General features: G+C 42.5%; 1 protein-coding gene across 1 annotated transcript; it reads left to right on the top strand.

Annotated features, from left to right (window-relative positions):
* Nucleotides 1–15,985: 15,985 nt before the first annotated feature.
* PUDP (pseudouridine 5'-phosphatase) lies at nt 15,986–112,072 on the top strand (the record flags this gene model as incomplete). The annotated part of the gene is made up of 5 exons (XM_081327667.1): nt 15,986–16,115; nt 63,351–63,569; nt 70,602–70,831; nt 74,978–75,070; nt 111,899–112,072. Exons 1-5 carry the CDS (start codon nt 16,037–16,039, stop codon nt 112,070–112,072), a joined length of 795 nt encoding a protein of 264 aa, XP_081183793.1. The 5' UTR covers nt 15,986–16,036.
* Nucleotides 112,073–144,179: the final 32,107 nt, after the last annotated feature.

Consider the following 144,179-nt stretch of genomic DNA (forward strand, 5'->3'; position numbering starts at 1 on the left):
AGTTGCCTTCCGGGTGAAATTCAAGGTGCTGGTGATGACATACAAAGCCCTACATGGCATGGGTCCAGATTACCTACGGGAGCACCTACTGCCGGCGTCAACCTCCCTCCGTCCTGTACGTTCCCACCGAGAGGGCCTCCTCAGGGTACCACCGGTCAGAGAATGTCGGCTGGTGACCCCCAGGGGGAGAGCATTCTCGGTGGGTGCACCAATCCTTTGGAACCGCTTACCGGCTGAACTCCGGATGGCCCCCGACCTTCGCTCCTTCCGGCGTGATCTAAAAACTTATCTATTCGAACAAGCCGGCCTGGCCTGATGGGTTTGGGTTTTAACATTATTTTAACTAACCTACTACATTGGGCACAATAATTTAACTTTAAATCTTGTATCCTGTATTCTTATTTTTATTGCCCTGTACACAGCCCTGAGTCCTTCGGGAGAAGGGCGGTATATAAATCAAATAAATAAATAAATAAATAAATAATAAGCAATTGGCCTCTGTTCATCATTCTCTTCCAAATGACTTAGCAAAGCACCCACCCCATAAGGAGATGCATCACAGGCTATGCATAGGGGCTTGTTCTCAATGAAATGTGTGATTGTTGAACTGCTGGACAGTAATTGTTTGAGGTTTTTAAAACTCATTATGGACTGTGGACCAATGCCATGGAGTTTTATTGTCCAACAACCTATGTAAAGGCTCAGCAATTGCTGCCTTATAAGGCAAGAATGCATGATAAAAATTCAGCAGCCCCAAAAAAGCTTGCAGCTCTGCCTTGTTCTTTGGGGTAGGAGCCATTTTAATGGCTTTTACCTTAGAGTCTGTGGGGTGAATACCTTGTGCATCAATCCTAAACCCTAAGAACTCCGTGGAAGCCACTCCAATACTGCACTTTTCTCTCTTTAATTTAAGCCCAGCAGAATGGAATCTACTCAACACCTCCTGCAGCCTGTCAGCTAACTCCTCTTCTGACTCCCCTGCAATTAGGACATCATCAAAATATGGGCATACCCCAGGAATACCCTTCAACGTCCGTTACATCACCTGCTGGAAAATTCCCAGGGCTACAGAAACACCAAATTGTAGGCAATTCACTCTGAAAGCTCCTTTGTGAGTCACTATCGTTTGAGCATCTGCCATTTCCCGGGTAACTGGCAGCTGTTGGTAAGCTTGGGCTAAATCCAATTTAGCAAAAACTGCACCAGACTGAACAGCAGAGAGGACGTGCTTCACTGACGGAACCGGGTACATATGTGGGTTTAATGCTCGATTGACAGTAGACTTGTAAAATCTCCGCATATTCTAACCTCACCATTTGCCTTAAGTGGAGCTACAATGGGGTTTTCCCAATCTTCCCCTTTCACTGGTTCCAGGACTCCCTGTTCCACTAATTTTTCCAATTCACTCTCAATCTTATGCTTGAGAGCGAACTGAACTCTTCTAGCCTTAATCCGCACCGGCAGTACATTGGGCTTAAATTTAAACTTAATAGGGGGACCTGTATATTTGCCCAGCTTGTCATCGAAGACATCTGCAAACTTTTTGCAGACGGCTTCGAGGCTTGTGATCTGTGTGTTGTTAACTCCTCCCAACCAAACGCCCAGTGTCAAGGTATAAATCACCTTAGTAGAGGGCAAAGGACCGTGCTTCAGAGGATGCATGATGTGCATGAAGGAAGGAAATAAAACACAACGCATAATCTTACTAAATACCTTTTTAATTACAAAAATATAAAAACTAAATATATATTATAAAGAGAGCTAGCTGACTACATCCTAACGTAACAGACAGTAACAGCAAAGTGAAAGACGATACAAGAATAACTGTGAGAAACTTTTTCTAGACATGCGCACAAAACAGTCTGAAACCATAACATAGCTGATGGTGCTGGGATTCACTATGGTTACTAGATAAGCTATCACCACAGGTGCAGAAAGCAGGGAAAATGTACAGTTAGAAATAAACTTTTCTGACGAACTAAAAAAACGTGCAGTGACATTCCCCTTTTTTCGTCAGCAAAGTGAAGACTCAAGTAAGGCACATCTTCTCACGCAGATACTCATGCTGGGCTGTAGGAAGTGGTTTGTTCAGCATATCAGCAATTTGATCATGTGTAGGCACATACTGTAATGTCACAAAACCTTGTTTAACCAGTTGCCTTATGTTTTGATATCGGATGTCAATGTGTCTGGACCTTGAACCTGTAAAACGTGTTTCAGAAATATAAACCACAGATTCATTATCTTCCATCACAGTGATCGGTCGAATTGGATGTGTCCAGATATCTGTGACTAAAGCATCAAACCAGATTAAACAATTGCATGCATCAGACACACAAGCATACTCAGCTTCTGTAGAGGAACAAGAAACAAAATTCTGTTTACGCACATGCCAGTAAACAGGACATCCATTTAAGAACATCATGTACCCTGAAGTACTTTTCCGTGACTTCTTTCACATCGGAGAGAAATGTGTAGAGAGTTTCCTCCTTTAAATTTCTGGGAGTCTACCTCTGTGAAGATCTGACCTGGAAAGTTAACACAACTCAGGTGGCTAGAAAGACCCAACAGAGGCTTCACTTTCTTAAGGTTTTGCGGAAGAACAGGGTAGAACAACAGCTAATGACCTTCTTTTACCGGTCTACTATAGAGAGTGTCCTCTCGTATGGTATTGTGGTTTGGTATGCTGGTCTGACAGCCGCGGATAGGAAAGTATTACAGAGGGTAGTGAACACAGCACAAGACATTGTGGGCTGTTCCCTGACACCACTGGATGACATCACCAGGGCTCGTTGCCTTGGAAGAGTGAGTAAGATTCTCAGGGATGACTCACACCCTGGACGGTATCTCTTTACTCTCCTACCATCCGGTAGGAGATATAGGAATATAGCCAGCCGTACCAACAGGCTGAAAAATAGCTTTTATCCGTGGGTTGTTAGGCTTTTAAATGGGACATAATCTTATGCAGAATTGACTTGGGAGGCCGGTGTGTGGGGTAGTTGGTTCACATAGTGTGGTGGGATGGAGGGTTTGTTGTCACTGTGTGTTGGGGGGAGAGAGCACGGGGGGAGGCTCAGCTAATCTCAATGTACACATGTTGTACTTTGACAATAAAGGTTTATTATCTATTATCTATTATCACTTGCCCAATCTGAATCTGCATAACAATATAATTCTGCATAGTCAATATGTGTTGGTTCCAACAATAACTTCATGTCTTTGGTGTGTTTTAGATATCTCAATAATTTCTTAACACATGTCCAATGAAACTGTTTTGCCTTACTTACATGTCGTGATAAAAGTGAAGTGGCTGAAGGACCACGCTGGGACAGCAGGCTGGCTAACAAGGTTTATTGGGAGCAAGGCAAAAGGGTACAGACTCGTTCGGCTTTTATAGCCGGCTGCCGGTTGGCTGGACCAATCAGGGTTTAGTCTTTTCGCGCCGCGCCTCTCTCGTCCAATCGTTGGTGCCGCTCTCTGACAGCTCTTTCTTCCTCGTGGCCGGCGGCTCTCTGTTGTTTTGACAGCCGCGAGCTGTCAGTCGGATGCGCCTGCGCTCTGGCGGGGAATTTTGACAGCTGTCAAAATTCCCGCGTGTTCTGTCAGATTGGTTTTACCTCATAGTTTAACGTGTTTAACAATAGTCATAAGTATTTACATTTATACACACATATATTACACCCCTTACCCTTCCCCTGGATTGCTTCCTCCCCCCTGTTGTTGGTCATTGCTGCCTGCCCATTCGTAATCTTGTAGATAGGCCGGTGCTCTCCTGGTTCGGCCGGATCGACGCGGGGGTGTTTCGTTCTGTAGTTCCCCTTCCTCCTGCGGTGGTGGTGGCAGTATGTTGTCGGGGGGTGGAGTTGCGTCATTGGTTGCGGGGAGGTCTTGGTGGTGTGACGTGTTTTCTGGTTGTCTGGGTCGGAGCTGGTCTACGTGTCGCCGTAGATTGCCTTCGGATGTAGTGTGTATTAGGTAGGAGATAGGTCCTGTCTGCTGTATGACGACCCCTTGGACCCATTTGTTGTTGGTGGTATATGACCTGGCCCAAACTAGTTGTCCCAGTGAAAATGTGTGTGGTGGTGGGGGGTTGTTCTGGTTCTGGAATGTTGTTATCGGGGTGCAGTCTGTCCAGCCGTGTTATTAGCCTCCTGCCCCACCTGAGTTCTGCTGGTGTTTTGCCGGTTGCGGTACATGGTGTGGTATGTTGGGCCATGAGGAATTGGCTGAGCCGGCGGTGCCAGTCCCCCTTTACGAACTTTTTTAAGGCTTCTTTGGTTGAGCGAACCATAATTTCTGCCATCCTGTTCGTCGATGGGTGGAACAGCGCTGATGTGACCAGCCTAATAGAGTTCCTCATAGCGAACATCTGAAATTCACGAGAAGTGAATTGTGGTCCGTTATCTGAAACTATGACGTCTGGGAGGCCGTGGGTGGCAAAGACCCTCCTGAGTGCTTGTATGGTGGATCCTGAAGTGGTTTTCTTAAGGGGAATTACTTCGAGCCATTTTGAATAGCTATCTACGATTACTAAGAAACTTTGTCCCCGGATTGGTCCCGCAAAATCTAAATGGATGTGGGACCATGGGTTTCTAGTAGTCTCCCATTTATGTACTGGGGCGTGGGGTGGTTCACCTCTTGTTGATTGGCAAGGGTAGCATCCCCCCACGTGGGTTTCTATTTCTTTATCAATTCCGGGCCACCATACATAGCTCCTCGCTAGGGATTTCATTTTAACCATCCCGGGATGTCCTTCGTGAAGAGTGTCAAGGGTTTGTGGTATGTTTTTGGTGGGTATTACTACCCTGTTCCCCCATAAGAGGCATCCTAAGTGGGACGACAATTCGTGTTGTCTGTTAAAGAATGGTTGGAAGTACGGTTCTGGGCATTTGGCTGGCCATCCTGTGGTCACCCATCGTAGGACCCTGCTTAGGATTTTATCCTTGGCTGTGTTTTTAGCTATGATTTTAGCGGAGAGGGGGCACTCTGGTAGTTCAGATATTGCTAATATGTTTCCTGCGGGAGCTGGGTCTGTATCTTCTGATTGAATGGGCAGTCTGCTAAGACAATCAGCGTGTCCTAGTTCCCTTCCTGGCTTGTGTATTAGCCTGTATGAATACGCTGACAGAAAGGTGGACCAGCGCAGAATTCTTGGGGATAAAATTTGGGGGGTTGTTTTGTCCCAAGTGAAAATCCCCAGAAGCGGCTTGTGATCGGTGAAGATGGTGAATGGTCTTCCGTATAGATAATCATGGAACTTTTTTACGCCTGCTACTATGGCTAGAGCCTCCCTGTCAATCTGCGCGTAGTTCCTTTCTGCTTTTGATAGTGTGAGGGAATAGAAGGCGATTGGTCTTTGTGTGCCATCCTTATATAGGTGGCTTAATACTGCCCCAATTCCGTAGGGGTAGGCGTCGCAAGCGATGCACACTGGGACCTCCTCCCTAAAAAGAGTGACCGTAGAGCTGTTACAGATAATACTTTTCAGTGATTGGAAACTTTTTTCATGTGTCCTGGTCCAAGACCAGGAAGTGCCCTTGTCTAATAGTCTGTGGAGAGGCTCCGCTATGGTAGCCTTGTGAGGTAGGAATGCATGATAGAAGTTTAGTAATCCTAAAAAGGCTTGGAGTTCTTGTTTATTTTTGGGACTGGGGGCTGTTTGAATAGCTTCTAATTTTTCAGTGGTAGGATGGATGCCCTTGGCATCTATTTTATAGCCCAGAAATTCTGTAGAAGTGACTTCTATGGAGCATTTCTCTCTTTTTAATTTGAGACCGGCTGTTCTGAGCCAGTCCAACACAGCTGACAGCCTATCTGCTAAGTTGGCTTCAGTTTCTCTGGCGATAAGTACATCATCGAAGTATGGGCAGACCCCGGGTATTCCTTTTAAGGTTTTCTCCATTATGCCTTGGAAGATCCCCGGGGCTGCCGAAATGCCAAACTGTAGCCTTTTTACTTTAAAAGCCCCGCGGTGCGTGACAATTGTTTGTGCATCCGCGGTCTCATTGGTTACAGGCAATTGCAAGTACGCCTGCGTGAAGTCAAGTTTCGCAAAGATGGCGCCGGAGCGGATGGAGGCGAGGACGTCTCTCACCGCTGGAACCGGGTAAGCGTGGGGACTTAGGGCTAAGTTTAGGGTTGCTTTATAGTCAGCACATAGTCTTATCTCCCCGTTAGGCTTGACGGGGGTTACTATTGGGGTTTCCCAGCTTCCCCCGTTGGTAGGTTCGAGTACCCCTAGTTTTACGAGGCGTTCCAGTTCGTCCTCAATTTTTTTCTTGAGGGCGAATGGAACCCTCCTGGCTCTTATTCTAACGGGTTGGACGGTCAGGTTTAGTTTTAAGGAGATGGGGGGGGCCTGTGTATTTCCCTAGCGAGCCGTCGAAGACGTCTGCATACTTGTTGCAGACGGCTTCGAGGCTGGCAGCCTGTACAGAGTTTACCCCAGTGATGGCGATGCCCAAGGGGCTGAACCAGTTCAGCCCTATTAAATTGGTGCGGTTCCCTGGAGTTACTAGGACTTCTAGGGGTCCCTTAAACTTTTTGTATTCGACCGTAACCCTGGCCTTCCCTTTCAGTTGGATGGGGGTTTTCTGATAATCTGCCAGCTGAACGTGGGGTTTTTCTAAGGGAATTTTCCTCTTGCACTGGCGGCAGATTTCCTGGTATGTTTTTAACGAGATTAGGGACACTGCTGACCCGGAGTCGACCTCCATGTCGCAGGTGACTCCCTGAATTTTGGCCTTAATTTTTACTTTGGGACTTAAGCTATTCACCTCATCTACCGTTTCCACTAAACCCCCCTGAATCCTTTCCCTGCTGTTTTGAGGGGTGTTCCTACCTGGGGGGTTGGCCTCCAATTCGTGTAAGTTGTCACGGGGGCGGCTTCGGCAGACAGGCTTGATGTGGCCGGTTTTACCGCAATTGTGGCACTTTGCGTTGCGGAACCGGCAGCTGCCCCGGGCATGGTTGCCCCCGCAGCTGGCACAGTTGGAGCGTTGGTCTCTTCGTGGTGGCAGGAGGTTTCTTGCTTTTTGGTGGTCTGTAGTGTCGTTCCTTTGGGGTTGTCATCTCTCCATCCGGCGTTGTAGTGCGTCCCCATCAGTGAGGTCTACGGACTCATTGTCATCGCTGAAGGTCGCTTCGTCTTGGTACACTGTTGCATGGCTTTCAAGTGTGGTCGTGGCCGCTTTCTTCCGGTGGTTGTCCTCGTAGGCCATTATCTCTCTGGAGAGCTCGGCTAGACTCATATCTGGCTTCGATATGAGTTTCTTCTGGAGGCGTTCGTCCCGCAAGCCTATGACCACTTGGTCCCGGATTCGGTCTTCCAAATCCGGGAAGCTGCAGCTCCGGGCGGCGTGCCGGACCCCTGCGATGAAATCGTTTGCAGCTTCATCCGGCCGCTGCTTCCTTTGGGCAAATTGTACCCGCCAGTACAGTTCGGAGCGGGCCGGCATGTAGTGTTTGTTAAGCCGGTCAACGAGGTCAACGTAGGATACTTCGGTGATTGGCACGGGGCTGAACAGCCCCACTGCGGCATCGTAGACCGGGGGACCGCTGATATAGAGGAGTGCGGCGGCCTTTGCTCTGTCGTCAGTAATTTTGCTGACTAGGAGGAAGCCCTCGACCTGCCCCAGATGCGATTCCCATCACTCTGGATGGCGGGTGTTGAACTCCCTGATGCGCCCAAAATTGGCCATGGGGTCCGCTCCGTTCGAGAAGTTAGATCTTCCAGTGACTGCTCTTTGGCCGGGAACTCTCTTCCTCGGCCGTGACTTCAGCTCAGTGGAGCGATCCCATCTTCGTCGCCAGTGAAGTGGCTGAAGGACCACGCTGGGACAGCAGGCTGGCTAACAAGGTTTATTGGGAGCAAGGCAAAAGGGTACAGACTTGTTCGGCTTTTATAGCCGGCTGCCGGTTGGCTGAACCAATCAGGGTTTAGTCTTTTCGCGCCGCGCCTCTCTCGTCCAATCGTCGGTGCCGCTCTCTGACAGCTCTTTCTTCCTCGTGGCCGGCGGCTCTCTGTTGTTTTGACAGCCGCGAGCTGTCAGTCGGCTGCGCCTGCGCTCTGGCAGGGAATTTTGACAGCTGTCAAAATTCCCGCGTGTTCTCCTGTCAGATTGGTTTTACCTCATAGTTTAACGTGTTTAACAATAGTCATAAGTATTTACATTTATACACACATATATTACAAAAAGATTAACACTAAGTGCAATGTCGGGTCTACAGTAGTCCAACTACTAATATACAGCAGCGACCCAATGACTGAGTGATATAGTGTTTGATCTTCGAACTCAGGACACAGTTCATGTGCCAAATTGTGAAAATCGGTTTGCATGGGTATACTCACAGGCTTAGCGTCCTCCATGTTGCAGTGATGTAACAGTTGTTCAATCTTCTCTTCTTGTGTGAGACTAAACCCCTTCTGAGTTTTGACAACTTGAACACCTAAATAAGTGTTAATACATCCTAAAAACTTCAGTGTGAAAAACTTTTGTAAAGCTTTAGCAAAAACCTCACTCATCTGCTTATTTGGACCAATATAAACAATATCATTGACATAAACAAGGATTATCTCATACCTATTACCGGATCTTTTAGTAAACACGCATTCATCTGTTTCGGACTTAATAAAGCCCATTGAATTTAGTTTGTCAGAAAGACATAAGTACCACATTAAACCAGACTGTTTCAGACCATAAAGACTTTTGTGTAGAAACCAGGTATCCCCTTCTTGCCGTCGAAAACCTGGAGGACCTTTTACGTAGATGTCTTCATCTAGATCAGTGTGTAGATAAGCCGTTTCAACGTCAAACTGGAAAACTTCTAGGCCAAGGATAGTTGCAGTGGCTAAGGCGATTTTCACACTCTCAGTCCGCACTGTGGGTGAGTAGGTATTTGTATAGTCCTCAGGATAACGTTGAGCGAAACCCTGGGCTACAAGTCTAGCTTTGTACAACGACTCACCATTCGGCTTCTTTTTGATCCTGTAGACCCATCAAGTACCAATAACTTTCTTGTTTGCTGGAGGGCTTGCAGGCGTAAACACTTGAAGTTTCTTTAGACTGTCCATTTCGTCCTGCATTGCCTCAAACCATTTATCTTGCTCTGATTCAGGAAGATGTTTGATCTGTGTGAACTTCTCAGGTGGAAGTGTAACATTACAAATCAAAGGTAAAGGTGTTTTTGTTACTTGCCACGAATAACATTTTGGAGGGATTCCCTTTGTGGACCTCTTGGAACATCTCGGAACAACTGTCCATTCTTCTTCCGTGTCGTCCTCATCTTCATCATCGTCGCCAGCGGCAGCATCGGCAGCTTGCGAAGACGGAACAGTAGGTTGAGAAGAACTCGTGGGAGGGACAATCTCTGGTGGATCTTGATCATCAGGTTGCGTGGCATCAGCCGCATTATCTCTAGGAAAATAAACTCCAGGATCGTTAGAATGAATCCTGGACCAGTCAGCGTCTTCCTCAAAAGTAGCAGATTGTGAAACCACAATAACATGATGAGAGTCAATGTATTTGCTCCATTTTGAATTATCGTCAATACCCATAAATCTCATCCTTTTTGCTGCAGGACCCCCTTTCTTTCTTTGTGCTGAGGGAATATTCACCATAGCATATGAGCCAAAAATATGGAGATGTGAGAGGTCAGGCTTGTGTCCATATAACATGAAATAAGGGGTCTGATTTATGACACTACTCCAAGTACGGTTGATGATATGGTTAGCATATTTGATAGCTTCACCCCAGTATGGAAGACCGAGGTTGGCATCTTCAAGAAGGCAACGCATCATGGTTTGCAAAACCCCATTTCTGCCACTCCATTTTCAGCTGGAGTATAAGGAGCAGATGTCTGATGTATTATCCCATTCTTAGGCATCCAGTCCTAGAAACGCTGAGACATGAATTCAGCACTGTGATCACTCTGGATTCTGGCAATGTTGACCTCGAATTGGGTATAGACAAGACTAGCAAAGTCTTTAAAGATCCGAAAGGATAGGATATCCATATCCATATCTAGAATAATTATCAACGATTGTCAAGAAATATCTTTTACCACCAAGTGTTGGTGCAAAAGGACCAACTATGTCAGTGTGTACCAAGTCAAAAATGCGTGTTGACAGAGGTGTAGCGTGTTTTGGAATTACTGCTGTTTTGGATTTGGCTTTCTTGCAGACAGCACAGTCCAAGAACACCTTACACCCCTTTAGATCCAAACCTCTTGCGAACTCTGACATCTTCTTCAAAACACGGAAACTGGCATGACCCAATCTTCTATGCCACTTATGGATACACCTGGAATGCAAAGGTTTACCTGTTAGTGAATTCTCAACATTTTTATTAGGAACCCCAGGCTTGTCATGAGCAACCTGTGTCTTTTTTCTATTTTTATTATCTTTAGGAACCTTTGGAGTAGCAACAGGATCTCTCTCTGTGGCATCTCTCTCTGGGCCTGTGCTTTTTGGAACGTGTATACGTGCCTGCTCTTGCTGCTTAGACTTTGTTTTTATGTAATAAACACCACCAATCACCATGGTTTCAGCAACAATATCTCCATCTTTAACTATATAACTTGCTTTTTCAAGATGATGGACCTGAAAATGAGAAAACCTAGACAAATGACTCTGACTAAGCAAATTACTACTGGCAGACGGAACGTAGTAAACATCAGGAATGAGAGCACCGAGCTCTTCAATATAAACAGTTCCTTTTCCCATGACCTGAACAGAATGATTTGAAAAAGAGTATAGTTCACGAAGTTCAGTTTCCAGGGTGGCATGTCCCACACGATTGCAGATGTAGCATCTTGGCATCCTTGGAATGTAGGTCCTTCCACGGAAGGTACGCCTCGCTGGGGCTCTTGATGCAGGTGGTTCCCTTAGATGTGGTGCGGCTTGCATAAGTGCCTCTTCTTCGGTTAAAATTCTGCATACATGATCCACTGTGTGTTGAGCAATAGTCACTTGATTGATCTTGGAAATAGCATCTTTCCACTCATGATTCAAAGAATTGATGATAATGCTGATCATTTGAAAATCATCAATAGGATAGCCTTTTTCACCCAGTTCTTTTCTAATACCTTTCATTTTAGTCAAATGTGCTCCAATATGTTCACCAGGTTTTAATCTGGAACCATGGAATTCAGACAAAAGTAAACATGTAGACTCAAATGATGTAGGCCGATAACATGTCTGAAACTGAGTCCAAATTTGTTGGGCAGTTGCATCTTGTGAAAACGTGAGCTGCAATTCAGTGTCTATTGACATCAATAATGTTGTGCGTGCTCTATTATCCAAGTCCCATATGTCAGGAGTCCATGGCTGGGCAGGAGGATTAAACACCATCATGTGAGTACCTTCTCTGCGTAGCAAAAGTCCAACCTCACTGACCCATGCCCTGTAATTCTGTCCTGACTTCTTTATTTTGAGTCACCAGCCAGTGGTACAATAGAAGGTGTTTGATGAGGAATATACAATTGAGGTACTGGCTGTGCAGGTTGTGCAATCCGACCATAACCTGCAGGGGGCCTCAGTGGTGTTTGTGCCTGTGCCTGGACATGCGGCAGTTGCATTGAAGCTGCCGGTAGTATTGGTGCTGGCTGTGACTGTCTTTGAGCTGCTATTCCACCCTGGCCAGCAGGAGGTGCTGGCGCTGGTGCTGGTGCAGTAGCATAACCTGCAGATGACACTGGCCTTCGCATATGAGAACCCGGTGGCAATTGCGTGTGGGCTAAATATGGCTGTGCTCTGTCAGGTAGAGGGACTTGCATAGAAGCAATATTAACAGGAGAAGCAATAGTAACAGGAATCCTAGCACCATCAGGGGCTGGAGCCTCAGAGAACGGCAGAAACCTTGCTTCTCTGAGCAAAGATTCTTGCGTGGACAATTGCGAGAGTGAGAGCTCCAATTCATGTCTTAATTCAGCTTCACCAGTAGATGGTGCTATAACATTTGCTTCAGGCATCACTGTGGCTCTGTATGTCCTTTGGGACAGCCCATAATCATGTGACATAGGAGCCTCCGGTTCCCATTCATCTGGCATGACACTCAATGATGGGCGTGACTTTGGCTTTGGGGAAGAAGGAGGCAATATGGTTTCTTCTTGTGGGTATGGCAATATGGCCGGTTCTTGCTCATAACTCCTCTCAAATTGCTGAACCATTGATACATATTCCTTTGCCTGCTGCAAATGCTTTTCAAAAACCCCAATTTGTTCACAGTAGCCTTGCATAGCCCTATCTCCCATAGTTCGCTTGGGGCTTGAAGGAGCAGAAGGAATTTTCTTCGGCTGAACTTTAGGTTTCGCTCCAAGCCTTTGAAATTCATCTTGAGCCCCTGGAGTGTGAACATTTTCAAGAGCAGCTGCCAGGGAGCTTGGAAAAGTAGAAAAAGGAGTGACTGACCTTGCATCGTCGACAGGAGCAGGTGCGTCTTCTCCAAGGCGTGTGGCTGAAGCGATCGGAGTTTGTAAAGTTGAAGGGAGATGTCCCACAGACAGGCTCCTAGCCTCCCTTTTCATCCGTGGTTTCCTTCCTGACATGTTTCAGCAGTTAATCACCGCCGCCTCGCTAGAACTAACTAGCTGATAACAGCCGCAGAAACATGCATCTCTAAAAACATAAATCAAACCATCCTCGATACCAAATGTCAAGGTATAAATCACCTTAGTAGAGGGCGAAGGACCGTGCTTCAGAGGATGCATAATGTGCATGAAGGAAGGAAATAAAACACGATGCATAATCTTACTAAATACCTTTTTAATTACAAAAATATAAAAACTAAATATATACTATAAAGAGAGCTAGCTGACTACATCCTAACGTAACAGACAGGAACAGCAAAGTGAAAGACAATACAAGAATAACTGTGAGAAACTTTTTCTAGACATGCGCACAAAACAGTCTGAAACCATAACATAGCTGATGGTGCTGGGATTCACTATGGTTACCAGATAAGCTATCACCACAGGTGCAGAAAGCAGGGAAAATGTACAGTTAGAAATGAACTTTTCTGATGAACTAAAAAATGTGCAGTGACACCCAGAGCATCAAACCAATCCAGCCCCACTAAGTTAGTTCTCCTGCCTTCAGTAACCAGTACATCCAATGGTCCCTGGAAGTGTTTGTACTCCCCTAATAAGGTGGCCTTTCCCTTCATTTTAATTGGGGCCCATTGAAAATCTGTTAAACGTGTGGTGTGTGGACTTTAAAGGAATCCGCCACCTGCTCTGGCCACAAATTGATTTGAATGTCTCAAATAAGATTATTGAGAATGACGAACCTGAATCAATTTCCATCCTACAAGGTATTCCCTGCAGCTGGACATTAATTTTGATTTTTGGCTTGAGCAGCTGGTGGATTACCGTGTGTGACACCTCCACCCCATCACCCTCCCTACCTTTGGGCGGAACCCTACGGGGCTCTGTGCCTGGAGGTGGTAGATTTTTGGTACCTGCTAACTCGTTCAGACTTTCCCTTTTCCGGTTGTGGCAGACGGATACAATGTGTCCAGCTTTTTCACAAAAATGGCACTTTGCGTTTCTGAACTTGCACGCCGTTCTCTGATGGTTACCCCTGCAGCTGGCACATTTGAACTTGGTCTCTCTGGAGCTTTGACTGTTGTGCTGCTGTTTGCTGCTTCCTTGGGGTCTACTCTGTCTTCTGCTGCTGTTCCCGCGCCGAAGCTGTGACCTTTCCAATTTTTGAAGTATCGCATCAATCTCTCCTTCCTCTCCGGTGTCTTCATTCCTGCCGTCCACAACGCTCTCGTGGTGAACCATTAAATCATCTATTACATCTTGTAGACTCATGGTCAGTTTTGCAATTATCTTTTCCTGCAGCCGTTCATCCCGCAGACCGACTATCTGGTCCTACACGTGGTCTTCTAGATCGGGAAACTTACATAAATGGGAGGCTTGATGTACCGCAGCAATGTATTCGGTCGACGACTCTTCCAGTAACTGTTTCTGTTGGTGAAACTGGTACAGTACACCAACTGTACACCAACTGGTACAGTTGATGAAACTGGTACAGTATTGGGTACCGCCAATACAGTTCAGACCGCTTGGGTAAAAAATGTCTGTTCAATTTGGCTGTAAGGTCATCGTAGGAAACAGACGCGACCGGAGTTGGCGTGCACAACCCAATGGCGATCTTATAGACGGCTGGACCGCTGATGCACAACGCTGCAGCTTTTATGCGGTCTTCAGTGATGCGATTTACCAGCAAATATCCTTCCACCTGGCCCAGGTGTGCCTCCCAGTCTTCAGGGTAACGAACATCGAATTCATGGATGTGTCCGAGCTTAGACATGCTGCCTCAGTCCTTGGCAATCGTTCGCAGGGGGAGGAATTTTCTCTGTAACGTCCAGAGTGCAACAATGTATTCCAATTGCTCGCTGGGAGTGAATTACTCTGTAACGCTCAGACTGCAACAATGTATCCCATCCTTGTTGCCAGTGTTGTATATTTCAGGTTCATGTGGAAGTAACAGACAGGATTCACAGCAACAGTCTTTATTGTATGTTAGCAGGAACAAAGAACAATGGAGCTCCCCAGAACCCCCTTAAATACCTAGCCAGGTAGATTCCCCAAACCAATCCGCACATCTGGAATTCCCGCCGAACGCTGGCCAGCCAATCCGAGCACTTGACTGGTGCCACCTGTTGTTCCTAGTGGCTTGCTGTGATTGACAATCCCCCAGCATACACAACACCGTCTTTCCAACCACTAAGCAATCATTACCAATAAAGAATATTTGTAGTGTCTTTGGTGCTCTCTGAGTACTCTCCAAGAGCTTGCTCCACGGAAAAGACCATAGAAGAGCTATGGTCTCCTGTTGCCTCTGATTAGCACCATAGGGAACCTTTGCATACCCTGGTCCTCTCCTCAAGCTAGTTCTTATGTGGATTTTGGAGCCCCAATTCTGCTTTCTTGCTATTGTAGAAAACAGGATAGACATGGGGCCAAACTTTTCTACTAAAAGGAAATTTGGTGTAACGGGTAAGGCACCAGGTTATCAAACTGATGCTTTAATCCTGACTTTTAATCCTGCCTTAGCAAAAAGTTGGTTGGTTTGGGCCAGTCATACCTGCTCAGCCTTAGGAAACAGGCAAAATGACCAATTACTTCTGAAAAAACCTTGGCAAGTAAATTGAAGGGACAGGCCCAGGAAGTTGCCAGGAGTCAAAAACTGATTTGAAGGAACATTCATTTTTTTACTGGGTGTGCACTGCATAACACCACTTCAGTGTTGCCATATGGAAGTCCTTTTCTTTACAAAATATTTAATTAGCTCAACTTACTTCAATGCAGAAGGCAAGACTCATAAACCATATGTGACCACATTACTACATCTTAAAATCCTTTCAAATAAAGTACATGTTGCTCCCTGGATTCTGGAATAATTAAGTGCACCACAACTTCACATGGGTTTATTACATATAAAATCTTAAATTTAAACTGCTATTGCTTGTAAGTTAATGCCATAAAGCCGTTAGGATCAAAGCGATGAGTTCTCCGGGATTCCAATGCTCATAGGAGGACGACACGGAGCTTTAATGCTACTTATTTTGTTTCCCATCTCGGGCCAAATCCTATTCGAATGTCTTTTTCTGTCCAGTTGGATGTAGGTAACATCCTGCTTTCAGGAGGATGATTAAATTTCCAACTAAAATGCTTTCTCCAGGACTTGTCTCCCGCGCTCAAACTAAGCATCCACCCTTCCGATTTTCAGTAAAACAGTAAAACCCACGCACCAAAGTGAGGAGATTTGCCTCAACAGCTGAAAGAGAACAAAAGTGGTGCGCATGTGCGGCAGAAACTACTGCTCTCTCCGCGCCCTCGGTTCCCGTCCGCATCTGCCCTTAGCTGCCTCCTGGAAGAATGTTAATCTGCCAGAATCCTGTTAAAGTCTTGACGACTGCTACGCTTCCTCGTCCCCGAAGCCCCGCCCCTCTTGTTGTAGCGCACATGTGCAGAAACGGCGCCCTGCCTAACTTCTGTTCTTGGAAGAGATCGTGTTTGCAACGCGATGGCTAAGTCCTCGTGTTATCCGCCGCCGGCGCAGCCTGTCACTCACCTGATCTTTGACATGGATGGTCTCCTTCTGGGTGCGTAATTGACCCTCTCTATTTTGCATGTCAGTTGGACAGTCCAGTTCATGAGGTGGGAAGGCCGTTAGGTCTGTTCTTTTGTAGGACTGGAGCCCAGTGCCGCTGTTGCTTCGCAGTTGTGTGCCGGGGCACAGTGTGCTCAAGACGGCGTTGTAGCCTGTGGTTTCTCCCTCCTCCTTGCTAATAACAGATTCTGAAAACTGCCAAATGTGAGTGCTCACACACAAACACAAATGTTCTTCTGCTGTAGAACAAGGAAAGCACAAAGCCAACCAGGCAGGCTGTGATTGCTTTGTTTGTGGAATCCTTCTCGCTCCAAATTAGTAATTTATTTGCTGAATGCACAACGTGGCATGGCGATAATAGTCCCCTTTCTACCATCACGTGCACGCTTCTGATCGTCTTCACGTTCATAGGATACTGTATAGAAAGAAACGAAGGAAAAAGAGTTGAAGCCTTTTAAGATGGATGCGATCCTTACAGATAAGATGAATAGGCTTTCCAGTAATTCTAACTGCCTTACCGCTTAATAAAAAGTATAGTAAGTACAGTTAACTTTGTCCAGGATTGTACTGAATTTTGATTACAAATTGATTTCTTTAACTCAGTGTTTCTCAATCTCAGCAACTTAAGTTTTATAGACTTCAGCTCCCAGGATAGCTGATTGGAGAATTCTGGGAGTTGAAGTCCACACATGTTAAAATTGCTAAGGTTGACAAACATTGATTTTAACTGAGTAATTATGTAATCTTTTTTGAAAATGATAAAGTTGAAAAAACTGCTATAGTTCTGCAATGATTTCTCTTTATTGTTACTTATTTTTTATTCCACTATAGATTTTTTAAAATAATATTTTATTAATTTTCTCATTTTACAATTGAGTATTTAAAAAGCCACATGATGACTGGGTTAATCAATAGTTCAATAGCATACATAAATCTTTAGTATAAACCTCATGTTACAACATCAGATATTTCCTCTCTTTTCCCCCTAATATCTACTATCTCATATTAGGCTAATACAGTTCTTAACAACAACAACAACTTTATTGATTAGCCCTTGGGCCATATCAAAGTGCAAAGTTCCAGCAACAAACTGTCACCAAAACTTGATAAAAGCAATACAGTTCTTATTATTATCAACTTAATAAAAACATCTTTGTTAACAATTATCAATAGTGTTTAGCTTATACATATATTAATTGCATTTACATTGATCCTTATATACAATCAATGTCCTGTTATTGCTTTTTTTCCCTAATTTTCCATCAATATTCAAATTAACATGTTATTTATGACTTTCCAAGTGTTTTATATTTACTTATCTCAACTTCTTCCTTTTTCCCTTTTCATAACTAAGTCTAATATTCTAAATACACATCTTGTCTATTTGATTATAGTCTTGTTCTGTTTTCTAAAAGTTATCTATTTCCCCCATGTTAAACCATCTAATTTATTTATTTATTTATTTATTTTATTGCATTTATATACCGCCCTTTCCCTGAGGACTCAGGGCGGTTTACAGGGAGTTAAAATCAACCATACAAAAGTTAAAACCCAATTTAAAAATATTAAATCAACCCTGTACTATTAAAAACCCCAATTAAAATGAATGTCTCCTCAGCCTGGGCCCGAGAGCTCAAAGAGCCAAGTCTTCAGGCCCCGGCGGAATGATGGGAGGTCGGGAGCAATCCTCAGCTCCACCGGCAGCTGGTTCCAGAGGGCAGGCGCCCCCACTGAGAAGGCCCTATCCCTGGGTGTCACCCGCCGGCAATCTCTTACCGGCGGGACCCTGAGCAGACCCTCCCTGTGGGAGCGCACTGGGCGAAGGGCGTTTGATGCCGGCAGCAGGTGTTCCCTCAAATACCCCGGACCCAGGCCATGGGATAATAATACATTATCCCCTCTAATAAATCAAAACTATTATATGTGTTATCTGGGTTAACCAATAATTCAGTAATATACATAAATATTTCATATTGGGTGAACAAAATTCTTATTTTCAACTAAGTAAAAACATTCTTATTACATTTATCAATACTTTTTAGCCTATACATAAACTTTAATTTCCCATCAATATTCAAAGATAAGAAAAGAAAACAAGCAAACAAACACTGTTATTTATGATTTCCAAATATTTTGTTAGGTGATCAAAATTTCCCTTATCTCAATTTCTCCCTTTTTTCCTTTTCATACCAAAGCCTAATAATCTTGTTACATATCTTACCTATTCAATTATAATGTTACTTTATTTCCTAAATGTTATCTATTTTCCACCATATTCAACCCTCTAATTAGTAATATAACATCTCCTCTAATAAATCAAATCCATTATTTTCTTCAGCCTTGTTATTAGCTGCGAAGTCGTGTCTGACCCATCGCGACCCTATGGACAACGTTCCTCCAGGCCTTCCTGTCCTCTACCATCTTCTGGAGTCCATTTAAGCTCATGCCTACTGCTTCAGTGACCATCCAGCCACCTCATTCTTTGTCGTCCCGTTCTTCTATTGCCCTCAATCTTTCCCAGCATTAGGCTCTTCTCCAGTGACTTCTTTCTTCTCATTAGGTGGCCAAAGTATTTGGGTTTCAATTTCAGGATCTGGCCTTCTAAAGAGCAGTCAGGGTTGATCTCCTCTAGGACTGACCGGTTTGATCGCCTTGCAGTCCAAGGGACTCGCAGGAGTCTTCTCCAGCACCATAGTTCAATGGCCTCAATTCTTTGGCGCTCAGCCTTTCTTATGGTCCCACTTTCACTGCCATACATTGCAACTGGGAAGACCATAGCCTTGACTATATGCACTTTTGTTGACAGGGTGATGTCTCTGCTTTTTAGTGTGCTGTCTAGATTTGCCATGGCTTTCCTCCCCAGAAGCAAGCATCTTGGCTACAGTCCCCATCTGCAGTGATCTTGGAGCCCAGGAAAATAAAATCTGTCACTACCTCCATTTCTTCCCCATCTATTTGCCAGGAATTGAGAGGGCCGGATGCCATGATCTTGGTTTTCTTAATGTTACATTTTTACTCAGGGACACTTTAAAAGTATCGATCTGCGACACAGTTTCCAGATCCTGTCTAGATTATCCACTGTCAACCATGTTTTAGTAAAAGTTCCTGTTTGGACAATCCTGTCTCCTAAGATGTGGATTGGGGTGGGTTCTGACTGTTTGTATATTTAATCTGGCATCATGTTCCTTTATGTTGCTTCTTATTTCATCACAAGCTGAAAGCATGGTTTCATGTATTAATTTCAACATGGAAAGGATTTTTTCCTGGTCTTCGTCCATATTCTCTTAATAGTTTGTGAAGTGCAGACTTTAAAATCAAATGTTAAAAATATTTTTTTTGGTCTTTTGCAGCTGGGTATGGGACATCAAGTTCAGGTGTCTGGAGCAGATCTTGTTCTGAGACTGGATGGCCATACTGTGGGTTCATTCCAAGGGTAGCCTCAATGCAGCCAGCACTGCCCTTTCTGGGGAGGGGGAGGGACCCCTTTGTCATGTGATGGGTGTTAGCACCAGCACCTTGCACTCTCGTTTGGCAATTTTGTCAAGGGAAAGAGCAGCCTTGTCTGGGGGGGGCAAGCAAAGAGGGTGGCCCATTGGGGAGCCTACAGGGGGAGTTATGGTCCAGCGCTCTGTATCGCTTCCTGACCTCTGAAGCCGGCTGCTGGTGTTTTAAGGTCTGGGAGTGCCTGAGACTGCAGACGCCTCGTGCTCCCGCACTGCCGGCTCCCAGGGCGGTTCCTCAGGAAATGGTTTTTTTCCTCCTCACTTGAATCAGCTGCTAGTGGATTGTCCAATTGAAAGCGGAACAGAGCCGTCCAAGCCACTAGCAGCTGATTTGAGTGAGGAGTAAAAGAGGGAAAGAGCAGCACTGAGTTATGGCCCGCTGCTTCATATTGTTTCCTGACCTCCGAAGCCGGCTGCCGGTTTTTTAAGGTCTGGGAGCACCTTAGACTCCATATGCTGGTCAGAAACATCCCCCCCCCCGCACGCCCCATCTGACCCATGCATCTTCTTTCCAGCAGTCCTCCGTCTCTTCCTCCGCTGCCACCACATGCAGTCCCAAGAAGAAAAGACGTTTGGGGGCAGTCCCACAAACAAAAGCTTGTGGGCAGTCCCACAAACAAAAGAAACTCAACCAATTTCAGCTTTGCGAGATCTTTTTTTTTCTTTTGTGAGAAGTTTGAACTGATTGGTTGAACTTTTTTAGTCCCACTTTTTTTGGTGGGGGGGACTGCAAAAGGCAGAGGCGGACTGGGAGCCGCAGGAGAAGGCTGAAAGAGCTGCATGTGGCTCCGGAGCTGCGGCTTGCCAAACCATGGTCTAGCCACTCTGCCATAAGGCCAATTGGTGGAGGGCGGCAGTGATGGTTGTCCTTCTGGAATTCTGTCCCATCTTCACACAGGATCTCTGGAGCTCAAAGTGACCACCGGGTTCTTGGTCACTTCTCTTACTAAGACTTGTCTTCCCCGATTGCTCAGTTTGACCAGGTGACCAGCTCTTGGAAGAGGCCTGGTTGTGACAAACTTCTATTTGAGAATTATGGAGGTCACTTTTAGGAACCTTCAGTGCAGCAGAAATTTTATTGTAGCCTTCCCCAGATCTGTGCCTTACAATAATCCTGTCTCTGAGCTCTGCAGGCAGTTCCTTTGAACTCATGGCTTTTGTATGCATTTTCAGCTGTGAGGCCTTCTATAGAGAGGTGTGTGCCTTTCCAAATCATGTCCAATCAATTTAATTTACCACAGGTAGACTCCACTCAAGGTGTAGAAACATATCAGCAATGATCAAGAGAACTGGAAGGCACCTGAGCTAAATTTCAAGTGTTGTTGTAAATGGTCTGAATACTTATGCCAATGTGCTATTTTAGGTGTTTTTTTTTGATAAATTTACAGACATTTCTAAAATTCTTTTTTCATTTTGTCATGGGGTACTGAGTGTAGATTAATGAGGAAAAAAATGAAATTCAACAACTGTAAAATCAGGCTGCAGCATAAGAAAATTGACAAGTGAAGGGGATCTGAATACTTTCTGAATGCACTCTATGTTTAGTATTATTAATGATGGGTTATAAATGTAGTGTTCCAAGTTAAAAATTATAATATTGATGCAGAAAGGGAATTAGACTTGCAGATTTACATAGGTTTTTTTCTTTTAGTATTTTTAGGGGTGGTTTTTTTAGACCAGCAGTCTACTTCTATCATGTTAGAAAAACAGTAACCTTTGCATGTCTTAAAACACTTCTATTGAAGCTATCCTTGAAGAAAAGTTTCAGGAAATCCTTACTCTTCAAGATTCTGTCCTGGATAAATCAATCAGAATAGAGCTGGAAGGGAATTTGGAGGTCTTCTAGTTCAGCCCCCTGATCGAGCAGGAGACCCTATAACATTTAAGAAGAGTGGCTGTCCAGTCTTTTCTTAAAAACCTCCAGTGATAAAGTAACTACAACTTCTGAAGGACAACTAATTGTCCTCACTGTTAGGAAGTTTCTCTTTAATTCCAGGTTGCTTCTCTCCTTGATTAGTTTCCATCCATTGTCTCTTATCTTGCCTTCTCATGCTTTGGAAAAACCCCTCTTTCTGGCAACCCCTCATATACTGGAATACTGCTATCATGTCACCCCTAGTCCTTCTTTTCTCTAATGGCCATACTCAAATCCTGTAATGGTTCTTCATATGTTTTAGTCTTCATGACCTTAATCATCTTAGTTGCTGTTTGCACTTCCTCCCCCCACTCCAAAGTCTCAATATCTTTTTTTGTAAAGTGGTGACCAAAACTGGATTCAGTATTCCAGATGTGGTCTTCCTAAGGCTTTATAAAATGATACTAATATTTCACGTATGTGATGACCCAGGGCACAGCACAGAGGCAATGCAGTCAGCTGGCAATTCAAAACAGTTCTTTTATTGCTCCAAATGCTCCAGGTTTGCAGCAAGCCTCCAACAAAAGAACACACACACACACACACACACATCTTCAGCTGACTGGCTGAAAATAGGTTCAGATACAGTCTGATTAGCATATGAAAGTACTCAAGGCCATAGAAATAACAAGGAAGAAAACATAAACTTAATGAGTCTGTTTGAATCTTAGCTTGCCTGAGCATTTTTTCAAAAGAGAGAATTTGAAATACAGTCCGAGGTCCTTAAACATTCAAGCAACGTGGTTAGTCAGTCCAATAGAGTTTCCAGGTTTCCAAACAGGAGTCACAGAAGAAGAGATAAGCAACAATACCCAGCACTCCCAGGATTCAGCATTTGTTCCTGACAAATGCCCCACAGCGGCTCCTTAAATCTCAATCCCCAGGTGTGCCTTGTGGAGTGGGGTGGGACGCTCTCCTCCTGAGTAATTGAGTCTTCCTGCGTTGTTCCCTTCTTCTCTCCACTTTGCATGGTCTAGGATCAGATGGGGGCTGGGCCTTGCTCATTGCCTGAACTCTGTCTCCCCTGTTCCAATCCTGAAGGGCCCTGACCTGCCTTAGCCTGCTCTTCCCCACAGCCCTCTGAAGCCACAGACACCTCTCCCTTGGCCTCCATAGGGTCCTGTTCCAGCTCCATTTCCTCCTCAGATTCAGGCTCAGATGGAGGCATGACAACGTGATTTTGATTTTATGCCTCTGATTATACAACCAAGGATTGTATTAGCTTTTTTGGCTGCTGTTAAAATTATCATGAGTAGAGTTTTGACCTTTTTGCAAAGACCATAATCTTTGTTTTTTTGTAATTTAAGTCCAGTTTATTGTAGTTTCAATATTGGAGAGGGTTCACAAGGCTCTGTTTAGGCCTACTGGTGTCCTGGAGAGGATCATAGTGTCATCTGCATAGAGCAACAGGATGATCTTCGCTCGCCTATTTTTGGATGGTGGTAATTTGGTTTATTTACCTATTTTACCATGTTATTTATATAAAAATGGAAAAGCATGGGGGCCAAAATGCACCACTACTTAAACCCCTTTTGAGTTTTAGCATACCGCGACAGTGATCCTTGCATATTATACCTCACCTCGAGGGATGTTTCAGTCTGTAAGGTGTGATTTTGATTTTATGCCTCTGTTTATACAACCAAGGATTGTATTAGCTTTTTTGGCTGCTGCCTCACACTGCTGGCTTGTGTTTTAAGTGATCGTCCACTAGGACTCCAAGGTCCCTCTCACAGTAAATGTTTTCCAGCCAGGTTTCTCCTAATCTATACTTGTACCTTTGGTTTTTCCTGCCTAGGTATAAAATCTTGCTTTTCTCCACGTTAAATTTCATGTTGTTGGATAGGACCCATTGTTCAAATCTGTTAAAATATTTTTGGATCCTGTACTTGGGGGGGTTGGCTATTCCTACCAGCTTAGAGTCATCTGCAAATTTGATGGGTTCCCTTTCTATTCCCTCATCTAAGTTATTTATGAAAATATTGAAGTATTGGGCCTAAGATGTAATGTTGTGATATCCCACTGCTTACTTCTCTCCATGTGGATGTTAGTATCATTGAGGACTACTCGCTGAGTATGGTTTGTCAGGCAGCTACAGATTCAGCTGATGGTGTTGTTGTCTGTCTTTTTCTTGCTTACTAAGCAGCAGGTTGTGGTCTACTTTGTCAAATGCCTTACTGAAATCTAAGTATACTATGTCCACAGCATTTCGCTGGTCTACTAATTTAGTCACTTTATCAAAGAATGAAATAAGATTGATTTGGCATGATGTGTTTTTGACAAACCCATGTTGGCTACTGGTTATAACTTTGTTTGCTTCTAGTTGTTCGCAGATCTGTTTTTTGATTATCTTTTCCAGGATATTCCCAGGTATTAACGTTAGACTGATTGGTCTGTAGTTTCCCGGGTCTGGTTTTTTCCCTTTCTTGAAGATGGGATCCACATCAGCCCTTTTCCAATCCTCAGGTACTTCCCTGGTGCTCCAGGATTTTTGAAAGATATGATGCAATGGTTCTGAGATAACATCTGCCAGCTCCTTCAGAACTCTGGGATGTAATCTGTCGGGTCCTAGTGATTTATATTTGTCAAGATCGGATAGGTGTTCTCTTACCATTTTCTTGCTTATCTTAATTTTTTTTCTAGTTTGTCTTTTGCAGTAGTTTTTTTGGTCCAGTATGTTGGGCTATAATTTCTTTTTATGTGAAGACTGATGCAAAGAATGAGTTAAGCAGCTCTGCTTTCTCCCTATTGCCTGTTACTTTCTTGCCATCTTCTGTCTTAGGTGGACCTACTGTTTCATTGACTTTTTTCTTGTTATTTATATGTTGAAAGAAAGTTTTTAAATTATCTTTGATTTTTGTTGCAAGTCTTGGTTCATTCTGAGCCTTTGCTTTCCTGACTTCATCTTTGCAGATTTGGGCTATCTGCTGATATTCTGTCTTAGTTATATGTCCCTCTTTCCATTTTTTATACTTATCCTTTTTTTCTTTCAGTTTATCAGAGATATCTTTCTGCAACCATGCTGGCTTCTTCTTGGATTTCTTATTTTTCTTTTTCAGTGGTATTGTGTTGAATTGGGCTTTTATAATCATATTTTTCAGTTTCCTATGCTTCTTGAGTTGTTTTCCCCATTAAATGATCAAAGGCTGGTGACCAAAATGTATGAAGAATGGCTGCGGAACTTGGGTTTGGCCAGTCTAAAGAAAAGAAGAAATAGGGGAGACATAATAGCAGTATTCCAGTATCTGAGGGGCTGCTACAAAGAAGAGGGAAGGACAAACAATGGTTGGAAGCTGATCAAAGAGAGAAGCAACCTGGAATTAAGGAGAAACTTCCTGACAGTGAGGAGATTTAACCAGTGGAACAGCTTACCCCCAGAAATCATGGGTGCTCCATCGCTGGGAGTTTTTAAAAAGAGACTGGACAATCACCTATCTCAGATGGCATAGGTCAGTGATGGTGAATCTTTTTGAGACTGAGTGCCCAAATTGCAACCTAAAACCTACTTATGTATTGGGTGCCAGGTGGGCATGGCCCATTGGGTGGGTGTGGCTGAGGTCACAGCAGACTGGGTGGGTGTGGCCAGGGTGGGCATGGCCACCTCGATGTTGCTCATGGGGAGGGACGCCTGTGGGGACCAGGCAGGGTTGGGGGAGATCCAGGGGGTCTCTGGTGGGTGGGACGGTGGGCAGGAGGCTCACCCTGAGGGGTGAGGTGAGGCGAGGCAGGGGGCAGGGCAGGGGTGCCATTGCCATAGGGCAAGTTGAGGTAGTGGCTGGGGTGGCCGTTGCCTGACACCATCACCTCCCTCCCTCACAGTGACCGCATGGGGGCCAACTGTGTCCAACAGCAGGTACAGCCTGCTGGTCCCTCGGTTTTGGCGCGACGTGGCTGTTTGCCGCCTTGCGCATCGCACCAAATGCGGTTGCCATGAGGCCGCAGAATAAGCCACATGGCCACTCGGATGAAAAAGTTGTCAGCTAAATTGTTCAATCTCCTATTTGCTGCAGAGTTTGTCTCCCAGTTGATATCATAGTATTTAAATCTCCCATTACTACTGTGGTATGTTTCTGCATACATTTGTTAATTGATTAGCAAAGAGTTCATCAATTTCTTCTGCTTGGTTGGGTGGCCTGTAGTATATGCCAATAGCAATGTCATTCTGTTTACCTTCTATATTGACCCATATGAATTCTAGGAGGTTTTCATTCCTGATTTTGTGTAGTTCTGTGGAGAAGTAGTGATCTTTTATATATAATTTTCAGATCCACAATTCATATTCTGGTGTCCTGCCACTGTGCTAAGGGGAATGGGGATGCTATGCTTGGTATTTTTTTTGCTTTTGCTGTTCACTTGGAATTAGGGAGGGAAACTGTCTTAGCAGATGGGATGGACTCCTTTCCAGCCAGTTTTCACCAGGTTCCAAGGCCAGCATTACCTGAATGTGAATTGTTTTCTTCAAAGTACCTCAGTGTTCTCTAAACATCTTTTTGGCATCACATTGGCTGCCGATGGACTGGTCATCGGGGCTGGATTGGGAAACTGAAAGAATTGCCTTATGCTTTGTGTGGAACCTTCAGATTTCACCTGACTTTACTGCATCCAATTTCACTCAGTCAAGGTTCTTTTGATTCAACTCAATGGATTCAAGAGTCTTACTTTCCTGAGGGGGCTGACTGGGGCAGATCTGACATTAGGTGGAATCTGCAATACTACTCAACCTGGAGAAATCTACTGTGGGGAGTGTGCACATGATGTCTGCTTAAGGCAGTGGTCTGGAGGAAGTTGAATGCTCCAGAGCTTCTGCAGGCTGGACCTCCAAAGAGGGGGCTGGGGGCCTTGGTGACTTGTTGATACCCAGATGGTCTATAGGTGTCAGGATGACTGTGAAGGAAAGGAAATTTGGGCCCTTGGGCTGTATCTAGCTTTTCACTAGTGGTACGCAAGCACATGGCTGGTGGTACGTGTAGGACCGGTTGAAAAGCACTATAAAAAAAAGTAAAAAGAGTTTTTTTTTACTAACCTGCTTTCAGCTGCATTCCATTTCTCCATTCGCTTCCTTTCACATGTTTGTGGGACAAAAAAAGTTCCATGAGACTTTCTAACTTCTTGCGAGATCTCATGGAACTTTTTTTGTCCCACAAACATGCGAAAAGAAGCAAATGGAGAAATGGAATGCAGCTGAAAGGAGGTTAGTAAAAAAAATGCTTGGTGGTGCTGAGGGCATCTGGGTGGGGGTGGGGGCTGGCAGAACCTGGCTAGACTTGTTCCGTCCAGACGTCTTTTGTGCTCACTGAATGGAGGAAGCCCTGCCTTCCGAATGCTCGAGTGGTGTTTCTGCGGGGTCTTCAGCCACGAGGATGCCACTGGGATTCCCCTCCCCACAGCGTGATACCGGATCAACCCTCCGCAGAGAGTTCCCAGCGTTCTGCTGGCCTCTTGGAGTGGTTGGGGCTGGTTCCAGGCTCGCCACCCCCCTCCCGCTCTCTTTGCTGGCTGGAGCCACTGCTGGGAGGCCAGCAGAACGCCAGGAGACTTTCCTGCATTCTCCTCACCGGTGACCCCTGTAGAGCTCCATCAGCAACATGGCCAGGCCGGCGGGGAGCACAGCCAAAGGGGTGCAAAGCGGCGGTTAGTCTGTGGGCAGCCCCAGAGCTGGAGGGGGGTGCACAGGCGGCGCAGTTCTGACCTTTGCCCGGCCTTGGCTGGACTTCTCTACCCAGTGTCTGGTGAAGGGCGGTGGGCAGGCAGGGCAGGCACTGCTCCCTCGTGGCCAGGTAGGGGAGGCACCAAGCCCTGCAAGGGGGGAGGCGGCCACCCAGCTTTGCTTCCCTGCACTTGCCTGGTTGGTGCAGGTGGGAGCACCAGGCAGCCCGTGGGCACTGCTCGCCCTCTGCCAGCTGAGCCCGGGAAGCCAGAGCACGCCGCCCTCAACGGGGCATCGCGGTAGCACGGCCGAGCTGCAGAAGTCCAGGCAAGTGTTGTGATTCAGGGTCAGCCTGTGGGTTCGGCAGTTAGGTCGGACGACTCAGAGGAGGAGGGGGGTGTTGAAGAGCTTGCTGAGGGGGTTGGAGAGCTTGCTGAGGGGGTTGGAGAGCTTGCTGATGAGAGCCCTCAGCCAGGCCCCTCCCACCTGGTCACGACGGAAACCCAGCTGTGTGAGCCTGACAGCGTGGATGAAGATGACCCACAGCTGGCCCTGTTCAAGGACGCCCGACGCAGGAGGCAGTCAATCAGGAGTAAACAGAGGAAGGCAATGGGGCACCTCGGAAGGAGGCAAAGAGAAGCCACGCCCTGAACTGTATAAAAGGGGAATGCGTGGGAGGGCTGGTTTGCTGAAGGCAACCGCTTGACTAGCTCCTGTTTCATGGTTCGTGTCTTGTTTTGCTCTGTTTTATGTTAATAAATTTGGCAGGCTTAGTTCCAGCCTCTTGCCGTTTGTAAAGGGGTTGTCCCTGCCTTTTCTGCAGGGCCGGTAGCAGGCTGGTACAGAACAGCTAGATGCCGTCGGCTCTTTTCCCCCAGAGTGCTCCCAGGCCCCTTTCCTTGAACTCCCCGGGCAAAGCTGCACTTTTGCTCCCGGGCCACTTGGCTTCTGCAGAAGTTCCTGAGGCAGCACGGCAGGTGGCCTTCCTCTCCTGCGAATAAGGCTGGGAGCAACATGCTGGGGTAAGCAGGGCTCTCCGGAGTGGGGAGACGCAATCTGCGCCCGAGTCCTGTCTTTTTTCCTCACCCCCCTTTTTCCAGCCAGGATCAAAAAGAGGAGCAGTCCCGAGTCTCTATCTGTCAGATAGTAAGGTGGCATTCTGACGTCTCCGGAGAAACCCCCTTGTCTTTCTGGTTGGGAAAGCTGCCTTGTCTCTCCTTTTTTCTTTTTTTTTAACTCCCCTGCAGGGATCTGTCAGACAATTTTACCGGCTGACCAAATGGGGAGGGAGAGAAAGGGAAAATATGTGGATGGGGGAGGGAAGGAAAAGAAATAAATGGATGGAAAAGGGAAGGAAAGAAAAGGAAAGGGAAGAGAAAAATGCGAGAAAGCAAGGAAGAAGAGCGAGTAGGGAAAAGAGGGAGAAAGGTGAGAAAAGAAGAAAAGAGAAAGGAAAGGGTGAAAGGCTAGAGGAAGGAAAGGAAGGAAGGAAGGAAAGAAGAAAGAAAGGGACAATGGGAGAGAGGGAGGGAAGGAAGACACCCACCCCAGTCCCACCCCCCTCTACCAGAGACCCACGGATTTTCCCCCACAAGCACCCTGCAACCTGAGTGATGAGCTGGCCCTGCCCCCCCGCCATTGACTTCACTTGTCAAAAAGTTGCAAAAGGTGATCACATGACCCTAGGAACTGAATGTTATAAGTATGAATCAGAAGCCAAGCATACGAATGTAAATCAGATGACCCTGGGAATGGTGCAACAGTCATAAGTGTGAAAAATGGTCATGTCACTTTTTTCAGTGCCGTTGTAACTTCGAACAGTCACTAAGCAAATTGTTGTAAGTCAAGGACTACCTTTACTTTATCATTTTTTTCCTTTTTTTGGGTCAAGTTTTTGACACCTTGCTGGGCGACTAGTGGTACTCGGATAGTGCCTTATCCTAAAAGTGGTACAATGGGTGAAAAGGTTGAAAAGCTCTGTTCTAGAAAACTGTCATAGACTGAATAGAGATAGGTGGTCAGGGAAAAGGAGGCTTACGCTGTGTGCTGGGCACTTTTAACATGAAGGCATTTCTTTGAAGGGAGCAAAGTGCCTTTTGAAGACTGATCACAAAAATCTAGAGGCATTGAAAACCTCATAAGGCTGTCATCCAAGAAAGTCCAATGGGCACAATACTTCACCCAACTTTCCTCTACCTTCCAGGAGGCAAGAAACTTTTGGCTGATGCCCTGTCACAAATGCCTCAGTATAACTGTACCAAATCAGATGTGGCCAAACTGTTAATCCTATCCCGACAGCTGGCCACTCTAGTCATGACCAGAGCACAAGCAAGAGAGAATTCTCAGATAGACAGCAACGTCACAGCGGCTCTTAAAGTTTCACTACAGGAGGGTGATGAACACAATTAAGCAATTACCTTCAAGAGTTTCCAATCTCTTAATGCAAAGCTTTATGGAGTACAACATACTGACACATCTGAAAGTAAAACCAACTTTGGTAAACCCCTTCCCACCCCCCCTTTAGTAAAAGCATTAACTTCTTCCTCCTCCCTCTGGGTTAGGTCATGTTGCCCAATCAAGTTGGAAAATATTGTTATGAGAGAGCATCTCTTGGTCTAGCCATTCTCCTGGCCGTTGTCCTTGATTCTCATGGTCTGCTTCCTTGATCTTTGAAGTCTGCATTCCAAACCTCTCCCCTCCTCCTGAGCTCATTGGCAAGTTGAAAACAATGTTACACCAGCAAGACTGGGCTTTGAAACTTGACAGACAAGTGGTTTCAAAATCCCAAAAATGAATGTTCCATACGGGATGGAATAGCCTGGGTGGGGGCTAAATTGTATGTACCAGAAAGTCAAAGGCTACTAGTTCTGGATAAAAGCCATGTTTTGAAACCTGGTGGGAATTTTGGTTTTGTGAAAACTTTAGATTTAATTACAGGGCAGTTTTGGTGGCCATCCTTAAAGAAGGACATTGAAAGCTATGTGGCAAGTTACTCGATTTGTGCGTCTGCCGAGTGGCAGCAGGGGAAAACCCTAGGCTCCTCCAACTGGTGGCTGAGCCAATGGCACCCTGGAGAGAAATCTTCATGGATTTCATAGTGGAACTATGGTTATATGGGTTATAACTGATTTGTTTCTCCTATGCCAGAAAATTCCCTCAGCACGTGTGCTAGCCAAGCTTTTTGTATAAGATGTCTACCGACTGCACAGAGCCCCACAATGCATAATCTCTGATTGGGTTCCAATTCGCTTCCAAGTTCTGGCAAGCATTCCTAAGCCTTCTGGGAACTGATCAGAGGCTTAGCTCCAGTCACCACCCCCAAATTAATGGGTATGAATGTGTGAACTCTGTATTGGAAACATACCTCAGGTGCTACATTAATTATCAACAAGACAACAGTACAGACCTTTTAAAATTTGCGAAGGTAGCATACAACAAATTGGTACACAGTAGTACAGGGTTCACACCTTTCAAGATGGCTATGGGACAAGTCTTCACTCCGATGCCTGAGCTATCTTTGAATGATCCCCCTGTGCCTTCTTTAAAAGCATGGTTCTCCCAATTATGGAATACTTGGCTGGTTGTGAGGAAGTCCCTTGCAGATGCTAGGTACGCATAGAAAAAGCAAGCTGACAAAAAGGGCATGGAACCCAAAACCTTTAATGTCATTGACTGCATTTATCTATCCACCGGATACCTGCAATCTTTGCAACCATTGAAGAGGTTAGGACCCAAATATGTAGGTACTTTCCCTATCAAACATATTATTAACCCAGTAACGGTGGAACTAGATTGCCCAAATTCCTTCAACGTATTCACCCAGTGTTCTACTGCAGTTTGTTAAAGACCGAGATTACCTTCCCCCTTAGACCTGAATTGCCATCACAACCTGTGTCTTTAATGATAGAAGGGTAACAACACTTCAGCTTCTGCCTTTCTATACTGCCTCTAGTTTCTGTCAGTAAAAGTTCTTTTGATTCAGCTCAATGAATTCAAGAGTCTTACTTTCCTGAGGGGGGCCTACTGGGGCAGATTTGGTAAGTCTATTTCTTTTGAATAGTTTGTATCCTTCCATTAGTACATTCAAGTCATGAGTTTCATCCCACCAAGTTTCAGTAATGGCAACTATATCATATCTGTCTTCATGTACTAATACTTCAAGTTCACCCTGTTTGTTCCCTAAACTTTGAGCATTAGTGTGTAGGCATTTCAGTCTTTTATGGGTCTTGGGTATATTTCTTATATCTCCTACATTGTAATTGGGATTTTCATCCTTTCTATCACACTCTACTTCTTTATGTTTTTATTTTTTTAATTTCTTCTTTCTCTTTACTCCCTACCTCCTTATGTGATTGGTTATCTAGTGGTTTTTACTTGGAATTAGGTTCTAAAGATCATGAAGATTGGCCATCATCCTCCCTTAATTATAGTTTAAAGCCCTTTTGATAAGATGAGGCAGTCTTTTTCCAAATATATTATTTCAGTTCTTGTGAGGTACAGTACATCATTTGCTAGTAGTCTTACATGTAGGTAATGCAGACCATGGTCTAGGATACAGGCCAGCAACCCGCGGCTCCGGAGCCACATGCGGCTCTTTGAGCTGTCTCCTGTGGCTCCCAGTCGCCCGGTGCGCACGCACCTCTTCGAACGGGCAGTGGTGCGCGTGCACCTCTTCAAATGGGTGGAGGTGCGCGCGCACCTCCACCCGAACGGGCAGTGGCGCCACTCGTTGGGAAAGCTGCTGCGGCCCGTTTGCAGACCTGCCGCCTTCAGAGGAAGGCGGCAGCCTGCAAACGGGCCGCGGCAGCTTTCCCAACGGACAGCGCCACTGCCCGTTCCAAGAGGTGCGCGCGCAACTCTCCAAATGGGCAGAGGTGCACGTGCACCTCTCCAAACCTTTGGAGAGGTGCGCGCGCACCTCCGCCCGAACGGGCAGTGGCGCCACTTGTTGGGAAAGCTGCTGTGGCCCGTTTCCAGCCTCCGAAGGCGGTAGGTGTGCAAATGGGCCGCGGCAGCAGGTCTGTAAATGGGTGGCGCCGTCGCCCGTTCAGGTGGAGGTGCGCGCGCATCTCTCTAAACGGGCGGAGGTGCACGCGCATCTCTCCAAACCTTTGGAGAGCTGCACGCGCACCTCTCCGAATGGAAAGTTGCCGCGGCCTGTTACTAAATCTACATATTGCAGAGCACACATAACCTGCCAGTTTCTAAGGAAACTGGGCAATTTTTCCACTCAAAATGTGGCGCTGAACTAAGCGATGTCAACGGAAATGCTATGGACTCGCACTTCCATATTTCATTGCGTTTAAGAGGCCGGAGAAGAAAAACTGGTTTGCTTTTTAACGAGCGCCAAGCAGTTCCTGACGCGACTCGGCTCTCAGAGGCTCCAGAAAAACCAAACCCGTCAGCTGTTTAGCTGGGAAAATTAAGTCCCGGGAGTTCTTTTTATAGCCACAAAGCAGCAGGAAAGTTCAGAGTAGGCGCAGTTGGGCCTCTCAGCGCTACCCTTCACGTAGTCGCACACAGAGGTCCCCTTTTTCTGCTTGGGAGAATGCGAGGCTTCGGTGACCGAGGCCGCGATCGCGATCGCGGCGGGTAAGGAAAAGGGAACCGGGCTTCTTTACAGGGTTTGTCGTACCTCTGCCACCCCCCTCCACCCAGTCTCGCCCCTTGTGTTCTTTCTGCTGCGTGGGAGGCAGAAATACTGGGGCAGCCAGCACTGCCTGAGGGCTGATCGTGCTAAATTTCTGCCTTTCTCGTAGTTATTAAAGCATCGAATGGCACCAAGAAGAGGGGTGGGGTTCTGCCATTTTGTCGAAATGGGAAAACATTGAAGTTGGGGAGCAGGTTCCTCGGAAATCTCCGGGACTTTTTAAATTAAATCAGCACAATACTAGGCTGTGTGGAGAGCTGATGCAATGGATGAGGGCTGCCAGTTTGTAAGGTTTGGGCTTTTATGTCGTGGGGAAAAGAGCACTTTAACAACAGGATCTTTTCTCGTAAAGAAAAAACAAAAGGCTCACGCTCTGTGTTGCTTTTCTTTCTCCCTGTATTTCTAAGATTACCGAAGCTTTGCCAGAAAATTTTATGCGGGTGGTTGAAAGATGGCATCACAATAAGGAGGTGACCGTTTGACTGGGTGCCAGATTAATGTCGGCTCTGCAAACGGGCCATCGCCGCCGCGCAACCGGTTCCATCACACATAAAAAAGTGGCAACGTTTTGCGTATGCGCAAAACATTTTTTTGCGCATGCGCGTGCATGGACGCACGCATGCGGCTCCCACTTTTTTTATGTGTGATGGAACCAGTTCCCAGTGGCTCTTTTACTTTTTCAGGTTGCCGACCCCTGGTCTAGGAAGTGAAAGTTCTGTTGACAGCACCAGTTTTTAAGCCAGTGGTTTGTTTCTAAAATCCTTTGTCCCTCATCGGATCTTTTCCCTTTTGTTGTAAGTATAGATGAAAGCACCACTTATGCTTCTAATTCTTTAACTTTCTTCCATAGCTGTTGTAATCTCTTGTTATGGTTTTCAGATTCATTGTTGTGTCATTGGTCTCATGTGTAGATGAAAACGGGTAGTAATCCTTGGGTTGATTATTTTAGTAAGGTGCTCAGTTACGTCTTTGATTTTTGCTCCAGGGAGACAATATACCTTCCTAGATTGACTGCCTGGTCTGCAGGCTATAGTTTCTGTTCTCCTAAGAATATATGATGTATGTATTATTTTATGTAGAGCTGTTATTACCCAGTATGATTTAGTTTCTTTCATTGTGTTACAATAATTGGGGTTCTAAGGAATGTCACCATATAGTGGTATAGAATAAAATTCACAGATATTTCACATATATAACTTTTATCAGGTGAATGTTTGAAATCTTTTCATTATTTTTACATTCATAATATAAAGTCATTTATATTTAATAACTTACAATATAAATTAAGCAATATTTACTTTATAATGAAATAGCCCAATGAGAAGTTTTTAAGAGCATGATGCAACTGTTATCCATGGTGAATTCATTATTATGCACTAATAGCTACTATATGAAATGATCTAGTGTGGCTCTTTATACTTATCCTAAACCAGGGGTCAGCAACCTGAAACAGTGAAAGAGCCACTCGGAACCGGTTCCCTCACAAAAGGAAAAACTGAGAGCCGCAAAAAATGTGTGCGCATGTGTGTACATGCGCGAATGAGCAGAACAGGGTTTGACTGAAGAGTGGAGCCAAGGCGAGATATGCACCTACCCTGCATATTTGAATTGATTGGTTAAACTTTTTTAGTCCCACTTTTTTTTTTGGACTGCACATGGCAGAGGACTGGGAGCCGCAGGAGACGGCTGAAAGAGCTGCATGCGGCTCCCGAGCCGCGGGTTGCAGACCTGTGTCCTAAACCATAAAGCATACATTAAATAAAAAATATTTACCTATGTATATACATCATTTGGTCCATTCTTAAACTTGCAGTTGGGGAGAATAGCAGTTTCTCTACAAATTGTCAATAGAGATGATTTAGCAGCATCTCTTATATTTTTCAAATTATTTATTTAAAGCTTTTGTATTTGTTTACGGTCCACTCCAGGGTTTCATTAAAAGCTCTATTATTATTATTATTTTGTTATGGTTAAGATTTCTGGAAATATTCTTGGGACATCCTTGCCAAATGGTAAAGCATAGGAATTGCCTTTTTTCATGACATTCATTGTTTATAGAATAGTAAACATTAAAATTTATTTAGTACCTAATGAAATAATGTAAATATAATTCTATCAATGTTTTGGGCTCTTTTGATTATTATTTTGTTTTGTTTATCTAATTGGTTTTTATTTTGTTTAGATAATTTTGTTCTCAGTTTTAGTACACTGATATCTAAGATCTCTTCTTGGTTCCTAAAATTTTAAAATATATAGTTTTGAATCAAATATTTATTTTTAAATATATAAAGATGATTTTATTGAATAGTATAAACACTGTCAATAAATATTAAGTGTCATGACACGTTCATCTAAGATCAGAACAAAATGCAGTCATTTTCTATATTTTAAGATATCACTGAAGAACACAAGAAGAGATAAAGTTTGCCCTTCTGTCTACTCAGTTAAGTAAATCAGTAGTCTTAATGTTTAGGCAGAAACAATGCTTTCTCAGCACTAAGTAGCCCAGTATTTAGATTTAGATAATGTAGTAACTTGTGCTGCCATCTTCTCATCATGTCATCTTCCTGACAGCATTGTGTAGAACTGTCAAGTGAACAGGAGTTTGGGGTCCCCCTCCTTTTGTTTTGTATCCTCAAGATATCAATCTTGGTATCTTTCTGAACCAAGACATTTGACTTTGTGCTGATCGACAAAATCGTAAGATTTTTCAGCTCAGAATTCCAATAAACCCCAAAAGATTCTGAACACGAGTCTATTGAAAGAACACAGTTTTATTCCTTTGATCAAAGCAATAGCTGGGTGTCCCAATCTCTTGTCTCACACACGCACACACATACTGCGAGACAGAAGAGAAAAGGCATGCCCTAATCAAAAAGATTTTTCCTTTTATAACTAATACATTTTTTTTCCTTTTAACATTGCAAGTTTTCTGAGAGAGGCAGAGCCAGCTGTCAAATGGAATGGCTGTGTTGAGACGCCGCTCCGAATGAGCATGCCGATCTCACAGCTTTTTCTCTGTTTCCAGTGGGTTTTTTAAAAGCCCCAGATCTCTCGGAGGGAGATTAGAAGCAGAGGTGCCCAGCTGAGCAGCTCAGGACGGCGGTTCGAGCTGCAGAAAGCAGGAAAGCCTAGGATAGAGCCGGATGAAGGATACGGCCCATTATGGCAGCCGTGAAGAAATGACAGCTGTCAAAAATAGCGGTGAGCCAGCGGGACAGTGATTCAACTAATCTGGCACAGGAATCACTCAGCTAACTCTTGTAAGTGTTCTGGATGGTAAAATCTTTCCGGAGAATTTCACAGAAGAGAAGATAAGAGGAGAGGCCCCAGAGCGAAAGGGGAATTCATCTCCCCTGTCAGATAACGGTGAGAAGGAGACGGGGGGGGGGAGAAGAGATCTGACCTTAAAGCAATAGGCTCACAGGCTGTAAGGACTGGAGATCAAGGGTGGTTTCTCTTTCTGGCTCTTGCAGTAAAGCCAAGAAGGAGTTTAACAGAAAACAAAATAAACTTGAAGAGTGACAGTGCGGACTGAGCTGAGAGAGCGGACATCTTGAAGAAAAACTAACCACCAATTAGCATCAAAGGAGGGAAGAGTGATACTCATAACTTAAGAAGTGAACTATTTGTTTCAAAAAGTTTCTAAAACAAAAGGGATAAATGGTAACTGTTTTGAGAATTTAGACCAATAAGAATTAACTGAATATAACCTATGGTACGATTGATTTGGAGGAGACTAATTAGGAACAAAAAGTTGAATGTTGTAAGGAGGGAGAGAAAATCTATTTCTCCCCTTGTGGTATATAATAATGTTCACAACTGAACTGTGAAATCTGGTTTTTATTGTTAAAGAATTGAATAATATTGGTTATATTATTGTTACATGTTTATATATAGAAAAGTTAGGACTGTTTGGAATATAAATATTTGAAATAGATTAATAATGATTATTATGTTTTAGTGTAATAGGTGTAATAGGTTGGATACTGTATTAGCAACAAAATCTATCATTGTTAAGATATAAGGCACTAGTGATTATAACCTTAGAAGAACGATAAATTCCCCAGGTGTGGTGGAGGGAAAGACAAAGATTGTGTATAAGTGGGAGGGTTGGCTGATGTCATTTAGAAAGATGACAAGCATCCCAAATCTCATGAGAGATTTGGAAGAAGGCAGATGACCCAAGCCTCTAAAGCAGAATTAAGCCCAGCAGGGCAAAGATCTGTAGGGGAGATGATGCCCCGGGAGAGAACAAGCTCACTTAAAGACATACAAGCAATATTACAATCCATGCAAGAGGTTATGTTGAGAAATCATGAGGATTTAAAAAGAGAAATAGGTGAAATAAGGAATGATACTGGAGAACCTAAAGAGAGGATGGGAGCAATGGACGGAAAATTTGAATGTTTTCAACAGCAAACATTGAAAAATGAACAGAAATTATTAGAAATGGAGGATAGAATGAATAAGGAGGAAAGAAGAGTAGATGAAATGAATGAAAAACTTTTGCAAGCAAATAAAGAGAAAAAACCATTATACTGCTTGAAACTGAGAAAGCAGACCACTATTTATGTTTCCAAAACGTGAAGGAAGAGAAGGGGGAGGACCTCCCAGAAATGATGACGGACTTGCTAGCAAGGGCCCTAGGGACAGGGAAAGATGAGATGGCAAATGAGATTGATGAGATATATAAAATTCACACAAATTACGCCAGAAGAAATAACTTACCCAAGACTTCCGGGGCTGAGGTCACAGCAGACAAGCGGGTCCTGGAATATCTCTTCGGATCGCAGCTTGTTTTCCCGATACTGTGCGTCTCTACATAGCCATCGCCAGCTGGGGATCAGCAGGCGAAGAAGAGAGGACGCTCGGCAATTGCAGGGAACTTGCAAAATCCCTGCTTAGCAGTGTGAAATCCTCCCGTGGTGCCGGTATTGAGAGAAGGCACCTGAAGAATGGCTGCCCTGGAGCTGTGACTCAGCAATTTAGAAGGAAGCTACTGACGTTCCAGGCAGAGTTAAGAGTGAATATCAAAAGAGAATGAGAATCCCCCCCTTCGTTTGTTGATCGTTTGAGAGGTGAGCAGCGTGAAGTATTATCCAGCCTTAATTGATTAAAGTGGCAGACAACAATGCAGGCTTTTAACAATAGCCGCCTTAGAGAGACTCACAGGCTGATTTGGTGATTCCAGTTACTTCTTTGGTGTTCTTTGATGGACAGACACTTTCTTTAAATTTTGATAAGTGTTTTTTTTTCTCCTTTTGAAATATCTGGGATCTGGATAGTGATTTGTTAATTTGTTAATGCATAACAGCCTGGAGACCCCCTTTTCTATTTGATCTGGCATCGGTTTTTTTCTTTCTGCTTCTTTCTTGGAGGTTTAACATCGTAACATTTGTCAGCAGAGAAGAGAAGAGGAACTGAACTGAACTGAATTGGACTGCCACGCTTCCTTGAAGAATAAGGAATTTAAATATACTGAACTGGGTTACATCCCCCTTTTTTTGAATATTGGCTTATTCATATTATTACTTATTTTCTTTCTTTTTTGCAATTGATAGGGCCTATTTACTATATTCTATATTTTTCTTTTTATGCCTTATATAATAACAACATATTTAACCCCTACTTTAATAAACTTAGAGAAGAAATTGGGTGATTAGGATAATATTGAGAGTACGAGGTGCTTGGGGAGGAGTCTTGGAGATTGAGTAAGTGTAGGCTATTTTGGAAGAGCACCAAAGAATAACAGAAATGGCGACCATAACAACTTTTGCCAAGAAGAAGACCATAGTGCCTGTGCCCACACAATCCCCGTCAACTACACCCCTGACAGCTCGCAAATTTCCGGATGAGACAGTGACAGGGAATAAACACGCTTTATCTATACAGGGAGTTCAGGATATGTTTAAGTCACTTCAAGACTTAATGTTGAAAAATCAGGAGACTACAGCTATAGGATTTGAGGAGTTAAAGAGGGAAATGAAGGCTGAGATGGGTAACCAGATGGAAGGTTTAAAGGGAGAAATAAGGAGTATATATACAAAGCTCCAGGAAATGCAGACAATGGTAGTGAGTCAAGAGGAACGGATCCAGGTGGTAGAAACGAGAATGGATAAGACAGATGTAAAAGTGGAAAGTATGGAACACCGGCTGGTGATAGCTAATAAACGCCTGGAGGATGAAATAATTGCCCTTGAATTAGATAAATCTGCCTTCTTCCTACATTTACAAAACATTGAAGAGGACCGAGAGGAGCAGTTGGAAACTATTGGACAGAGATTTTGGCTGGAGTGCTTGAGGTGAACCCACAAGAGATGTTGAGGGATATAGATTTTTTTTTATTTTTATTTTTATTCCATTTATATCCCGCCCTTCTCCGAAGACTCAGGGCGGCTTACAAGCTTAGCAGTAGCCTTCATTCTATGTATATGCCTGCTTATTAGGGCTTTCACCCCCCCCAAGTGGCATTATTACAAAGTCAGCTTAATTGCCCCCAACAATCTGGGTCCTCATTTTACCTACCTCGGAAGGATGGAAGGCTGAGTCAACCTTGAGCCTGGTGGGATGCGAACCTGCACTAATTGCAGGCAGCTGGTGTTACTTAAGGAGGCATTAGCCCACTGCTCCACCAAGGGTTTACAGTAGTTATGCACGTCAAAACAAACTCCCGAGAGAGATACATGTCCGACTGAATAAAACATCAGTGCGGGAGCAGGTCCTAAGGAAAGCAAGAGAGAAGACTATATCCTTTAAAGGAAGATCAGTAATTATTCTTAAGCAGCTACCAAGAAGGGTGAGAGATCAGAGGAAAAAATATGATTTCCTAACAAGTCAGTTTAGGAAATTTGACATTCGCTACCGATGGCTGATTCCAGAAGGATTGACTTTTATGTGGCAGGACAAGAGATATCGTATTGATAACTTATAGGATGCCCATGTATTTTTTGAATCTCAGTTCAATCAGGAGAGTGAGGAGGAGTTAGAAGGCAAAAGCCAGGAAGAAGTTCAATTGGATTCCAAGGGGAGAAGTGGAGGATTAAAAGAAAAGAAGAGTATAGATAAGGAAGATGCTGGGGAATTGGGAGGCTCGGGCCCTCAAATGGAGACACGGTTAGCCAAAAAAATAAAGAATACAGCGAAGCAGTGACATTCAGGAAGAGGTTCGCCTTTTTTCTGTCAATATTAACGGTCTTAATGCTCCTACTAAGAGGAAAAAAACTTGGTCCAAACTTTGTAAATTAAAATATGATATAATTTGTATCCAGGAAGTCCATATCATTAAAAGTCAACAGAATGTACTAGCGTGTCCAAAATTGGGGGAAGTTTTTGTGTCCCTGGCAGAACAAAAGAAAAGGGGAGTAGTGATTTACGTCCGGCGAAATATTGAGGCCCACTGGGTGTATTCAGATACAGAAGGTAGAGTAGTGATGGTAGAACTTCGATTGGCTCAGAAGGTCTTATTGGTAAATGTGTATGCACCAAATTGTAATCAGTGTGCCTTTTTTCAAGGTGTATATAAAGTAATAGCAGGGTTAGAATACGAGCATATATGCATCGTAGGAGACTTCAATGCAATAGTAGATGTTGATAAAGACTATACCCCGGGGCAACGTTTACTTAAAGGGGTAAAAAGAACATTGCCTAAGGTGTGGGATCAAGTGAGGGAGGAATTAGGTATATGTGATATATGGCGAGATTTTCACAGGGAAGAGAGGCAATATACTTATTTCTCTCCCAGGCATCAAACATGGACCCGAATTGATATGATATGGGCATCCCATGAATTGAAAGAGATGGTTAGGGAAATAGAGATTACGGCTAATGACTGGGCAGATCACAGCCCGTTAGTTTTGGTTTGGAAAGGAGAAAAGAAGAGGTATAGATGGACAATGAGAGCAGCTCTTTTAAAAGAAGAACAATTCAAAAACTTGTTGAACCAGGAAATGGGATACTTTTTGAGGAGAACAGAAGGGAAGTTACACCAAATTATATGGGATACTACAAAAGCAGTGATTCGAGGGATAGCAATTAAGTATTCGGCATATAAGTGGAAGAAAGAGAGGGTTAAGAGATTGGAGTTGATGGGAATGTTGACAGAGGCCGAGGAGGCTCTTCAGAAAGACCCATCCTCCGTAATAGCGAGGGAGAGAAAAGATATTACGCGACACGAGATATCCCTCCTGGATCAACATGAATTAGCAGAGAAAATTCAAAGGAATAAACAATTTTTTTTGAACATGCCAACAAGGCTGGAAAATGGTTGTCCTATAGGCTTAGGAAGCGAGCAATCGCGAGAAAAATAGAATGGTTACAGGATGGGATGGGAAATGTGGGATCAAATGATCAAAAGAAAAAGGTGATTCAGGAATTTTTTACTGGATTGTATAAGAAAGACCCAATTTTAGAAGAAAGGATTGGAAGTTACTTAGAAAGGGTGGATTTACAGGAGGTTCCTGAGAATGTAAAACAAATTTTGAATTCAGAGATCTCAGAAGGGGAAATAAAGGAGGCAGTTAAGAAACAATCGAATGGGAAAACCCCGGGAACGGATGGACTCCCAGCGGAATTATATAAAGAGATGTTGGAAATGTTTAGTGGCCATTTAAAAGATTTATTTAATGAGGTTTTGACTGAAGGGAAAATACCCCAGTCATGGACAGAGGCTTATATATCTTTGATCCCAAAGGAAGATTCAGATCATACCTTGGTTAAAAATTATAGAGCCATTTCGCTATTGAATGCAGATTATAAAATTTTCTCGTCAATTCTGGTGGGCAGGCTTAAAGTTTTCTTAAGAGAATTTATACATTCAGATCAGAATGGGTTTCTTCCAAATCGGCAAATAAGAGAAAATTTGAGAATAGTGATGAATACGTTGGAATATTATGAGATGCACCCTAGCAAACAGTTGGCAATGAAGTTTCTTGACGCTCAGAAAGCATTCGACATGGTTAGTTGGGAATTTTTAATATGTCAGATGATTAAAATGAGATTTGGACCAAATTTTGTGAGAGCTATACAAACAATTTACACTACGCAATCTGCCCGAGTATTATTCAATGGTGAAATGACTGGGAAAATTGATATACAAAAAGGTACGAGACAGGGATGCCCCCTTTCACCTCTACTGTTTATTCTGACTTTAGAACCACTATTGATTATAATTAGGCAAAATAATAATATTAAAGGATTAAAATAAATGATCAGCAATATAAGCTTCAAGCTTTCGCTGATGACTTAGTTTTTATTTTGGAAGACCCATTGGAATCAGGCCCTAAATTATTGGAGGAAATTAGTGCCTTTGGAGAAGTAGCAGGTTTAAAGATTAATCAAGATAAAACTAAATTTTTGGTAAAGAATATTGGAACTGAATCCAAGGTACAATTACAAGAGGTGATGGGGATCCAAATAGTTAAAAAAGTTAAATATTTAGGTATTTGGCTATCTTCAAGGTGTCCATCTATAAAGGAATTAAATTATCAAAAATTGATGACTGAGATGGAGAAGAAATTAGACAGCTGGAAAAACATTCAACTCTCAATCCTAGGACGAATCGCAGTGATTAAGACTCATATTTTGCCAAAGTGGTTATACCTATTCCAAACTACTCCTGCAAAACTAGATAAGAAATTTTTTAAAAAACTAGAACAGATAGTTGGTAGATTCATATGGAATAATCGAAAGCCGCGTATTAAAAGAAGAACGCTGCAGGAGCACAAAACAAGGGGAGGACTGGGGCTCCCACATTGGGAGCTGTATTACCATGCCTCTGCCTTGGCTTGGATTAGGGACTGGGTTGTGTTATCTAGAAGGAGGGTGTTAACTATTGAAGGATATAACTTAATGCAGGGATGGCATGCCTATCTCTGGCAAAAGAAGGATAGTCAATATAAAGTTTTCTCTAATCATTATATTAGGGATGTATTGATAAACTCTTGGCGTATGGTGAGAGGGTGGATCTATACAAAGATACCTGGCTGGTTTACTCCTTTGGAAGCTGTAACTTATTCAGTGTTACACAATCCAGACAGAAACTATAGGTATAAAGATCTCATAGATCTGAGAGGCAATCTTAAATCCAGGGAGGAGTTACATTCTGGGGGTATAGAGTTGGATTGGTGGTCGCATTCTCAAATGAGCTCAAGGTTTAATAGGGATAAGCAGGAATTTGGAATCAATATAATCCCACAAGAATTAGACAAATTTTATGGGGAAGTGATGCTAAATTTTTATCTAAGACCTATAATCTACTTTTGTTCCATGGGATGGAAGGGGGAACAATAATGACGTAATGATTGCCTGGGGGAGAAATATTGGTCGCACTATAGAATTAGAAGAGTGGGAACAAATTTGGAAGAAAAATATAAAATTAATGTTAGCAACGGCATTTAAAGAAAATATGTACAAAATGTTGTATAGATGGTACTTAGCTCCCGCACAAATTTCAAAAATGTTTCCCAATGCAAATGACAAATGTTGGAAATGTGATTCTGCCAGGGGCACTTTCTACCATCAATGGTGGACTTGTCCAAAGATTAGGCGTTACTGGACCAATATAAAAAATTGGTTATTTCAAATAACAGGATATGATCTTCAATTGGACCCAGCTATTTTCCTCTTGGGGATGAAGCCACAAGAAGTACCAAAAAATGTTTGGTATTACAACAGCGGCACGTATGATTTATGCGCAATATTGGAAGACGAAGGAAATCCCAACGGACTATCAAGTAATAGAGAAAGTATTACTATGCGCAGAGTCAGATCGAATGACAGATATTCTCAAAGGGAAAAGTGAATCACTTTTCAATAAAAGTTGGGACTCCTGGTATTCATGGTTACAAAATAGAATATTTAATCTCAACGGGGGAAATACCAGATGATTGTGTATTATTATTTGAGGTATAGAATCTGGAGATATATACAATTATAGATTTCTAATATTTGGTAATTAAAGGTTACTTAGCCTGGAATGCACGAGAAAAAGAAATTAGGGGTAGTATTACACTCCCCAGTCCTGTCTAATGTTGTTTTTGTTTTTTTTGGTGTCTAGGATGTTTTGGTGTTTTTCTATTTGATGCACTTTTCAGTATTTTGTAATAATGCTCTTGTTTTCATTTAAAATTTGTTTAATAATTTTTTTTAAAAAAGAAATAACTTACCCAAGGAGGTACATATCAGATTTGTGAAAAAGTCAATTAGGGATGAGATTTTGCACAGAACAAGGGACGACCCGATAGAATTTAGAGGTAAACAACTAATTGTCCTCAAACAAGTCCCTAGGAGGGTAAAAGATCTGAGAAGGCCCTACCAACATATTACATAAATATTAATAAGACAAAATATTAATTTTAGGTGGCTGATGCTGGAAGGGATTGTGGTGACCTGGCAAGAAAAAAGATATAGGTTAGATTTGATTGATAAAGCCGAAGAGTTTTTCCAGCAGCATCTAGGCAATGAAGATGAACTAGAAGAAAGAGAGTTAAGAGAAGGGAACAATGCAGAGAGATATAATAGAAAGACACGGGAATTACAAGACAAAGAACAGGAAACAGAGAAGAGAAAAAATGAGAATGCACCATGACAACAATGATGAGTGTAGACACAAAGAATATAAGGAAGATAGACCGACAAGGGCAACAAGATCAAAACAGAGACAATGATATAGAAATATTAACAGTATTATCATTAAATGTGAATGGACTAAACTCCCCAGCTACGAGAAATATAATTTTGAATAAGCTCAGTAAGAAAAATTTAGATATAACGATTCTACAAGAAACACATATAAAGACTCAAGATCAGGATCTATTAAACTACCCTGTTAGGAATTAAATTTGTATCGCTTTCACAGCAGAAGAAAGGAGGAATTGTGATATACGTTAAAGAATCCCAGCAAGACAAATTTATCAAGATGAGGAAGGTAGAATATTGATTATTGAAATTTCCTTGAACAAAAAAAAGGTCGCCCTGGTAGGAATTTATGCCCCCAATGAAAAACAAAGTCAATTTTATAAGAAATTGCATAAGGTTATTGCTGATATGGATTATGAGAACATTTGTATAATTGGCGATTTTAATGCAATTATAGACAGAGAATTAGATTATAAGAGTGAGGAAGTTAGGAAACGAACCAAGAGAATATTACCTGGTACTTTTTTTAAAATGGTGGAGGAATTAAATATTCAAGATAGTTGGAGGGAGAGAAATTTGAATGAAAAGCAATTTACATACTATTCAGGGCGGCATCAATCGTGGTCTAAAATTGATATGGTCTGGACAATGAAAGAACTAAATTCAGATATTGATGATATAATAATAGATAGATATTAATACTTGGGCAGATCATAATCCCATTGTAATTAAATGGAAAGAACAGAAGACAACAACATGGAGGTGGACTCTTAAAAAGGCAATCCTAAACCAAACAGAATTTAAACATAAGATGGAGGAACAAATGCGGACATTCTTCCAGATAAATAAGAAAGAGGAGACTAGCACTCAAAATTTATGGGATACGGCCAAAGCAGTTATGAGAGGAACTGCAATTGCGTATATGGCCAATGAATATAAAAACAAAAGGCAATATCAAAAAAGTTTAGAGGATGAACATAAAAAATTAGAATTAGAACTACAAAAAACCCCCACAATTTAGAGATTTAAAACAACAGTTGGATTTAAATAAGCATAAATTGAATATTATAGAAAAGGGAGAAATGGCACAAAAAATAAAAACCATTAGACAAAAATTTTTTGAGCAGGCAAATAATCCTGGGAGATGGCTGGCCTATAGATTGAAAAAACAAAAAGATAATAGATGGATTAGTAAATTACGTAATCAAGCAGGGGAGATAATACATCAAAATGATGGGGAAAAATGGGTGAAGAATGAATTCTTTAAAAATCTTTATAAAGAGGAGGAAATAATCACTGAGGAAATAATATCACAATATCTTATGAAAGCAGACCTACCGAAGGTTTCAGAAGAATTTCAAAATATATTAAATAAAGATATAACAGACCAGGAAATTATGGAAGCAGTTAAAAAACAAAAAAAAGTAATAAAAATTATAGACCCATTTCTTTACTGAACACGGGTTACAAGATTTTCACGACTATAATGGCAGAAAGATTAAAAAAAAATTAGGGGAATTTATTCATACTGACCAAAACAGCTTCTTGCCTAAAAGACAAATTAGACATAACGTCAGGATCATACTAGACATCTTAGAATACTATGAATTTCGTAGTGAAAAACAAGTGGCATTAATTTTTGTCGATGCTCAAAAACCGTTTGATAATGTCAAATGGAATTTTATGTTGACTCAACTCAAACAGATGGAATTCGGAGAAAAAATTATAAATATGTTTAAAGCATCTATTCCAAGCAAGAGGCAAAAGTAATCATAAATGGAGAATTAACAAATAGCATTCAAATACAAAAAAGTATGAGACAAGGTTGTCCACTATCTCCTTTATTATTCATTCTTTCTTTAGAAGCACTCACAAGAATAATCCGAAAAGATGAGATGATTAAAGGATTAGAAATCAGAAGAGATATTTAAATTACAGGCTTATGCGGATGATTTAGTTTTCATTCTGGAAGACCCTTTAGAATCTGGAACAAGATTATTACAGGTTCTGGAAAATTATGGAGATGTTGAGGGATTAAAAATCAACAAAGAAAAAACTAAAATGCTAGTTAAAAATATGTCCAACCTACAAGAAACTGAGCTAGGAGAAAAAATTGACATCCAGACATCTAAAAGACTAAATTACTTGGGGATCCAACTATCAGCAAGATGTACTACACTTAAAAGAGAAAATTATGATAAGTTAATGGACCAAATTATAGTAGACCTAGATAGATGGAAAAACTTGCAGCTCTCTTTTATGGGAAGAATAGCGACAATCAATATGAATATACTGCCCAAATTACTCTTTTTATTCCAATGTGTACCAATTAAATTAGGTAAGGATTTTTTTTGAAAATTTAAATAGAATTACATCTAAATTTATCTGGCAAGGTAAAAAACTGAGAATCAAGTTAAAGTTATTACAGGATGCAAAGGAAAGAGGAGGGCTCGGCCTCCCAGATTGGGAAAAATATTATCAAGCAGCAATAGCGGTATGGATAAAGGATTGGATACATTTAAGGAATAGAAGACTACTAGCCTTAGAAGGTCATGACATGCAAATTGGGTGGCATGCTATAATGTGGGATGGAAAATATAGGGCTCATCAGTATTTTCAGAATCATCATATTAGACGGGGACTATTAGATGTGTGGATAAAAATTAAAAAATTTAACTATATAGAAATTCCCAATTGGCTATCTATATTAGAGATTTTTATGCAACCCAAATTTATAAATCTAGGAAGTGTAACTACATATAAAGATCTCTTAGACGAAAATGGAGACCTGAAAACAAGAAAAAGATTATCAGAAGATGGTGTAGAGTTGGAATGGTGGGCATACTTACAAATACAGTCACGATACAGAAAAGATAAAAAAGAACCAGAGATAAAATTAGAGTATACACAATTAGATAAAATTCTTCTAGGAAGAGAAGATCTATTGATAAAAAGATATATCAATATTTATTAGAACAGGATTTATTAGAAGAACAGGTAAAAGAAACAATGTTAACCTGGAGTAAAAATTTTGGTTATAATATTGACTTAGATAATTGGAAATTACTATGGGATAGAAATAGGAGGTTAACGCTAGCCACCTCCTATAAAGAGAATTTGTACAAGATGTTTTATAGATGGCATCTTCCCCCTACAAGGTTAGCAAAAATAGATAAAAAAATCTCACCAATGTGCTGGAAATGCAGAAGGCTTCCAGGGACTTACTATCATATGTGATGGGAATTTTCAGAAGCGAATTTTTTTTGGCAGTGGATAAAAAATTGGTTGGAAGAAATATGATGACAAAAAATTGATTTAAAACCAGAAATCTTTTTATTAGGGATTATTAACGATAATCTCAGTAAAGCATCTCTCTAATTAGTACATATCTTAACCACAGCAAGACTGGCATAGCCCAAAAATGGAAAAGAAAGGAAACACCCACTGAAGAAGAAATAGATAAAATTTTATCATGCACTGAAATGGACAGGTTAACCCTAGAGATCAAAAATAAGAACAAAACGGAGTATTATGCAATTTGGCAAAATTTGTACAATTGGTTAGAGTTAAGGATGATCACTGAGATGAACATTGTTTGGTTGAGCTGAGCTTGTCAATCAGATGGTCGGCAGTTTGGCAGGTCGAATCTTGAGTGCCACGTAACAGAGTGAGCACCTGTTACTAGTCCCAGCTTCTGCCAACCTAGCAGTTCGAAAGCACGTAAAAATGCAGGTAGAAAAATAGGGACCACTACGGTGGGAAGTTAACAGCGTTCCGTGCGCCTTTGGCGTCTAGTCATGCTGGCCAGATGACCACGGAGACGTCCTCAGACAAGCGCTGGCTCTTTGGCTTTGAAACGGAGATGAGCACCGGCTTCTAGAGTTAGAAACGACACCTTACAAAAAATAAGCTTTCTTTTATATATCATAGGCTACTTTAGAATATTCTATTGCAATTAGGTAAAACTTAAAAACAGGACATTGATATGTATAAGTGAAAATGTATTGAAAATTTGTTTAATTGACTAGGCCACAATCAGAAATGTATTAATTTGATTAATTTGATTATGTTATAACTAAGGGAATCAGAGAGGGAATCTTTGTTGATACAACTTGAGCTGTTTACAAATAAGTTGTTATTTGCTATTGTTTACTTTTGATTAACCAACCACTGTATTGCTTCACAAATATCTGAATGTAAAATTAAAAAATTAATAAAACTTGTCTAGTCTTCCCTCGGCAAGAGTTGATGGCTGCCTCGATCATCCTGATCGCTGTTGTATGGGGAACGGGAAGGTTGCTGTCCTCTTCTCATCTCTAGCTCCTCGAATCTTTCCACCAACTTTTCCACTGACTGACTATGAGCTGCGAACAGGTATTTCCATTCACCTGAGTCCTCAATGGGAGACAATTTGGTAGTTCTCCATTGGTCTGGGGATTGTGACATGCGGGAATCCCTTTGTGGCAGCTCAACCTCGTCTGCCTTTGAAGCACTTGACGGTGGCAAGGCCATCTTGAGGCGTCTGGAGTCTCTGCTGGGCTGGGTCCGTTCCAATGACCAGATCAGCTGTCCTCATGGCTTGGGTTTTGCCCCCAGCTGGGAGGCCTGAGAAAGCTCCTTCTCCACCGGCTTGCTGACTGTCACTCCCCCCACTGGGGTACCAGTTGCTGCTGGGGTGCTGGCTTCAGGCGTTCTGTCTCTCTCCATGCTGAGATCTTCCCCAAATCTTTGTCGGCTTATCCCTTGATTCTAGGGACAGCGACTGAGGATTGGGACCCCTAGATAGTTGGGGAAATTGGAGATTTTGGCTTAATGTCATGGTTCCAACAGATGAAACTCTTCAAAGAACTTTGAGGCATTGTTTACCTTAAAGAATCTTTATTTGAGAAGCATAGCATCGGCACTTACATAGTCAAAGCCAAAATCTCAATTCCTTTCCTCTAATTTAACAGTCATAAATCACATTCTCCAATTAGTTTGAAATGCAGGCTTTCCCTCCAGTTCTCCTACCTGCCAATTCTTTTTTTTGTAAATATTTTATTGGAATTTTTTAACATAACATAAATCATTGTAAAACAGTATTTTGTCTGGGTAACATTTAATCCTTAACAATTAATTTCTATAATCTATATTCCATATGTTAATTTCATTTAATTTCCCCTTTCCCCAATGTATCTTTCTTTGCAAAACATTAGATTAAGACAGGTTTTTTTTCTTAACAACAGTTAAATATGTAGTTTCAGTAGTCCTGTGTGTCATTTTAGTTGCCTTATCATGAATCCTGTCACCATATTTATTTCAGCTTGTATTGGGAGTGGGAGGCACTGTTTTACGGTGCTTCTCCTCCTACCTCTCGGGCCATTCGCAGTTTGTATTGGCAGGGGGACAGAGATCTACCCCGAGGCCCCTCACTTGTGGGATGCCTCAGGGGTCGGTTCTCTCCCCCCTCCTGTTTAACTTCTATATGAAGCCACCGGGTGAGATCATCCGTGGCTTTGGGGTGAGGTATCACCAATATGCAGATGATACCCAGTTGTTTATCTCCACCCCGAGCCAACCCAGTGATGCCCTTGACGTGATGTCCCGGTGCCTGGAGGCGGTGCGGGTCTGGATGGGAAGGAACAGGCTCAGGCTTAACCCCTCCAAGACCGAGTGGCTGTGGATACCGGCATCTCGTATTGTCCAACAAGTTCCATCTCTTTTGATGGGAGGGGAGGTATTGCTCCCCCTCAGAAAGGGCTCGCAACTTGGGTGTCCTCCTGGATTCACGGCTTAATTTGGAAGGTCATCTAACGGCCGTGACCAGGGGGCCTTCGCACAGGTTCGCCTAGTGCGCCAGTTGCACCCTTTTTTGGACTGAGATGCCATATGCACGGTTACCCACGCCCTCGTCACTTCTCGCCTGGATTACTGCAATGCTCTTTACATCGGGCTGCCCTTGAAGAGCACTGGGAGGCTTCAACTGGTGCAAAATGCGGCCATGCGGGTGCTTATGGGAGTATCTCGGTACTCCCATGTTACACCACTCCTGCGCGAGCTGCATTGGCTTCTGGTTACCCTCCGAGTGCGATTCAAGGTGCTGGTAATAACCTTTAAAGCCCTACATGGCTTAGGCCCGGGGTAATTGCGAGACCACCTGCTGCCATTGTCAACCTCCCATCACCCGGTTCGCTCCCACAGAGTCAGCCTCCTCGGGGTGCCGTCAGCCAGGCAATGTCGACTGGTGACCCCCAGGGGGAGAGCCTTCTCTGTGGGCGCACAGACCCTCTGGAATGAACTACTCCCGGAGCTGCGAACGGCCCCTGATTTTCGGTCCTTCCACCATGACCTGAAGACCTGGTTGTTTCAACAAGCAGGCCTGGACTGACTACGTTTTTTAATTAGGCTTTTTACTGAGTTAAATTGGCTTGTATTTATTGCATCTATTGTTTAATTCTTTTTCAATTTTTTTACTTTATGTTTTTTAATTTTTATGGTTGTGAGCCGCCCTGAGTCCTCAGGGAGAAGGTCGGCATATAAATTTAATCAAATCAAATCAAATCAAATTTCTTCCCCCAAATTCTAAATATTTTTACAAGTGACAATCTTTTTTAACACTTAACTATATTTATATTGGTGAATTTCATTCTTTTTTTTCCATACAAACCCTCTCATGCTTTTATATTTCCCAATCAATAAGTAAAAAAGTAAAAAGAAACAACAAAAAAGAACAGCTTATTTCTCCCTCCAAATTCTAAATGTTCTTACAAATAACAGTCGTTTCAACATTCAACTATATAAGGAGAGAGAAAAGAGGAAGAGAAACAAAAAAGAAGAGAAAAAAATGAAAGAGAAGGAACGGAGTCCCCCTCCCCCTTTCCTTCTTTGGAGATCTCTTATTTTGGGGATTTTCTTCTTCAGGAAATTAGGTATGATAGAGAAAATCAGTATTCTTACCCAGATTCAAGCATGCTGTTTTCAATTTGCTTAATTTAATCGCTTATGGCTTCCGTTGTTTCAGCTATGACTGGACATGGCGTTAGCCAGCCTTTTCTTCCGTTGGTTTCTGGGAGGCTTCCCCTGGACTATTCAGAGAGACCGCCGTCTCTCCTAAGTCCCTGGGATTTCCTTCCTTCAGTCCACCCCTTTAGGGTGGGTTCTGGCCCCTTAGGGTCCCCAACAAAAAGAGATTTCAGCCGCTGGATCGAATTCTCCAACTGCTACACTGAAAACAGGAACCGGAAACCCTACCTGCCAATTCTTATCATCTCTTATTTCAATAACCTTGGTTCTCACACTAGTTACAGTATTGTTATGTCTAAGTAAACTCCCATGCACATTCCTCCCCCCCCCGTATCATCTAATTCTAACTCTAATTCTAAGAGTAAAACATAAGAAGAAAATGGTTGTATCTCCATATGTTGCTAAAGCAAGAACATCTGATATTAGCAGCATTGAGACCTGCATTTCTAACTCTGAATACATAATAGTTCAATAGCTGGCAACTAGTTATTTCACTTGCTACTTTGCAGGCAGCCACAGCAGAGAAGCGATAAGTAGTGATATATTTGCAAGCCAAGGGGAAAAAAAGGGGGGGGAGGAAGAACGCTACAGTACGTTGCAAGCTGTAGCAGTAACATTTTTAAAGTAGAAAGCTTTTTTTCTTTGGTCAGCACAGTTTAGATTACATTGGAGCACGTACAGAAAGCAAAAATAAATGAACAATGATTGGACTATGTTATACATGAAAGATGGATTATTCATAAAAGATTACATTTTGAAAGATTACAATTTGATCCCTTCATTCCTTCCTTTTTTATGATGATAGAAGGCATTCTATTTTTGAACTAATAGCTCATATTTTTCAGGTAGCGGCATCAGTGTTATGATTTTAACTGGTTTATTTTACTTTCCTGTTGCTATAACAGTCATTCCAGAAATCGTGGTAGCAACAATTGATCTTATTAAAGGTATCAAACAAAGTAATAACATCAATCCTCGAAAGGATAGAGCTATGAGGAACAAAATTCTTTTCCAATCTCTAAACATCCCTCCAAACCATCCAACAGAATCCATAATTGCATCCCAGGTTTGGACTGTCACATGAGCAAGTGTTCTCATTCAGTCTGTAATTTTCTCAATTGCTTTTCCATTATCATCAATTTGGATACAGCAATTAGTTAGACTAAATTTTCCACAGACTCCTCCTCCTTTGGCTAGAAGATAGTCTGGAGCCAATCGATTTTGATAAATAGCTGTTCTCATTTGAGAATTAGTTTTTGCCAGCATATTAAGGGTGGAAGATGTTTCATTAGTAATTGTTTCTAAAACTGCTTGCAATCTAATGATTCTATTTAGCATATAGACAGGGGTTTGATATCCCCAGCTTCCATCATTGGCCCAGACCGCTGGACAATATACCTGAATGATCCTTTCAGGGGGACACTTTTTATCTCTTTCCCAGTCAATTGTACCACCAGGTATTTCTCTTTTTGCTCTTCCCAGCTCATCATATACTGTGACCCCATGTTTTTCTCTTTGTTTGAGGGGTAACAAAAAGAAACTTGGTTTGATGGTTCCCAGAATACAAGCTCCTGTCCAGTTTAAAGGTAGCTGAGTATATGGCCTTCGTCCACAAATCCAATACCAATGGTCAGGTGCGATCCAAGGATTTGTAGGATCTTTCCATATTTGATGCAATGGGGTTCCTGTGTTGATGAATTAAAAGGATTAGAACTGGAGAAATTTTGGTTAGACCACCGGGAACAATTTGTTGGTTTGGTGTGGTTGCACAATCATCCAGATTCATGGGCCAATTCTCCCATTGGTTCAAGATGAGGGGAGCCAGTTGTTCAAACAAGATATGAAAACGATGTGAAAACCAACGGGATGTTATAAAGAACAGACAGAATTTGATCAGATACTGTTAAAAACAGATGAAAAGTTGATTAAGAAACTGTAGATTTCTGTTAAATTTAAAGGTAGAGGAAGAACAAGTAAAAGAAATGATAATATGGGCAAAGAATTTTGGATATAATATAGAATTAGAAGAGTGGCAAAAATTATGGGAAAGAAATATTAAATTAACTAAAGCAGTGCCATATAAAGAAAACTTATACATTGTCCAGTAAGTCTTTATATGTTACAAGTTTATCATAGTTAATTAAGTTTGGGTAAGCAAAGGCTTCCATTGTTGAAAGCCATTCAGGTATCTTAATATAATTTTTTTCTTTTAATTTTTCCCATTCTAAGAGAAGTGCATTTCTTATAGCATGGTTCTGGAAATATCTATGCGCTTTATTCTTCCCATACCACAGAAAGGCATGCCAGCCAATCTGCAGGTCATGCCCGTCTAGGTATAGTAATCTTTTGTCAAGTTTTATCCATTCTTTAATCCACGTTAAAATAGCTGCTTGGTAATCTAACTTCCAGTCTGGGAGTCCAAATCCTCCCCTTTCTCTAACGTCCTGTAGCAATTTCACTTTAATTTGTGTTTTTTTCCCTTGCCAAATAAATTTCAATATTATGGTATTCACTTCATCAAAGAAGGCTTTTTCTAATTTTACCGGAATAGTTTGAAATAAAAAAAGTATTTTCAGTAAGATATTCATTTTAATTGTAGCTATTCTCCCCAGTATTGACAGTTGGAGATTTTTCCACTTTTCTGAGTCCAGTTTTATTTGTTTTAATAATTTTGTATAGTTGTCCTCTTTTACTGTTATACATCTTGCTGTTAAGTAAATTCCCAAGTATTTAACTTTTTAAACTATTTGAACATTCGTTTTTCTTGCAAGTTGTGTTTTCTGTTTTTCTGGTAAGTTGTTTGTCAAAACTTTAGTCTTTTCTCTATTTATTATCAGGCCTGCGACCTTACCATATTGTTCTATTGTGGCCAACAATTTTGTGCTTGTTTCCAGAGGTTCTTCCAATATAAAGACCAAGTCATCCGCGAATGCCTGCGATTTATATTTTTCACCCTTTATATCCAGTCCTTTAATCTCAGAGTCTTGTCTAATATTTCTGTTCAATACTTCCAAGGTTAATATAAATAGCAATGGGGATAAAGGACATCCTTGTCTTGTGCCCTTTTTAATATTAAAGTTTTCTGTGTAGTCTCCATTTACAATTATTCTAGCAGTCTGTTTATCATAAATTTCATGAATTGCATTCATAAAGTTTTCCCGAAAATCCATTTCCATAAGTTGCTGAAACATAAATTGCCAATTTAAGTTATCAAACGCCTTTTGTGCATCCAGATATATCAAAGCCATCTGTTTGCCTGGATGAGTTTCATAGTACATTTAAGATTGTTCTTAAATTATTTTTTATCTGTCTTTTAGGCAGAAAGCCATTTTGATCTCTGTATAAATTCAATCAAGAATTTCTTAATTCTTCATTTCTTAATTTCTTAATTCTTTTCTTAATGTCTTTGGTATTTTGGTTTTCAGGAGAATTTCATTACAAAGTTCTTTTAGGATCGGAGTAAGCACGTCTTGTAATGCAGTGTAGTATTCTGCAGGTAGTCCATCTGGCCCCAGAATCTTGCCCTTTTTTTGCCTTTTTATAGCTTCTGTAGTCTCCATCATTGAAATTGGTTTGTTCAATATATTTCGGATATTCTGGGGAATTTTCAGTAAATTTGCTTTTATTAAATACTGCTCTATTTTTTCCGTAGAGATTTCCTTTGCCTTATGAAGTGTCTCATAATATTCTTTCACAATTTTTTTCATTGCATCATTTTGAAACTGTATTTCTCCTTTTGTATCCTGGAGTTTCTTTATTATTTTCTTTTCTTTTTCCTTTCTAAATCTTATATGCTAGCCATCTTCCCAGCTTGTTAGCATTTTCAAAGAAATTCTGTTTAACCCGTTTAATCTGTTGAGCCATTAATTCCATCTCAGCTAAGTTTAATTTGTGCTTTATTATTTCCATTCATTTCTGGATCTATTTGTAATTGTAATTCTAGTTTTCTAAGTTCCTCCCTTAACTTTAATTGTAGTTATTTCTTTTCTTTGTTCTTCTTAGCAATATAAGTTATGGCCAGGCCTCTAAAATATGTTTTGGGAGTGTCCCAAACATTTTGAAGTGATGTTTCTTCCTTCTTGTTTATTTTAAAGAAAAATTCCATTTCCTTTATTGCTAGTTGTAGGAATTCTTTGTCCTTCAATATTGATTTGTTTATAGGCCATCTAGGTTTCTTCTTAATTCCTTTCCAGATCATTTTTATTGGACTGTGGTCTACCCAGTCACTGGTTTCAGTTTCCGCCTCTTGAATCATCAGTTTCAAGTCCAATGAAATCCATATCATATCAATTCTTGACCATGATTTGTGTCTATTTGAGTAAAATGTATATTGTAGTTCCTTTGGGTTTTTCTCTTGCCATATATCTAGAATACTGAATTCTTCTATCATATTGGAAAACGCTTTAGGTAGTAAATTTCCTCCTTTCCATCCTTGTTTAGCACTTTTATAGTCCAAAGTTGTCGATCAGAAGGCCGGCAGTTTGGCGGGTCAAATCCTGAGTGCCGCGTAATAGACTGAGCGCCTGTTACTCGTCCCAGCTTCTGCCAACCTAGCAGTTCGAAAGCACATAAAAATGCAAGTAGAAAAATAGGAACCACTATGGTGGGAAGGTAACAGCATTCCGTGCACCTTTGGCGTCTAGTCATGCCGGCCACATGACCACGGAGACATCCTTGGACAAGTGCTGGCTCTTCGGCTTTGAAACAGAGATGAGCACCGGCCCCTAGAGTCGGAAATGACTAGCATGCATGTGTGGGGGAACCTTTACCTTTTTACCTTTAGTCCAAAGTTCCATCCACTATTGCATTAAAGTCTCCCATTAGACAAAAGTTTTGGTAGATTTTCTTATAAAGTTCAAGATAAAATTGTTCTTGTTTATCATTAGGTGCATATATTCCAATCATTAATATCTGCTTTTGGTCCATCATGATTTCAACCATTAGAATTCTCCCCTCATCATCTGCATAAATTTGTTTAGGCACCATCTTTTCTTTAATATAAAAGGCTACTCTTTTCTTTTGAGATGACAATGCAAAGTGGAGTTTGCCGATTTTTGGTTGTTCTAAAATTTTGATATGTTGCCTCTTAATATGGGTTTCTTAAAGACAAATTATGTCCATTTTTAATTTTTGTAAGCGTGTAAAAATTTTCCTCCTTTTTGAGGGGGAGTTTAAGCCCTTGATGTTTATTGATAAGATCCCAAATTCCTCCATCTTTATCAATTATATCTAGGTCTTAATCTTCTAGTCGATCTTATCTGTCTGTGATCTCTTGGTCTTGCGCCCTCTTCTGAATAGGAGTATGTAGTTTTGGTTTCTTTAGTCTCTTTTCTTACTCTTTGGTTGGTCTCACCTTCCACTTGCACTTCATCTTGTTTTTTGGGTTCCGAATCATCTCTCCCCAGAAAGGCTCTGTGGCTATCAAAGAACTCCAATGCTTTAAGCGGTGTATCCAGTCTGTATCTTTTCGTATCCCTGTAGATGTAAGATCACTTCTGGAATCAACCATCTAAAGTTCACTCCTTTTTCAACAAGTTTCTTAGCTCGAAATTGGTAGTCGGTGGTGGGAATAAGTAAAATGTAATAAAAATAAGTAAAATTGTCAAAATTGTAATCCAGGAAATTATATTCAAAAAACAAATAATAAGAATTCCAAGCTTCTATATTTATAATCCAAGGGAGTCAAATATCTTCAAAGACAAACTTGCTTAGGCAATAGTCTATCTAATAGTCCTCCAATTTACCCAGGGGTTCCATTTCTTTAACCATTCCATCCCTAGGATCATCGGGCATTCCATGCCTGGGGTCACTACAAACGTTATGTCTTCCTCATGGTTCCCCAGGGATAGGTGGACTGGTAAAGTGGCTAGGGTAGCTGGCACCCCCCTTGCTATGGACCCATCTAACTGGCCAAATGAGATTGGTTGTTCTAGCTTCCTCAACGGAATGCCCAGATTCCACACTAGAGTCGGGCTAATGAGGTAGCGGGTGCAACCAGAGTCTAATAAGGCTTTCACCTTGACAGCTTCGGGCATGGAGGGAATTAATATAGTCACTGTCTTGAGGATTGGTGCGATGGGTCCACTTACCATGGGTTCAATCTCCAAGCTGTCATCTGTGGCGTCCACCAGCCCTGCGGTATAGGCTGGAGTTACTTTCCCACGTTGGGCAGAGGTTGGGGATTCCACAGCCTCTATCACTCTCATGGCAGATTCTTTTGGTTTAGCTGGGGATTTCCCGGATTTGTTGACCAGTGATTTGTCTGAGTTGTGCTGGGGGTTTTTCGAGCAGCATTCTACAGCCCGATTCCCCTCTCTCCCACATTTCAAACAGCTCATTGGCTTTTTGGCCATAGCTGATGGCTTCGCTGGTTTGCACGTCAGCTCAGGCGTTGAGCTGCTCCATTGTTTTCCTTGGCGGTGCCTCTTCAGTAGGTCGATTTCTGCTTCCTCTGCCAGTACGTACCGTTCGTCAAGTTGGTGTGGGTCCACCCAAGGCAGGTAAATATAGGTCATAATTTAGGCCATCTTTGAAATGGCTAAGAAGAATGTCTTTCAGCTAGTTCAGCTTGCTGGCAATGGCCCGGAATTCTTGCGTATATTCGGCTACCGGGTGTCTGCCTTGCCTCATCATTTTGATTCTTTTGTAGGCTTTGTGATCAGCCAGGGGGTCCCCAAATCTCCTTCTCAGAGACCTTAATATTAAACATTAAACTCTAAAACTACAACTTATAAACACTTCCAAGTCCATTTCAAACTAGTTGATATAACGATATTTCTTCAAATAGTCCTTGAACTTCTTCCAGTCTTCTTCCACCGACTCTTCTCCTTGGTCACGGATTCTCCCTGTCAGTTCAGCGAGTTCCATATAGTCCATCATTTTCATCTGCCAGTCTACCACCGTTGGTATTTCTTGTGTCTTCCAATTCTTGGCTATCAAAATTCTTGCCGCTGTTGTGGCATACAGAAAGAAAGTAACATCTTTTTGGGGAATTTCCTTTCCGACTATACCCAATAAGAAGGCTTCTGGTTTCTTAATAAATGTATTTTTCAAAACTTTCTTTAACTCATTATAAATCTTTTCCCGGAAGTCTTTTACTATGGGGCAACTCCACCACATGTGGTAAAAGGTTCCTTCTACAGCTTTACATTTCCAGCATTTGTTATCATATGTATGATAAATTTTTGCAAGCTTAACCGGTCTTAAATACCACCTATACATCATCTTCATCATATTTTCTTTCAAAACATTGCATGCTGTAAACTTAATACCCTTTTTTCCACATCCTCTCCCAGTCCTCAATCATAATGTTATGCCCCACATCATTAGCCCAATCGATCATCACTGATTTCACTTGTTCATCTTCTGTGTGCTACTCCAGCAATAAATTATACATCTTGGAAAGGTTCTTTAATTTTGTATCTAACAGTAACGTTTCCAATTTGGATTTCTCTATTTGAAAACCTCTTTTTTATCCATTTTATACACTTCATTCATTTGGTAATATTGAAACCAATCATCAACCTTATCTTTCAGCTGCTCATATTTTTTTATCTTAAATTGGTCTCCTTGTATCAATATATCCTTATATTTCAGCCACTTGGTTTCCATATTTGACCTTTTCTGGGTCTTAGCCTCTAGTGGCGAAATCCACCTGGGTGTTTTACTTTCTAACAGGTCTTTATATCTCATCCACACATTAATCAATGACTTTCTAATTATATGATTTTTAAAGCCTTTGTGGACCTTTGTCTTATCGTACCATAAATATGCATGCCATCCAAATACATTGTCAAAACCTTCCAAGTCTAATACATCTGTATTCTCTAACACAAACCAATCTCTCAACCAGCAAAAAGCAGCAGCTTCAAAATAAAGTTTCAAATCTGGCAGGGAAAAGCCCCCTCTATCTTTTGAATCTGTTAATAGCTTGAACTTAATTCTAGGTTTTTTCCCCTGCCAGATGAATTTCGATAATACCTTTTGCCATTCTTTAAAACAATTCAACTTTTCAATAATTGGAAGTACTTGAAATAGAAACAACATTTTTGGCAATACATTCATCTTAACAACTGAGATTCGGCCCATCAAAGACAATTTCAAATTTGTCCAAATATCTAAATCTCTCTTAATTTCATTCCACATTTTATCATAATTATCTTTATACAAATTCAAATTTTTTGCTGTCATATTTACACCCAGATACTTCACCTTTTTTACAAACATCAAACCAGTGGCTTCCTGTAACTTACTTTTTTCCTCTAATGACAGATTTTCCCCTAAAACTTTGGTTTTATTCTTATTCAATTTAAAACCTGCAACATGTCCGAACTCTTGTATTATTTCCAGTGCTTTAATTGCACTGGTCTCTGGATCTTGTAATGTTAAGACCAAATCATCAGCAAAGGCTTTTAGCTTATATTGTTTCGAACCCACTACAATCCCTTTCACACCTTCCTCTTTCCTTATCATATTCAGCAAAACTTCCAGAACCGTAATAAATAACAGAGGGGAGAGTGGGCACCCTTGCCTGGTACCCTTTTCAATTCTAATTTCCTCTGACACCACATTATTAACTATAATTTTTGCTTTTTGCTCAGAATAGATTGCATTTAAACCATTCATAAAACTCTGCCCAACCTCCATATTTTCAAAATTCTTTTTCATAAAACTCCAAGAAATATTGTCAAAGGCCTTCTCCGCATCAATAAACATTAATATAGGCTTAGAGTTCTTTTTGGCCTCTAACCTTTCCAAAATATCAACTATGTTCCTAATATTGTCCTTCATATGTCTACCAGGTAAAAAACCTGCTTGATCATGATGAATAAGATCTTGAAGGACCTTCTTCAGTCTTGTAGCCAAGATATTAGCAAAAATTGTGTAATCCACGTTTAACAAGGAGATTGGGCGGTAATTCTTTACTTGAGCTCTGTCTGTATCTGGTTTAGGTATCAACGTAATAAATGCTTCTCTCCAGGTCTCAGGTGCCTTAACCCCCTCTAGTATTTCATTACATACTTCCATCAGTGGCTGAATCAGCCAGTCTTTCAGTGTCTTATAATATTTTGCTGTCAGTCCATCAGGTCCTGGTGCCTTGCCAATTTGCATTTGATTAATTGCTGCCTCCAATTCTTGTCTTGTAATCCAGTAATTGAGTAGGGTCCTTTTCTCTTCAGGAATTTTCTGCCATCCATATTTGTCCAATAACTGTTCTGTTTTAATTAAGTCCTCTTTTTCTTTCTTGTATAGCTGCTTATAATATTTCTGAAAACATTTCCTAATTTCTGCAGGGTTCTCAATAATCTTTTCCTCTTGTGTTATCATAGTTATTGTACTTTGTTTCTGTCTCTTTTTCAACTGCCAAGCTAGTAACTTACCACATTTAATATTAATATTTAATATTAAGGACAATATGAAATGATGATTGTTAAATGATTAGAAATTAAATATAGATAGATATTAAATACGATTTAAAATTATGAAATAGAAATCACTAATGATGATTAACGAAGAAACGCAGATAGGGGGGACTCGAGGAAGTCACCTAAAAATGATTAGAAAAATTAGGAATAACGGAAGCTAAGTATTTTTGTTGATTGTATTGTTTATGTTATGTGTTGTTTTTTTATATGTATATATATATTTTGTTTAAATATGTTTATATAAAAGCAATAAAAAAATATATAAAAAAAACAAATCTCCTTCTCAGAGAGAACATGAAACAGTTGTAGTCGTTGAGCTCTGAGGCTTCGGAGTCATGCAAATTCACCACCCAATCTGCGACCGGTCCATCCAGAGCAGATTACACGATCTGGATACGGGCTTTGTTGCTAGGAATGTGCCGGCTGTATTCTTCCATGTAGTTGAGGACTTGGGTTACGAAAAACCCCAAGCGTGTCGGCTCCCCCTTGAATTTTGCGTCCAGTGGCGGGAGTCTTTGAATGGATCGGTGCCTTTGTCGTCGGTGGTATTGTCTTCCATCCAGATCGCCATCTGCGGGTTGTTGGGGAGTGGGGATGCTGAACTGGTCACTACTAGATCAGTGGATGTCCCCGGGACTGCAGGTTCCAATTTCCCCTCAGTATCTTTCCAAGTGTAGCTCCAGGTGCTGGTGCAGCTGTGGGGCTCAGAATTCTTTTCCCCTAGGGAGTCAAGGATTCTTTTCATCAGGCTGATAGCTTTTTCTAGGATCCAGTTCGAGTGTTGTGCCCAACTTCCTTCCTCTTCGCCTACGTGCAGGGATTTCTCCATTTCCTGCTTCCATTCTGGTTGGTTGGGGCCCCGTCTCAGGGTCATCTTTCTTGATTTCTTTTCCTACTCGCTTTTCTTTCTGATGCCCATTGACCACCGAGGTTTGTGGTTATGCACCTCCACCACCTCTTCTCCTGAGGAGTATGACAGTTCAGATCCTGACAGTTGGCAGGTTTTCGGTTGGGGAAAAGGCTCCCTCTCCATGAGCGTTTCTCCCTTCCCTGCCTCGTCGTCTTACATGGTATTTTTTTGCAAAGTCTCCTGGCAAGGTTCTCCCTTGCAGGTTGACTATTCTTGCAGATCCTGTCTAATGTAAGGACCCACTTCAATCTACATCTTAAGAAAACAGAACTCTTGGAAATGGTCTCTTCCAACAGGAATTTTTATTAAGAGAAAGTGATAGTAGGCATGCTAGACAAGATCTGAGGGATCCCCCCACCATTCAATGTTTTAAAGTGTTCCCAAGCAGCCCCCCACCCCGCAGTTCTTCTGGGCAATTCAAACTGGCAGATTTCTAGGTGTTAACTCCAGGAAAGATAACATCAGTCCGGGTCCATCAGCACCATCATTCAATCCTGTCTTTACCCACATCCCAGGTGTTGCATCTCCCCCCCCCCCTTTTTCCCTCGCTGCCGGTAAAGAGGAGAGTTTCAGAGGGGCATAGGATGAAAGGCAGATGGCCACATTGTTATGGTTAGCAGACCCAAAGTGAATCAACAAAAGGTTGCTTTGTAATGAATGGAGGAAGTGAAAGTAGTAAAAACCCCATGCATACCCCCCCTCTCCCTTAGTCATATGACGGAATCCAGGAGATAGTAAGAATTGGTTTTAAATCAGAGAAGATAGATAGAAATGAAATAAAACTGGATTCTGACAGTCCTTTAATAAATACAATGATATACAGGTATATTTATTTGTACATGGTAAATTAGGGCTTATAGATTAGAATATGAAAAGAAAAGATGTTCATATGGAAAACATAACTAGATGTACACAAAATGGGAGGTGTACTTTAAGTTTTAGATTCAAACAGTATATTTGAATGTTTCAAGTTAGCAAACTCAGGATTTGACTTGTGATCTCATTGCTTAATAATGGTGTTTCCAGTCCCAATTACTGTTGTTAAGTGAGACTGCCTATCCTTGGTGGAGCAGTGGGCTAATGCCTCCTTAAGTAACACCAGCTGCCTGCAATTATTGCAGGTTCACATCCCACCAGGCTCAAGGTTGACTCAGCCTTCCATCCTTCCGAGGTAGGTAAAATGAGGACCCAGATTGTTGGGGGCAATAAGCTGACTTTGTAATAATGTCGCTGGGGGGGGGGCGAAAGCCCTAATAAGCACGCATATACATAGAATGAAGGCTATTGCTAAGCACATTGATTTGTGCTTAGATTGTAAGCCGCCCTGAGTCTTTGGAGAAGGGCGGGATATAAATGGGATTAAAATAAAATAAATAAATAGTCCACTTTTTTTCTGATATGTCATTTAGTATTGAGGATTTTTGTCGTATACTATTTGAAAGGATAGAAAATTGTTTAGATATCATTTCAACTCTTGGTTTGTTGATCTAGCTGACTTGGTTGAAAACATCTTTTTAATTCTGCTTTTCTTTGTTCCACAGATACCGAACATCTTTATACTGTTGTGTTCCAAGAAATCTGCAGTCGTTTTGGGAAAACCTACACCTGGGATGTGAAATCCTTAGCAATGGGTAAAAAAGCATTGGAAGGAGCAGAAATCATTTGCGATGCACTAGACCTCCCAATCACCAAAGAAGAGCTGTTGCATGAAAGTAAAATCATGCAAGAAAAATTGTTTCCTACAACTATGTTGATGCCAGGTATTTTGTTTCTTCAATTGAGTGTGCTTATCAAATTCTGTCTTTGCATTTTCAGTCTAATGGATATTGTTTTCTTGTGCCTGATTAACTTAGCATTCCTTTGGAACTTAAGAAAGACTGTGATATATTCCAATAATATCTTTATATAATAAAAATTAAGTGATAATAGAAAAATAAGCTGTTTTGTCTGTAATCTTTCTATGCTATCATTTCTATGCTAAATGCAGTTTCAAAAAGCCGGTCAGCAATAATGAGGGCTTTTTCTGAACTATATGACTACAGATGGTCATCTTCCTTCCATCAGCAGATCAAAGTGTGTTTGTTTGATAAAGGTATCTCAGTGTTCTGAAAGAGAAAAACCTTTTCTGCCACAATATGTAGCATCTGCATGAGAAGTCAGGGTGATGCCCAGCTTTTCAATATGCGCTTCTGCAGAAATTAGAAGAATTGACCAACACCAAATAAAAGACAAGTTCAGATGAAAGTATCTTCTGTCAACTTTTATTCTAGGTAGTGGAGAAAATATCCATCCCAAACCTTTACCTTTTCCAAAAGTACAGTGCAGTTGTTTATAAACTAGTGAAATACTGCTGGAAAGAGGAAAGAGTCCATGGAATCTGCAATAAACTGCTGTTAACCTTTCCATTCTCATGGTTTCTTAAAAGGCATAATGGTAACTCATTGGACATACCATTGGCAGCAAAATCTTACTTTATAGAGTTTGTTGAATATGATTAATTTACTGAAAAATGCATTAATATTTTTTCTGAAAACTATTTTCTTGTACACCGAAAATATAGTGCTTTTTCTTACTTTAGAACTAGTAATTCATATATAAACGTTTATATGTATGAATACATTTGAGCATAGGATAAATATGAATAATGAATCTGATACTATGAAACTTTTTCAAAAACGAAAGCAATAAACTGGTGCTATCTTCCTCTTGATAATGTATCATTAGTCCACCTTTTTAAAACAGATTTTAATGAAACTTATTTTTATATTTCATTTTTGTCTAAATTTGGGAAGTTATTGCAACAGTAATGCAGTCTCCAATCTGCTTCAACATTAAAGATAATTTAAAGTCTCTCATACTTCTATGGATCACTAATTTTAGCAAATACTTAGCAACATTGTTTTATGTTTTATATGGTATGGATTCTAATGAACTTTAGCTAATCAGAAAGTAGCGCAACAATGGAAGTTCATTTCTCAGATTTTTGAATTAAGAGAGTTATCAAAACCCCATAAAATTACTATTTTATATTCTTAACATTTAGTGCTCTGAAAATTTGTCTTTTGGGAGAAATGCCATGAGCAAAATAATTTCCTGGATGTAGTGTTTTTGGAAAAGTACAACTATTTTGCAACTCTGTCCATTAGGGCTACAGAGCAAAATACTCAAAAGTCATACAGTAAGATACCATTGAAGCTCTATAAATAATAAACTTTTTCACATTTATAAACTTCTCAGTAATCTAGCAAAGAGCAAAAATTTGGTCTACACATTTCCTGCTGTCCCAAATTTTCTTCATTGTAACTTCTCAGGATTGATTATCTGCTCTTTCTGCTTTCCTTCCTTCCTTGGACTTAGTCAGATACAATTTTCACATACAAATTAACCAGTTACAGTTGCAAGAAAAAGTATGTGAAACCTTTGGGATTACATGGAGTTTTGCATGAATTGGCCATAAAATGCGCTCTAAATGTCATGTAAGTCACAACAATAGAAAAACATAGTCTGCTTAAAATAATACTACACAAACAGCTGTTGTCATGTTTTAATTGAACATAAGGTGGAAACATTCACAGTGCAGGGTGGAAAAAGTATGTGAACCTTTGGACTTAATAACTGGTTGACCCTCCTTTGGCAGCAGTAACCTCAACCAAACGTTTCCTGTAGTTGCAGATCAGACCTGCACAACGATCTGGAGTAATTTTGGACCACTCCTCTGCACAAAACTGTTTCAGTGTAGCAATATTCTTGGGATGTCTGGTGTGAATCGCTCTCTTAAGGTCATGCCACAGCATTTCAATCAGGTTGAGTTCAGGACTCTGACTGGGCCACTCCAGAAGGCATATTCTGTTCTGTTGAAGCCATTGTTTTGTTGAATTACTTGTATGCTTTGGGTCATTGTCCTGTTGCATCACCCATCCTCTGTGGAGCTTCAGTTGGCGGACAGATGGTCATACGTTTTCCTGCAAAATGTCCTGATAAAGTCTGGAATTCATTTTCCCATCAATGACAACAATCCGTCCAGGCCCTGAGGCAGCAAAGCAGCCCCAAACCATGATGTTCCCTCCGCCATGTTTTACAGTGGGGATGAGGTTTTGATGTTGGTGTGCTGCGCCTTTTTTTCTCCACACATAGTGTTGTGTGTTTTTCCCAAACAACTCAATTTTGGTTTCATCTGTACTCCATTCTTGTTTAATGTTTTCCTTATTGTAGATGTGTCAACAAAAATGTTAGCATGTGCCAGAGATTTCTGTAGGTCTTTAGCTGACACTCTAGGATTCTTCTTTACCTCATTAAGCATTATGCGCTGTGCACTTGCAGTCATTTTTACAGGACGACCACGCCTAGGGAGAGTAGCAACAGTGCTAATCTTTCTCCATTTGTAGACAGTCTGTCTTACCGTGGACACATGAACATCAAGGCTTTTGGAGATACTTTTGTAACCCTTTCCAGCTTCATGCAAGTCAACAATTCTTGATCATAGGTCTTCTGAGAGCTCTTTTCTGCGAGACATGGTTCACATCAGACAGTGTTTCTTGAGACCAGTAAACCCCAAACAGGTGTGTGTTTTTAAAGGGCAGGACGGCTGTCAGCAACACATCCAATATCATCACACTGATTGGAGTCAAGGTTGGCTCACTCCTGGCTCCAATTAGCACTTGGAGAAATCATTAGGCTAGGGGTTCACATACTTTTTCCACCCTGCACTGTGAATGTTTCCATCTTATGTTTAATTAAAACATGACAACAGCTAATGTTTGTGTAGTATTATTTTAAGCAGACTGTGTTTTTCTATTGTTGTGACTTACATGACGTTTAGAGCGCATTTTATGGCCAATTCATGCAAAACTCCACGTAATCCCAAAGGTTTCACATACTTTTTCTTGCAACTGTACCAGCACAACAGTTGATAGAGGGGACCAGTTATCGCCAACCTTTTCATGGAAGAATTTGAAACTAACGCTCTGGAAAAGACTACAAACAAACCAAAACTGTGGCTCAGATATGTGGATGACACCTTCGTGATCTGGCCCCACGGAAGAAAAGAGCTAGAAAACTTCCTAACACACCTGAACAGCCTACATCCCAAAATAAAATTCACCATGGAGATTGAAACAAACAACCAGTTACCTTTCCTGGATGTACTTATATACAAAAAACAAAACGGCACCCTAGGACACACAGTCTACCGAAAGAAAACACACACCAACCGTTACCTCAATGCGCAATCACATCATCACCCAGCACAAATAAATTCAGTAGCCAAAACACTAATAACAAGAACCAGACGCCTTGCAGATAAAACACATATACAAACAGAACTACACACCCTGACAGACATATTGACAGCAAACAAGTTCCAAAAAAACAAAATCACCAACATGATTCAGCAGGGGACTCCGAAACAGAAAAACATCCAAGAAGAAGAACAGAACAACGGACGAGCCATCTTGCCCTACATAAAAGGAACAACCGACAGAATCAGTAAAGTACTACGCAAACATAACATCAAAACCGCATTTAACACTGACAGATATCAACCATCCTGAGAAATCCCAAAGACAAAATAGAACTGGAAAACCAGGGCATATACCAAATCCCATGCGCTTCCTGTCCAGCAACATACATCGGACAGACTAACAGAAGAATAGAGGTACGTGTGGAAGAACATAAGAACTTAGTACAGAAGAAAGATCACACATCTTCACTAGTACAACACATAAACACTACGGGACACAACATCAATTTTGAAGGTACAAAAACAATCGCCAAAATAGAACATCTCAATAGCAGAATAATCAGAGAAGCCATTGAAATAGAAAAACACCCAGACAGTATGAACAAGCGAGACGACACCTCCCGCCTACATGCCATTTGGAAACCAGCATTGATAGAGAAACGAATTACAGCAAATAAGGATTTAAAAAACCAACAAACAACCACAAATGCCACCAGCCCCAGCAAGACTCATCCACACCCAGAACAAAAACTCTCCCACACAGAAGACAGAACAAGTCAAGCAAAAGGGCCATCACCCAAGCAGAAGAACGCACACACGAACCTGACTGACCCATACCAGAGATACATAGCAGGTCCTCGAACTCGGAGCCAAACCAAAGCTCTGAAGGCCACTACACAGCCCACTCCTCAGGACACCAAATCACAACACTCAGGATATTACAACACAACAAAGAACCCCACCCATTCGGAACACACCCCACCCAGTCGGAAGACGGCCACGCCCCCAACCAATCAGGGGACAGCCACGCATCCACCCAATCAGAAGACAGCCACGCCTCCACTCAATCAGAAGACAACCACGCCTCCACCCAGCCAGAGGACACCCCCACCCAATCAGAAAGCAGCCACGCCTCCTCCCAGTCAGAACACAGCCCCACTGGCAGTTGGAAAGAAAGGAACAGCCAGACCACGCATTGCTCCTGGTAGCAGCAGGAGAAACACTCCGGCCTGATGATGACGAATGGGATTTCGTCGAAACGTCGCCACAACTTTCTGAAGATGAAAGGAACGCGGGAAGAAACCCGAGACTCTAGATCTACATATATATATATATATATATATATATATATATATATATATATATATATATATATATACACACACACACACACATATATATATATATATATATACATACATTATATACATATATATATATATATTCCTTAATACATAACTGCATTTATTTGTTGTTTCCTGCATGTATCTATAGCCCCCTGTTCATAAGAGTAAAATACTTTCATTCAGATCTATTATCTGATTCTTCTACAAATCAGAGTCACTAGGCACTTGGACACATTTGGAAACTAATATTTATTTATGCCATTTATATATATGTACTAATCAAGCAAGACCGTTTAATTGTTCTGCTTAATAATCGTGAACCTTTTTCTAGGTTGTAGACATTATTTGAAGGTATTATGTTTAATAAAGATTAGTATATAAAACATCAAACAGAAGTCCCTTAATTTGACAATTCCAATTTGTATTTGTGTAAAGTACATGTGAGTAGAATAATTAAAGGACTTGGATTACGGTTAGATAATATACATGCTAGATTCAGTTACAAATATATAAAGTTCTAATTGCTAGAACAGGCCTATTAAATACTGTGATATAAATTAATTAGAAGAATGAAATGTGATAAATTTAATTTATTTAAATTGACATAATTTAAATTAATACTTTGATGTTAATCAATAACTTTTTATTTCCATGAGTTTTATAGAAAATAAAGTTTCTTGAAAATATCTGTTTTTGGATTTAGCCCAAGAGAAAGGTCTCTTTGAAACATTAAAATGAAGTCATGTGGAGCAGTAAACTATTTAAATGCAGAACAATATGCAGATTACATTTTTTTTTTCATATAAGAAACCTATGGCAATTCATTTTCCCTTTTTCACCTAGTTTGTATCTTGGTATAAGTAGCTGAAAAATATTTTTAAAACTAGTTTTACACAATGAAAAAATAAAGTTTCTCACAATAGCAAGTCAAATACCAATATTTTGTAATTTGTACTTATGCAAAAATATTTCTTGAAACAAAAGTAATTGTTCCCAGGATAACTGATTATAAGAATAAGCCCAATAATTAGAGAAATATTGTAATGTGTTGTAATAATTTAATAATATCTGAGCATATTCTTTTTTTACTATTTAATAGCCAGTTATTAGGACCTCTAAGGTACAGTAAAATGCATTTGAAAAATTATAATTTCTTTCTTGTAATCTGTAAGTGTTCTGTCTTTCCAAGTTTTCAATTTTCTCTAGCCAAGCTGAGGAGAGATTGATAAATTTTGATTATGATGTTCCGAGAATATTTCAAAATAAACAAGCCAAACTTCCCAAATATCTTTGTATGTTTATTATTTAGTAAAACAGAACAAATAACAATTATTTGCACCTTCAAATAATTAGAATAAGATTAAGAAACTTATGTTTCTTTGGACTTTGAGGCATAGAATTTACTACTGTCTTTGTGTAAGGCAAAAAATGCTTTTCCATATTCATGTGATCAAATGACATAGAAACAGGGCCTCTTTCTTTGCTTTCTTTGGTTGTTTTTGTTGTTCCTTCAAGTCTGTGTTGACACCTAAACGTGTCCCTGCAGTTGTCTTGGCAAAACTTTAGAAGTGGTTTGTCATTGCTTCCTTTCCTAAGGCTGAGAGACAAGGACTGGCCCAAGGTCACCCAGCTGGCTTTGTTTCTAAGATGGAACTAGAACTCAAGTCTCATGGTTTATATCCTGATGCCTTAACCACTACAGCAACTTGGATTTCTATGCATTATTGTAATACATATAGCATGTAGAGCCTGTCCCAGTGGGGTGTATGTTTTATATAGAGAGGCCTTATCCATGTGTCATTGAGAAGTATCTTTATAGAAAGGGAGATGGCCATTGATCCATCAGTAATGAGAATCAGTTGGTGGATCTTCACAACTTTTATATGTTTTTATGTGCACATATTTGTATATTTGTATGTGTGTATATGCATATTTGTATGTGTGTATATGCATGGGGAACAGGAACTTATTTATTATTAAAGTATTACTTGGGGATTTTCTATTTGAATATTTTCTTTTTATTAGATACTTTAAATATTTGTATATATAGGCAGAAACAATAAAGACTATTGTTTGAATTGTTGTTTACCAGTAAAAGTAAGGTAGGGCAAAAAAGGGATAGGAAAAAGTAAGAAAAAAGTGTGTACATGTTTGTGTGGGTGTATTAATCAGAGCATTTAAAGTATTTGTGTATCTTTGTTACACAGGAGTTGAAAAACTAATCCGCCATCTACACAAACATAATATTCCCACAGCTGTTGCTACTAGTTCATCTCGAGTGACATTTGAAATGAAAACAAGCCAACACAAAGACTTCTTTGGTTTATTTCATCATATTGTCTTGGGAGATGACCCTGAAGTAAAGCATGGCAAGCCACAACCTGATGTGTTTTTAGTTTGTGCAAAGAGATTTGATCCTCCTCCATGTCCAGTAAAGGTAAACATAATCACAAAATAGAATAAGAACCAAACCCCCTAGCTATTATATTTTGATCTTTTTTAATGTGAAAGGGGTTAGATATTTGAGTATATTGTGATAGATCTTTAACATGTAATAATTTATAATGACAACTGATGGGCTGCTGTTTGCTCTAAAGCACGGGTGTTGTCAGAACCCACCTCTTCCCACTTCTTAAGAAAGCAGCACACTTGGAGACAGGGTTTTCCAAGCAGGATCTTTTACTAATAAATAGAAGATAGCAGGCATAATAGACAGGATCTGAAGCATTCCCTTACATCTCGATAATTCTAAAGTGCCCCCAAGCAAACTCCACCCCACAGTTCATTTGGTCAGTTCCAGATCAGCCAAGCTCCAGCTGGTAGGTCCATCATGTTTGCAACATGATCATTTCCACAACTCCTCACACTTCCTTAGGAGAAACAAACAAGATCCTGGAGGGTTGTAATTCTCCCCCCCACCGCCTTTTCTAGTTGCCATTTTTCCTACACTGAATGGTGTGGGTTCGACTCTCTTTTTGTCTGCTTGTGCTTTGTATGCTTGCCTAGCTTTGTCTAAAGCTTTCCTAACAATTGGCCAGGTGTTTCGCAATTGTGCAATCCATTCTTTCAGCGAGGGGATTTCCGGTTCATTTGGGATTAGTTCTGGCATAGGGTTGAAACCTTGTTGTTGTTGTTAGCTGCGAAGTCGTGTCCGACCCACTGAAAATCTCAGCAAGGTCTCAGTATTTTGGGTAACCCCCTTTCCTCTCCCATCAACACTTTCTCCACTCTTGGATTTGGTAGGTCTTCTTGGGGTGTCGATTTCATGCGATCCCCTTTCAGGAATCTGAGCTCTGCTGTTCTCCAATCTACCCAGGGGTCCTACTTCTTTAGCCACACCAGCCCTAGGATCACTGGGCATTCCATGCCTGGGGTTACTACAAACGTTATGTCTTCCTCGTGGTCCCCCAGAGATTGGTGGATTGGTAAAGTAGCTAGGGTAGCTGGCACCCCCCCTGCTATGGACCCATTTAACTTGCCGATCGAGATTGGCTGTTTCAGTCTCATCACTGGGATGCCCAAGTTCTCCATTAGCGTTGGGCTAATGAGGCAGCGGGTGCAGCCAGAGTCTATTAGGGCTTTCACTTTAACAGCTTCTGGCATGGAGGGGGCTAATATAGTCACTGTCTTGAGGATGGGCACGATGGTTCCATTTACCATGGGTTCGCCCTCTGAGTTGTCTGAGGAATCCGTCGCCTTTGTGGTGTAGGCTGGAATTCCCTGCCCACATTTGGCAGAGGGTGGGGACTTTACAGCCTCTGTCGCTTGGCTGGGGACTTCCCTAATTTTCTGGCCAATGATCGATCTGGGTTGTGTTGAGGGGCTTTCAAGCGGCACTCTACGGCACGACGCCCCTTTCTCCCGCATTTGAAACAGCCTGTTAACTTCTTGGCCATTGGCCGACGGTTTTGCTGGATCGTGCAACGGTTCAGGGAGTGAGCGGCCCCATGGTTTTCTTCGGTGGTGCCTCTTCAGGAGGTTGATCTCTGCTTCCTCTGCCAGGACGTACCATTTGTCTAGTCAGCGTGGGTCCCCTCAGGGTAGGCAAGCATCGTACAGATCATAGTTTAGGCTATTCTTGAAGTGACTAAGGAGGATGTCTTTCGGCCAGTTCAGTTTGCTGGCGATGGCCCGGAACTCTTGCATATGTTTGGCTACCGGGTTTCTGCCTTGCTTGACTGTTTTGATCTTCTCATGGGCTTTTCGGTCAGCCAGGGGCTCCTCGAATCGCCTTCTCAATGATGACATGAAATGGTTTAAGTTGTGGAGCTCTGAGGCATTGGAATTATGCAGGTCCTCCATCCATTCTGCAGCCACGTCATCCAGAGCAGATTGCACAATACAGATACGGGCTTTGTCATTGGGGATATTCTTCTATGTAGCTGAGCACTTGGGTTAGGAAGAACCCCAAGTGTCACAATTCTCCCCCGAATTTCATATCCAGCGGTGGGAATCTTTGGATGGATAGTTGTCTTCGTCATCGCCGGTGATGTCTCCCATCTCGATTGGCAGCTGTGGCTCGGCGGGAAGTGGGGACTGCCGAAATGATAGCTGCTGTCTTGGCGGACGTCCTCATGACTTCAGCTTCCGATTCCACCTAAGTGTCTCTCTGGCTTCAGTCTAAGGTAATGGTGTGGCCGTGGGGTTCAGGTTTCTCATCCCCGAGATAGCCGAGGGTTCTTTTCATCAGGTCAATTCGTGTGCTCCGCACGATCTCCTTCCTCTTCACTAAGGTGAAGGGATCTTTCCATTTCTTGCTTCCATCTGGGTTGGTGGCTGCCTCATCTTAAGGTTACTTTTCTCGACCTCTTGTCCCACTCGTCTTTCTTTCCAACGCCCATCGACCACTAAGGTTTGTGGCTGCACATTTCCACCACTTCTTCTGAGGAGTAGGACGTCTCGGATCCTGACAGCTGGGAGAGTCCTGTATGGAGGGAGGGCTCCCCCTTCGTGGTAGCTTATTCCTTCCCTGTCCCATTGTCCAACACTGTAGATTTTGCAAAGTCTCATGGTAAGGGTCTTCCTTCCAGGTTGATTATTACTGCAGATCCTGTCTAATGTCAGAACCCACTTCAATCCCACATCTTAAGAAAGCAGAACTCTTGGAAGTGATTTCTTCCAATAGGAACTTTTATTAAGAATAGTTGATAGCAGGCATAATAGACAGGACCTGAGATTTCCCATGCAGAGCAATAGGTTAAGATATCCCCAAGCAAGACCCCACCCCATAGTCTGTCCAGCCAGTGTAGGACGGCCAATCCCCAGGTGTTAGGTCCATCGTGGGAAAAGGGGAGATAACATCAGCCTCTCTCCAGTTCATGCAGCAATGGTCGGCGGCTCTTCACACCTTCCTCTGAGAGTGTAGAAATAAACCAGGCATGGAGGTTATATTCCTTATTCCCTTCCTTTTTCTATCTGACAGTTTAGGGAGACAAAGTTCAGAGAGAGAGATAATGCAGGAAAGCAAAATGTTACATTGTAGCAAATAGAGAGCAGAGGTAATAAACCTGTGGGCACATCCCCCCCCCTTGGGAGTGTGGCAGAACCCAGGGAAAGGTGAGGTTTGAGTTTGGGTGAGAGGGGATAGATTGAAATGAAATAGGAATGGGTTCTGACAGATTGGATTAGTAAATTTAAAAAAAAATCAGATACATAAATGGGAAAAGTGGGAGAACAAGATAAAGAATATAATACAATTAAAGAATGCTTTATCAGATACTAAATTAAATTGGTTGAATTTAATACAATTAGAGAAATGGATAAAAAAGGAAGAAAAATTTGAGGTGAAAGATAGACAGTTAACAAAAGTTGAAATGATTATAAAAGAAAGTGAGGAAAATGAAGAATATATAGGTAAAGGAAGAATTGGGAAAATATACAGAATATTAACTGAACTAGAAGATCAGGCAAAAGGTTTAACATTAATCTGGGAAACAGATTTAGGAGAAATAAACGATAAATATTGGAAAAATATTTGGAACAGAAGAGTATATAAGAATATGTCAGTTAGAGTTAAGAAAATGGATATAAAGTGATATGGAGGTGGTACCTAACACGACATAAATTAAATCAAATAGTTAAATATACAAATATTTGCTGGAAGTGCAAGAAAGAGATTGGAGCATACAGGTGAAACTCAAAAAATTAAAATATGCAAAAGTTCATTTATTTCAGTAACGCAACTTAAAAGGGGAAACTAATATATGAGATAGACTCATTACATGCAAAGCAAGATAGTTCAAGCTGTGATTTGTCATAATTGTGATGATTATGGCGTACAGCTCATGAAAACCCCAAATCCACAATCTCAGAAAATTAGAATATTACATGCAATCAATAAAACAAGGAGTGTACATAGAACAATATCAGACCTCTGAAAAGTATAAGCATGCATATGTACTCAGTACTTGGTTTGGGCCCCTTTTGCAGCAATTACTGCCTCAATGCGGCGTGGCATGGAAGCTATCAGCCTGTGGCACTGCTGAGGTGTTATGGAAGACCAGGATGCTTCAATAGCGGCCTCCAGCTCTTCTGCATTGTTCGGTCTCATGTCTCTCATCTTTCTCTTGGCAATGCCCCATAGATTCTCTATGGGGTTCAGGTCAGGCGAGTTTGCTGGCCAATCAAGCACAGTAATCTCACGGTCATTGAACCAGGTTTTGGCGCTTTTGGCAGTGTGGGCAGGTGCCAAGTCCTGCTGGAAAATGAAGTCAGCATCCCCATAAAGCTCATCTGTGGAAGGATGCATGAAGTGTTCCAAAATCTCTTGGTAGACGGCTGCATTGACCCTGGACTTAATGAAGCATAGTGGACCAACACCAGCAGATGACATGGCTCCCCAAATCAACACAGACTGTGGAAACTTCACACTGGACTTCAAGCATCTTGCAGTGTGTGCCTCTCCATTCTTCCTCCAGACTCTGGGTCCTTGGTTTCCAAATGAGATGCAAAAGTTGCTCTCATCAGAAAAGAGGACTTTGGACCACTGAGCAACAGATCAGGTCTGTTTTTCTTTAGCCCAGGTAAGACGCTTCTGACGTTGTTTGTTGTTCAGGAGCGGCTTGACAAGAAGAATACGACATTTGAAGCCCATGTCCAGGATCCGTCTGTGTGTGGTGGCTCTTGATGCACTGACTCCAGCCTCAGTCCACTCCTTGTGAAAGTCCCCAACACTTTTGAATGGCCTTTTCCTGACAATCCTCTCCAGGCTGCAATCATCCCTGCTGCTTGTGCACCTTTTTCTTCACACTTTTGCCTTCCACATAACTTTCTATTAATGTGCTTTGATACAGCACTTTGGGAACATCCAACTTCTTTTGCAATTACCTTTTGAGGCTTTCCCTCCTTATGGAGGGTGTCAATGATGGTTTTCTGCACAGGTCGGCAGTCTTCCCCATGATTGTGATTCCTACTGAACCAGACTGAGAGACCATTTAAAGGCTCAGGAACCCTTTGCAGGTGTTATGGCTTAATTAGCTGATTAGAGTGGGACACTTTGAGCCTAGAATATTGCACCTTTTCACAATATTCTAATTTTCTGAGATTGTGGATTTGGGGTTTTCATGAGCTGTATGCCATAATCATCACAATTATGACAAATCACGGCTTGAACTATCTTGCTTTGCATGTAATGAGTCTATCTCATATATTAGTTTCTCCTTTTAAGTTGCATTACTGAAATAAATGAACTTTTGCACGATATTCTAATTTTTTGAGTTTCACCTGCATAAACATATGTGGTGGGATTGTGATAGCACACAAAAGATATGGGACATGGTGTTTAGGGAAATTAGAGAACTTTTGAAGGTAAATTTAGATATGTCACTGAGGATTGCATTACTGTTACTGGCGGAAAAAGATATAAATGAAGCAAAAAAGGAATTGATTGTAAATTTTATAATGGCAGCTCGATTAGTGATGGTTAAATATTGGAGACGGAATTGGGTTATTCAAAGAAATGAGTGGTATAATGAAATATGGAATATGGCAATAAATGATAACAAATTAAATTTAAAAAGGGATGATTAAAGTAAATAATTATAATGAAATATGGGATGATTTTATAAAAACAGTCTTGGTGGAAGGCAAAGGGAATAAACCTGCTCAAGAATATATGCTGTTTTGGAGGGGATAAGGGCACAATTGAAATATATTGTATATTGTTAGTTGTTATATGAGAAGAAATATAGGTAATAAAAATGGTTTCCAGAGGTGTGGGTGCACTGTAGTATTTGTACTTTTTTATACTGTTTTTTATTTAGATTTGTATGTGTTATGTTTGTATTATTTGTATTTGAATAAAAGAAAAGAAAAAAATAGAATATCTTTTAGTATATCTTTTAGGTTCCTCATAACACTGTTTAATAAACATACATTTCCCCACAAAATTAGGACAGTTCTGCACTTTGATAGATTTATATAGACTGTATTTGTAAATAGTCACTAGAACTTCAACAAAATATACAGTAGATGACACAAAAAACAACAGTTAGAAGTGGCAAATATATAAGATGTAAATTTAAGTTGTATTTTTTGTAAGTAACATTTATTCTCTGAATGTAAAAAAAAAATCAAGATTTTCTCAGTAATTTTTTAAGAATTCTAGCAACATTTTTTTGAATAAATGTCTAGTAGAAGTAAAAAAACCAAAGTAATCCGTAAAATACTAGAATAATACTTCCTTTATTTATTTATTATATTTATTAAGAATTTTACATAAAGGACAAGAAACATTTTACATAAAGTTATGTAAAACAAATTTTACATAAAGAAACAGAAAAGAAGAAAAAAGAAATAGATGTAAGAAAAGAAAAAATATATGAAATTTGAACCTTTTCTTTAGCAAACATTAACAACCCTATAAGCTCTCCTCTCTGAAGTTTTCCTGAAATCCCTTCAACCTTTATTTAATTCCCATCTGTTTTGATCATTAAATCTATCAATTATCAATGCATTTTTCCAAACACAGTATAAACTTCTAGATCCATAGATATATCTGAATATTAAAGCTCTGTCCAATCTACTTCGACAATCTACTGTCCAATCTACTTCTGTCCAATCTATTTTAGCTGATATGTTGGCCTATAATATCATTTATGAGCTGGGTTCTCAATTTAGATTTATTATTCAGGAAAACGTCTGCTATGTAACCTGTTTGTTAAATGAATCTGGTTTCCCCATTGACTTTGTTTGCCAGAAGATTGCAAATGGTGATTTTAATTTAATTTAATTTAATTTTAATTTTATTAGATTTATATACCGCCCTTTCCCGAAGGACTCAGGGCGGTTTACAGGGCATTTTAAAATCACACCAATACAAAATACAAAAGTTAAAAGACAATTAAAAAGATTAAATTATCCCTGATAATTTAATAATGATAATAATAATGATCACATGATCCTGGGACACAGCAACCGTCATAACTATGAATCAGTTGCCAAGCATCTCAATTGTGATCACATGACCATGGGGATGCTGCAAAGTTTGTAATTGTGAAAAACTATCATAAATCACGTTTTTCAGTGCCATTGTAACATTGAACAGGCACTAAATGAACTCTTGTCAGTCAAGGATTACCTGTATTCTGCCAGTGCAATTTGTTGGAGATTCCTCATCTTGCTCCCAGATTCTTCTAAACATTATCTAGAACAGGGCTTTTCAACATTTTCACTCATTGTACCACATTTAGGATATGGCAACATCTGAGTACCACCAGTCGCCTAGCAAGGTGTCAAAAACTTGATGACCAAAAAAAGGAAAAAAGTGATAAAGTACAGGTAGTCCTTGACTTACAACAGTTCGCTTAGTGACTGTTCGAAGTTACAATGACACTGAAAAAAGTGCCCCCCAAGCCACAGCCGAACAAGACACCTTCCTCCTGTCCAAGGTTTTCATTGTTATGAGCATTTCTGTTGATGATTGGCAGTGGGGGTGGGGTGTGAGAGGTGTTTGGTTTTTATTCCCCTCCCCCTCCGCTCTACTGGGTGGTTGCAGCAGGTTTTGGTCACTTCACATGACCCTGGGATACTGTGACCATCATAAATCTAAATCAGTTGCCAAGCATCTGAGTGTAAATCACAAGACCCTGGAGATGCTGCAACATTCCAGCTGATCTGCGCTTCTTCTGGGCTCAGCAGAAGTGCCAGGATCAGCACCGAGCTCCAGCTTGAGCCTGGCACTGATCCTGGCGCTTCTGCTGAGCCCTGACAGCCTTGCAGCTCCAGCCATCTCTCGCTCAGGCTTGTGCGGTGCTACCACCGGTTCAGCTCATTCCCCTGCCCCGTTACCACTTTTCTAGGATGGACGCGTACCACCTGCCAGGTGCCAATGTATCACAGGTGGTACCCGTACCACTGGTTGAAAAGCCCTGATCTAGAACACAAACACAATAGTTGGACTAAAAATATATATACAGGTTGCAAGGATATAACTCTGTTTTCAAGGAGAAAAGAAAGGAGAAAAGAAATAATACTATATGTTATCTTAGATTAAATAATATGAATTAATAATATAAAATAATTTGTTAAAAGAATGTGACTAAGGGGGGAAACTAAAAAAAAACCAGAACAGTGGAAATATAGTTAGTTTTTAACCTGATAATCTGTTGATATATTAGGATTATATTTCCCAGAATTCCCATCCAGTATAGCCAAACATTGGTGAAAAGGCATTACTTTATTAGAATATTTGAAAAAAAATTAATTTTGTAATAACACATTTCCTCCTCTAATACTTAATCTTGTGTGATTTTTCACTCTAAATCTTCTTGGACAGTGAAAAAGTATTCAGTTTACATACTCCTTGGGGAACCAAAATAAGCAATGTTTTTTTTAAAAAAGCATAGTTCTTCAGATAGTTTTCACAGCATAAAACTGCAAATATTATAGCTGTTTAAAATGCATGTATTTGTTAATACTTTAGTGAGGCTGCTGTTAACTGGGTCATTCAGATATATTTTCCCTTACAGTCTGGATGTCCTGTACATCAAAAGAAAATAATCCAAAAGCTTTATCATGAGACAATATTTTTTGCCTTTTATAAAATGTGAATGTTTTTAAGTCTCAAATTATTTTTAGTACAAGTTATTGTGGTGTGATCAACAATTATAATATTAAATAAACTTAATGGAATTTGTTTGTCAAATAAGAATAGCTGTTAATTTTAGCAACCCAAAAATAATATTGTTATCTCTTCCAAGCAGGAATGTTTATAAGTGTAGTTGAGCCAAAGCAATTCCTGGTTGTTTTGGAGAATCCAGGATAATGAAATGGTTAAGAATTAAGTTCAGGCTCCTCTGCTAGGACGTACCACTCATCGAGTCGATGTGGGTCTCCTCTAGGCAGGCAAGCATCATACAAGTCATAGTTTAGACCGTCTTTGAAATGGCTAAGGAGGATGTCTTCCGGCCAGTTCAGCTTATTGGCAATTTATTGGCTTATTTACCAGGAAACATAGATAGGGCAGCCTAGAAAAGTTAGTGCCCTCTTAACCATACCCAAGCACTCTGAGTTAGTTGGCAATGTCCATTTTCCTGTATGAGTTCATGGTGACCTAACCCTAACCCTAACCCTAAGTTGAATTTTCTTCCAGTGGGCCATGCCCACTCGGCACCCAGCAATACATGTGGGTTTTAGGTTGCGGTTTGGGCACTCAGTCTCTGAAAGGTTTGCCATGATTTGTCTAGGGTATCTGGCACCCCCCCTGCTATGTACTCCTCTAATTTGCCAAACGAGATCAGCTGTTTCAGCCTCCTCACCAGGTTACCCATGTTCCCCCCTAGTATCGGGCTTTCACTTTGACAGCTTCGGGCATGGGGAGGGCTAATATAGTCACTGTCTTGAGGATGGGCGCAATGGGTTTACTTACCAGGGGTTCGCTTTCTGAGTTGTCTGAGGTATCCACCACCCTTGTGGTGTAGGCCAGAGTTCCCTGCCCACGCTTGGCAGAGGGTGGGGTCTCCACAGCCTCTGTTGCCCTCATGGTGGGTTCTCGTGGCTTGGATGGGGACTTCCCTGAGTTTCTAGCTGGTGATTGATCTGTGTTGTTTTGAGGGACTTTTGAGTGGCACTTTACGGTGCAATGCCCCTCTCTCCCACATTTGAAACAGCCTTTTGACTTCTTGGCCGTGGCTGGTGGTTTTCATGGTTCTCACGACGGCTCAGGAGGCAAGCGGCCCCACGGTCTTCCTCAGCGGTGTCTCTTCAGTAGGTCGATCTCTGCTTCCTCCACCATGACGTACCATTCGATTTGGCATGGGTCCCCTCGAGGCAGGCAAGCATCATACAGGTTGTAGTTTAGGCCATCTTTGAAGTGGCTAAGGAGGTTGTGTTCTGGCCAGTTCAGTTTGATGTCGATGGCACGGAATTCTTGTTTATATTCGGCAACCAGGTGTCTGCCTTGCCTCACTGTTTTGATCTTCTCATGGACTTTTCGGTCAGCCAGGGATTTCTCGAGTTGCCTTCTCAGAGAGGACAGGAAGTGGTTGAAGTTGTGGAGCTCTGGGGCATTGGAATCATGAAGGTTCACCATCCAGTCTGTGGCTACCCCATCCAGAGTAGACTGCATGATGCAGATACAGTTTTTGTCACTGGGGATGTTTCGTCTGTATTCTTCCATGTAGCTAAGGACGTGGGTTAGGAAGAACCACAAGCATTGCGACTGTCCCCTGAATTTCACGTCCAGCAGCCGGAATCACTGACAGTGTTGTCTCCCATCCTGATCGGCACCTATGGGTCGGCGGGGAATGGGGGCTGCTGAAGCAGTAGCTGCTGAAGCAGTAGCTGCTATCTCAGCGGTCTCAGTGGACGTCCCCAAGACTTCAGCTTCCGATTGATTCCCCCTCAGTGTCTTTTTGGCTACAGCTCAAGGTATTAGTGCGGCCACGGGGCTCAGGTTTATCATTCCCGAGAGAGCCGAGGGTTTGTTTCATCAGGTCAATAGCTTTCTCTAGGAGCCAGTTCGAGTGCTGCGCACCATTTTCTTCCTCTTTGCTAAGTTGTAGGGATTTCTCCATTTCTTGCTTCCATTTGGATTGGTGGCTCCCTTGTCTCAGGCTCACCTTTTTCGATCTCTTGTCCCACTCGTCTTCCCAACGCCCATCGACCACTAAGGTTTGTGGCTGCGCATTTCCACCCCTTCTTCTGAGGAGTAGGATGTCTCGGATCCCGACAGCTGGCAGGGTCCCACCTGGAGGAAGGACTCCCCCTTCGTGGTGGGTCCTTCATTCCCTGCCCCGTCGTCTGACATTGTAGATTTTGCAAAGTCCCCCAGTAAGAGTCTTCCTTCCAGGTTGACTATTACTGCAGATCCTGTCTAATGTCAGGAACCACTTCAATCCCACATCTTAAGAAAGCAGAACTCTTGTTAACAATTTCTCCCAACAGGAACTTTTATTAAGAGAAGTTGATAGCAGGCATAATAGACAGGATCTGAGTTTTCCCGTGCAGAACAATAGATTAAAGTATCCCCAAACAAGACCCCACCCCATAGTCCACCTGCCCGGTATGGGACGGCCAATCCCCAGTGTTAAGTCCATCATGGGAAAAGGGGAGATAACATTGGCCCGTCGCCAGCTCACGCAGCGATGGTCGGCGGCTTCTTCACACCTTCCTCTGGGAGCGTAGACATGAACCAGGCACTGAGGTTACGTTCCTTATTTCCTCCCTTGTTCTAGCTGACAGTTTAGAGAGAGAGAGTTCAGAGAGAGAGATAACGCAGGAAGCAGAGTTCAGAGAGAGAGAGATAATGCAGGAAGCAAATTGTTACATTGCAGCGGGTGGGTAGTGGACACAGAGGCAATAAATGAAGCAAAAGTTTACACTGTAGTGGAAATAAGAAGCAAAGGCAATAACCCCGCAGGCACATTGTCCCTCCCCCTTGGGTGTATGGCAGAACTCAGGGAAAGGTGAGATTTGATTTTGGGTCAGAGGGGATAGATAGAAGGGAAATAGGAATGGGTTCTGACAGTCAGCTTGTTTGCTGGGGTAATGCGTTCCATTGTTGATTGCCATCAGTTTTTGTGCCTGCTACCTTTCCTGTAGATAAGGGTCAGTCTTTTTGCTGAGGTAGTATTTTACTTCTCTATTGCTGCTGTCAGTTCTACTGATGGAGAGGGAATGGACCTCTTCCATACATAAGAACTGCCTGTGTTGGCAGGGTTCAAATCCCTTCTATTGCCTCTGGATGGTTGGGTCCCTGGACTGTCTTAGAGGAGAGGGAACAAAGAAGCAAATATGGGATTTTGCCCTCAACCATGATTGAAGTGAGTGTCTTGAGATGGACTTTTAGTCTGAAGATAGTGTGGAGTCTGATCTGCAGGAAACAGCCAGAGATGGGCAAAGCAATTGATGTAAAGTGTGCATGATGGGGTTGAGAGATGACACAAACATTACCACAAGCATTTTTAGCCTGATTGGACAAGTCACTGTTACACAATTCCACGTCCATTCATGCATTTACCTTTGCTTTCTTTAAAAGGCTCTTTGCTTTCGCTCTAATCTACAACTTTTTGCTAAGTGATGGGAAATTCCCAGTCTGGAAGGGGACCCTCTTCTCATGCTTTTCAGCTTAATATTCCTGGACCATGGACTGCATTTCCTACGAGAAGGACTCTTGACAAGGGATGGGAAAACAGTGAAACATGTACTTGGAAAAAGATTGGCCCAACTGATAAGCAGGCTTTAAACTAAAATTGGGGGGGGGAAGGGTGACCAATCTTTAGAATCTCTAGTACACAAAACCAGATATAAATCCCAAGAAAACAAATCAAACAATGAGGTAGGGAGTGATGAGAAAAAAGAAAAACTCAAATAACAATCAGGAGATGCAGGAAACATACCCACAGACAGGGATAAAAGTCTTAAATGCTTATATACATATGCTCAAAGCTTAGAGAACAAACAGGTGAACTAGAAGCAATAGTACACAAGGGTGGGTATGCATAGTTGGCATTACTGAAACCTGGTGGGATGAAACCCATGACTGGAATGTAATGATGAATGGATACAAATTGTTCAAAAGAAATAGATCTACAAAAAGAGGAGGGGGAGTTGCACTATATGTAAGACAACACTGCATATTTACATATTTACAGAAATGCACATATAAAAGGGGGAAAAAGTTACATTGACATAGGGGTTTTCTACAGGCCACCCAACCAATCAGAAGAAATAGATGAACTTTTTGCCAACTACTTAACAAAAGTAGGTAGGAAGCATACGCAATAGTAATGGCAGACTTCAACTATCCAGATATCAACTGGGAGACAAACTCTGCAGCAAGTGGGAGATTAAACAGATTCTTAACCAACCTAGCTGACAAGTTTATCATCCAGAAGGTGGAGGAAGGAACTAGAAGTAAAGCTATACTGGATCTAATTCTTACTAATAGAAAAGAAATGATAGACAGAGTTGAAGTTGCCAGAACCTTGGGTGACAGTGACCACATCATACTGAAATTCAATATAATGCAAACACAATCAATAGAAAATAATCAAACCAGAGTCTTAAACTTCAAAAGAGCTGATTTTAACAAACTCAGAGAGAACCTAGGAAAGATTCCATGGACAAAAATCCTAAAGGAGAAAACAACTCAAGAAGCATGGGAAATTGAAAAATGCTATCATAAAAGACCAGTCCAGCACAACACCACTGAAAAAGAAAAACAAGCAAGGCAAGAAGAAACCAGCAGGGCTACACAAAGCTCTCTGAAAGGAAAAAGGATAAGCACAAAAAATGGAAAGAGGGACATATAACTAAGGCTGATTACCAGCAGACAGCCAGAACATGCAAAGTTGAAGTCAGGAAAGCAAAGGCTCAGAATGAATGAAGACTTGCAACAGAAATCAAAGACAATAAAAAAATGTTTCTTTCAACATATTAATAACAAGAAAAATGTCAAGGAAACTGTAGGTCCACTAAACAGAGAAGATGGCAAGGAAATAACAGGCAACAGGGAGAAAACAGCTGCTTAACTCATTCTTTGCATCAGTTTTCACACAAAAAGAAATTATAGCCCAACATACAAAAAAAACCTATTGCAAAAGACAAACTAGAAACAAAAATTAAAATAAGCAAGAAAATGGTAAGAGAACTATCCGACCTTGACAACTATGAATAACTGGGACCCAACAGATTAAATCCCAGAGTTCTGAAGGAGCTGGCAGATGTTATCTCAGAACCACTGCACCATATCTTTCAAAAATCCTGGAGCACCAGGGAAGTATCTGATGACTGGAAAAGAGCTGATGTGGTTCCCATCTTCAAGAATGGGGGAGGGGAGAACAGACCCAGGAAACAACAGTCCAATCAGTCTAACATCAATACCTGGGATGAGCCTGGAAAAGATAATCAAAAAACAGATGTGCAAACAACTAGAAGCAAAGAAATTTATAACAGGTAGCCAGCATGGGTTTGTCAAAAAAAGCTCATGCCAAACAAATCTTATCTCCTTCTTTGATAAATTGACTAAATTAGTAAACCAGCGGAATGCTGTGGACATAGTATACTTTGATTTCAGTAAGGCATTTGACAAAGTAGACCTTCTGCTTAGTAAGCTAGAAAAAGGTGGGATAGACAACATCATCACCAGATGGATCTGTAGCTGGCTGACAAACCATACTCGGTGAGTAGTCCTCAATGGTACTACATCCACATGGAAAGAAGTAAGCAGTGGGGTACCACAAGGCTCTGTCTTAGGCCCAGTACTCTTTAATATCTTCATCAATGACTTAAGATGAGGGAATAGAAGGGGAAATCATCAAATTTTCAGATGCACTAAACTGGCAGGAATAGCCAACATCCCAGAACACAAACTCAGGATCCAAAAAGATCTTGACAAGCTTGAACAATGGGTTCTATCTAACAAAATGAATTTTAATATAGAGAAAAGCATTGTTTTACATTTAGGCAGGAAAAAAAATCAAAGGTATAAGTACAGATTAGGAGAGTCCTGGCTCAAAAACAGTAACTGTGAGAAGAACCTTGGAGTCCTAGTGGATGATCACTTGACCATGAGCCAGCAGTGTTCGGCAGCAGCCAAAAAAGCTAATACAGTCCTGCGTTGTATAAACAGAGGCATAGAATCAAGATCACATGAAGTATTAATACTGCTTTATAAAACCCTGGTAAGAGCATACCTGGAATTCTGCAACCAATACTACAAAAAAATGTTGAGACTTTGGAAAAAGTTCAGAGAAAAGCAACTTGCCTTCAGAAATCGTGGTCTTTAAGAAGAGATTAGACAGTCTCTTGTCTGAAATGTATAGGTTCTCCTGCTTGAGCAGGGGGCTGGATTAGAAGACTCCAAGGTCCCTTCCAGCTTCTATTCTATTCTATTCTATTCTATTCTATTCTATTCTATTCTATTCTATTCTATTCTATTCTATTCTATTCTATTCTATTCTATTCTATTCTATTCTATTCTATTCTATTCTGCTCTATTCTGCTCTACTCTACTCTATCTTTAACAATAACAGTAATGAGATATTATGATAATACTTCAATTATTTTCAGTAGTTAATAGGTAGCATTGCTACATATTGATCAAATCATACAATACATAAAATACATATTTTGAATTTAACATATATATTTGTTTTCATAGAGTTTCATGGGTACAGGTATGTAGATCTTGGCGTATTCAGGTCTTTTCCTGTGTAAGATTGAGAGTGTCTTGGCAACGTTTCGATGAGGTCCCACTCGTCATCTTTAGGCTGGTGTCTTCGGCTTCGTGCTTGTGCGAGCAAAGTGTGATCGGAGCTGCCGTCTCTCTATATTGATGGGGTTGTGTGTGGTGCTAGCTTTGTTGCTGTAAGTGGGTTGGTTGGCTGTGTTGTTACATCCTGATTGGATGATGGAATTATTGTTTGCAGCTTAGTCGGCTGTTTTGTAACATCCTGTGTGGCTGAGGTGTTGGCTGTGTGCCCATTAGTCTTTTGTGTTGTGACAACTTGGGGAATGGGCTGTGTGATGACTAAGCTGCAAACAATAACTCCATCATCCAATTTATTAGCTAGTAAAGAGAGAAAGAGCCTGTGGCCTAGGGGTTAAAACAACTGCTTATTATATAATTAGCCCAGGATCGAATCTCAGATAAAGGGTATGACTGACTGATGAGAACAAAATAAGTTCGAAATGGCCATATCAGCCTCCCTAATTCTTTATTAGCAATTTGAATAATTTACACAAATAATGAACTGTCGTAAGTTGTGAATATAGCCTGCGGATAGCTTTGGGCTAGGCTGAAACAGGAAAGAAGATTTAACCAGCAAGGTATTCAAAAGACTTGACAAATACTTAACATATATATATGTGAACCTACCCGCCATGAATGTGACAACGCCTTAACATCACGGATAACACTGCCTTATATCCACGGTGTATCCGAGGCCACAGTGCGCATACTAACCCCTCACAAAGTTGGTGTTGCTCACAGACCTGATCGGACCTTACGAGCTTGTGTCATGTGCCCTAAAGATCCACTCCCCAATGAAGAAAAAGCCTCGGTCGTATACAAGATATCATGCCAGAATTGCAATTGCAATTACATTGGGGAGACAGCAGAACGACTGAGGACTAAGGTGCATGAACACAAGCTTGCTATTAGAAGACAAGAACAACGTTCACAGGTGTGGACACACATGGCTACACACAACCATGCCTTTAATTTAGCAGGGACTGAGGCAATTGCCAGCAACAACACTAAAGGCGGCCGCTTGTTTAAGGAAGCTTGGTTTTCAAACCACTCCTCCATCAACCAGCATATAGACCTCCCCCCTGCATACCAGGCACTAAGAAATTGGGAAGAGCAATGACGTGCACGACATGAAGACAAACAGCACAAGAATTCACAAATTACCTCATTGCATCAAATCCAAGATTGTGTTGTGATTCAGGGTCAGCCTGTGGGTTCGGCAGTTGGGTCGGATGACTCAGACGAGGGGGAGGAGGGGGTTGTTGAAGAAGAACTTGCTGATGATGGCTTGGAGGCTCCGCAGAGACCCCAGCCAGGCCCCTCTTACTTGGTGGAGACCCAGCTGTGTGAGCCCGACAGTGTGGATGAAGATGACCCACAGCTGGCCCTGTTCAAGGACGCCCGACGCAGGAGGCAGTCAAGTAGGAGCAAGCAGAGAAAGGCTGTGGGACTTCTCGGAAGGAGGCAAAGAGAGGCCACGCCCTGAACTCTAATAAAGGGAGTGTTTGGGGGAGGGCTGGTTTGCTGAAAGCAACCGCTCCGATAGAGGATCAAAGCTCCGGTATCTTGTTTTATGTTTTGTTTGTTTGTGTAATAAATTTGGCAGACGTATTCCAGCCTCTGCCGTTTGTACAGGGGTTGCCTTTCTGCAAGGCCGGTAGCAGGCTGGTACAGAACAGTTTGCTTTCAGCCTCCCACCCCTTACTAATATTATGGAGCAGCTACGTGCTGAGAATGCCCAGCTCACCCAGCAACTCACTTTGCTGGCAGCTCAGGTGGCTCAACTGCAAGCACAGGTTCATGCTGCACCCCCACCCAGGAGAAAATGCCAAGTTGCAATGCCGGATAAATTTACAGGTACTCCAGAACTGTTTCCTGCTTTCCTGGGACAATGCCAGCTCTTTATCAGCGTGAGAGCAGCTGATTTCCCCACTGACCGGGATAAGGTGGGGTTTGTGTTAAGCCTTCTTTCGGGTGATGCAGCTCGTTGGGGCACGCCTCTGCTGGCTCAACCTAGCCCATTGTTGGACAACTTTCTGGGGTTTTGTGACCATATGCGTCTGATGTATGAGGACCCTATTAAGACGCAGACTGCCACTCGACGTCTGAAAGCTCTGAGGCAGGGTCAACGCCCCCTACAGGGCTATATCAGCGATTTCCGGCTGCTTAGCCAGGATTCCGCCTGGAATGAGGCTGCGCTCGTGGATGCCTTCCAGGATGGATTGTCGGAGGAGATGTTGGATGAGCTGGCCCGTGTGGATATTCCCTCAGACCTGAATGGGCTGATCCATCTCTGCCTGCGGATCGATGCTCGGTTGCAGCAGCGAAGGAGTCGCCGTGCCACCCCACAGACCCCTGCCGCCCCTGTTGTGCGTGAGCCCCCAGTTCAAAGGGAGGAGCCAATGGAGCTGGGTGCCGCCAGGTCTCGTCTATCGGTGACTGAAATGAACAGACGACGATCGGGGGGGTTGTGTTTTTACTGTGGGGACCCTGGACATTTGGCTGCTTTTTGCCCAAAGAAGCGACAGCGGGCATCAGTGACCGAGCCTGCCCCGAGAAAGTCCCCTACTTTTCTGTCGGGAAACGCCCCGAGCCCGATCTAGACGGTGTGATAGATCGGGCGTCCCACAACAAAACTGAGCGACGTTTTTCCGATGCTGCCTGTGGACCTCCACGGCATTTGATTTTGGAGGCACGTCTGATCCTTCCTGGCAAGCCAGAGGGGATTCCAGTCCATGCCTTAATTGACTCTGGGGCCACCACAAATTTTATGGACTCAGCATTTGTGGCCAAATGGGCTGTTCCCCAGTGCCCGGTGGATCCGCCCATGTTAGTGGAGACTATCGATGGTCGAGTGCTCCTGTCTGGGCCTATTACGGCCGCCACGCAACCATTATGTATGGCCATCAGTTCCCATGTGGAGGCCATCCAGTTCTATATCACCTCAGATCTGCACTTCCCCGTGGTCTTGGGACTGGCGTGGCTCCGGGCGCATGACCCACAGATCTATTGGTCACAGAACTTGGTCACCTTCCCAAGCTTGCAGTGCGTGGAACACTCCCACCATATCTGTGCCGGCCAGGTGGAGGGTTCCCCAGGGGTTTCCTTGCCTCCCGAACTGTCCGACTTTGCTGATGTGTTCAGCGAGACAGAGGCGGATCAATTACCCCCGCACAGGCCCTATGACTGCCCCATTGATTTAGTCCCTGATGCGCCTCTCCCAGTGGGGCGTTTGTACTCCATGTCGGACCCTGAGTTGGCTGCATTGTGGGACTTTCTGGAGAAGAATTTGGCTCGCGGTTTCATCCGGCCCTCGTCCTCGCCAGTGTCTGCACCCGTGCTCTTCGTTAAAAAGAAGTCGGGCGAATTACGGCTTTGCTGCGATTACCAAAAACTCAACGCCATCACGGTGCACAACCGTTACCCGCTACCCCTCATCCCCGAACTCTTGGACCGACTCCGGGAGGCTAAGATCTTCACGAAACTGGACCTGCGTGGAGCTTACAACCTCGTCAGGGTTCGGCCGGGTGATGAGTGGAAGACGCCGTTTGGTACTCGCTATGGACATTTTGAGTACACGGTGATGCCGTTTGGCCTGACCAACGCCCCCGCTGTGTTTCAGCATTTCATGAATGACATTTTCCGGGATTTGTTGGACCAGTTTGTCGTGATCTACTTGGACGACATCCTGATCTACTCCCCGTCGCGTGAGGTGCACCATCAGCATCTCCATCAGGTCCTGCAGCGACTCCGAGAACATCGGCTGTTTGCCAAGTTGGAGAAGTGCCAGTTCTACCGGGTGACCATCGATTTCCTGGGTCACCGCATTTCTCCTGAGGGCATCGCCATGGAGCCGAGTAAGGTTGATTCTTTGCAGAGTTGGCAACCCCCGCGTCGCGTGAAGGATGTACAGCGACTTCTTGGATTTGCCAACTATTACCGAACTTTCATCCCTGGGTTTGCTGCCTTGACAGCCCCCCTCACCCGGCTCCTGCAGAAGAAGACTCGGTTCCAGTGGAACGCACCAGAACAACAGGCTTTCCAGACTTTGAAGGAAGCCTTCATGAAGGAGCCCATCTTGAAGCATCCTGACCCGCAACGGCCGTTTGTCGTGGAGGCAGACGCCTCCGACATTGCCATTGGGGCAGTGTTACTCCAGGCAACGACGCCCAGCGGTACCCTTTTCCCTTGCGCGTATCATTCACGAAAACTGAACCCTTTGGAGCGCAATTATACAATCTGGGAGAAGGAGCTGCTGGCCATCAAAGCGGCGTTCGAGGCCTGGAGGCATCATCTGGAGGGAGCGCGGCATCAAATCGAGGTCCGGACGGACCATAAGAATCTGGAAAGCCTGCAGACCGCTCGGAATTTGAACCAACGCCAGATCCGGTGGTCTCTTTTCTTTGCGAGGTTTGACTTCCGGGTTCGGTACATACCAAGCGGGCACAATCAAAGAGCGGATGCTCTGTCCAGGAAGCCCAAATATTCCCGAGTGGAAGACAAGCTTCTGCCTAGGACAGTGATCCCCGTCGAGTCTTTTGCTGCGGTACGGGAGCCGGTTGATATACGGGCTCGTATCCGGGAGGCACAGCAGCAGGAGGTGTGGGTGGCTCAGCGGAAGGAGGAGGTGGGGCCAGATTCTCCTTGGACAGTCACGGATGGACTCTTGTATTATCGTGACCGGCTCTATGTTCCGGGAGGGCCACTCAGGGGACTCATCCTCAGCCAGTGTCACGATAACCCGGCAGCGGGGCATTTTGGCCTGTTCAAGACCCTGAACCTGGTCTCCCGTACCTTCTGGTGGCCCCGAGTCCGACACGACGTCCAGTCCTATGTCACCTCCTGCATCCCATGCAGGCAGGCCAAGTCAGCGACAGGGGCCCCGCCTGGATTACTGCAGCCCTTGCCAACACCCAAAAGACCCTGGGGGGCTGTGTCCATGGACTTTCTGACGGATTTACCCCCATCCTCTGGTTTTACGACAGTGTATGTTGTGGTGGACATGCTGACCAAGATGGCGCACTTCATCCCCTGTCGTGGCTTACCGTCAGCCCGCGCCACTAGTCGTATGTTCATTCAGCAGGTGTTTCGGCTGCACGGCCTCCCTGATAGAGTCGTCTCCGATAGGGGGGCCCAGTTTACAGCCCGCTTCTGGCAGGAGTTGATGCATGCGTTGGATATCAAGATTTGCCTCTCGTCCGCACATCATCCTCAAACTGACGGGGGAACCGAGAAGGTCATCGGTATCCTGGAACAATATCTGCGCTGCTACGTCAATCTGCAGCAGAACAGTTGGGTGGACTATCTGGCCATAGCTGAGTTTGCATTTAACAATTCGCAGCACACCTCCACACAGATGACACCGTTCTTGGCCAATGTGGGTTATCACCCCCGGTTTTTCCCCCTTTCTCCCGTGGACTCACCGGAGCCGGCAGCGAACGACTTCATGGCAGAGTTACAGGCGATCCATCGATTGGTGCGACGTCAGTTAGAGAAGGCCAAGGCCAATTACAAAAGGTTTGCTGATCGGTCAAGACGGGATACGCCTCCACTATCGGTGGGGGATCGGGTCTGGTTGTCCACCAGGAACCTACCGTCAACACGGCCGGTGAGAAAGTTAGATCACCGATATTTAGGACCGTTCCCAGTCGAGGCTGTCATCAATCCGGTCGCCTATCGCTTAACTCTGCCACGTTCCCTGCACGTGCACCCAGTCTTTCATCGGTCTCTGTTGGTCCCCGAGCAACCGGCTTGTCCACTCCGCCGAGCGGAACCTCCCCCATCAGGACCTCGTGATGGAGGCAGCACCCCCGAGTACGAGGTCGCCAGCATCAGGGATTCCCATTGGCTGAAAGGTCGTTTCCAGTACCTGATTGAATGGAAAGGTTACGGACCAGAGGACTTCACCTGGGAAGACGCGACCGCCGTTCATGCCCCTGTGTTGGTGACTGCTTTTCATGAACAATTCCCATCCCGACCGCATCCGGATCGGCAGCCCCGGGGGAAGGGCCCTGCGGTGCGGGATAGTGTTGTGATTCAGGGTCAGCCTGTGGGTTCGGCAGTTGGGTCGGATGACTCAGACGAGGGGGAGGAGGGGGGTGTTGAAGAAGAACTTGCTGATGATGGCTTGGAGGCTCCGCAGAGCCCCCAGCCAGGCCCCTCTTACTTGGTGGAGACCCAGCTGTGTGAGCCCGACAGTGTGGATGAAGATGACCCACAGCTGGCCCTGTTCAAGGACGCCCGACGCAGGAGGCAGTCAAGTAGGAGCAAGCAGAGAAAGGCTGTGGGACTTCTCGGAAGGAGGCAAAGAGAGGCCACGCCCTGAACTCTAATAAAGGGAGTGTTTGAGGGAGGGCTGGTTTGCTGAAAGCAACCGCTCCGATAGAGGATCAAAGCTCCGGTATCTTGTTTTATGTTTTGTTTGTTTGTGTAATAAATTTGGCAGACGTATTCCAGCCTCTGCCGTTTGTACAGGGGTTGCCTTTCTGCAAGGCCGGTAGCAGGCTGGTACAGAACAGATTGCACCAGCACACAACCACTCTGCAATGTCGAACACAAGGAAGAAGAGCAACAACCATTTAAGATCCCTGGCATGAGAACATGGACAATGACCAGAGGTATGGCTACAACACATGGAGCTATAAACAATTCACTTTTAACAACAGATACCCAGAGACAAATACATCCCAAAAACGGATGCGCAACAACTCAAAGAAATACGGCAGACCTCAACAAACAGATCTGAGCATGCTCCATGAGCAGAGTGCAGACACCAACAGTATAAACGGAATCTCCCCACCCCAGCATCTCCATCCTGACGACGTTGGCAGTTGGCCAATGAAAGCTTGGTTTTTCAGCAATAAAAACTGTTTTAGTTTTTAAATCTATCCCAGTGTTCAGTTGTTTGTTAATTTTAACATGCCTGGGATTCATATTTTTAATCTTATCAAGGAATGTGTGTGTGTGTGTGTGTGTGTGTGTGTGTGTGTGTGTGTGTGTGTAAGGTCTGACTTTCATTGTAATTGTCTCATATTTTCATTTTATAAATGTGGAATCACTGATTTTTTTACTTTTTTATTAGTACTGGAAACTGTAGGAGAAAATGGAGTATAAAAATCTTCACATAACAACAATGGGAAGAGAACAAAGACAATGCAAATATATTATGAACAAAATGAATTCAATTAATTTGGGGGCAATAAGCTGACTGTAAAAATGCCCCTTGGGGGCCCCCCGAAAGCACTAATAAGCAGGCATATACATAGAATGAAGGCTATTGCTAAGCACATTGATTTGTACTTTAGATTGTAAGCCGCCCTGAGTCTTCGGAGAAGGACGGGATATAAATGGGATTAAAAAAAAATTAAAAATTCACACATGTATTTATTGTTTAATAAATAATGTTGTATGGTCCCGCCTTAGCTATTCCCTTAAGAAATTTGAACTCTTGAAACAAGCATCATTTCAAAAGGATTTTTTATTGAGAGTTAGTGATTGCAGAGAAGACAGGCAGGATTTTAAACTCCCATGCAAAAACATTAGGTTAAACCATTATTTAGACCCCTCCCAACTGCCCAGTCCATCGGGAGCCAATCCAGAGGTACGAAGGTGTTGTGAGAATTCCAAGCTGAGAAGGTGATAAAAAGTTGTTCTCAGGTGCCACAACCTTGGTTCTCCAGAGATGAGACAAAGGAGATGTGGGACCATCTGCTCATCCCTCCCCCTCCCATTTCCCAGGAAGATACATTAAAGCAAAAGAGGAACAACGTAAAATAGAAACATCACAGAAAGCCCCAAGGTTTCCCCCTCCCACCAGAATGGCAACATCCTGAAAGGGATCTATGTGGACCTGACAATTGTATTGTTTAATATAAGAAAAGGATGGCTTAAATAAAATATTTGTTTCGAAATACGCCGCATTGGCAATACATAAATAAAAGAACAGATGTAGTTCAACGATTGTACTTGGGTTTTAGTGACAACTCTTATGCCAAAAAAAGCCAAAACAGTGCTAGGCTGCATTAACAGAGGGATAGAATCAAGATCATATGAAGTATTAATATCACTTTACAATGCCTTGGTAAAAGCCACTCTTGGAATACTTCATCCAGTTTTGGTCACCACGATGTAAAACAGATCTTGAGACTCTAGCAAGAGTAGAGAGAAGTGCAACAAAGATGATTAGGGGACTGGAGGCTAAAACATATAAGGAACGGTTGCTGGAATTGGGTATGCGTAGTTTAATGAAGAGAAGGGCGAGGGGTGACATGATAGCAGTGTTCCAATATCTCAGGGGCTGCCACAAAGAAGAGGGAGTTAAGCTATTCTCCAAAGCACCTGAAGGCAGGACACCAAGCAATGGATGGAAAGTACTCAAGGAGAGAAGCAACCTAGAACTAAGGAGAAACTTCCTGACAGTTAGAACAACTAACCAGTGGAACAACCTGCTTCCAGAAGTGGTGAATACTGGAAGTATTTAAGAAGAGACTGGACAGCCATCTGTCTGAAATGGTATAGGGTTTCCTGCCTGAGCAGGGGGTTGGACTAGAAGACCTCAAAGGTCCCTTCCATCATCATCATCTTCTTCTTCTTCTTCTTCTTCTTCTTCTTCTTCTTCTTCTTCTTCTTCTTCTTCTTCTTCTTCTTCTTATTATTATTATTATTATTATTATTATTATTATTATTATTATTATTATTATTATTATTATTATTATTATTATTATTATTATTATTATTATTATTATTATTATTATTTATTTTAAATAGGGGGTGCAATTCAAATCAGAGTTTTTTAAAGAGTTTCTGTCCCTTTTAGGAATCACCCAAGGACTGTCATCTAGTCATCATCCTTAGACTAATGGATCAATTGAATGTTTGAACTCAGTACTTGAGCAATATTTAAGGTGCTTTATTAATTTCCAGCAAACAAATTGGATGGACCTACTTCCTTTCGCAGAAGTTGCCTACAACAATGCAGTCCACTCCAGCACAGGCTACACTCCCTTTCAAGTAGCCACCGGCCAAAGTTTCAACCCTATGCCAGAACTAACCCCAAATGAACCGGCAATCCCATCACTTAAAGAGTGGATATCCCAATTACAAAACACCTGGCCAGTGGTTAGGAAAGCTTTAGCCAAAGCTAGTCAAGCATACAAAACACAAGTGGATAAAGAAAGAGTTGAACCTAAACCATTCAATGTAGGAGAAATGGTATATTTATCTACAAAATACCTAGAATCCCTACAACCCTCTAAAAAATATATAGAACCTTTTCCAATTAAAAGAATCATAAACCCAGTGACAGTAGAATTAGAATTACCAAAGAACCTCAGACAAATACACCCAATCTTTCACTGCAGCCTGCTGAAATGAGAACAACAGTCACCCTTACAGCCAAAAATTCCCACCACTACCTCCAATCATGGTTGAAAGAGAACAACACTTTGAAATAAAAGAAATCCTAGATTCTAGAAAATACCATGGGGCAACCCAATACTTAGTAGCATGGAAACACCTTCCCTCCTCACAGAATGAGTGTGTCCACAAACGTCACATTAGAGCACCCAAACTGTTAAAAAAGTTTCTTACAGAATATCCCAACAAATGCAAGTCAACTCTACATGTCAGGACCCACCTCAATCCACATCTTAGGAAATAACTCTTGGATGCAAGTTTGTCCAAAAAGGAAAAGTTTACTAGGATGAGATCGATTGTGGCAATACAAGATGGGATCTAACAGAGTTACATTTCAATCCTATATAAAGCATTCCCATTTCAACCCCCTCCTCTCATCCATTTGGTCAGGCTCCCATCATTTACTTAGGTGTCAGGCCCTTTCATGGGAAAGGGAACTCTCCTTGTTTTTATTGTTATTGCTTCTTCCTTTTCAGTTGTAAATGGAGATGTGATCCAGATCTCTCTCTCCCCCTGTCCCCCCACAGATCAAAAGCTTCTCTGGTGTTTGAAGACAGCCTATTGCAATCTGAGTAACCATCCTCTCCCCCCCCCCTCGGAGAGATGGCAGAATCCCCAGAATAAGCACCATATTCTACCTATACATTCATGAAATGTGATATAAATGGATTCTGACACTATACCTGTTTTGTTTCTCTACAGTTGTTTGGTCTACCACCATTTGATTGAACACTAGATTTTTTAATCTTTTAAATTTAGTATTTAAAAAAATCATAGTTTTTTTCTTTTTTCTTTACACTATTGTAAAGCTTAATTCAGCTTAATTCAGAATTAAAATCTTTTGCCATAAATATATTTGAAACCTAATAGGTTTCTAGATTATGCACTCATTCAAAAAGAAATGCTCTTTTTTCATAAACTTTGGAAAAAAAATCATCTAGTAGTTCTGCTGAATTTTCTCATTACTTCTTCCATCATTTTTATTTTCAGAAAAATTCGGTGAAGAACACTTTCTCTGGTTTGTTTGTTGCTGTTGTTAGAAATCATCAGAACTAGTGATGCAGAACTATTATATATATTAAAATCACTTTGAGTCGACTTTGCCACCAGTGATAAAATTATCATTGAATTTATGTGCAAGATTCTTTGACAATCTAAATGGAGTGCTTTACCATATTTTCCCAAAAATAAGACCCAGTGTTATATTTTTTTGCTTCCAAAAGAGGCAGTAGGTCTTATTTTCGGGGAATATCTTTATTTTTCTTCTGACACCTTCCTCGCCTCACAGCGGTGGCATCAACAGCCCCGTCCAGCAGGAGCCCGCGTGGGCGCTGGCCCACTTCTGTCGCCCCTCATGGCAGGAGGCTGTGTAGCCGACTGCACTGTACCACTGCCATGAGTTGAGGCAGGTGGAGGAGGGGGTGGAGCTACCTCAAGTGCCCCATAGGCACCCAAACACTTTTAACCCAAAGGGAGACTGGAAGCTTTGTCTGCTTGCAAATGGAGAAATTGGAAACAGAGGGATTTGCTCCTTTTCCAACTGCCCCATTTGCAAGCAGACAAAGCTTCCAGTCTCCAATTCACAATTCACTCGGTTTCCAAGTGTCCCATAGGCACCCAAACACTTTTTGCCCAGAAGGAGAAATGTCAGAGACTCTAAGCTTCATCTGCTTGCAAATGGGGTGGTTGGAAACCAAGGGTTTCGCTCCATTTCCAACCACCCCGTTTGCATGCAGATGAATGTTCCAGTATCCCTCTGGGTGAAAGGTGTCTCATAGCCGGTCCCCCCCCCCCACCGCTTCTGCCTCTGCTCTGGACTTAACTGTTCTGCTTCAAGGTGCCAGTGGACTACAGCTGCTGCCAGACACCATCGTTCCCCCCTTGTGCTCACTGCTGCTTATGCTGGCCACGCCCACCCCAGGCTTATTTTTGTGGTCAGGATTATATTAAGCCCAACCCCAAAAATCAGGCTAGGGCTTATTTTTGGGATGGGTCTTATTTTCGGGGAAACACGGTAAGTCTGTTTTCAACATCTTTTATGTTACACATTTTTGTAGTTGTGTTTGTGTGAAAGGTAAAATGTGAATGTGAATACATAGTTGAAAATATTGCAAATATTAATTTGTTGTATAATCTGGATTCATACATCATGCTAAAAAGACAGGCAACCTATTATCTAAGAGTCGCTTATGACTCCCAAGCTCTTCATTATAATTCTCAGAAAGTTTTTTGTGGCCACCTTGAATTGTACACAAAGTAATAATGGCACAATTATCAAAAATAATGGTATAATGTTTTGCTATTTATTTGGTGAAATATGTGTAGGGAAACTATAATGCATGTTCTAAAATAGGCATAACAGGTTTAAGGGAAAATACATAACCCTCCTGTAAATTTATTGTCCTAACATTGGATAAATCTGGCATTGTTCAAATGAAATTTTGGAAAAGTTTCCAACTGTGTGTTAAGTCATAAATCACAACTTACATCTAACAGATTCTGGAGGACCGATGAACTACCAAAGGACTGGAAAAGAGCTGATGTAGTTCCCATCTTCAAAAAAGGAAAAAAAAATAAATCCAGGAAACCGCAGACCTATCAGCCTGACCTCAGTACTTGGGAAGATTCTAGAAAACATAATTAAGCAACGAATCAGCAAACACCTAGAGGCAAACAAAGTCATAATCAAAAGCCAACATGGGTTTGTCAAAAACAGATTGTGTCAGACAAATCTTATTGCATTCTTTGACCCGTGACAAAATTAATGAACCAGGGGGATGCTGTGGACATAATTTACTTGGACTTTATTAAGGCATTTGATAAAGTAGATCACAATCTACTAGTTGATAAGATAGAAAAATGTGTGTTAGACAGCATCACCACCAGCTGGATTCATAGCTGGCTGACCAGCCGTACTCAGCATGTGGTCCTCAATCGAACTGCATCTACATGGAAGGAAGTGTGTAGTGGGGTGCCCCAGGGCTCTGTTCTGGGCCCAGTGCTCTTCAACATCTTCATCAATGGATTGGATGAGGGGATAAATGGGGAACTCATCAAATTTGCAAATGATACCAAGCTGGCAGGAATAGCCAGCACTCTAAAGATAGGCTTAAGATACAGAAAGACCTTGACATTGGACATTATCTAACATTGGACATTATCTAACAAAATGAAATTCAATGGTGGAAAAAGTAAGGTTCTACATTTAAGCACGTAAAACCAAATGCACAGTATAGGTGGTACCTTGCTTAATAGTAGTAACTGTGAGAAGGATCTTGGAGTCCTAGTGGAAAATCACTTCAATATGAGCCAGCAGTGTGCTGCAGCTGCCAAAAAAGCCAACACTGCTAGCCTGCATTAACAGGGATAGAATCAAGATCATATGAAGTATTAATACCACTTTACAATGCCTTGGGAAAGCCACACTTGGAATACTGCATCCAATTTTGGTCACCACGATGTAAAAAAGATGTTGAGACTCTAGAAAGTACACAGAAGAGCAAGAAAGATGATCAGTAATAAAGTGATTGGCAACCCCTGAGATATTGGAACACTGCTATCATGTCACCCCTAGTCCTTCTTTTCGTTAAACTCAATATACCCAATTCCAACTACCATTCTTTTTATGTTTTAGCCTCCAGTCCCCCAATCATCTTTGTTGCTCTTCTCTGTGCTCTTTCTAGAGTCTCAACATCTTTTTTACAATGTGGTGACCAAAACTTGATGCAGTATTCCAGGTGTGAACTTACCAAGGCATTGTAAAGTATTAGTACTTCACGTGATCTTGATTCTATCCCTCTGTTCATGTAGCCTAACACTGTGTTGGCTTTTTTGGCAGCTGCAGCACACTGCTGGCTCATATTTAAGTGATTGTCCACTAGGACTCCGAGATCCCTCTCACAGTTACTACTATTGAGCAAGGTACCACCTATACTATACCTGTTCATTTGATTTTTCCTGCCTAAATGTAGAACCTTACTTTTTCACCATTGAATATCATTTTGTTAGATAGCGCCCAGTGTTCGAGTCTGGCCAGATCCTCCTGTATCTAAAGCCTATCTTTTGGAGTATTGGGTATTCCTGCCAGCTTGGTGTCGTCTGTAAATTTGATGAGTTCCCCATTTATCCTCTCATCCAAATCTTTGATGAAGATGTTGAAGAGCACTGGGCCCAGAACAGAGCCCTGGGGCACCCCACTACACACTCCCTTCCATGTAGAGTAAACTACACACTAACTAATGATGTTAGTGTGTATTCTAAATGGACCAAGCTCGGAAAGAAAGCCTTACTCAAAGCATTTTATTCAATTTATGTGGTGGAACAAAACTTAATATCACATGCAAAGTCATACAGACACACAAAATATTCTCTGTTTTCAGATCATATAAATGTGTCACCTTTTACTAAAGAAATGCAAGCAATCCTCATTATTTGTGGGCTTTGTATTTACACAATTGCTTATTTAGAAAAATAATTTTGTCACTCCCAAATCAGTACTCATGGCACTGTTGCACTTATTTGAGGACATGCAGAGTAGTTGTCAGAATCCATTTATATTTCATTTCTAACTGCAAATCTAAATGTCACCCCCTTACTGGATTCTGCCATTTTTCCAAGGAGGGGAAGAGAAGGCAGGGTTGTTAAGAGTCATCTCTATCTCTCAGATGAAAGGTTTGTGTATTCAGCCTGCCTGGAGGCCATTACAAAAGACCAGGAAAGAAACCCTTTGAACTAAGAAGAACAAAGAAAGAGAGAAAGGGCAGAACTCTGGGTGGTATCTCCGATGGGAATATGAAGGGGAGGAAGTAATAATGTTGCAAATGATACTGGGGGTCTCTTTTCCCATGAGGAGTTTGACACCTGAAACGTAACTGATCCGGGACTGACCAAATGGACCGAGGGGATGGGTTTTACTCGGGGACACTTTAAGGTATCGACCTGCGAGACAGTTTCCAGATCTTGTCTAGATTATCCACTGTCAACCATGTTTTCGTAAAAGTTTCTCTTTGGACAATCCTGTCTCCAAGAGTTCTTCTTTCCTAAGATGTGGATTGGGGTGGGTCCTGACATTAAGACAGGATCTGCATTAAGAGTCAACCTGCAAGGAAAAACCTTACCGGGGGACTTTGCAAAAAATACAATGTCTAACAATGATACAAGGGATGAGGAAAGCCCCATGGAAAGGGAGTTTTCCCGCCGAATGAAACCCCACCAACGGTCGGAAGCTGAAGCATCAATAAATATTAAAGCCATCTGTTTCCCTGGATGAATTTCATAGCACTCTCTAGAAGAGCTAGAATCATTCTTAAATTATTTTTTATTTTTATTTTAGGTAGAAAGCCATTTTGGTCTCTATGTATAAATTTGGTCAAAAAATTCTTTTTTTTATTGAAAAGTTTTATAAAAATTACAATATTATCCCATCCCCAATCCACCCCTAAACCCCCCCTCCCCAACTTCCCAAAGCTGATTACAGGGTACAGATATATAATACATAATCTAACTAACATTAACCAACTATATAAATAACCCAATACATAATGCACTTTAACTCCCCTATAACATAAATACAAACAATCTAAAAGTATCCAAATTATACTAATGCAATAGTAATACCATATAATTAAAACTAATAATAATAAAAAAGGAAAAGGAAAATTTCCATTATACTAAATTATAACAATCTAAAATTTACTCATAAGCTAAATGGAACTTTTTAGTCCCATATTTTTTCTGAATATAATCTATCCATCTTCTCCAAACCGAAATGTATCTTTCTTGTGAATGATCCTTCAGATAAGCAGAAATCTTAGCCATTTCTGCTAAATTTGACACTTTAAGTGTCCATTCCTCTACAGTAGGCAGGCAATCCTTCTTCCAATATTGCCCTACCAATAACTTTGCAGCTGTTATCAAATTCAACATCAAGTTAATTTCTTTAGTATCACAATCTGTAATAACACCCAATAAAAATAATTGTGAACTTTATCTTTCTCTTGAAAATCTTTTGAATATTCCACCAAATTTTAATCCAAAAAGCTTTTATATTTCTACAAGTCCACCAAATATGAAAATAAGTAGCGTCCAAACTACCACATCTCCAACATTTGGGCTGTAAATTGGAATACATACAAGACAGCTTTTTAGGATCCAAATGCCATCTATAAAACATTTTATAAAAATTTTCTCTTAAATTTTCAGCTTGAGTAAATTTTACATTTCTAACCCAAATTACCTCCCATACATCCAATGGGATTGGTTCTTGAATATTTTGAGCCCACTTTACCATGCAATCTTTAACTAATTCCATTTCCGAATCCAATTCTATTAAAGCATTATAAATTCTCTTTATATGCACTCGAGTTTGATCTTTAATCTGTTTTACCAAATTTTCATCCATCAGTGTCAAACCAACCTTCTGATCTAACTTCCACCTAGCTTGCAGTTGAGTATACTGAAACCAAAACTGTACAATATTTTCTTGTTTTAACTCAGCTAACAACCTTAATTACCAATCATTCCCTACCAATCTAAGTAATTCCTTATAAGAAATCATATCCAAATTCACACCCATAGATACACCCTCTATTGCGTGTCCAGGAATCCCCCAAATTGGTATTTTATAATTCAACTTATAATAGTACTTTTTCCAGACACGCAATAAAGCACTTCTTAAAATATGGGATTTAAATACCTTGTCAACTTTTTTGTTATATATTAAATATGCATGCCACCCATATAATAAGTCCCATCCCTCAAGATAAAGTATTCTTTTATTTGTTAGATTAAGCCAATCACTAACCAGTGTTAAAATCACTGCATCATAATATAATTTCAAATTAGGCACCTTAAGTCCTCCTCTTTCCCGTGCGTCTTGTAAAATCTTAAGTTTAACTCTCAGTTTTTTCCCCGCCCAAAATAAATTTATTAATACCCTTCTGCCATTCTTCCAAATTAGCATCCTTTTTCAAAATAGGTATCATTTGAAACAAAAAGAGAAACTTTGGTAAAACATTCATTTTAACAGCTGCAATTTTCCCCAACAAAGATAATTGTAATTTTTTCCAATTATTTAAATCCTTTTGTACTTTTAACCATAACATCTCATAATTATTCTTATATAATTTCACATTAGAAGCTGTAATATATACTCCCAAATATTTAGCCTTTTTCACTATTTCATAACCTGTCAATTTTACTAACATTTCCTTTTCATTCATGGTCATATTTTTAGATAATATTTTGGTCTTATTATTATTTACCTTAAAACCAGAGACTTTCCCATATTGAGTTATAATTTCCATCAAATCTATAACCGATTGAATTGTTTAGTTTAGTTTAGTTTAGTTTTATTAAATTTTTATACCGCCCTTCTCCCGAAGGACTCAGGGCGGTGAACAGGGCATATAATAAAAAATACAAAAATACAAAAGTTAAAATAGAATTAAATTAATGCCCAAAATAAAACAATAAAATATACAAATATTTAAAACCCTAAATTAACTCCCCATCAGGCCAGGCCAGCTTGTTCGAATAGGTGGGTCTTTAACCCGCGCCGGAAGGAGCGGAGATCCGGTGCCATCCGGAGCTCAACCGGCAGTTGATTCCACAGAGCCGGGGCGCCCACAGAGAAGGCCCTCCCCCTGGGGGCCACCAGCCGGCATTCTCTGACCGGAGGCACCCTGAGGAGGCCCTCTCTGTGGGAACGCACAGGGCGGAGGGGAGTTGACGCCGGCAGCAGGTGATCCCCGAGGTATTCCGGACCCATGCCATGTAAGGACTTGAAAACCATCACTAAGACCTTGAACCTCACCCGGAAGACAACTGGTAACCAATGCAGCTCGCGGAGCAAAGGTGTAACATGGGAGTACCGGGAAGCTCCCAAGACAACTCTCGCGGCCGCATTCTGTACCAGTTGGAGCCTCCGAGTGGTCTTCAAGGGAAGCCCCATGTAGAGAGCATTGCAGTAGTCAAGACGAGAGGTCACGAGCGCATGAGTGACCGTACACAAGGCCTCCCGGTCTAGATAGGGCCGCAACTGACGCACCAGGCGAACCTGAGCGAAAGCCCCCCTAGTCACGGCAACTATATGATCTTCTAAGGTAAGCCGCGAATCTAGGAGGACTCCCAAGTTGCGCGCCCTATCCACGGGGGGTAAAAACTCACCCCCCATAAAAAGAGATGGAACATTTTGAATATCCCGGGATGCCGGAATGCACAGCCACTCAGTCTTGTCAGGGTTGAGTTGAAGTCTGTTCCTCCCCATCCAGACCCGAACCGCCTCCAGGCAACGGGACATCACAGCGAGGGCATCACTGGGGTGGTTTGGGGTCGAAATAAAAAGTTGGGTATCATCAGCATATTGATGATACCCAACTCTAAAACCACGAATGATCTCACCCAGCGGTTTCATGTAGATGTTGAACAGGAGAGGCGAGAGAACCGACCCCTGAGGAACTCCACAAACGAGAGACCTAGGGGCCGATCTCTGCCCCCCTGCCAACACCGACTGCGAACGTCCCAGGAGATAGGAGGAGAACCACCGAAGAACCGTGCCTCCCACTCCCAATCCCCTGAGACGCCGCAGCAGGATACCATGGTCGATGGTATCGAAAGCCGCTGAGAGGTCTAATAGGACTAGGACAGAGGAACATCCCCTATCCCGGGCCCTCCAGAGATCATTCACCAGAGCGACCAATGCCGTCTCCGTGCTGTACCCGGGCCTGAAACCCGATTGGTACGGATCCAGATAATCCGCTTCATCCAGGACCAGAGGGAGCTGATGCGCCACCACACTCTCAACAACCTTCGCAAGAAAGCGAAGGTTGGAGACTGGACGAAAGTTGTTCAACACAGCTGGGTCCAAGGCTGGCTTCTTGAGGAGGGGTCTCACCACCGCCTCCTTCAAGACGGTGGGGAAATTACCCTCACTCAAAGAAGCGGATATCACCGCCTGGAACCAGCCTCGTGTCCTCTCCCTAGCTGCATAAACCAGCCAGGAAGGGCACGGGTCCAATAAACATGTGGTGGAGCTCAGCCTCCCCATAATCCTGTCCACTTCATCAGGGGTCACAGAATCAAACTCCTCCCAGATAACATTGACAAGACCGCCCGTGTCCTGATCGTCAGACTCTGCCCAGCTGGAGTCCAAACCGGTCCGAATCCGAGCGATTTTATCCGACAGATGCTGACCAAACTCCTCGGCACGACCCTGCAAGGGATCCCCCCTCACCTCCTGATTAAGAAGTGAGCGAGTCACCCTAAACAGGGCGGCCGGGCGATTATCTGCGGACGCGATGAGGGTGGAGAAGTAATTACACCTCGCCGCCCTCATCGCTGCGAGATAAGACCTAATATAGGTTCTTAACCGCAACCGGTCGGATTCGGATCGGCTGGACCTCCAGCAGCTCTCTAGGCCCCGTTTCCGACGCTTCATCTCCCGGAGCTCCACGGAAAACCATGGAGCTCGCTGGGATCTGCACCGGGTCAGGGGCCGCAAGGGTACAACTCGGTCCAGTGCCTCAGTGGCTGCCCTTTCCCAGGCTTCCACTAAGGCATCCGCCGAGTTGTGAGCGACGGAGGCAGGTGGGGATCCCAGCGCTGCCTGGAACCCGTCAGGGTCCATTAAGCGCCTGGGGCAGTACCATCTGATTGGTTCCGTATCCCCACGGCGGGGGGTGGTAAAATGGAAGACCAGCCGCAGGAGGTGATGATCGGTCCATGACAGGGGCATAATAAATGGAGAGCCCCCACCAAGATCATCCAACCATCGTCCAGATAAAAAAACTAGGTCCAGGGTGTGGCCCCCCTCATGAGTTGGTTCAGAAATTACCTGCGTCAGGTCCATGGCCGTCATGGAAGCCATGAACTCCCGAGCTAACTCAGATGACCCCCCCAGGGATGGCAGATTGAAGTCACCCAAAACTAAAAGTTTGGGGAACTCAATCACCAAACCGGAGAGGACATCGAGTAGCTCAGGCAGGGCTGCCGCTGTGTGACTAGGCGAAACGTACACCAGCAGCAAGCCCAACTGCGCCCCCGAACCAAACCTCAAAAAGAGAGACTCATTGGCTGAGATAGTGTAACAACCAAGTCATCCACAAATGCTCTTAACCTATAATCATTCTGCTTTATCTTTATTCCCTTTATTTTAACTGATTCCCAAATTTTAATCAATAAAATCTCCAATGTTAAAACAAACAATAATGGTGACAAGGGACATCCCTGTCTTGTACCTTTTTCAATTTTAAATGCATCTGTTAGTCCCCCATTAATAATAATTTGCGCCGATTGTTGTTGATATATAGCTTTAATAGATTGCAGAAATTTATCCCCAAAATTCATCGTATCCACAACTTTCAATAAAAATTGCCAATTCAACTGATCAAATGCTTTTTCAGCATCTAAAAATATCAATGCTGCAGAGACTTGGTTATTCTGTTCCAAATATTCTATTAAGTTTACAATTTGTCTTACATTATATTTCATACAGTCATGGCCAAAATTGTTGGCACCCCAGAAATTTTTCCAGAAAATCAAGTATTTCTCACAGAAAAGTATTGCAGGAACACATGTTTTGCTATACACAGGTTTATTCCCTTTGTGTGTATTGGAACACAACAAAAAAAGGGAGGAAAAAAAGCAAATTGGACATAATGTCAAACAAAACTCCAAAAATGGGCCGGACAAAATTATTGGCACCCTTAACTTAATATTTGGTTGCACACCCTTTGGAAAAAATAACTGAAATCAGTTGCTTCCTATTCAAGGTGCTGGTGATGACCTATAAAGCCCTAAATGGCTTGGGTCCGGGATATCTGAGGGAACACCTGCTGCCGGCATCAAGTTCCCTTCGTCCAGTGCGCTCCCACAGGGAGGGTCTTCTCAGGGTGCCACTGGTAAGAGATTGCCGGCGGATGACACTGTTGTGATTCAGGGTCAGCCTGTGGGTTCGGCAGTTGGGTCGGACGACTCAGAGGAGGAGGAGGGGAGTGTTGAAGAGCTTGCTGAGGGGATTGGACAGCTTGATGAGAGCCCCCAGCAAGGCCCCTCTCATCTGGTCACGATGCAGACCCAGCTGTGTGAGCCTGACAGCGTGGATGAAGATGACCCACAGCTGGCCCTATTCAAGGACGCCCGACGCAGGAGGCAGTCAGTTAGGAGTAAACAGAGGAAGGCAATGGGGCACCTCGGAAGGAGGCACAGAGAGGCCACGCCCTGAACTGTATTTAAGGGGAATGCGTGGGAGGGCTGGTTTGCTGAAGGCAACCGCTTGGATTGTTCCTGCTTCTTAGCTCGTGTGTTATGGTTGGTGTCTTGTCTTGCTCTGTTTTATGTGAATAAATTTGGCAGGCGTTTGCCGTTTGTAGAGGGGTTGTCCCTGCCTTTTCTGCAGGGCCGGTAGCAGGCCGGTACAGAACAGACACCCAGGGATAGGGTCTTCTCAGTGGGGGCGCCTGCCCTTTGGAACCAGCTGCCAGTGGAGCTGAGGACTGCCCCCGACCTCCGTTCATTCTGCCGGGACCTGAAGACCTGGCTCTTCGAGCTCTCTGGCCCAGGCTGAGGATTAATCTTATTTTAATTGGGGTTTTATTTATACAGGGACAAATATAATTTTTTTAAAATTTGTTTTTAACTTTTGTATCTTGGTTTTTAATTACCCTGTAAACCGCCCTGAGTCCTTCGGGAAAGGGCGGTATATAAATGTCATAAAATAAATAAATACATAAATAAATAAACCATCAATAAGCTTCTTACACCGCTCACCCGGAATTTTGGACCACTCTTCCTTTGCAAACTGCTCCAGGTCTCTCTTATTGGAAGGGCGCTTTTTCCCAACAGCAATTTTAAGATCTCTCCACAGATGTTCAATGGGATTCAGATCTGGACTCATTGCTGGCCACTTCAGAACTCTCCAGCGCTTTCTTGCCATCCATTTCTGGATGCTTTTTGACGTATGTTTGGGGTCATTGTCCTGCTGGAAGACCCAAGATCTCAGACGCAAACCCAGCTTTCTGGCACTGGGCTCTACAGTGCGACCCAAAATCCTTTGGTAATCCTCAGATTTCATGATGCCTTGCACACATTCAAGGCACCCAGTGCCAGAGGCAGCAAAACAACCCCAAAACATCATTGAACCTCCACCATATTTCACCGTAGGTACTGTGTTCTTTTCTTTGTACACCTCATTTCATTTTCGGTAAACAGTAGAATGATGTGCTTTACCAAAAAGTTCTATCTTGGTCTCATCTGTCCACAAGACATTTTCCCAGAAGGATTTTGGCTTACTCGAGTACATTTTGGCAAACTGTAATCTTGCTTTTTTATGTCTCTGTGTCAGCAGTGGGGTCCTCCTGGGTCTCCTGCCATAGCGTTTCATTTCATTTAAATGTCGACGGATAGTTCACGCTGACATTGATGCTCCCTGAGCCTGCAGGACAGCTTGCATTCCTTTGGAACTTGTTTGGGGCCGCTTATCCACCATCCGGACTATCCTGCGTTGCAAACTTTCATCAATTTTTCTCTTCCGTCCACGACCAGGGAGATTCGCTACAGTGCAATGGGTTGCAAACTTCTTGATAATGTTGTGCACTGTGGACAAAGGCAAATCTAGATCTCTGGAGATGGACTTGTAACCTTGAGATTGGTGATATTTGTCCACAGTTTTGGTTCTCAAGTCCTCAGACAGTTCTCTTCTCTGTCTGTTGTCCATGCTTAGTGTGGCACACACAGACACACAATACAAAGACTAAGTGAACTTCTCTCCTTTTTATCTGCTTTCAGGTGTGATTTTTATATTGCCCACACCTGTTACTTGCCCCAGGTGAGTTTCAAGGAGCATCACATGCTTGAAACAATCTTGTTTACCCACAATTTTGAAAGGGTGCCAATAATTTTGTCCGGCCCATTTTTGGAGTTTTGTTTGACATTATGTCCAATTTGCTTTTTTTCCTCCCTTTTTTGTTGTGTTCCAATACACACAAAGGGAATAAACCTGTGTATAGCAAAACATGTGTTCCTGCAATACTTTTCTGTGAGAAATACTTGATTTTCTGGAAAAATTTCTGGGGTGCCAACAATTTCGGCCATGACTGTATATCTTCCAGTTATAAATCCAGACTGATCACTATGAACCATTTGTTTCAAAACATGCATTAATCTATTTGCCAATATTTTTGCAAAAATCTTATAATCTGTATTTAAAAGCGATATAGGTCTATAATTCTTAGGTTGGGTAAGGTCTTGATTCTCCTTTGGAATCAGCGATATAAAAGCCCTTCTCCAGGACGCAGGCACCTCCTCTCCAGCTTGGATTTTATTAAATAATTCCTTTAAAGGTTCTACCATCTCTGCAAATAATATTTTATAATAAATTGCTGATAAGCCATCTGTACCAGGAACCTTACCCACTTTTAACTGTTTAATTGCTGAAATGATTTCCTCAGAAGAAATTAAATGATTCATCCCTTCTCGTTGTTCATGTGAAAGCATAGGAATATGCGCTTCCTGTAAGTACTTGTCTATATCTAAAGCTTGTATATTCTCGCTAGCATATAACTTTGCATAAAAATCTAAAAAACCCTTTTTAATCAAATTTTGTTGATATGTTTCTTTACCCTTATATTCTATTTTCTCTATGGTACGTAACTTCTGTTTTTTCCTTAATTGATAAGCAAGCCATCTACCAGGCTTGTTTGCATTATAAAAAGTATTATGTTTTGCATATCGCAAGTTAGTTGCAACCTGATCCGCCATTAACATATTAAATTGCTCTTTCAACAGATTTATTGAAGTCCTTAGTGTCTTGTCTGACGGATTCAAAATAAAAGCTTTCTCCTTCAATTTAATCTCTTCTTCCAATTTTTTACGTTTTTGCATCTGCTTACACCTGTGACTGTTATTCATATGAATCAAAAAAACCCTCATGTAAGCCTTACTAGCATCCCAGACCATTTCAATCGGTGTACCTTTATGCATATTCAAAACAAAAAATTCTTTCAAATAATCTCTACATTTCTCCGAGAGCACATCATATCTAAATAAGTTTTCATTCAATCTCCAAGATCTTCTGGTCCCGTCTTCCCTAAACGACTCCATCCATACAGGGCTGTGATCTGGCAATATCCTAGGAAACATCTTAACATTCTTGACCCTGGAAATAAGATCACCAGTAATTAAAAAAAATCAATTCTGGAAAACGATTGATGCCTGTCCGAGAAAAAAGTAAAATCTCTGTCCTCCAAATTCCGCTCCCGCCAAATATCTCTTAATTCCAAGTCATCTTTCAAATAAAAAAAGCTTTAGGGAACCTAGAATAGTTAGGAGAGTTTTTAGAAGATCCCTTCTTGTCCTTGCTTGAATCCAAAACACCGTTCCAATCACCCATCAAAATAACAGATTTATAATCCAATTGAGTTAATTTGTCATGTAAAAACTTATAAAACTTTCTTTGCTGTTGATTAGGAGCATATAATCCAATAATAAGAATTTTCTTGCCTTGTAACAATTCAATAATAACATATCTTCCCTGTAGATCAGACTCAAGCTAGCAGATAAGTCTCTTCTTAGATAGATAACCACCCCACTCTTTTTATCTGGAGCAGATGCTATAAAATGTAATCCCAACTGGGAATTAATCAAGTACTTTTGATCTTTTACACAAATATGAGTTTCTTGTAGACAAACAATATCATTTTATGTTGCTTTAAGTAGTGAAATACTTTCTTTTTTGTGGTGAATTTAGGCCATTAACATTCCAAGTCAGGAACTTTATTGCCATTCTTAGCGACCTGAAGCCTCTGGAACACTGCCTGAAGATCCGCAGTTGGTCTCTTCGGTCACGCCCCTTCCACCGGCTCCGTAGTAACAGGGCCTTGTATCATAGGCCCAAAATCTATCTTCTGTTTCAATTGCTCCTTTTCTTTATGTTTGTATGCTGCACGTGTCATTCTATGTTCTTTTGGATCACCCTTTAACGACAAAATCTGTTCAGTAGATTCAGCCAACTGTGCCTCTCCAACAAACTGATGTTGCACCTTCAACTTGTTGTTTATCTTCCAAACTTTCTTCTGTTCTCTTAAATTGTGGAGATGGTGGTGAACCTGCTTTCAGGACATAGGCATAAAAATCTTTTGCCTTTGCAATCGTATTAAGTCTGTATTGTGTCCCTGCATAGTTTACCACTATACCAATAGGTATCTCCCATCTGAACTGAATCTGTCGGTTTTTAAGCTCATCAGACAAAAAACCAAAATCCTTCCTTTTTCTCAACATTTTAGGAGGTATTTCTTTCAAAATTATAATATCTTGACCTGCAATTTGAAATCTCTGTTGATAGAAGGCCTGGATGGTTGCATTTCGGAGTGACCCCTTAGAAAAATAAATCACCACATCTCAAGGTAAATTTTTCTGCCTCGCAATACAAGAGTTGATCCTGAAAATTTTATCCACCTCCCTTGATAGCTCCTTAGGATCCCATCCCAAGATGGGAGCTATAACTTTAATCACCTCCTCTTGCAAATCCTCTCCAGGGTTTTCTTTCAATCCCCTTATTCTCAGAGCAAATTCCATGTCTCTATATTGTGAAATAATCACCTCATGCTCAGTTTTATCAATTTTATTTTCTGCTTTAGCAATTCTATTTTCTAATTTTTCACTGTTTTCCACAACCTCATCCACATGATCATCTAAGTGTTCAATATGTGCAGCCAGCCCTTGAAGTGCAAGCAAAATGTCTTCTCTCATCTCAAGGAGATCAGCCACCTCCTCCTTTATTTGTTGAGCTGTTTGTTGTGCTTGAAGCTTCAAAGCATCCTGCAAGTCTTTAAGTGTAAATGCTGGTGGTGGAGGAGAGGGTGGAGGGGATCTGGGCTTTGAAGTGGATTGCGTTGCAGGCTGTGTTACGGGAGAAGAAATTAAACTTTTAGAAACTACAGGAATTGCCTGCCATCTTGAAGCCATTTTCCAAGTTGCTACAATTCACTTTCTCTTATCACTTTCACTTTCCCTCTGCACTTCAGGATAAAAATAAAGTACAAAAAAAATCTTTAAAAGTCTTTAAAAAAATTTAAAACTCTAAAATCCAATGTGTTGTTTAAACTTTAACAGAATCTTCACACTTTATTCTTTCAAACAAAGAAAAACATTTCGGTGCCATCTTTTCTCTTTCAAAGTCAAATTTGGGTATGGAGAAGATTAAAGCACCCCGTGTTAAAGTTTTAAATACTTGCAAATTTATCTCCTCCTGATCAGCTCTGTCTGCTTTAAATCAATCATAAATCACTATAATCTGCAGATGTGGATGCAGCATCTGGCTTCGCCCCTGCTTTGGAGCAAAGGCGTCCTGGACTTGGAGAAAAGCCTCGGGCTCCATGAGAGCTCTCACCCTCCGACCCCCAGATATTTCTGGGAGGTCTCAGGGAGCTCTACCACTACCCGAGGAAAGCTCACCTCCCCCTCTTCTCCCGAGGGGGAAGTTTACAAGCCACAGGACAGCTGATTGTCATTGTTCCCACAGTTCAACGAAGCCTCAGGATCGGCAGCCAAAGAAAAGCCGCCATCGGCATGGTGTAACCACCGGAAGTTAATCGGTCAAAAAATTCTTTAGTCTTTCTGCTATTATTGAGGCAAAAATGTTATAATCTACATTTAATAATGATATTGTTCTATAATTTTTATTTGCATTAGATCAGAGTCTTCTTTGGGTATTAGGCTAATATTGGCTTCAGTCCATGTATTTGGTATTTTAGCCTCCAAAAGTATTTCATTGCACAGTTCTTTCAATATTGGGCTTAGTATATCTTCTAATGATTTATAAAGCTCTGCAGGTAATCCATCTGGACCCAGGGTCTTATCATTTTTTTACCTTTTTATGGCCTCAGTAATCTCCATCATTGATATCTTTTCATTTAATATATTTTGAATATTCTCTGAGATTTTTGGTAAGTCTGCTGTATTTTTTCTTTTGAAATTTCCTCTGCATTATAAAGTATCTCGTAAGAGTCTTTGATAATTATTTTAATTGTATCATTTGAAACTGTAATTCACCTTTTGAGTCTTGCAACTTGTTTATCACTTTTTTCTTTTTCTTTTTTCAATCTATGTGCTACCCATCTCCCCAGTTTGTTGGCATTTTCAAAGAAGTTCTGTTTAGCCCTTTTAATTTGTTGAGCAATTATTTCTGTCTCAGCTAGGTTTAATTTATGTTTTATTATCTCTATTTGATTCTTAAGTATTTTCTTTTGTGGATCTATTTGTAATTCTGATTCTAATTTTCTAAATTCTTCCTTCAACTTTAACTGTCTTTAACTGTTGTTGTTTCTTTTCTTTATTATTTTTAGCAGTATAAGTTAGAGCCAAGTCTCTGAGATATGCTTTAGCTGTGTCCCACACATTTTGAAGCGATGTCTCTTCTTTCTTGTTTATTTTGAAAAAAAGTTCATTTCCTTTGTCACTAGTTCTATGAATTCTTTTTCTTTCAATATAAATTTGTTCAAGGACCATTTTAATTTTTTCTTGGCTCCTCTCCAAGTTATCTTTATTGGGTTATGATCTGCCCAGATATTAGTTTCTATCTCAATTTCTTGTATCATTGTGCTAAGTTCCAAAGATCATATCAATTCTAGACCATGATTTATGTCTATTCCAGTAAAATGTATATTGTAGTTTCTTTGGATTTTTTTCTTTCCATATAACTTGGATACAGAGTTCTGCCATTTAAAAAAATGCTTTAGGTAATATATTTCTTCTTTTCCTCCCTTGTTTAGTGCTTTTATAGTCCAAAGTTCCATCTTATTGCATTGCAGTCTCCCATTACACAAAGTTTTTGATAGTCCAATTCTAATATTTTTTGTATAATTTTTGGTAAAATTGCTCGTTTATCATTTGGTGCATATATTGCTACCATCAGTATCTGTTTTTGATTCATCATTATTTACACTATTAATATTCTTTCCTCTTCATTTGGATAAATTTGTTTAGGGTTCATCATTTCTTTAATTTATAGAGCTATTCCTCTTTCCTTTTGAAGTGCTAATGCAAGGTGAAGTGTACCAATTTTTGGTTGTTCTAGCAATTTATAGTGTTTTCTCTTAATATGTGTTTCTTGGAGGCAAATTATATCCGTTTTTAATTTTTGTAGTCATGTTATTTTTTTTTCCTTTTTGAGGGAGAATTTAGTCCATTTATATTCATTGTTAAGATTCCACTTTTCTTCTCCATCTCTTTCTCTTATATCATCCACGGGGATGATGTTCCACAGGAAGGGAGAGATATTCAAGATGGCGGACGTGCAGGCAGACGTGTTGGGCTGAGCTCTGCAAGTTCCAGAAATTAGGCATCCTAGCAGCCCCTCAGGGGTGCTTTATGCCCTCTGTGTTGGGGTGATAGTGCTGGGCAATGAGTTAGGCAGCTGGATATTGCTGTCTGCTGCCTGCTAACCTTACCGTTGGCGTTCCGCTAGTCTGCTGGTGTGCTGTGTGCTGGTCTGCCGGGCTGGGCGTTCGTGGTGTCTTTCTACCGCTCCGGGCGTCCTCCGGGCCGTTTTTGGCAGCGTTTTCAGCGATGGCGGCGGCGGCATTTTCGGTGGCGGCAGCGCCGGCGTCTTCAGATGGTTCTCGACTGTTGGCGAGTGTCGGCGAAGGCGTTTGCGGACCGTTTCGGGCCGTCTTGGTGGTCGTCTCGGTCTGCCCTCGACTCGGCGGCGACGACACTTTCGGTCCACTTTGATGGCGGCGGTGGCGGCGTTGCTCCCAGGCCATTCTAGACCACTTTTGACATCGACTGCTGCTTTTGGGGCCGCTTTTTTGGGGGGGGCCGCTGGCGCCGCTGGCACCTGGACCTTTTCGGCCCGTTTTCCATCAGCGGCGGCGGCAGCGTTTTCTAGATCATTTGGCTCTGGCGGCGTTCCGGTAACAACAACGATGGCGACGGTGTCTACAGCGGCGTTCCAGCAACATCAGCAGCCTTGGTCGCTATGGTGGCATTGTTGTCAACTTGTTTTCTCTCCTGTTTGCTCTGCTTACTCCAGACGGCCTGGCACCTTCAGTGTTTCTGGTGGCCCCAAAGGTTCCTGGGTTAGCCGGTTAACCCCGGTGGAGCCCAGTGGAGCCCAGCGGACCCTGGTTGTTTCGGAGGAGCCTGAAAGACCCATGCTCTTTGCGGCACCTATTGTGATCCGGTCGGTGCCGTTGGATTCTGACGGGGCTTGGGGGAAATTAGTAGGCCTGGAGGAGTCAGACTTTGTAGACCACACTCTGGAAGGCCCCAATTACTGTAGAACTGGGGGCCCATGGAGTTGTGGTCAGGAACAATCTCCTGGAATGGCGGAGCAGCGAAGGACTTGGCTGTTAGCAGAGCAGACTATCATGGCTTACTATACTATTACACTCTTGCCTCTACGAACTATTGCTTATTATCTTCTACACATCATCCCCAAAGGACTCAGAGGACTCTGGGTATTAGCCACCGTGAGAGGGTGGCTTGAACTTACACCTGCTGACCCTAGAGGTGAGAGCTCTATGGGTCATGCTATACCCAGATTGTGTGTTTCAGACCACCCCCCCGGGAATAGGCTCTGCGACCGTCGTGAGAGGACGGTGGTCGGCCTGTCCTGGGGGTTCACCCAGCTGAGTGGCAGTAGCTGGGTGGAGGGTCGGGACACCCACTTATCCTCTGTTTGGATCCTCCTTATTTACTATGGACTGCCTTTTACCTGGATTTGCTCCTTATGCCTTGTCTCAGGTATTCTTTCACGGACTTGTTCGCCCTCAGGGGTGCTCCCCCTTCCTGGGTGCCTTTCTAGCCACTTATAGTCTCGATGAAGGGCCCGCTTACTGGGACCCTGAGAGATGGCTGGGCACGGGTAGGGGCCTCCGACATAAATCCAATAAGAGGCCCCTGGTTAGTTTCTTGTCTAAATTTTTTTGGGGGTTAGGGAGGGGGGAGGGTATTTCTTTTGGTTGTTTGGACAAGGGGGAAAATCCAACAACCTCTGTTCAGGCCAGTTCCGGGCTGGATCGCGGGGGGGAGGAGCGTGGGTTGGTTGCCTCCGGGGCTCCAGGGCTGGTCGTGGGATTACCTATTCCCACGACGTTAGGGAATGGCAGCAGGTGTAGGAACAGAGGGCCGTATCGATCTCAGGGAAGGCCTCTCCACTGCTTACAAGTGGTGAGGCACTCCGACCCTCTGGCTCCGCCCCGAGGTCCCGGGAGCGAGGATGTGCAGCCCCCTGAGCTCCGGCTGGTGTATTTGAATGCCAGGTCTGTTGCTAATAAAGCTCCTCTCGTCTGTGACTTTTGTCGAGGGTGAGCAGGCGGACCTGGCTTGCATCACGGAGACTTGGTTGGGCCCAGAGGGCGGTATTCCTCTGGTTGATCTTTGCCCACCAGGTTTCCGGGTGCTACACCGGCCTCGGGCTCAGGGTAGGGGTGGGGGAGTAGCTGTTGTTATGAGGGAGACCTTGTGTCCACGGGAGGCCACCGTTCCCCAGATAGTCGGGTGTGAGTCTCTCTTCCTGAGATGCGGCCCTGGTGCGCAGTTGGGCTTGCTGCTGGTGTACCTTTCGCCTAGTCACGCAGCAGCAGCCCTGCCTGAGCTTCTTGATGTCCTCTCTGAGTTGGTGATTGAGTTCCCGAAACTTATAGTTTTGGGGGACTTCAATCTACCATCCCTGGGAGGATCATCTGAGTTAGCTCGGGGGTTCATGGCTTCCATGACGGCCATGGACCTGACGCAAGTAATTTCGGGACCGACTCATGTGGGAGGCCACACCCTTGACCTGATTTTCTTATCTGGACGGTGGTTAGATGATCTTTGTGGGGGCTCCCCAATTGTTATGCCCCTGTCATGGACTGATCATCATCTCCTGCGGCTGGTCTTCCGTTTTGCCACTCCCCGCCGTGGGTGTGTGGAACCAATTAGATGGTACCGCCCCAGACGCTTAATGGATCCTGAGAGGTTCCAGGTAGCGCTGGGGTCCCCACCTGCCTCCTTCGCTCACAGCTCGGCAGACGCCTTAGTGGAAGCCTGGGAAAGGGCAGCCACTGAGGCTCTTGACCGAGTTGTACCCTTGCGGCCCCTGATCCGGTGCAGATCCCGTCGAGCTCCATGGTTTTCCGTGGAGCTCCGGGAGATGAAGCGTTGGAGACGGGGCCTAGAGAGCTGTTGGAGATCCAGCCGATCCAAATCCGACCGATTGCGACTAAGAGCCTATATTAGGTCTTATCTCGCTGCGATAAGGGTGGCGAGGTCTAATCACTTTGCTACCCTTATCGCGTCCACAGATAATCGCCCGGCCGCCCTGTTTAGGGTGACTCGCTCCCTCCTTAATCAAGAGGTGAGGGAGGAACCCTTGCAGGGTCATGCCGAGGAGTTTAACCAACATCTGTCGGACAAAATCGCTCGGATTCGGACCGGTCTGGACTCTGACTGGGCAGAGTCTGACGAGCAGGACACGGGCGGTCTTGTCGATATCACCTGGGAGGAGTTTGATTCTGTGACTCTGGAGGAAGTGGACAGGATTATGGGGAGGCTGAGCTCCACCACATGTTTATTGGACCCGTGCCCTTCCTGTCTGGTTTATGCAGCCCGGGAGAGGACACGAAGCTGGTTCCAGGCAGTTATATCGGCTTCTCTGAGTGAGGGTTGCTTCCCCGCCGTCTTGAAAGAGGCGGTGGTGAGGCCTCTCCTCAAGAAGCCTGCCTTGGACCCAGCTGTGTTGAACAACTTTCGTCCAGTCTCCAACCTTCGCTTTCTTGCGAAGGTTGTTGAGAGTGTGGTGGCACATCAGCTCCCTCTGGTCCTGGATGAAGCGGATTATCTAGACCCGTACCAATCAGGTTTCAGGCCCGGGTGCAGCACGGAGACGGCATTGGTCGCGCTGGTGAATGATCTCTGGAGGGCTCGGGACAGGGGACATTCCTCTGTTCTAGTCCTATTAGACCTCTCAGCGGCTTTCGATACCATCGATCCCAGCCACGCGGGGCTTACGGAGCCTCAGCCGCCTCCAATGGCGGTAGCGCAGGGCGCTCTACAGCTGCGCTCAGACGGCGGGGCTTGCCAAGGGGCTGCGGGAATAGCACGGGACGTTGAGATGGTGGAGGGGAGCACAACGGGGACTTTGGGTTATGGGGGAGGGGGGTGCTGGGCTTATACCTTCCTTCGGGTTCTATGGTCCTCGACAGCAGGGGAAGAGGCAGGGCGTGGTGCGACGGGGTAGGGGCGGGGTATGAGGCGGGGGGACAGCTGGTTGCAGCAGCACCCGCGGCTCCTAACTCGACGGGACGGCTTGGCATGGTACGGGAGTAAGATGTACGTGCCGCAGACCATGCGCGAGACTGTACTTTACAGGTGTCATGATGCCAAGCAGGCCGGACACCTCGGGTTCCTGAAGACCCTGCACCTTGCCAGGCGTCAGTTCTGGTGGCCCGGGATGAGGCGGCAGGTCAAGGATTATGTTCGGCGCTGCCACACGTGTGCTATGGCCAAGCCCCAGCCCGGGTGTTGTGATTCAGGGTCAGCCTGTGGGTTCGGCAGTTGGGTCGGATGACTCAGATGAGGGGGAGGAGGGGGGTGTTGAAGAAGAACTTGCTGATGATGGCTTGGAGGCTCCGCAGAGCCCCCAGCCAGGCCCCTCTTACTTGGTGGAGACCCAGCTGTGTGAGCCCGACAGTGTGGATGAAGATGACCCACAGCTGGCCCTGTTCAAGGACGCCCGACGCAGGAGGCAGTCAAGTAGGAGCAAGCAGAGAAAGGCTGTGGGACTTCTCGGAAGGAGGCAAAGAGAGGCCACGCCCTGAACTCTTATAAAGGGAGCGTTTGGGGGAGGGCTGGTTTGCTGAAAGCAACCGCTCCGATAGAGGATCAAAGCTCCGGTATCTTGTTTCATGTTTTGTTTGTTTGTGTAATAAATTTGGCAGACGTATTCCAGCCTCTGCCGTTTGTACAGGGGTTGCCTTTCTGCAAGGCCGGTAGCAGGCTGGTACAGAACACCGGGAAACCAGCAGGGCTTTTACAGACAGTGGCGGACCCTAGCCGACCATGGCAGGACATCGGGATGGATTTCATCGTGGACCTGCCAGAGAGCTGGGGGTACACTGTTATCTGGAACGTGTTGGCCTGTTTTGCTGCGGTGTCTCAGGGGATTGGGAGTGGGAGGCACGGTTTTACAGTGGTTCTCCTCCTATCTCCTGGGACGTTCACAGTCGGTGTTGACAGGGGGGCAGAGGTCGACCTCGAGGTCTCTCGTTTGTGGAGTTCCTCAGGGGTCGGTCCTCTCACCTCTCCTGTTCAACATCTATATGAAACCGCTGGGTGAGATCATTCGTGGCTTTGGAGTTGGGTATCATAAGTATGCTGATGATACCCAGCTTTTTATTTCGACCCCAAACCACCCCAGTGATGCCCTCAATGTGATGTCCCGTTGCCTGGAGGCGGTTCGGGTCTGGATGGGGAGGAACAGACTTCAACTCAACCCCGACAAGACTGAGTGGCTTTGCATACCTTCATCCCGGGTTAATTTGGATATTCCATCTCTCTCTATGGGGGGTGAATTATTACCCCCCGTAGATAGGGCTCGCAACTTGGGAGTCCTCCTAGATTCACGGCTCACTCTGGAAGATCACATAGTGGCTGTGACTAGGGGGGCTTTCGCCCAGGTTCGCCTGGTGCACCAGTTGCGGCCCTATCTAGGCCGGGATGATTTATGCATGGTCACTCATGCGCTCGTGACCTCTCGTCTGGACTACTGCAATGCTCTCTACATGGGGCTACCCTTGAGGACCACCCGGAGGCTCCAACTGGTACAGAATGCAGCCGCGAGAGTTGTGTTGGGAGTCTCCCGATACTCCCATGTTACACCTCTGCTCCGTGAGCTGCATTGGTTGCCAGTTGTCTTCCGGGTGAGATTCAAGGTACTATAAATGGTGTTTAAGGCCCTAAATGGCAGGGGTCCGGAGTACCTTAGGGAACACCTGCTGCCGGCATCAACTTCCCTTCGCCCTGTGCGTTCCCACAGAGAGGGCCTCCTCAGGGTGCCACCGATCAGAGAATGTCGATTGGTGGCCCCCAGGGGGAGATCCTTCTCTGTGGGCGCCCCGGAGCTATGGAATCAGTTACCGGTTGAGCTCCGGACGGCCTCCGATCTTCGCTCCTTTCGCCGCGATCTAAAAACATTCTTACTCGAACAAGCCGGCCTGGCCTGATAAGGGATTGGTGGGGGTTTTTATTGTCGTTTTATTGGGGTTTTAATATTGTATTGACTGTTTTTAGTGGGCACATATTTAATCCTTTTTAAATTTTTTTTTATTGAAAAGTTTTAGAGTACATTTTATCTTTAACAATCCCCCCCTCCCCCCACCCCTACCTAACCCTCCCTATCCCTCCCCCCCATTCCCCCTCCCCCCCGACTTCCCAGAGCTAAGTACAAGGTATAAAAACAAAAAACAATCATAAACATCCATATGCTAAAAACAATAAACTATTAATTCTGTCGCCCTCTAGCTCATATAAAATGACTACAAGCAATACTAACGTTACATAAAAAAAAGGAAAAAAGAAAAGAGAACTTATTCAAATGCTAAGTGAAACTTTTTAGTCCCATATTTGTTCTGAATATAATCAATCCACTTTTTCCACTCCATAATATAACGTTCTTGCGAATGATCTTTCAAGTAAGCCGAGATCTTTGCCATTTCCCCCAGGTCAGAAACCTTTAGAGTCCATTCTTCTATAGTCGGCAGTTCCTCCTTTTTCCAATATTGACCTATTAAGAGTCTTGCTGCTGTAATTAAATTCAACATCAACTTAATGTCCACAACAGTAGCATCTGTAATTATGCCCAGCAAAAACAATTGCGGACAAAACTTTATCCTTTGCTTAAAGATCTTTTGCATATTCCACCAAATTTTTATCCAAAAAGCCTTAACCTTTTTGCAGGTCCACCATATATGAAAATAAGTTGCATCTTCACCACCACATCTCCAACATTTAGGTTGATAATTCGGATACATACTTGCAAGCTTTTTAAGATCTAAATGCCATCTATAAAACATTTTATAAAAGTTCTCTCTTAAGTTTTGAGCTTGCGTGAATTTTACGTTCCTCACCCAGATCTTTTCCCAAGTGTCCATTGTAATAACTTCTTGAATATTCTGGGCCCATTTTATCATACAGTCTTTAACAAGTTCTGTTTCTGAGTCAATATCTATCAATGCAAGATAAATCCGTTTGATATGTGCTGGACCCTGATTTCTAATTTGCTTTATCAAATTTTCATCAGTCATTGAGAAACCAATTTTCTGGTCTTCTTTCCACCTGGCACGTAATTGAGTATATTGGAACCAAGTTTGAACGATCTTCTCATCTCGCAAGAAATTGTACGGCTTCAAACACCAGACGTTCCTTTCCAAACTTAAGATCTCCTTATACGTAGTCACATCATGTTTGAAGCCTACATTTATGTTTTCTATTGCATGTTTCGGGATTGCCCACAACGGCATCTTGCAATCTAACTTATGTCTATACTTCTTCCAAACTCTCAACAATGCCTGTCTTAAAATATGCACTTTAAATACATTATCTACCTTCTTATCATACAACAAATATGCATGCCAGCCAAATAACAAGTCGTGGCCCTCAAGATTTAATAATCTCCCTTGTGTCAAATTAATCCAGTCACTTATTCCTGACAACGCAGCAGCTTCATAATATAATTTAAGATTAGGCATTTTAAGACCACCTCTTTCACGAGTATCCTGCATAATCTTAAGTTTAACTCGTGGCCTTTTCCCTGCCCACACAAATTTATTGATACCCCGTTGCCATTCTTCCAAATTAGAGTCTTTTTTAAGAATCCTTTTTAAATTTTTGTAACCTTGTATTTTTATTCTTGCCCTGTTCACCGCCCTGAGTCCTCCGGGAGAAGGGTGGTATATAAATATTATTAAATAAAATAAAATAAATAATAAATATCTAGGTTGATCTTATCTGTCTCTGCTCTCTTGGTCTTGCTCCTTATTCTATGTATGTGTTTTTAACTTCTTCCTCCTCTCTTGGTTTGACTGCTCCTTCTACTGCCATCTCTTCCTGTTTTTCTTGTTGTACCAGATTCAAAATCACCTGCTTCCAGAAATGCTCTATGATTGTCATTGAATTCCATTGCTTTAAGTGGCGTATCCAGTCTATATCTTTTCGCATACCAATAGATTAAAATCCCTTCTGGAATCAGCTATCTGAATTTCACTCCTTTTTCAATTAATTTTCTAGTTAGAAACTGGTATTCTCTTTGGGATTCTCTTATTCTCCTAGAGATTTGTTTGAGAACTACAATTTCTTTTTGTTTGTATTTCAAAGGTTCATCTCTTGCTCTTCTCAAAATCTTGTCTCTTATGGATCTTTTAAGAAATCTAACACGTATTTCTCTGGGGAATTTATTTCTTTGAGCGTAATTTGAGTTGACTTGATAAATCTGATCTAATTCTCCTTCCATTTCCTGTTTCCAAATTCCTAATGCATCTGCCAATAATTATGCTATCAGGTCTAAGAGGTCCTCTTCCTTATCTTCCATTATATTTTGAAATCTTAAAAAGTTTGAGGCCTTTTCCATTTCCTTGACAGCTATTGGGTCTTCCATTTATTTGCCTCAATTTCTGGTTTTCGTCTTCTAAGACTTCTAATTTCTGGTCAACTCAGTTGCTTTATCTTCTATTTTTTGAATTCTTTGTTGGTTATTTGTAACTATCTGTTTGAAATTTTCAAATTGAGAGTCCATGTTATTTAGGCTCTGTCCTGAATATGAGCCAGCAGTGTGCAGTAACAGCCAAAAAATCTAATACAATCCTGTATAAAAAGAGACATAGAATCAAAATCATTAGTACTGCTTTATAAAACCCTAGTAAGACCACACCTGGAATACTGTAACCAGTTTTCGTCACCATACTTCAAAAAAGATGTTGAGACTTTGGAAAAAGTTCAGAGAAGAGCAAGTAAAATGATTAAAGGCCTGGAGACTAAAACATACGAAGAATGGCTGCAGGTTTTGGGTTTGGCTAGTCTAAAGAAAAGAAGAAATAGAGGTGACATGATAGCAGTATTACAATATTTGAGGGGCTGCCACCAAGAAGATGGAGTCAAACTATTCTTCAAAGCACCAGAGGGCAGGACAAAAACAATGGTTGAAGCTGATCAAAGTGAGAAGCAACCTGGAATTAAGGAGGAACTTCCTAACAGTGAGGACAATTAACCAGTGGAACAGCTTGCCTTCAGAAATTGTTGGTGCTCCATCAATGGAGGTTTTTAAGAAGAGACTGGACAGTCACTTGTTTGAGATGGTATAGGTTCTCCTGCTTGAGCAGGGGGCTGGACTAGAAGACTTCCAGTTCTATTCTATTCTATTCTATTCTATTCTATTCTATTCTATTCTATTCTATTCTATTCTATTCTATTCTATTCTATTCTATTCTATTCTATTCTATTCTATTTCATTACTCTTTATGTATTTCCATTAAAGTGTTAATGTATGTGAAATTTATTGTGCCTATGCAAACTGGCATTCGCCTACTTAGAATCTCTATACCTCAAAGTTATCTCTAGTCAGGAGCAAACCATAATTAGCTTGTTATCTGCAGGACATTGTATTTTCCTGTATATTTTTCCATACAGCAAATTATTTTAAAAATATTGTTTGTGATATTAGCAGGTCCTTTTTAAATCTCCTATATCATGAATTTTTTTGCATTTGATTACTTAAAATTATAAGTAAGTTTTTACTTTTTCTCTTTTCGTTTTTTTTAAAAAAATAAAGTTTGATTCTATTTATACCTTGTGAGATTGGCTTGAAATGGTTTGAGGCCTGATTGGTTTATTAAATCAAATTAGGACATCTGTTCACTTTGTGAAGCACAGAAAAAGAATCATTATAAAAAATAACTGAATTGTTTTGCATAAGACTATGAAGATTATCTTGAATGAAATGATTCATTTTTTGTTAGGCATAGGTCTTGAATGTTAAATTAAAGAAAAAAACAAATTACTGTTTACTGATAACCATCTCCCTTCCAGCTATTGGAAATCAGCATCAAATATCATGACACAACCTACATAATATGTTACTTGTGCTATGACATGATGACTGTAGCATTTTAGAATGTTTATTGCTTTGTGATGGACACCTAACAGTTTGCATGCACCAATATATATCATATATGAAAATACACAAGTGCTTATAATAGTTTAAATAAATGTATTTTATAGCTGTGAAGACTGACCACATATCCTGTATCCCTGCTACTCTATTTTCCAGCTGCACAATATCATAACAGCTTGGGTCAGCCTATAAATTTCATTAAAATGTGATGATAGTTGAAAAAATACTCTTTTTTCATTATGATTTATAGTCAATTTGATCTTGGACTATTTATTATTTAATTAAATTTATAGGCTATCTAACTCGCTGGACTCTGGGTGGTATACATAACTAGATAAAACATGCAAGCAGCTAAAATGTTAAATTAAACAGCCAGACCTAAGTAATCCAATGGACAGCAAAATTAACAAAAAGAACAGGGGCTGCTAAATAAATATCAACCCCTGGCCTGTGACCAAACACATGTTTGAAAGGCTTTCTAGATGCCTAGGAGACAGGGTGCTGTCCTTGAACCTGTGAATGATGTTTCAGAGGGAGGGAGGCACAATAGAGAGGTCACCTTTTCCAGGTCACACAAGGTGATAATGTTTAATAGAGGGGACCTGGAGTGAACCCATTTTTCTGGAATATACTAGGCAGGCAGAAACAATTGGAGAAAAGCAATGTCTCAGATATCCTGGCCTTATGCCATAGACAGTCTTTCAAAAAGAGTATGTTGCCAGATATTACTGTAATCAGGGGCGGAGATAATGTATTCACTTTAGAAGCTTTGGATAGGTTGTGATGACATGATTACAGCATGATTACTAAGCCAATGAAGAAGTGGAAAGTAAATTTGTAACTGCAATGGAGAATATAAAGAATGAATATTGAAGATTTAAGGTGTGTCCCTTGTGTGCTTGCATGCACAAGGAGCACCCCTTTGTAAAGGAGTACAAATAAATTAGCATTGTTTTCTCTTGGAAGTTTTGGCTTGTGATTATGTCAACTAGACAATGAATCCCACACCAATCAATGCCAAGCAGGGCTACACAGAATGCAATAAATTAGTGATGTTGCACATTTTTTCATAGCAAGTACAAAATCAACACTGTGGGCAAGCAATATGGTATCAGAAATCTCTGGCATGTGATTTGAATCTTGTTATGGTAAGGTTGTCTCAAAATAAAGCAATTACCATAATCTTTCACCAGCCAATTCAATGAAATATATTATCTATGTTGTTTAATATTTACACTTACAAGATTTATTAATTTATAATTTATTATAATAAATTAATAAATTTATTAATTTATTAATTTAAAATACAATGGATAGCTAATTAGAAAGCTAATAGAAAGGTCTTCATTTAGTATCTAAATAATGCTCATGGTCCCCTTCATGGATTACTGCCTTGTGGTGAAGGGGCTTGCATAATTCAATGAAGCTATGAGCTATGCCATGCAGGGCCACCCAAGATGGACAGGTCATAGCAGAGAGTTCTGACAAAATGTGATCCACTGGAGAAGGAAATGGCAACCCACTCCAGTATCTTTGCCATGAAAACCCCATGAACAGTACCAAAAGGAAAAAAAAGATATGACACTGGGGTCCCCACCTGCCTCCTTCGCTCACAGCTCGGCAGATGCCCTAGTGGAAGCCTGGGAAAGGGCAGCCACTGAGGCTCTTGACCGAGTTGTACCCTTGCGGTCCCTGACCCAGTGCAGATCCCGTCGAGCTCCATGGTTTTCCGCGGAGCTCCGGGAGATGAAGCGTCGGAGACGGGGCCTAGAGAGCGGTTGGAGATCCAGCCGATCCGAATCCGACCGATTGCGACTAAGAACCTATATTAGGTCTTATCTCGCTGCGATAAGGGTGGCGAGGTCTAATCACTTTGCTACCCTTATCGCGTCCGCAGATAATTGCCTGGCCGCCCTGTTTAGGGTGACTCGCTCCCTCCTTAATCAAGAGGTGAGGGAGGAACCCTTGCAGGGTCGTGCCGAGGAGTTTAACCAACATCTGTCGGACAAAATCACTCGGATTCGGACCGGTCTGGACTCTGACTGGGCAGAGTCTGACAATCAGGACACGGGCGGTCTTGTCGATATCACCTGGGAGGAGTTTGATTCTGTGACTCCGGAGGAAGTGGACAGGATTATGGGGAGGCTGAGCTCCACCACATGTTTATTGGACCCGTGCCCTTCCTGGCTGGTCTATGCAGCCCGGGAGAGGACACGCAGCTGGTTCCAGGCAGTTATATCGGCTTCTTTGAGTGAGGGTTGCTTCCCCGCCGTCTTGAAAGAGGCGGTGGTGAGGCCTCTCCTCAAGAAGCCTGCCTTGGACCCAGCTGTATTGAACAACTTTCGTCCGGTCTCCAACCTCAACCCCGACAAGACTGAGTGGCTTTGCATACCTTCATCCCGGGCCAATTTGGATATTCCATCTCTCTCCATGGGGGGTGAACTATTACCCCCCGTAGATAGGGCTCGCAACTTGGGAGTCCTCCTAGATTCACGGCTTACCTTGGAAGATCACATAGTGGCTGTGACTAGGGGGGCTTTCACCCAGGTTCACCTGGTGCGCCAGTTATGGCCCTATCTAGGCCGGGATGATTTATGCACTGTCACTCACACGCTCGTGACCTCTCGTCTGGACTACTGCAATGCTCTCTACATGGGGCTGCCCTTGAGGACCACCCGGAGGCTCCAACTGGTACAGAATGCAGCTGCGAGAGTTGTGTTGGGAGTCTCCTGATACTCCCATGTTACACCTCTGCTCCGTGAGCTGCATTGGTTACCAGTTGTCTTCTGGGTGAGATTCAAGGTACTAGTAATGGTGTTTAAAGCCCTACATGGTATGGGTCCGGGATACCTCGAGGACCACCTGCTGCCGGCATCAACCTCCCTGCGCCCTGTGCATTCCCACAGAGAGGGCCTCCTCAGGGTGCCACCGATCAGAGAATGTCGATTGGTGGCCCCCAGGGGGAGATCCTTCTCTGTGGGCGCTCCGGAACTATGGAATCAGTTACCGGTAGAGCTCCGGATGGCGCCCGATCTTCGCTCCTTTCACCGCGATCTAAAAACATTTTTATTCGAACAAGCCGGCCTGGCCTGATGGGGGATTGGTGTGGTTTTTATTGCTGTACTTTTGGGGTTTTTATAAATGCATTGTATTAATTGTTTTTTAATGGGAAACTATTTAATCTTCTTTTAATATTTGTAACTTCGCATTTTATTCTTGCCCTGTTCACTGCCCTGAGTCCTTCGGGAGAAGGGCGGTATAGAAATATTAATAAACTAAACTAAACTAAGATGAGCCCCTCAGGTTGGAAGGTGTCCAATATGCTACTGGTGAAGAGCAGAGGACTAGTACTAGTAACACCAGAAAGAATGAAGCGACTGGGCCAAAGTCGAAAGAATGCTTAGCTGTGGAGGCATCTGGTGGTGAAAGGAAAGTCCTATGCTGTAAAGGTTTTTTCTCCATAGGAACCTGGAATGTAAGATCCATGAATCTGTTTTGATTCAGGCTCAGCCTGTGGGTTCGGCAGTTGGGTCGGACGATTCAGAGGAGAAGGAGGGGGTGTTGGAGAGCTTGCTGAGGATAGCCTTGAGGCTCCGCAGAGCCCTCAGCCAGGCCCCTCCCATCTGCTTATGACAGACCCAGCTGTGTGAGCCTGACAGCGTGGATGAAGATGACCCACAGCTGGCCCTGTTCAAGGACGCCCGACGCAGAACGCAGTCAATCAGGAGTAAACAGAGGAAGGCAATGGGGCACCTCGGAAGGAGGCAGAGAGAAGCCACGCCTTGAACTGTTTAAAAGGGGAATGTGTGGGAGGGCTGGTTTGCTGAAGGCAACTGTTTGAATAGCTCCTGTTTCATTGTTCGTGTTTTGTTTTGCTTTGTTTTATGTCAATAAATTTGGCAGGCTTAGTTCCAGCCTCTTGCCATTTTGTAAAGGGGTTGTCCCTGCCTTTTCTGCAGGGCCGGTAGTAGGCTGGTATAGAACAGAATCAAGGAAAGCTGGACGTGGTCAAGTAAGAGATGACAAGACTGAACATTGATATTGTTATTGGTACATTGTTTGTAGTTATGTTAAAAGAGAGTTAAAGCGCATTATGAATTTGGTTAATTGTATATTATGCATAATTTTTATTTAGAATATGATTATTGTAACTATAATCCTGTATTTAGCTCTGGGAAGTGGGGGGGGGGAAGTGGGTGGGTTTGGGGTGGGAGGGATTTGGGGATATATTGTAAAATTTTGTTTTTGTAAAACTCTTTAATAAAAAAAGACTGAACATTGACATCTTAGGAATCAGCAAGCTAAAATGGACAGGAATGGGTTAATTTAATTCAGATAACTATCAGGTATACTACTGCAGGCAAGAACCCTTCAGAAGAAATGGAGTGGCCTTCATAGTCAATAAAAGAGTAGAAAAGGCAATATTGGGATACAATCCTCAAAATGACAGAATGATCTCAGTTTCAATCCAAGGCAAATCATTCAATACCACAGTAGTCCAAGTCTATACCTCAACCACCGGTGCTGAAGAGGATGAAATTGACCGGTTCTATGAAGCCCTACAGCACCTTATAGAACTAACACCAAAAAATGATGTCCTTATCATCATGGGGGATTGGAATGCTAAAGTAGGAAGCCAAAAGATAACTGGAATAACAGGCAAATTTGGCCTGCCTGAGGAAGCTTTGCAAATAGCTGAGGAAAGGAGGGAAGCGAAAGGCAAGGGAGAAAAAGAAAGATATGCCCAATTGAATGCAGAATTCCAGAGAATAGCTAGAAGAGATAAGAATGCCTTCCTAAATGAACAGTGCAAAGAAATAGAAGAAAACAATAGAATAGGGAGGACCAGAGATCTTTTCAAGAAAATTGGAGAGATGAAGGGAACGTTTCATGCAAAAAATGGGCATGATAAAGGACCAAAATGGCAGGGACCTAACAGAGGCAGAAGAGATTAAGAAGAGGTGGCAAAATTGCACAGAAGAACTATACAAGAATGAACTTAACGTCCCTGATAACCACAATGAGGTGGTCACTGACCTCGAGCCAGACATCCTAGAATGTGATGTGAAGTGGGCCTTGGGAAATCTGAGCAACAACAAAGCTTATGGAGGTGACAGTATTCCAGCTGAGCTATTCAAAATCTTAAAAAACAATGCAGTAAAAGTGCTACACTCAATTTGCCAGTAAATTTGGAAAACTCAACAGTGGCCACAGGATTGGAAAAGATCAGTTTACATTCCAATTCCAAAGAAAGGCAGTGCCAAAGAATGCTCAAACTATCGCACCATTGCACTCATTTCTCACGCTAGTAAAGTTATGCTTAAAATCCTACAAGCTAGACTCCAGCAGTATGTGGATTGAGAACTACCAGAAATACAGGCAGGATTTCAAAGAGGCAGAGGAACTAGAGATCAGATTGCTAACATACGCTGGATCATGGAGAAAGCTAGAGAGTTCCAGAAAAACATCTACTTCTGCTTCATTGACTATGCTAAAGCCTTTGATTGTGTGGATCACAACAAACTGTGGGAAGTTCTTAAAGAGATGGGTGTACCAGACCATCTCATTTGTCTCTTGAGAAACCTATATGCGGGTCAAGAAGCAATGGTGAGAACTGGACACGGAACCACTGATTGGTTCAAAATTGGGAAAGGAGTCTGGCAAGGATGTATACTGTCACCCTGCCTGTTTAACTTATATGCAGAGCACATCATGAGAAAGGCAGGGCTAGATGAATCAAAAGTTGGAATTAAGATTGCCGGGAGAAATATAAAAAACCTAAGATATGCAGATGATACCACTTTAATGGCAGAAAGTGAAGAGGAACTAAAGAGCCTCTTCTAGTGAGTGAAGAAGGAGAGTGCAAAACTTGGGTTGAAACTTAACATTAAGAAAACGAAGATCATGGCATCTGGCCCTCTCAATTCCTGGCAAATAGATGGGGAAGAAATGGAGGTAGTGACAGATTTTATTTTCCTGGGCTCCAAGATCACTGCAAATGGGGACTGCAGCCAAGAAATTAAAAGACGCTTGCTCCTGGGGAGGAAAGCCATGGCAAATCTAGACAGCACACTAAAAAGCAGAGACATCACCCTGCAAACGAAAGTGCATATAGTCAAGGCTATGGTCTTCCCAGTTGCAATGTATGGCTGTGAAAGCTGGACCATAAGAAAGGCTGAGCGCCAAAGAATTGAAGCCTTTGAACTATGGTGCTGGAGAAGACTCCTGTGAGTCCCTTGGACTGCAAGGCGATCAAACCAGTCAGTCCTAGAGGAGATCAACCCTGACTGCTCTTTAAAAGACCAGATCATGAAGTTGAAACTCAAATACTTTGGCCACCTAATGAGGACTCACTGGAGAAGAGCCTAATGCTGTGAAAGGTTGAGGGCAAGAGAAGAAGGGGATGACAGAGAATGAGGTGGCTGGATGGAGTCACTGAAGCAGTAGGTGTGAGCCTAAATGGACTCCAGAAGATGGTAGAGGACAGGAAGGCCTGGAAGAACATTGTCCATTGGGTTGCGATGAGTCGGACACAACTTCACAACTAACAACAACAAAATGCTCATGGTCCATCAAGATCTCTGGGCAGAGGATTCCGTAAATAGGGCACTACCTCAAAAAAAGAGAGACTTCCTTTGTTGGGGACAACTAGAGGAAGGTGTCATTAGATCTTAAGGTCTGGATAGATACATACAGGAGAAGGCACTTCTTCAGTTAATCTGGCTGTAAGCCATTACCTGTGATATAATGCAAAACTGACCTATCAGTATGGTGCAACTACAGAACAAGCAAAATAGAATTGAACAGGCTATTGTAAAAGGTATTTAAAAATAGTAAAACCAAAAGGGAATAGAAAAACTAGTAAAAACTGATTGTCGGAGGTGAGAAACATTATTGTATGCTAGACAGTTTGTTCTACACAACAAGGATAACTGCTTTGCATCCTATAAATAGCTTGTTACTACAAATACCAAGTCAGTTGCTAATTTTGGTGACTATATAAGTTAACAATAAACAAACAAGCAAGCAAATATGAGGGCCAAAGGAAGGTAATATGTCACTGCACAGAAATCTTTGTCCTTTTTCAGAAAAAGCCAGAAGTGGGAGTCAGTGTCAGAATCCATTTATATTTCATTTCTAACTATCTCTTCAGTGCAAAACCCAAATCTCACCCTCCCCTGGATTCTGCCATTCCCAAGGAGAAGAGGGAACAAGCATGGGATTTTATTATTTTCACTTCCTTCCTTAATTGTAACCTTTTATGTATTCCGCCTGCCTGCTATCAATCACAATATAACCAGTTACCAGGCATTCCCCTGTTATCTTGTGGACAGCTAGGAAAGGGGGTGGAAAGTGAGGAATTAAAGCCTCCGGAATCTGGGTTGTTTCTTCAGATGAAATGTGAAGGGGTGGGAATGATCCTGCTACGAACAGACTGCTGTTTCTCTTGTCCCACGAGGGGCATACCATCTGGAGCTTGTCTGATCCGGAACTGACCAAATGAACTGAGGGGTGGATTTTGCTTGGGGACACTTTAAAAATATCGATCTGTGAGGGGATTCCTCAGATCCTGTCTATTATATCTGCCATCTCCTATTTCTCAGTAAAAGTTCCTACTTGGAAAACCTTGTCTCCAAGAATCCTTCTTTCCTAAGATGTGGGCTGAAGTGGGTTCTGACATTAGACAGGATCCGCATTAAGAGTCAACCTGGAAGGAAGAACCTTACCAGGGGACTTTGCAAAAAATACAATGTCTAGCAACGAGGCAAGGAAGGAAGGAAGCCCCATAGAAAGGGAGCTTTCCCCTTGACTGAAATTCCACCAACTATTGGGAGCCGAAGCATCATATTCCTCCAGGGAAGAGGCGGTGGAGAGGCATAACCACAAACTGCAGTGGTCGATGGGTTTTGGAAGGAAAAGCAAATGGGAAAAGGCATCGAGGAAAGTGACCCTGAGATGGGACAGTCACCAACCAGAATGGAAGCAAGAAATGGAAAACTCCCTGCACCTCAGTGGAGAAGATGGGAGTTATACACCACATGCACACTGGATCCTAGAGAAAGCTATTGACCTGATGAAAAAAACCCTTGGCTCTCTAAAGAAGGAGAAACCTGTGTCCCGCAGCCGCATGAGCGCCTGGAGCTGCAGTTGGAAAGACAGTGGGGGGATCTGGAACCTGTAGCACCAGGGCCATCCACTGAACCTGGAGCTACCACCTCAGTAGCACCTACCCCCCACTGACCCACAGAGGGGGATCAGGATGGGGGCAATACAGCCAGTGGCAAAGGCACTGATCCATTCAAAGACTCCCTCCTCTGGAAGAAAAATTCAGGGGGGAGCTGCCACGCTTGGGGTTTTTCCTAACTCAAGTCCTCAGTTATATGGAATAATACAGATGGGACATCCCCAGTGACAAAGTCCACATCCACATTGTACAATCCACCCTGTACAGACTGGCCGCAGACTGGGTGGTGAACCTGCATGACACCAACACCCCAAAACTCAACAATTTCAACCGGTTCATGTCATCCTTGAGGAGGCAATTCGAGGATCCCTTGGCTGATTGCAAGGCCCGAGAGAGAATCAAAACAGTAAGGCAAGGCAGATGCCCAATGGCTGAATATGCACAAGAATTCCAGGCCATTGCCAAGAAGCTGAACTGGCCAGAAGATATCCTCCTTAGCCATTTCAAAGATGGGCTAAACTACGACATGTATGATGCTTGCCTGCCTTGAGGGGACCCACACCACTTTGATGATTGGTACATCCTGGGAGAGGAGGTGGAGATAGACCTACTGAAGAGGCACCACCAAGAAAAACCATGGGGCCTCCCACTCCCCGAGCAGATGCGCGAGCCAGCTAAGCTACCGGCTATGGCTAAAAGGTGAACAGGCTGTTTCAAATGTGGGAGAGAGGGTCACCACACTGCAGAATGCCCCTCAAAAGCCCCTCAGTGGACATCAGGCCCATCACTGGCTAGGAGATCAGGGAAGTTCCCAGCCAAACCAAAAGAACCTGCCATGAGGGGAATAGAGGCTGTAGAGACCCCAATCCCTGCCAAGAAATGTGAGGGGACTCCCGCCTACACTGCAGGGGCAATGGACACCTCAGAGGACAGCTCAGGGGGTGAAACCCTGGTAAGTAGATCAATTCCACCCATTCTTAAGACAGTGACTATATTAGCTTCCTCCATGCTCGAAGCTGTCAAAGTAAAGGCCCTAATAGACTCTGGCTGCACCCGCTGCCTTATTAGCCTGCTGCTAGTGGGGAATTTGGGCATTCCAGTGAGGAGCAACCAATCTCCTTTGGCCAGTTAGATGGGTCCATAGTGGGGGGGTGTACCAGCTACCCTAGCCACCTTCCCAGTTCACCTGTCCCTGGGGACCCATGTGAAAGACATAATGTTTGTAGTGACCTAGGCATAGAATGCCCAATGATTTTAGGGCTGGACTGGTTAAAGAAATGGAACCCCTGTGTAAATTGGAGGACAGCAGAACTCAAATTTCTGGAGGGGGAGCATACAAACTTAAAACCCCCAAAGATCCCCCAAACCCGAGGAGTGGAGACAGCATCAGTGGGGGGAGAGAAGGGTTTCCTAGAAATTTATTTATTTATTTATTTATTGATGGGATTTATATCCCGCCCTATCTCCTGAAGGACTCAGGGCGGCTCACAGTAAAACATATAATAAGTGCATAAATCAAGATAAATGAAATTGAGAACATCAGTGCAATAAAAAATTAGAGAATTTAAAAATGAATTAAAAATACTAAATATAAATTAATTAAGATGCCTGTCAGTCTAGGTCAGCTTGGTGGAACAGGTGTGTTTTGAGGCCGCGGCGAAAGGATTGGAGGTTTTGGGCTATCCGAAGCTCAGGAAGTTTTGCTTGCTGAAGTTTTCAGTGAGGAACGGGCGGATGAGGTCCCCCCTCACCAACCCATGGACTGTGCTATAGAAATCAAACCCGGGCAAAATTCCCAAAGCCCAGACTGTTCTCCATGAGCCTTAAAGAGATGGTGGAGATAGAAAGATTCATAAATAAAAACTTAGAAAGGGGATTTATTCAGCCTGCCAAACCCAAAGTGGCCGCTCCAGTCCTGTTCAGGGAGAAGAAGGACGGCACTATGTGCTTATGCATGGATTATAGGGCTCTTAACACAATTAGTGAAGTAATCCATATCTCCTACCCCTAACGAAGGATATGCTATCCCACCTATTGAAAGGAAGGATTTTTACCAAACTAAACCTAAGAGAAGCATATTACCACATTAGGATCAAGGAAGGGGACAAATGGAAGATCGCATTCAATTGACTAATGGGTTGCTACCAGTTCAAAGTTCTGCTGTTTGGACTGCAAGGGCTCCACAGTTTTTATGCAATTAATTAATGAAGTGCTAAGAGAGCACCTATATAAGGGGGTCCTGGTTTACTTAGATGACATCCTCATCTTCACTGAGACCAAAGATGAGCATATTAATCTAGTCAGAGCAGTTCTGAAAAAATTGCTAGCTGCCCACCTATTTGCAAAATTATCAAAATGCGAATTCCACCAGGAAAGAATAGATTACCTGGGGTATTGCATATCCCAGCAGGGCATAGAAATGGACCCCGAGAAAGTAAGGGCACTATTAGAATGGACATCATCCCACACAAGGAAGCAATTGCCAAGTTTCCTGGGGTTTGCAAACTTCTACTGCCAATTCATCCATTCATTCGCCCGAATAGCCCTGCCCCTCACAAATTTCTTGAAAACTAAGGGGGGGGTCCCTCAGTGAAACCCAGCCAGTCCCTGAAGTGGACAATGGAATGTCAAACAGCATTTGAGAGTCTAAAGAGACTTTTTCTGCCGAACCTGTCCTGAGACACCCAGATCCCGATAAACCTTTCGTAATACAGGCAGACATGAGCGATGTGGCGGTGGGAGATGCATTATTACAGGAAAATGATGATGGGGCATTGCAACCATGTGCATATACATCCAGGAAAATTTGGAAGCTCTAAAAACACCCAGGAAACTCACTCCTAAGCAAGCCTGCTGGTCTCAGCACTTTCACCAATTCCGTTTCACAGTTAAACACTTACCGGGGGGAAAGAATTTCCTGGTGTATGCATTATCTCACATGCCCCAGTATAACAGCACATGAGCCACTGACTCTAAACCACTTATGCCTGAGCAACAACTGGCAGTGCCAGTAACCACCAGGGCCCAAGCTAAAATAAAGCCGCAGCTGGATAGCCAAACTGGAATTGAATTCTGAAAGTCTTTGGAAACTGATGAGTGGTTCCAGAAAAATAGTCTTGTGTGCACAGTCAAAGACGGACTACCCTGGGTGGGTGAGACATTATTCATACCTGCCTCCCAGAGGATCATTTTTTTTAAAATCCCATTTATATCCTGCCCTTCTCCAAAGACTCAGGGCGGTTTACAATCTAAGAAGCACAAACCAATGTGCTTAGCAATAGCCTTCATTCTATGTATATGCCGGCTTATTAGCGCTTTCGCCCCCCCCCAAGCGGCATTTTTACAAAGTCAGCTTATTGCCCCCAACAGTCTGGGTCCTCATTTTACCTACCTTGGAAGGATGGAAGGCTGAGTCAACCTTGAGCCTGGTGGGACTCAAACCTGCACTAATTGCAGGCAGCTGGTGTTACTTTAAGGAGGCATTAGCCCACTGCTCCACCAAGGCTCTATCATGCAATTGTGCCATGATACAAATTAAGCAGGACATTTTGGGTTTGTAAAAACTTTACATTTAACTAAAAGGCAATTTTGGTGGCCATCCATGAAAAAGGACATAGAAAGCTATTGTCAAGTTTCCAATGTGTGGGCTTTTCAAGTGACTCTGAGGCATTGTTTACCTTAAAAGTCTTTTATTAGCCTAATACACCGGCAAATGTTTGGTCATAAGAAGCTGGAATCTGAAATCTTTGCCCCTTGCACAATATATTAAAACACAATTCTCCACCTTTCTAATTTTGTCATTAATCATATCCTCCAATTAATTTAAAGAATCAGTTTCCCTTCCGTTAGAAGACCGCCAAAGCCTTATCTTCTTTAGGGAGAAAAATGGCCTTGGAAAGTGCAATCCTACTCATTCCCCCTCCTAACCTTAAACTAAAACAATACACGTCTTAAAGCAATACACAAGTTTAACATATGAAACGGCTACTTCTTCATGTCTTGTCAAGCAATAACATTCGATGTTAGCAGCGTTGACAGCTATGTGACCAGCTGCCAAGTGTGTGTAACAGCTAAGAGGCTGCAGGGGAAGTCACCCATACTATTACAACCAGTGGCCATCCCCTCAGCCCCCTGGATAGAAATAGCCATGCATTTTATAGTGAAATTACCAGAAACAACGGGAACACTGTCATCTGGGGGGTCACAGATTTGTTTTCCAAACAGGTGCACTTTATCCCTTGCCAAAAGATTCCCACCACAAAAACCTTAACAAAACTATTTATGCAGCACATTTACAGACTGTATGGAACACCCCAACGTATCATATCTGACAGGTAAAGGTAAAGGTTCCCCCACACATGCGTGCTAGTCGTTTCCGACTCTAGGGGCCAGTGCTCATCTCCATTTCAAAGCCAAAGAGCCAGTGCTTGTCCAAAGACGTCTCCATGGTCATGTGGCTGGCATGACTAGATGCCAAAGGAGCATGGAACGCTGTTACCTTCCCACCGTAGTGGTCCCTATTTTTCTACTTACATTTTTATGTGCTTTCGAACTGCTAAGTTGGCAGAAGCTGGGACGAGTAACAGGTACTCACTCTGTTACGCGCCCCTCGGAATTCGACCCGCCAAATTGCCGACCATCTGATCGACAAGCTCAGTATCCTAAACCACTGAGCCGCCATGTCCCTATATATTCATATCTGATAGGGGAGAGCAATTTACGTCAAAGTTTTGGAAGGAATTTTTATCCCTCTTAGGAACTACTCAGGGACTGACATTGTTATGTATGGGGTTTAAGCAACAGCTCAGCAAATACCACCAGGTGGCGCTGTACAATTACCGTATTGGCTGGTTAGCTTTCGGCAGGAGATTCGGATGAATGGATTGGCCGAGAGCGTACCTGGCAAGGCATATAAGGGGTACAGGTAACCCCCTTTGTTCAGTTTTGCAGACGTATTCGATGGCAAGTTAGGAAGGTACACTGGGCCACCCATTAAATTCAAACTGAACCCCAACATCATGCCCATTAGAATTAAACCCTTCTCTCTCAAACACAAAATTGAGAACGAATTACAGTAGATAGGCTAGTGGAGCAAGGGGTGTTAGAGCCAGTAGAAGGAGGAGAGTGGGAGACCCCTATAGTTACCCCACTGAAGGATAACGGGGAGGTGAGGATCTGCGCTGACTATAAGTGTTCGGTGAACCGGGCCCTGAATCGGCATGCTTACCTGGTTCCAACGGTCAGCCATGTCCTCGCCTCTCTCCAGGGCAGTGCCATCTTTGCGAAGCTGGATCTCGTGCAGGCGTACCAGCAGCTCCCGGTTACCAGGGAGACGGCAGATGCCCAAACCATAGTAATGCACAGAAGAGCTTTCAGAGTTAACGCTTTGCAGTTCGGTGTCTCTGTAGCTCCAGGAATCTTTCAGGAGGTGATGGAGAAGACTCTGAAGGACATTCCGGGAGTGTGCCCTTGTTTTGATGATGTCCTCATCGCTGGAAGCTCTGAGGAGGTATTGGCTGAGAGACTGCAGGTTGTTTTAAGCAGATTCCGCTCTGCAGAGCTCAAACTCAAAAAAGACAAGTGCAGCATTGGGGTGGCATCCACAGAATTCCTAGGGTTCAGGATTGATGCCAAGGGAATCCACCCTGCAGAATCCAAGGTAAGGGCAATCAAAATGGCCCCTACCCCCAAAACCAAGGGGGAACTGCAAGCATTCCTGGGTCTCCTGAATTTTTACCATTCATTCCTCCCACACAAAGCAGCCATAGCAGAGCCTCTGCACAGACTCCTAGACAAGAAGGCTGTATGGAACTGGACCAAGGTCCACAACAAGAGTTTTAAAACCCTAAAGGAACTACTATCTAGTAATTCCTCTGTCACCCACTTCATAGAGTCAAAGCCCATCTGCATCGCTTGTGATGTATCTCCCTATGGAGTGGGCGCAGTACTGAGCCATTTAGAGGAGAATGGGGAACAGGTGCCCATTGCATACTACTCCCACACGCTGTCAAGGGCAGAAAGGAATTACGCCAAGATTGACAAGGAAGCCCTGGCTATAGTGGCCTGGGTCAAAAAATTCCATGGCTACCTCTATGGCAGGGATTTCACCATATTCACGGATCATAAGCCCTTATTGGGGTTGTTCACTACAGACAAACAAACCCCTCAAATTCTGCCACTTAGGATGCTCAGATGGTCCATATTCCTATTGGCATACACTTACAAACTGGTTCACAAACCAGGTAAAGAGATGGGCCACGCAGATGGGGTAAGCAGGTTACCCTTAGCAAATTCAGAACCTTATCCGGTGCCTGCAGCCCAAATACTGACCATCCAGGACCTACCTGAGTGCCCCTTACAGGCAAAAGACATAGCCGCTGAAACAACAGCAGACAGAATTCTAACTAGAGTTCAGTCTTGGGTAGTCACAGGGTGGCAAGAAAAGAGTCCAGGCCCGGAATTCCAGCCTTACTTCAATAGAAGACACGAACTGTCTGCTCACAAGGGTTGCCTTTTGTGGGAATGACCTACTCCCTTTTGCAGAAGTTGCAGAAGTTGCTTACAATAACACAGTCTACTGGCTACCACTGGCTACACTCCTTTTCAAACAGCCACCAGTCAAAGTTTCAACCCTATGCCAGAAATAATCCCAAATGAACCGGAAATCCCATCGCTGAAAGAATGGATTGCACAATTACAAAACACCTGGCCAATCATTAGGAAAGCTTTAGACGAAGCTAGGCAAGCATACAAAGCACAGGCAGACAAGAAGAGAGTCAATCCCACACCATTCAGGATTAGGAGAGATTGTATATTTATCCACAAAATACCTTAAATCCCTACAGCACTGTAAAAAACTCAGACCAAAATATATTGGACCTTTTCCAATGAACAGAATCATAAACCCAGTAACAGTTGAATTAGGACTACCTAAAAATCTTAGGCAAATACACCCAATCTTTCAGTGCAGTTTGCTAAAAAGGGAACAACAGTCACCTTTATGATCAAACTCCCCACCACCACCACCTCCTATCATGGCTGTAGGAGAACAACACTTCAAGGTAAAAGAAATCCTACATTCTAGAAAGTATCATGGAGCAATTCAATACTTAGTTGCTTGGAAACACCTTCCATCCTCAGAAAATGAGTGGGTCAATTAATGTCACATTAGAGCACCTAAATTGCTAAAGAGGTTTCATACAGTATATCCCAGCAAACTGGGCTAATATCTATATTTTTGTTTCTTCTATAGTTGGATCTTTCCTATTTTTAAAGGGGGGCAGGATGTCAGAATCCTTTTGTATTTCATTTCTAACTATCTCTTCTGTGCAAAACCCAAATCTCACCCTCCCCTGGATTCTGCCTTTCCCAAGGAGAAGAGGGAACAAGCATGGGATTTTATTACTTCCACTTCCTTCCTTAATTGTAACCTTTTGTGTATTCTGCCTGCCTGCTATCCATCACAATATAACCAATTACCAGGCATTCCCCTCTTATCTTGTGGACAGATAGGAAAGGGGGTGGAAAGTGAGGAATGAAAGCCTCTGGAATCTGGGTTTTTTCTCCAGATGAAATGTGAAGGGGTGGGAATGATCCTGCTATGAACTGACTGCTGTTTCTTTTGTCCCACGAGGGGCTTACCACCTGGAGCTTGGCTGATGCACAACTGACCGAATTAACTGATGGGTGGAGTTTGCTTGGGGACACTTTAAAAATATAGATCTGTGAGGGGATTATTCAGATCCTGTGTATTACACCTGCCATTTCCTATTTCTTAGTAAAAGTTCCTACTTGGAAAATCTTGTTTCCAAGAGTCCTTCTTTCCTAAGATGTGGGCTGAAGTGGCTTCTGACAGTCAGACAATTTCAGATCTACAGCACATGTCTTTTCTTTTCTTCCATTCAGTTGTGTCAGATTCTCAGAGACTGCCTGGACAAGTCCCTGAACAAGATTAGAAAAACTGTCTGGGTTGCAAAGACATGGAAACTCTAACTTTGCTGCCATTTACAGTTTTTCTAACAATTCAGAACAGTATTTCTCAGCTTTGGCAACCTGGATAGGTGTGGGGGTTGAAGTCCATGCTTTTTCAAGTTGCCAAGGTTCAGAAATTCTGGTCCAGATAATATTTGATCTCCTCTAAAATATAATTAAGGTAGTTTTTACCAGCATCTGATCTTCTGAGCACAGAAAAATAAGACATGAGTTGCCACTGTTGTTGCTTAGCAATTTGCAATCTGTTTAGCTATTTAGGCTGGGTACCTTGAGAAATTAATCTTTAAATATTCTATGAGCATTTCTATTGTTCATTAAAGTACCACAACACTAAAAAAGGTAACATTGTTTTAAACATTGCTTTGGGTGGACTCTTTAAACATTAGCATCTTTTTTGCAAGCCTGAAAAAGGTCTAATTGCTTTAATGATTAGCAGAGAGATGCTGTGCATATATGTGATCCAAGGACTTGTTCTAAATTATTTTCAAAATATATAGAGATGCCATAGATAGCTCTGTGTCTCTCAAAGCCAGCTGACATGTAATTAAATTTTTGCTAGCATCTATTTGTCTAAAGACTATGGAATCTTGAACTTTTTTCATACAGAGGTTGCTTTGCTATCTTAGCTTTAGGCATTCTATCCTTGTGTGGGGAGACAGCACCGTCCCCCCAGAGAAATAAATATTTTGGGCCTTTTAGGCTTAAACACCCCTTTGTACAACTGGATTCTTGATTTTCTTACCAACAGACCCCAATATGTGCGAGCTGGAACAAATACCTCTAATACCATTTTCTTGAGCACAGGTTTTCCTCAGGGCTGCATCCTAAGTCCGCTGCTGTTCACCCTGTTGACTCATGACTGTTGTGCTAGGTTTGCCACCAACCATATTGTGAAGTTTGCAGATGATACAACAATAGTGGGCCTTATTCATGATGACAGTGGAAACTTACCGCAAGGAGGTTGAGGGGTTGGTGAACTGGTGTAAGGAAAACAGCCTATTTTCAATTACCTGAAAAACCAAAGAGATGATTGTCAATTTCAGAAAAGGCAGGCACAGCCACACTTCTCTGTGCATTAATGATTCACCTGTGGAGATGGTTACCAGCATCAAATTCCTGGGTGTGCAGCTAACGAGTAGGCTGGCTTGGTTGCTCAACAGTGAGAAACTGATGAAGCAGGCACAGCAGTGCCTGCACTTTCTGTGTCGCATGAGAAAAGCTCATCTTCCTTCCCCTGTTCTGACCACTTTCTACAGGGGGACGATTGAGAGCATCCTGTCATACAGCATCACAGTCTGGTTTGGAAGCATCACTGCTTCAGACAGGAAGGCATGCAGAGAGTGGTGAGGATGGCCGAAAAGATAATTGGCAGTTCCCTCCCTCCCATCCAGGACATAACACAGAAGTGTTGTTTGAACAGGGTCCGTAAGATTATCTGGGACACTACTCATCCTCTTCACAACTTGTTTTCCTTGTTACCTTCTGGGAGGAGGCTTCATGGTATCTGTAGCAGAACATCCAGATTCAACCATAGTTTCATTCCATACAGCATTAACCTTGTGAACTCTCAGGCTTCCTCCTTCCGTTATATATTCAAGAGGGACAGTATTTAATATTTTATTGTTATGTATATGTAGGGGTGTGGGTCTACACATATGTTGTTTATAGTATGTTTTAGGAGTGTGTCATGTATGTGTTTCACTTTGAGAGCGTGCAACTAAATTTCATTTTTCATGTGTGCCATTGTGCCCACAGTAAAAGAATGACAATAAAGATTATCTTATCTTATCTATTAAAAAGCAGAATATTATATTTCCCAAAGGAATACAATAATGGAGAAAGAAAAATTTAAAAATCAGAAACCAGCCCCCCAGAAACAAGCCAAAGCCCCTCTCCCCCAGGCAGAAACCAGGTATGTAGAAATGCAGATTTGATAATCCTATTCAGAAAGGTTGGAGCCAGAAAGCTAGAAGCTGATGAGATTAGAAAGACAAAGACCCCTAAAATCTACATACCCCACCCAAACTCTAAAGACATAACCTTTAGGACATAATAGTATTAACCCACTAATACCCAAAAGGGCACACTCAGACTCAGGTCAAAGTACATGACACAGGAAATGAAAAACCTCAAACAGGAACAACTCCAAACACAAAAGCCCAAGAAGGTATAAAAACCCACCACTCCCAGCTACATGTGGTCAGCTTTCCCAGAGTCACATTTCTGTCTGGCTCTGCTCTTCAATAAACTACAACCTTCTATCTAAAATAGTCTCCATTTTCTTTATTCCCGGCTTGGACTGGACCCTGATGAAGATTTTTCTTTCTACACTTCTCATTCAAGGTGAATGGAAATGGCTGTGTTTATACAGGACCTGGATTTCCAGGACATTTGCCAGTCCCTGCTTCTGCACATTCAATTTGTTCCTCTAAGTGCAACATGGATATCCCAAACAACAAGAAATTTTGGATTACTTTTGAGAAAACCCTGCATACAAAAGGAAAATACATGGTCAATGGATTTATGTCCTTTTTTTGTAATAACAGATTTTCTAAGTTGTATGCCCTCTGTCATAATTGATATTTTGGCTGGAAGGGGAAAAGATGAGGCAGATGGAAAATGTGGGCATAATAAATAACATCTTTCTGATACATTTATTTTCCTGGGCAGTGGGAGGAAGGGTGTAAATTCTGAAGCGTGCATCAGAAATCTGATCACATGATTTACAGGTAGCCCTTAATTTATGACCACAATTGGGCCTGGAACTTCCATCACTAAAAGATGCAGTCTTTACAATAGGTGAAACATCATGTGACCAGATGCTTAGCAGCAGCAATTCTAACACTACTAGTTGCAGTCATTAGACTAGGACAGTGTTAGGCAAAGTTCTCATGTTTCTCCTGCCTTGTCACATTCACCTTCACTTCAACTCTCCATCCACCAATCTTCCTCTCATCTCTGTTTATACTATTTTTCACTTCACATCCCTGCTGTCTTCTACTCTGCTGCCACTGCCTCTTACTGCTTGAAATTGACCATTGCCATCTTCTTAATCAGGCTGGTGGTTGATTTCAAGAGGCCCTACAGTAGCCATAACCTTGGGCACTGGTTACATATCCCTCTGATCAGCTCCAATGTAACTTTGGTCAATGAATGAATGATCATAAATCAAGGACCACCTGTATGTATTTGTGTGCAAGGTTGAAATTCAAATATGAAAGTTTCATATTGTTCCAGATCACAAAACTATATACAACCCATTAAAATAGATTAACACCCCAAAACCCCTTTATAAAATATTTATTTAGAAAATTTATATTGCCGCCTACTCACTCACGGCTATCTAATTGTAATTTTTAACAATAGAACATAGAAATAATTAACTATGGATAGTAATTGTATTTAAATTAATTAAAATATTGCAATTTATATTTGTACTTGCCTTTGACTTGACCATCTTTAGAAATGTTCCCAACTTATCATTTTAAGGTTATCAACCTGCACAGAACAAATTCCTGATATAAAATCTACAGACTACAGAATACTTAAAAGAACCTTAGCTCATGAGCCATGGACAAGTTTGATAATGTGGTTTATTTAAATATTCAATTGTTCTAAATTTTCTACTGAATATTTTGGAAGTTATTGGAAACGTGTCAGGTCCCACTTTAAAAACTCATCCCAAGAAATTACAACTCATGGAAGCAGTTTCTTCCAAGAGTATCTTTTATTAGGAGAAGTTGATAGAAGCATACTAGACAGGATCTGAGGATTTCCTGCTCAGATCGATATATTAAAGTGTCCCAAGGAAAATCCCACCCCATGGTTCATCCAGTCAGTTCAAAAAGGCCAATCCCCAGGTGTTACGTCACTTGTGAGAAAAAGGGAGATAATATCAGGTTGTCTCTGGCTGCAGCGATATTTTGGCGGTTTTTTGTACCTTCTCAGGAACCAATTTCGTTGGACACTTGGGAGATAATTTGGGTTAGAAATGTTAAATTTACTCAGGCTCAAAATTTAAGAGAAAATTTTTATAAAATGTTTTATAGATGGCATCTGGATCCCAAGAAGTTGTCTAACATGTATCCTAATTTAGTCTAAATGTTGGAGATGTGGTAGTTTAGAAGCTACCTATTTTCACATGTGGTGGACTTGTAGAAATATAAAAGCTTTTTGGATCAAAATTTGGTGGAACATTCAAAAGATTTTTAAGAGAAAGATAAAGTTTTCTCCGCAATTGTTTTTATTGGGTATTGTGGTAGATTGTGATGTTAAAGAAACTAACTTGATGTTGAACATGATAACAGCAGCACGGTTACTGGTGGGACAATATTGGAAGAAGGATAGTTTGCCCACTATAG

Source organism: Vipera berus (assembly GCF_964194415.1).
Source record: "Vipera berus genome assembly, chromosome: 4".
Taxonomy (NCBI): domain Eukaryota; kingdom Metazoa; phylum Chordata; class Lepidosauria; order Squamata; family Viperidae; genus Vipera; species Vipera berus.